General features: G+C 40.0%; 9 protein-coding genes and 3 long non-coding RNA genes across 25 annotated transcripts in view; 5 read left to right on the top strand and 7 right to left on the bottom strand.

The window, feature by feature from the left end:
- Window positions 1-10,101, bottom strand: part of LOC148901820 (uncharacterized) — a 12,883-nt gene extending 2,782 nt beyond the window's left edge. The window contains exons 1-3 of the long non-coding RNA XR_016117937.1: window positions 9,933-10,101; window positions 1,707-1,765; window positions 1-19 (exon numbers count right to left, since the gene is read on the bottom strand). The exon at window positions 1-19 is cut by the window's left edge and continues 59 nt beyond it. This is a non-coding gene — a long non-coding RNA (uncharacterized LOC148901820). The remainder of the gene's footprint in view (window positions 20-1,706; window positions 1,766-9,932) is intronic.
- Window positions 10,102-12,251: 2,150 nt separating this feature from the next.
- On the top strand, window positions 12,252-16,111 carry prss23 (serine protease 23). Of its 3 annotated transcripts, XM_088989857.1 has the most exons (3): window positions 12,270-12,477; window positions 13,921-13,975; window positions 14,381-16,111. In XM_088989857.1, exon 3 carries the CDS (start codon window positions 14,399-14,401, stop codon window positions 15,515-15,517), a length of 1,119 nt encoding a protein of 372 aa, XP_088845983.1. In that variant the 5' UTR covers window positions 12,270-12,477; window positions 13,921-13,975; window positions 14,381-14,398; the 3' UTR covers window positions 15,518-16,111. The 3 variants fall into 3 exon arrangements, with proteins under 3 accessions (XP_088845984.1, XP_088845983.1, XP_088845982.1); XM_088989858.1 differs by lacking the exon at window positions 13,921-13,975 and having other exon boundaries at window positions 12,252-12,383; XM_088989856.1 differs by lacking the exon at window positions 13,921-13,975 and having other exon boundaries at window positions 12,271-12,477.
- Window positions 16,112-17,613: 1,502 nt separating this feature from the next.
- On the bottom strand, window positions 17,614-27,421 carry cfl1 (cofilin 1). Its single transcript, XM_088989855.1, has 4 exons — window positions 27,264-27,421; window positions 21,958-22,268; window positions 19,900-19,976; window positions 17,614-18,554 (listed from the first exon to the last, which is right to left on the bottom strand). Exons 1-4 carry the CDS (start codon window positions 27,264-27,266, stop codon window positions 18,442-18,444), a joined length of 504 nt encoding a protein of 167 aa, XP_088845981.1. The 5' UTR covers window positions 27,267-27,421; the 3' UTR covers window positions 17,614-18,441.
- A 1,954-nt stretch (window positions 27,422-29,375) lies between these two features.
- Window positions 29,376-44,657, bottom strand: atl3 (atlastin 3). 2 transcript variants are annotated; one of them, XM_088989854.1, is made up of 14 exons: window positions 44,545-44,657; window positions 42,031-42,243; window positions 38,566-38,700; window positions 37,253-37,357; window positions 36,657-36,707; window positions 35,742-35,798; window positions 35,579-35,671; window positions 34,296-34,434; window positions 34,083-34,210; window positions 33,890-33,946; window positions 33,739-33,810; window positions 33,431-33,622; window positions 32,329-32,568; window positions 29,376-30,864 (listed from the first exon to the last, which is right to left on the bottom strand). In XM_088989854.1, the coding sequence occupies exons 2-14, from the start codon at window positions 42,232-42,234 to the stop codon at window positions 30,802-30,804; spliced, it is 1,536 nt and encodes a 511-aa protein (XP_088845980.1). In that variant the 5' UTR covers window positions 42,235-42,243; window positions 44,545-44,657; the 3' UTR covers window positions 29,376-30,801. The 2 variants fall into 2 exon arrangements, with proteins under 2 accessions (XP_088845980.1, XP_088845979.1); XM_088989853.1 differs by having other exon boundaries at window positions 44,494-44,652.
- On the top strand, window positions 37,303-39,886 carry LOC148901817 (uncharacterized). The gene is made up of 3 exons (XR_016114189.1): window positions 37,303-37,436; window positions 38,523-38,728; window positions 38,795-39,886. It is a non-coding gene; the product is annotated as an uncharacterized LOC148901817 (long non-coding RNA).
- A 2,391-nt stretch (window positions 44,658-47,048) lies between the features above and the next one.
- On the bottom strand, window positions 47,049-60,760 carry LOC148901815 (uncharacterized). Of its 2 annotated transcripts, none has more exons than XM_089017645.1 (5): window positions 60,655-60,760; window positions 57,156-57,738; window positions 56,287-56,405; window positions 55,972-56,027; window positions 47,049-48,850 (listed from the first exon to the last, which is right to left on the bottom strand). In XM_089017645.1, exons 2-5 carry the CDS (start codon window positions 57,729-57,731, stop codon window positions 48,498-48,500), a joined length of 1,104 nt encoding a protein of 367 aa, XP_088873771.1. In that variant the 5' UTR covers window positions 57,732-57,738; window positions 60,655-60,760; the 3' UTR covers window positions 47,049-48,497. The 2 variants fall into 2 exon arrangements, with proteins under 2 accessions (XP_088873771.1, XP_088873779.1); XM_089017653.1 differs by having other exon boundaries at window positions 60,286-60,705.
- A 4,475-nt stretch (window positions 60,761-65,235) lies between these two features.
- Window positions 65,236-70,735, bottom strand: yif1a (Yip1 interacting factor homolog A (S. cerevisiae)). 2 transcript variants are annotated; one of them, XM_088989852.1, is made up of 9 exons: window positions 70,648-70,735; window positions 70,274-70,326; window positions 69,020-69,252; window positions 68,786-68,890; window positions 68,346-68,424; window positions 67,729-67,786; window positions 67,496-67,651; window positions 66,331-66,424; window positions 65,236-66,183 (listed from the first exon to the last, which is right to left on the bottom strand). In XM_088989852.1, exons 2-9 carry the CDS (start codon window positions 70,302-70,304, stop codon window positions 66,025-66,027), a joined length of 915 nt encoding a protein of 304 aa, XP_088845978.1. In that variant the 5' UTR covers window positions 70,305-70,326; window positions 70,648-70,735; the 3' UTR covers window positions 65,236-66,024. The 2 variants fall into 2 exon arrangements, with proteins under 2 accessions (XP_088845978.1, XP_088845977.1); XM_088989851.1 differs by lacking the exon at window positions 70,648-70,735 and having other exon boundaries at window positions 70,274-70,634.
- A 1,284-nt stretch (window positions 70,736-72,019) lies between these two features.
- On the bottom strand, window positions 72,020-84,613 carry LOC148901813 (uncharacterized). Of its 3 annotated transcripts, XR_016114188.1 has the most exons (5): window positions 84,488-84,613; window positions 79,501-79,593; window positions 75,451-75,518; window positions 75,167-75,204; window positions 72,020-72,709 (listed from the first exon to the last, which is right to left on the bottom strand). It is a non-coding gene; the product is annotated as an uncharacterized LOC148901813 (long non-coding RNA). The 3 variants fall into 3 exon arrangements; XR_016114187.1 differs by lacking the exon at window positions 75,167-75,204; XR_016114186.1 differs by lacking the exon at window positions 75,167-75,204 and having other exon boundaries at window positions 75,481-75,518.
- Window positions 82,012-90,027, top strand: fosl1a (FOS like 1, AP-1 transcription factor subunit a). 2 transcript variants are annotated; one of them, XM_088989849.1, is made up of 5 exons: window positions 82,012-82,198; window positions 82,305-82,414; window positions 84,353-84,622; window positions 86,968-87,075; window positions 87,744-90,027. In XM_088989849.1, the coding sequence occupies exons 2-5, from the start codon at window positions 82,310-82,312 to the stop codon at window positions 88,269-88,271; spliced, it is 1,011 nt and encodes a 336-aa protein (XP_088845975.1). In that variant the 5' UTR covers window positions 82,012-82,198; window positions 82,305-82,309; the 3' UTR covers window positions 88,272-90,027. The 2 variants fall into 2 exon arrangements, with proteins under 2 accessions (XP_088845975.1, XP_088845974.1); XM_088989848.1 differs by having other exon boundaries at window positions 82,012-82,414.
- Window positions 90,028-93,538: 3,511 nt separating this feature from the next.
- On the bottom strand, window positions 93,539-101,235 carry ccdc85b (coiled-coil domain containing 85B). 2 transcript variants are annotated; one of them, XM_088989846.1, is made up of 3 exons: window positions 101,101-101,235; window positions 100,613-101,023; window positions 93,539-99,123 (listed from the first exon to the last, which is right to left on the bottom strand). In XM_088989846.1, exon 3 carries the CDS (start codon window positions 99,105-99,107, stop codon window positions 98,505-98,507), a length of 603 nt encoding a protein of 200 aa, XP_088845972.1. In that variant the 5' UTR covers window positions 99,108-99,123; window positions 100,613-101,023; window positions 101,101-101,235; the 3' UTR covers window positions 93,539-98,504. The 2 variants fall into 2 exon arrangements, with proteins under 2 accessions (XP_088845972.1, XP_088845973.1); XM_088989847.1 differs by having other exon boundaries at window positions 93,539-98,882; window positions 98,952-99,123; window positions 100,613-101,191.
- A 2,796-nt stretch (window positions 101,236-104,031) lies between these two features.
- fibpa (FGF1 intracellular binding protein a) lies at window positions 104,032-113,631 on the top strand. Of its 3 annotated transcripts, none has more exons than XM_089017621.1 (11): window positions 104,032-104,333; window positions 104,616-104,700; window positions 104,855-105,053; window positions 105,474-105,600; window positions 105,764-105,864; window positions 106,040-106,173; window positions 107,286-107,394; window positions 107,528-107,591; window positions 108,069-108,155; window positions 108,237-108,334; window positions 112,713-113,631. In XM_089017621.1, exons 2-11 carry the CDS (start codon window positions 104,616-104,618, stop codon window positions 112,780-112,782), a joined length of 1,074 nt encoding a protein of 357 aa, XP_088873747.1. In that variant the 5' UTR covers window positions 104,032-104,333; the 3' UTR covers window positions 112,783-113,631. The 3 variants fall into 3 exon arrangements, with proteins under 3 accessions (XP_088873747.1, XP_088873756.1, XP_088873740.1); XM_089017630.1 differs by having other exon boundaries at window positions 104,613-104,700; XM_089017614.1 differs by lacking the exon at window positions 104,032-104,333 and having other exon boundaries at window positions 104,601-104,700.
- Window positions 113,632-117,413: 3,782 nt separating this feature from the next.
- Window positions 117,414-136,221, top strand: efemp2a (EGF-like fibulin extracellular matrix protein 2a). 3 transcript variants are annotated; one of them, XM_088989844.1, is made up of 12 exons: window positions 117,414-117,631; window positions 120,243-120,314; window positions 125,352-125,550; window positions 126,715-126,763; window positions 127,063-127,251; window positions 129,002-129,124; window positions 129,231-129,347; window positions 130,916-131,035; window positions 131,112-131,231; window positions 131,795-131,921; window positions 133,887-134,082; window positions 135,059-136,221. In XM_088989844.1, the coding sequence occupies exons 3-12, from the start codon at window positions 125,461-125,463 to the stop codon at window positions 135,230-135,232; spliced, it is 1,305 nt and encodes a 434-aa protein (XP_088845970.1). In that variant the 5' UTR covers window positions 117,414-117,631; window positions 120,243-120,314; window positions 125,352-125,460; the 3' UTR covers window positions 135,233-136,221. The 3 variants fall into 3 exon arrangements, with proteins under 3 accessions (XP_088845970.1, XP_088845971.1, XP_088845969.1); XM_088989845.1 differs by having other exon boundaries at window positions 120,243-120,383; XM_088989843.1 differs by lacking the exon at window positions 120,243-120,314 and having other exon boundaries at window positions 117,415-117,631.
- Window positions 136,222-142,682: the final 6,461 nt, after the last annotated feature.

The raw sequence follows: 142,682 nt of genomic DNA, 5'->3' as shown, positions 1-142,682 counted from the left end.
GCTCAGGGAGCTTGTGTGTCTGCTCAGACACATGAAAAATTAGAGGGAACATTGATCACGACACAACCAAATCGGCTTTGTTGTTATAGTCATTTTAAACCTTCAAACATTAACACACAGTTCAGTAGCAACACATTAATACAGAGCACTATCCGTTCTGTGAAAACAGTTCATATTCTTGCAGCGTCGTAGGGGACACATTGTTCCTTTTTTTTCTTTGCTCTTAATTATCCTACATGTCTTTTAATCATGCTCAGTTCTGCCCGGCATGTTGTGGCACAAGCGTGGGACTTTCCTGTGTCTTGAACAAACCCATTAAAAAAAGTTTGGATAACATCAGAGGATGTTGCAAAAGATGAACTGCGATACTCAAGAGAGTTGAGGAGCACAAAAACAAAAATGTGTTCGTATGGCCAACTAATGCCAGTCACAACATCAAGTTGGCTAATTTTTGCATTTGTCTTGTGACTAAGCATGATTATGACTTCCTTGACTCAACTTAAGACTTGACGGTGTTGATTCCACTTGACTTGCAGGATGTTCGCCAGGCTATCTTAATTGTTTTTGCCAAGATGTCCCGATGACTTGTACATCTGCGACTTCTTTCCACCGCTGACTCCCTGGATGCTTTTGTGAAGGTGCGGACTCCAAAGGTTGTTGACTCACGTGCGAAGAGTCCAACGTGTGGACGGCAAAAGTTTGCGGGATCCAAACCTCAGCAAATTCCCGGTGATGGAAAGAATGCAGGGAGAGAGACGCCTCTTGGTTTTGTTTTTGACTGCCTGTCCGTTGAGCTCAGCTCCTCTTTCACTTCTCTGGAAATTTGTGTGGATTTAAAGTGATTTGAGGGGGGGGGGGGGGGGGGGGGGGGGGGGGGGGGGGGTTGCAACTGAATTGAAAGAGCGTGTGGAAGTGTTTTATTTTGACTTGGACGGAGAGCAGACCTTGTTTGTCTGAGGTGCTTCTTCGTAAACATTGTCACAAACATGTTGGACCGCCAAAAATTTGACCAATGCAAAACAAATGCTTGAACTACAAAATACTTCAACAGACAGCTTTGAAATACTGCTAGCGACAAACGTATGTATTGGTAGCAGTAGCCGTTGAGGCTGCAGGTCCACTTGCTCTGTTCGGATTTAATGCATTCCAGACTCACCTCCCCTTTCAGTTTGAATACATCCACACTTATTTGAACCCATTTTAAAGTATTCCTTTGCACCTGTTCTTGCTCACTCACAGTCAAGAAATAGGAGAATGGCATATAACATCATTTGAATGAAGCCAGGGATTGCTCCAGGGTTTTTTTTTCTTTCCGGGAAAAAAACAGGACTACAAAGACTAATAATGGGGTCAGAGAAAATAACGTATACATGGATTTCAGGTTATCAAATGTGAGCGGTCGCTGATGTTGTAGTGAGACGGTGTGAATGGTTGTTTGTGTCTATACGTGCCCTGTGACTAACTGGCAACCAGTTCAGGGAGTCATATACCTTCTGGCGAAGGTCAGCTATGACAGGATGCAGGATCCTCCACAAACCCCACAACGCTGTTCATGATAAGTGGTGTTCAAAATGGATGGATGGGTTGGTTGAAGATGGATGGATGGATATTAAATACAATGATGGAAGTGCCCTAACTGGAGGTACAAGAAATCTGACGGGCTTGGCCAAGTTTAGCATAATATCTGCTCAATTCAAAGAACTCACCTCCACTTCTCCAAGTGTGCTTGCTTCATGTTCTTAATACCTGCCAAGGTCAAAGTTGGCTGTAAACACACACACACACACACACACACACACACACACACACACACACACACACACACACACACACACACACACACACACACACACACACACACACACACACAAAAGCGAATGAGTCATCATTCATTTAAAAACTAAAAATGTACAACCAAACAAAATCATTCCAAATGTCCATTAGCTTCATGCTCACATTTAATGTGAATTGCCATTGACAGGCTAATGGAAATTATCATAAACAATGCTGTGATTATGACACTGGAAACAACTGCTACTTTAATACAAAGACCTGAAACTCCTACAACAGAGTATACAATGAAAGGCGATTTAACATTGTAGGTTAAAACGGCAATATGTTTACACCAACCATATAGCATGAAAGTTTGCTAGCTCACTGCTAACATATGATGTGAAACACCATTGACAGTCGAGGACAACAGAAAAAAAACATTTTTTTTTTTAAACTCGACAATGTAGATAAAAGCTAGATAAAAAGTAAAAAGCAATCTGGTGCCAGTTCAATCTTATTAGAATTACAAAGAGTCATCCAATAAAATTACATTTCCAATGTCAACATCACGCTAAAGATAATTGTCTCATCGAGATGAATCATTGCTTTATTTTTTTTAAACACAGCTTATTTTCTTTTGCCGTTTGGTCGCAAGACAAACGGAACTTGCGCTCTCCAAATGACATCATGAGCACAAAGCGTTCGTTCCCAAGGCTGCAAAATGAAAGGAAGCGCAGGGCCAGGAAGTCAGCGCTTTTGATTAACACTGTCACTGCAAAGCCAGCTGTATACACACCCACACATACACACACACACACGCACACAGCTCAGATAGCACAGTGGCTGTTATCAAGTGTTCCCTGTTGCCTGGCAACCACGTTGAGCCTGTGGGTGGGTTTCCCTTTTGAAAGTTCTGCGACAAAGTAGTTTCGGATAACATTCCGCAACATTCCATGCTGCACTCAGGTGCCCCCCTCAACTCGTATTGTGTGTGTGTGTGTGTGCGCGTGTGTGTATGCTTAGTTACAAGGAGGGGACTCATCTTTCTCTAGGTGACACAGTGAAGTAATCAATACCTAAACTTGAACAAAAGCTATGAAAAACAACATCCCATCCTCTTTCATCTAGAACTGCCTCATGTCACAGAGGGTACAACAAGTGCTGAAGAATGACTGACTCTCCGTGTCTTTGTGTTGTCATGTAATTTATTTAGGGTTTATTTTTTTTACTTCAAGATGGCGCTGCGAGAGTGGCTGCCTTTCCAGCAGCTCCTGTATGTTGTTTTTCTACTTCTTGCTTTCCTTTCATAACTTTGCTGCTGTAAAATGTAAATGTTTCTACTGCGAGATGAATAAAGGTACATCCAATCCCATCCAATAATAATAATAATAATAATAATAATAATAACAACATTAATAAAAGTGAACTTCCCCGGCTATACCACAGTGTCTTTCCCACACGTTGATTTTTTAATAAATCCTAGGAATTTAGAGTTGAATAAAGGCCAGAAATGCAGATACATGTAAATACTTGGTTTGTTAAATGTTTCATCACTTTAAATATTCATTGTCTGAGTCACTGTAGCTTTATGAGTCACTACCTTTAACTGTCAAATGGAAGTGACAAACATCTTGAAGTGAAAGCAACTGGTCTCTTTAAGGGAGGACTGTATGGGAGCGTGTAAGAATCAAGACAAGAGCATGGAAAATCCTACTGTACCCTCCGCACCCTGCCCATCACCTTTTCCAGCAACTCCCCTCAGGCAGGCGCTACCAATCCATGCACACCAAATCCAACAAACAGCTTCTTTCCCCTTGCCATTAACTCTCTAAACAGTAACCCAAATATAACTGTATCGTGCCTCTTTGCAATCTGTGGAACAGCAAGCAGTTCTAATCATTGGAGCTCCAGCTCTGTACTTGCACATTGTCTCATAGTCGTTTCTGAGAGGTTCGTGAAGGAATTTGATTTGATTAGGTTAGCGTGTATTAGTGTCTCCATAAATATTTGTCTGTCTCTTTTTATGACGATACGAGTACAGCGTGTTCTACCGGAGATAAATTCTTTGTGTGTTCTACATACTTGGCCAATAAAGTTGATGCTAATTCTGTTAGCGAGAGCCTCATCTTTACATTTCTTCAAAACGATGTTATACGAGTCTCACATTTCTTGGCAGCAAGCGACTGAGAACAGGTGCTAAAAATTACTTTGAAAAAAATACATTTCCATAAATCGTAATCGTAATCGTAAAATGTTCCCCTCCGCTCAAAACAAGGCTTTCGGCGTCTCCTGAATGTCAGGGCATGTTTGCACTCGCCGGTTGTGAGCGAGAAGCGAAATGAGGATGTTCACTGCGAGTTTGCAAATATTTGCACGTGTTTGCCCAGCGCTTTACAACAGAATTGTGTTCTCAATGCTTTTGTGCTTCCTCCATGGAAACAAAGACGCTTGAACCAACAGCACCATCAACCACGTTTTTCACGTCAGGCAGAAGACCAAATAATAGCAAAAGCATTTTCATCACACACATGCTTTTGTTCCATCTTCCCAGCCAACGTGAGACCTTGACTGTCTCCGGAAGCACTTCAGAGCAGACACAAAACATGCAAGCCACCAATTTTCACACTTAGATCTTTGTATCCAATGTTTTTGGAGGTCAATGTTCTTGGAAATTGGGGTGGGGGGAATCAAACCTTTACAGCATACCGCTGCAGGATTTTGATTTGGGTCTGAGTGCTTTCACAAGCACTCAACTGCAATCACAAGCACAGATCTAATATTGATTGGTTCCATGTAATATCATTAATTCATTGCCAATGCTGTCCAAGCGGAGTTCAGCCTTCCAAGATTGGCAGAATATGATCTGTTATATTAAGGTCTTCAAACTCATTTTTGAAATTTTGGTTCAGACTTTAAACAGCATCGTGGAATTTTACAAGTTTGATTCGCTTTCATGGGCCGAATACAATAAAGTGGAGGGCCCAGATTTGCGTTATATGATGCCATCCAATATGACCCAATCCGGGGTTGACCAATAAAATAAAGGTCATTGTCAGGATCTGCTAATTGGGCTTCAAGGTCTCCTGGGAGATACTCATCAACTTCTCAATTCTTCAGCTCGGATTTTCATTCTTCTTTTCCTCCACTTGACTTTGACCTTTTTGGAGCCCCAAAGAAATCACATTCAGTGTGGACACTGAGGGCAGGATGGGGATTGTGACCTTTAGTCCCCCCTGCCTACGGGGACTAAAAGTGCTATGTCCTCTCTTGTAGAGGTGCGTTGTTCAAATAAGCTGAAGAAAAGATTGATGATCAGTATTATTAGCATGACGAGATGACCCCCCGAATTTCATTTTGCCTAGTCTTGGGCTCTCTTACAGATCGTGACAAAACAAGTGTCCACCAACCAGTCGTCCTGCAGGTTCTAGAGGTGTAAACAGGGGTTATGAGGTCGAATGCGTAAGGGGGTGTTGCAAGGGTGCGTGCCTTTGCCTTCATTGGATTTTCAAAACGAGAAGCAGGACCTTGAAATCAATCCCTGTCTCTGAGGAGCACCCGCAAGGCAAGGGGCCAAGCTGGCAGAGTAATTACTGGAAGCAGATACCTTTTCTTTCTCCTTATGCTTTGCTGAAAGCACGTGAAGACACAAAATGTCTTTCAAACGCACTTATTTTTGATGGTTACGTCTTTATTTAATCTCTTCCTTCCGGAAATATGTCGATGAACAAACATGTCAGTGCGCATTGACTTGTCCTCTCAAAGATTCTTTTTTTTTTCCAGTTGATCTTGCCAATCAGTCAAGTCGGTGCAGAGACACATCGTTGCAGTTATGGTGCAGTTCCAAATTCAGCCACCTTGTCTGAAACGTAATGACACACACGCTGCTACGGTCCTTAATAGATTTCCACGCAGAGTTTGCATTCCTTGCTGCTGTTTTTGTTAGTTTTTTTCTGCCATTTTTTGTTCCTCAGAGTGTGTGCAGCCTGACTGGAATTACATCATGAAATTGCGGTGGAATACCCACAAGGCCCCGCAGGAGGACCGGGGACTGGAGGCGTCACGCTTCTTCATCAGCTGAGGGTGAGTGGTGCCCCCTCCTTCCCACCACTTCAACCCCTGTACTCTTATTTGTCCACCATGACACAAAACATATGCTGGCAAATATGGAAAAACAAAAATCCCTTTTGCGGACACGGGAATGAATGACTGTGATGACTAGGCTGAAAACAGGAGAGCACGTGCAACCATCCGCATCCACACTTACATCAAGGAACAATTTAGAGCAGATGTTCCTAAACTAAAGCCCGTGGGCTGAATGTGGCCCACCTCTGCATTTTGCTTGGCCTCCTTAGCAACAACAGAAATGCATTTGTTTTGGGTATTTTCCCCCACTCAATTCTGGCCAGCAATCCATTCCACGCTACTACAGTCTGTGCTCTGTCCGAAACTCCTTCGTAATTAAAAAAAAAAAAAAAAAAAAAAAAAAAAGAAAAAAAAACAAATATAAAAACGAAATATATTCAAATAAAAACAATATATATATATATATATATATATATATATATATATATATATATATATATATATAATATGAATATAATAGCAACATAAAATACAAATAAAAAATACAAAAAATGAAACAAGAAATTATAAAAATGAAATACAAAAATAAACAAAATAAAATACAAGAAACAATGAAAAAAAGTAACAAAATTCAAAATAAAATGAAATAAAAAATAAAATAAAAATATATATAAAATGAAAGATATAAAGTAAATAAATAAAATACAAAAAAATATAAAATAAAAAATAAGACAAAAGAAAGAAAAAAAATACAAACAAATGAAATGAAATAGAAATGAAATACAGATAAACATTAAAATAAATATGTCCTAGATGCACCCCTGTCAAATAAAATCATGGACAAATGGGGAAAAGGTTCTGTCATAGAAAAAAAAATATTGATTATTATTAATTTCATGCTCCTGTCAGGCGTTTATTTTTATTTACTGGTGCGCAAGTCAAAGCATCGAAGGTGCAACATTGGGCACGTTCCACATGGGTACACGCAGGCATGCAAGGTGGGCCGGACGCATGAAGACTTGCCGGGCATGCTGCGAGAGCCCTAATCCCCCACCCCATCCTCGCAGCCCCCGTAACACTTTCTCTCAGCAAAGTAAGATTTCTGAACGGGATCGCAAGCTATTTCGCTCACACGCTTTAATCTGATAATTGGCTTCACGGTCAAACAAGCCATGTGAAACTTCAAACAGCTCAGGAGGTTTCTGCCCGATCGCCCTTAAAAGAGCATCAAACAGCTGCAGCTAGCTCATTCCGTATGCTAAAGCTGGTGTTGTGACCAGAACATCTGACTCCAGTCCTAAAGGCTTTACACTGGCTTCCCATCAGCTGTGGAATAAATCTTAAAATGATGTGGTTGAGCTATAAATAGCAGAATGGTTTAAATCCCGAGTAAGGGTAAGTCAGCCCTGTTGTGGGTTTTTAATGATATTCCCCTGAGTAATGGCACTGCAGACGCTGTGTGTCTCATTTTGTTGGATCAGACGGCAGGATTGTATACAATGGACCATAGTATTTCTGGCTCTTGGGCTACCCTGTTGACTTGGGCTCACTGGTGTCTTATCTAAAGCCAACTGTCTGAAATTTGAGTTCTGAAAATGGGCCGGCTATAAGGTATTGTCGATAATAAAAAATAAGTTGTTTTCAGTTTAAGCAGCTCGCTAAAGTTGATTATCTAATTTGATCTTGATGACTATTCATGCACTTTTTTTGTGGATTCAGCCAGTCCTCCCTCAACTGCATCCAGTTGGTCCAAAATTCTGCTTGTTCATCTCCTTCCTGTAGCTCATTGGATGAAGCACATAGCTTCACATTTTGGATCCAGAGACCTCTTACAGAATAATAGTAATATATATTATGATTATGATGATGATGATGATTATTATTATCAATAAGAATACATTTTATTTTGATTTTTATCACACTCTGACACTTTACAAGAGCTTAAAATGCACAATAAAATGTACACCAGAAGACATTTTTTTCTCTCAAATACCACCGTTTCACCTTGACACCATCCTAAATTCATGCCATGAACTTGTTAAATGTCAATGGAAGAAAACATTTCCTACGATTGAGAAAATCAACATATCGATACCAAATTCATTTATATTATGAGAACAATGTTATCATTACAAGAAAAAAATGCATATCTGGAAAGAATTCAATTAAATTCACCTTTTTAAGTCTCACAATTGATAAATTTCCACTTGCCAGCAGCAAAGTTCTTATGTTTTTCCTAAAAAAAAAAGTTGAACATAATTATATTAACCATTTCATGTGCCGAACTTGATAACTCGATGAAAAGGTTTCGTCAGCCATGATCTGTACTTCTTTGAAGGTGTCGGACGTTTCGCTTCTCATCCAAGAAACTTTGTCAGCAAACTAAAGTCTTACTGGTAGTTTCAAACCTCATCTGTACTTCTTTGAAGGTGTCAGACGGTTCGCTTCTCATCCCAGTAAGACTGACGAAGTTTCTTAGATGAGAGGCGAAACGTCCGACACCTTCAAAGAACTACAAATGACGGCTGAAGAAACCTTTTCATTGATGGACCACTCCTGTACGACTGAGAGCTTACACAGACCCAACTTGATAACATATTTCCTCCATTGTTGTCAAAGTTGTCATTCAGAGTTAAAGGACAACCGACGCTTGCGGACAAGTTGTGTCCATAATTTGTAAAATAACTTCAAATGACTTCTACTGAGCGTATTTTACAAAGAGTCCACCGCATATTGCGATATTTTACATTTTAAGACTCGCGCTGAATATTCAGAAAGTCTTGTTTTGGAGTTGATGACGATCCCCACGTGACGTCACGTTTGGAACGCCCCTGACCGAGAAAGCGGCACACAATGCATTTTGCGGTACTTTGTTTGGTCTGAAAACTTCGTGTTGGTCCGTGTTGATGGCGAAATTAGAAGGAAAACACATAAATAACGCCATGGTGAATGGTTGTGTGTTGCACCAAGACTACTATTTGAAACTAGTTGACACAAATTCCCAGCAGACAAATCAGCCCATTTCCAATTGAGCTTGGGCGCCATCTTCTGCATTTTCTGGGTGCTAAATTGCTATCATTGACGGCTCAAATTGATATGGGAGGACTCCTTTAATCGATTGCAAACATGTATGCTTTCCTCTTCAGAACTATTTGAATCATATTCATAACTGGATGAATAACAAGAAAGCATCTTCTCTGAATCTGAAGCCATGGTTTTGATTCTCGAGCAATGCAAGACGTCTTGGCGTGACGTCATGAACTGGGGGCAGGACTTTCTGAAACTGGACATTTCCGGTTTCATTTTGAAGTCGTTTTTGGACACTTGAAGTCATTTTTATTGGTGTTCTTCATTTGACTAAAAATATCAGCCTGCGTGTTTTGGGTATTTTAGATGGTATAATACGTTTTTCTGATGTCAGTTAGGAAACAAAAAAATGGTGTCGGTTGTCCTTTAAAGTTTAACAAGACAATCACAATTCAACAAGTGAATTTTCAAACCCTTTTCCTTAAAAATCACATAATTTCTCTTTAAAAACGTACAAGTATTCTTATAATTATTCATCTGGAGGTATTCAACTGACCCAAAGCTAAGGTCAGAGGTTTTTTTATGGTGGCAACATCTATTTCGTAGGTATATGCACTTAAAATATGAAGGACACTGAAGCAACCATTCACTTTGAGAAACAGAGGTTCAAGTCACCAAGGCAGCGATTCAAAAGACACAAAAGAGCCAATGTGTTCGACTACACGGCCACACATTTCACACATTTGTCAAGTCACTGACACGCGATGGTCATTATTTCAACGGATATGGATTTCAAGCCATTTTCACGTAATGGTGAGCCGCACCATTTTTCTAAAATCACCTCATCGGCGTGGAATCCCGCACATTCGATATACTGAGCTACCAGTAATGAGAGGAAGGAATCACCCTCCAGAAAGTCAAACAAGCTGACGTTTAGTTTCCGTGGAGTCGCTCGAACAAGGGCCGTTTTTTGATGAACGGGGGGCCGTTTTTTATTAACTTGACAGCTGTTGCTTTTGAAAGGTGAACGCGTCGCAGTGTTTCCTTACTTTCTGTGATGAATCATTCTGGAAAGTGTGAGCGAGGACTCGCAGACAAATCCTGTCTGACAGACGGCCGCAGACCTCGGAGATGTGTTGAACTTTTTTTCTGTTTCATTTCATTCACCTGCTTGCCAGTGACCCATTAGGCAGACAACAGCTGTAAATAATTATTCAAACCAACGACGCATTTAAGTCCAGTCGGTTTTCTTTCTATATTGCTAGTTGACCACCAGAGTTGTATATACAGTATGTGGGAATGTTTTCATAATATCAACTGATATTTCTTAAAGTATAATGCAAATTTCCCCATTGTGGGACAATTAAAGGCTTTCTGATTCTGATGAAAATGCAAATACGTGTAACAATTAGATTATTTCATAATTAATGAGAGTTGTGCATCGTGTAAAAAACAATGGAATTCAAAAATAAAAATGGTGGTCATTTCACTTTTACTGCCTTCTCACAGTTTTATTTTTTTGCCCCTTGAGTTCATGTTTTCGTCATGTTGGTGTTTCGTCACGACCGAAGGACGTTTGCTTTCAGTATAGTTTTACATTGACTTAATTCCAGTGACGGGCCGTACATGTCACTTCTTGGCCTTCAGTAGTGCTATGTCTGAATCAATCCGCAGCTGCCACTGTAAAAAAGTAGTGATTTACAACATGCCTTGTACTGTACTAGAGGTTCCCATTAGCCAGGAAATAACTTGTGAAGAAAGAAATGCAATCATTAAACTGTTCAAGTTTTTTTCCATCATTTGGATTCATGTGGGGTCAGAAGTGGTTCTTTCACACCCGGTTGGAAGTCACTCTTTCACACCGCAGAGATGATTGGCAAAGGATGGCAAAGCATCAATAATAACACAAAAATTTGAAATATTATTTGCATTTTTTTCTAGTCTGACCTTTTTAATGATGTCCGACTTTTCTTGAAAGTTCATCTTAAAAATGACTTTGACAGTAAATCTGCAATCAAACCCATTTCTCCTTCAGCCATTGTGGGTTGACAAAACTGCTATTAAATCAACACAGTATATTTTATGCAGCTCGCGACAGATACGGTGTGCTAGCCCTGGCCAGTATGCTCTTGTCACTTGCAGCGAGTTATACTATGATTGGCTACCAACCAATCATATGACTAACCAATCATAGTTTGTGAAAACTCTGACGTTGACCAGCACCTTCAAGAAGGCGTTGGTACCCCTTTTGGGTTGCCAACTCGAAATCTGATTGGTGAGAGCAACAGTTTCATCGACACATTTGATGTGACAGGGCCCACAGAACTGATTGTGAAGGCATCCCGGCAGATTTGTGACTCTGGTAACAAATGATGGCTGAAATGTGATTGGTTAAATGCCTAAATACGAAAACTCACATCTGGAAGCAGCACAACGAGGGAAAAACAATGAAAGGAAGCTGAAAGACAATTTGGAATAACTTAATAAGAATTCATAGGCAAAATATAATTCACATCAGTTTGTTATTTAGATCTTTTCAGGTCAGTAGAGAAGGCCTGACAGGCCTTGACGGCCCACCGCTGCTGAATTCATTCGCTGTCATCGCTCACAACTCAAAGCACTCATATCACAAATCATCTCTCCCCACTGAAATAGATGGAAATGCCTTTCATTTATTCCAACCAGTTTTTAGCAAAACAGGCCCCCATAATATTGTATTGAATAAAACCTTTCAACTGGGACTTGCAATAAGGCAACTGAGGCGTGAGGGTGTTAATTGCGGCCATGTGTTGACATTGACTGAACTGTCACCATTACAAGGAAAATTCATCTGCATGTAATTTGTACGTAAAGCCTTTAAGTCTTTATTTGACATTCTGGACATCCATCTTGAGGGCTACGCATATGCATGTGCTTTGTCCTAACCAGGATGACAATTAAGCAACTTTAGTTGGATGTCCAATAAATGTCAAGCAACTTTACGGAAAGGAGCAGGCATGACGATGACCAGACCGTTGTATTGGCCTCACCTTCTTGCAGTGAGTGAGTGAGTGAGTGAGTGAGTGAGTGAGTGAGTGAGTGAGTGAGTGAGTGAGTGAGTGAGTGAGTGAGTGAGTGAGTGAGTGAGTGAGTGAGTCCAACCAACATACGAAAAAAGGATTTTATACTATGAAGTGAAAAATACAACGTTATACTCTTCTAATGATAAACATTTGTTCCTGAAAAGACCAAAAAGACTGTCAAAAAAGTACATGTACTGTACAGCATTTTTCAAGACAGACTTCAATTTTACTAAATATGAAGGCGTTAGGACCATGAGGAGTCTCGCGCGTGAGGCGCTACCGAAGCCCCAACTCTACGCTCGAGTGGAGCTCGTGCGTGGACTTTTGTGCTGGATTTGGGAGCGTCATTTGCAACACTCGCCGTGTGTCTTTCTTGACGAACGGACCCGCTGAGGAAGCCACTCAACTACTACTCCGCACCGGCTGTCTTACTGCCAGGCAAGCCACCCACAGCCCACTCGTTAAATGCGCGCAATTAAAAGGACAACCAAGTCATGGGTGTAAACATGGACGGAACATATTCTTAAACCAGGTAATATGTAACGGAATATATACCCTTTAGTTTTTTATTTTTTAATACTTACTTGTTTTTGAAGAACAACCGACAACAATGAATTTTGCACTTTTACCTGTGGTGCGTTCATGAGACGCTACTAACTTTGACATGCACACCTGGACGTTACAGACAGAGGGGGGGTTAGATACACTAGTATACGGGACATCCACAAGTATTCTATAGTGTTTATTTCTCTTGCTTTCGCTCACAGAGATGCACGACTAAACATATACTGCATATAGAAACGAATGTGGAGCTCCTTTATTGATTCCCAGGAGGGACATTGAGGTATACAAGTGGTTAAGAAAATAACACATTCCTCTATTTATGAAATCAGCTACAGGATCGTCGTGCGGTAGGTAAGTATGTGAATTCCACGTGCACTTGTGGTGTGCTGTATTGTGTATTAGGAGCAGATGTACGAAAAGAATGAATGATTTTTAAAAAATGGACTGGGTTGTTTTTGGCAGAATTTTTCATGACGCATTCGTTTCACAATGAGTGGCAGAATAACGCAGACTTTCAAACAAAACTTGACTTGTTTGCTATCTCTCTCTCTCTGTCTCTTTCTCTCTCCAACAAAAGAAGGAATTTAGTTTGCACTGTTGACACAGGCTTGATTTAGATTGGATCAGTTTGTTATTTTTTTCAGGTTCTGCATTCACGGCTCAACCATTTTTAGGATTTCACAGGAGGGTCTTTTTTTGTGTAAAATGTAAACCAGGGAAGTCATTTGTGCGCGTGTGCGTTGGCCACACCCGTACATATAGTGGGAAATAATCAGATTTTTTGCCACCTTGTCTCAACCCGTCTGGTTTCACTTAACCACACCTTGGCTTCTCATAGCACAAGTGCCTCAGGCCACTTCAACATGAGCAATGTCCTGTTAATCCATCAAATCAATCCAGATTTTGGACACATGTCAAATTTTTAATCTGCCGCAGTGAAGTAAGCAAGGGTTTCCAAGGAATGCTGTGAATTTGACAAGCGCTGTTCTATATGACGCATTGGGCATTCTTTTGTGTTCTTTTTAAAGAAACAGCTTGTTTTGAGGTTTCCTGACTTCCTCTGTGGCTTTTTTTTTTGAGTGCAAACACGCATCCTTAAAAGTGCTGGGTCTTGGGTATTTGTCTTGAAATCCTATTTTTCTCAGATAATCTGTAGCACATGGAAGAAGTGGGACGTCGTTAATGCGGCTTCTGGAGCCTTTACACTTGATTTGAACATTGTGAGGAAATAGGTTTGGTGAGGTTATGTGGGTATGGTTGGTTTGGTGTGGTGTGGTTATGCTGGGTAGGGTTGAGTAGGCATTCTGAACTTTAACCCGTTCAGACACCAGAACCTGTAACCGAATGACATGATCAATTGTATGAAGGGCTGTTTTCAACCCCGACTCATCAAACCTTATGTCACCCCCAGGCCTCAAGATGAAGGGTTTGGTTTCTTACCAAGCTAAATATAGATTGGCCGATTGGTATGTAGCACCCTTGTTATTCCTCTGGGAACATGTCGAACACAGATGTCAAAGTCAAGGCATGGGGGCCAAATCTGGCCCGCCATGTCATTTTATTCGGTCCACAAAAGCAAATCAAACTTGTGAAACTCCATGATGCTTGCTGAAGTCCAAACCAAAATTTCAAATTGTCTCATGTGAACCACAATAACAGTATTTTTTACTTCAAATTTTAGCACTAGTTTTTCAGGGGGGATTAAATTACATATTCTAATGGCTTACCCAAATTCATAACGCCCCCCGAGAGGAGATTGTAACTACAATGTGGCCACGCGGTTTGACAACATTGGTGTAGAATGATTGGAGGAAGTGCTGACAGTAATGTGGTGTGTGTGTGTTTGCATGCACTCTTGTGTATATTGACAGCGTGATTCCAGCAACACCATGAGTGAGCGTGGCAGCTTTCACCTACCAGCTCTTCTTCTCAGCCTGACGTTCCTTCTCTTCACGTCCTCCCTGGAGCCTCCAGACCGTCCCCCGATACGCCCTCTGGTCCCCACCTTGGTCCCCCACCGTCCAACACCTCTGCTGCGCTCCCGTTTCAGCGCCCACCCTCATCTGGACCTGACCACCCACTGCAACTCCAGCTGCTTCCGACACGCGGGTCAGCAGGCCGCTGACAACTTGGCTTTCGAGACCCTCTACTGGGACGGCTCTCGGACTCTGACCACCGTGGACGTGGAGGAAGAGGGCGCCAATCTCGTGGACTCAACACGGACACGGAGGGTCGGACGGCGGCGACTGAAGCGCCAGATCTACGGCGCTGATGGCCGCTTTAGCATCCAGGGTAACAACTTCCTGTTGGACTACCCATTCTCTGCGGCCGTGCGCATCTCCACGGGCTGCACCGGCGTTCTGGTCTCCCGCTGGCATGTCTTGACCGCCGCCCACTGCCTCCACGACGGCAAGGATTACGTAAAGGGGGCACGTAAGCTCCGGGTGGGCTTCCTCATCCCACCGTCTGTTAACGGGACTGCGGCGGAACACTCGTCTGGAAAGAAGCCTCTGGTGCGCTGGGTGCGGGTGAGGCGCACTCGGGTCCCCAAAGGGTGGATCCAAGGTCCGCAAGAGCTCAGCATGGACTTTGACTATGCGCTTCTGGAGTTGCGCTGGCCCCACCGGCGGGCTTTCATGCGGCTGGCCGTGGCGCCGTCCCCGGACGGCCTGGCGGGCCGCCGGATACACTTCTCAGGTTTCGACAGCGACCGACCCGGAGAGCTGGTCTACCGCTTTTGTCCAGTTGAGGAAGAGTCCAGCGATCTGATCTACCAGCACTGTGACGCTCGGCCGGGGGCCAGTGGGTCGGGCGTGTACGGACGGGTGTGGGACAATTCCTTGGAACGCTGGGAAAGGAAGGTCATCGGGATCTTCTCGGGGCACCAGTGGCTGGAGGTGAATGGAGAGAACCGTGACTACAACGTGGCTGTGCGCATAACTCCGCTCAAGTTTGCGCAGATTTGCTACTGGCTGCACGGAAATCGCATAGACTGCTCGCAGGACTGATGTGTCCGAGCAGAACTTGTTTGTGAAATGACACTCATCGTTAGCAGGGATAAACGCATACCCACAAAGACCTCCACACCGCCAGATTGCTCAACATAATCTTTTAGACATCTAATTGGGTATGTTGTCTGAACTCTACAGATCGTGATTTGCATTCTTAAATTGTGAAGAAGTTTATGGTTCGTATCAAATACAATGTATTAATATTGAAGAGGTTGAACATTTGCCAGGTTATCCTTGACAGTTTTGAGAATTAAAAAAATAACCTTTGAGGCCAGGATAATTGTTCAGACATTGAGAATTGACAATTTGCTGATTTGGATCAACCTATGCATCAATATGCATGTATCCTACTCAACACCACATATTTTTTCCACTATACAGTATGAACATCTTTACAGTGTCAAAAACACTCATACATGTCTATCCATTTACTTTTTTTTACAAAGGAAAAGCCAAGGCTTGATTACACATCTTCCTGGACCTACTAACGTTTTCAAAATAAACATGTTAGGAGATTGACAGACAGAATGTTAACTTTATTTTTTGGACAAATGTTTGATATATTTTAATAAATGGATTTTTATGACACAATTGCAGTCGTCTGTTGAGCGGAGTTTGAATGGTGATGTGGCGCCCACATGCGGTCAACGATTTAATTTACAACACGGGCGACAGAGTCGATGACAGGTTCGCCCATCGGATTTACAGTGCCAGTGACAGTAATTTAAAACCAGTACAACAATTCAACTTCAAAAGTGGCACTGGATTATTATTCTATTAGTTTTGATGTGTTAAAAGGGAGTTTTGTGTTTTATCAGTACGCAATGTTTCCACTCGTGTCGCCTGCTAATATGCCACTAAACCTGTGCTGCAATAGTTATAATGTTCGACGCTATTTAAAAAATGTTGTCTTTGGGCAGTAACGTTGGCCAAAAAGGCCCTTGCCATCATTTACCCGCGAAGTCCAGCAATAAACCAGCCTCTCGTGCCTTGGTGTCCAGCTCGACTATCTCCACCGTCGACAGGTCCAACTCGATGTCCTCGAGCAAGACCAGATACTGGTACTCGGGAGACTGCTACTCGCTCAAAGGCCTCTAGCTCTTCATGCTCTGGCGTCAAGGGGAAAGGGGGTTCAGAGGAAGCAAGATTATCCCGGCGGGGCGGACAGCATCAGTCGCTGAGGGAGGCGAACTGGAGTGGACAAATTGCATACCTGGAGCAAGTTTATATACATACGTACAAATACTGTATATGCATTCTCGTGTCCATTTTTTGTTTTACCTGTCGGCCTCCGGCCGTATTGTATGCATGCAGTATTTACAAATTGCTTGTGTTGAGTGCCACAACATGGCAGCAAAGCACTACTTTCGTCAAAAAGAAAAAAAAAACGTTTCTTTGATGAAATTTTTGTGTGAATGAAACATTCAACTTACCTCGTTACTTCTTGGATCCCAACATTAACATAAATGTTATGGCGTGTGATTTCTTAGGTTCAAATTAGAACTGTCCTGGTGTTTGTTGCTAGGCAGAATTGGTGAGGCTTAATGTAACTGCTCAGGTATTTATCATGCCACCAGATTGCATTAAAAACAATAACTAGGCGAGTTCATCAGAGAATAAAAGTGAATGGGTTCCAAAAAAACAAAAATACAGTACGTGAATAGCAAACCTCGACTATGCAGGGTTGACTTTCACGCGAAAATATCTCAAGATGGCGCCAAAGCAATAATATCTACAAATTATGCAAAATGGCGGGCACTGGGATCTAATTGGAAGTTTGCCCGTGACCGTTGACCTCCCCTCAGACAGCAGAGGGGCTGCTGGCGGCGTATAAACTTTAAACCTTTTTGGGGCAATTTTGCGATTTGAGTCCGCTTTCAACGAGACGTTTATTTTCAAGAAGCTGAAGTCAAGAGGATTCGGACCAAAAATAATTCTATGTTTCTAAACAATCACGAACATACAGATGAAGTTTGATGTATTGTTACGCCTTAATTTAGATTTGATCAATATTGCTAAGGCCTATTTGAATACAATTCTTCTGAATGTTCATTTCATTGGGATATGGCACTTCGGTGTATAAAAATACCAACTCATTGACAGTTTCATGTTTTTTTTAATTTATTTATTAGAGATAGGAGACGATACAAAACAACCACCATTCAATATTCAGTCTCAAATGTGACCACCGGTGTTTCATTTACACTTCGCTCTCCATCAAGACCTTTCACAACGTCAACATTTTGTCTTTTCCCAATGAGGAGATGCTGGTATGGGGGAGAGGTGTAAAAAGTACGAGGAATGTGTGAACTACATGAAATGCCATTGTCGGAACAGGGGGGAAAACAGGGAACCACCCAAGTTTTGGAATTTTGCATGTTCAAAACAGAAAGTTTATATAACCATGTTGCAAGACAATGTTTCGATAAGTGATGTGCAATTCAGAGTGTGAATTAGTTTAACATTAAACCTGAACTAAACTAGTTACAAAACTTAATTACAAGTTTGGCAAAAAATAATAATTGTTGAACTAAAAAGCAGAATGGTTGGAAAACTAACATTTGTTGATGCGTGTCCCATTCAAAATGGGACAAACCCGTCCCGCTTATCCTTAAACATCACAACAACACCCTTCATTCAATTGAACCTTTTCATTTTCACCTTTGTGTTTTGTTCATAATTCTTAAACAGGAATGACAGTCTGGCCGGCACCCCCTCCCAGCCCTACCCGCAATATCCCACCCCGAGAGAGTCCCATAAGCTGCTGGTTCTTCTGATTTTTCTGGTTTTATTCATTGCCCTTCTCCAAACCACACTGGAACGTACAGCTAAACCCGACAGATGTGTCTGAAAGGCCTCCACCGAAGCCAGAAAAAAGGGAAAGGGGCTTGGGGGGAAGGAAAGGGGGAGAGGCCCGATATTTATATAGGGCAGCCCTCCAGGCTGACTACTGAAGTGCCACCCAGCTTTTCTGCCAGTGTGTGCCGATCTTTCAGGTCTTCCAAACCGTTAACCTGCCACTCGTGCTTGATTCCTGATGGGGGAGAGAAAAAGACAAAGGTGGAATATGTTCACATCTGCTGACATCCGCCATTGTTCTTCAAGGTAGCATGCATGTTTAACGAGAATTAACACAATATGAAAACAGAGAACCGTGTCATACTGGTTTTTACCATTTTGTTTTCCTGGTATTTGGGGGACGTGGCTAAAATGGGGCCCATTGATGAGCTGCCCAACACCAGATTAACAACTTGGGCACCTTTGCATCATTTCTAACGTGCAGGTAGGTAGCTAGCTAGCTAGCTAAGTCTACACCTTGAAATTGCATTTTTGGTAGAGCACTGAATTGTTGGACATGAGTGTGCGCACAACCACCACAAAGCAAAGATATAAGATCAAGAGAAATTCAAATAAAATGTCCCAAAAGTCTATTTTTGAAGCTGGATTGTACAGTCACAAGTATTTGATGTCTAACCTACTGTATACCAAGCCGCTTACTGAAAATGGGTGGTCCTCTGCACCCATTTTGGCACTTTCTGGACGTGCTGAGAAGCCATAAAATGGTGCCAAAGCACAGCCTCTAGGTATGTTTGTAATTTAGCAACACTGAGATGTTTAGGCTGCCGCATACGCAGCGTTGCGACCAAAGCGGACTAAATTCTCAAGCAGGATGGCCATGATCAGTTTCGTGAGTGTCTGACAGTCAACCACTTGGCTTTGTGGTGACTTAAAATCTGCAACCCGCTCTAACACAAGCTCTCTCACATTAACAAAAATTACGGTATGTATTCATATATTGTGTTTGTTTCTAATTTCATCTGTGCCTGTGAATGAAACTGAGGTGTCCACTGAGGGGACAAAATGCATGCGAGTGATCTGGTCGACAGACAAGTTGCATATCTACACTGTTGCTCACTTCCTGTCATTCATGGTAACTTGACTTCTCCTTGACCACCTCACTTTGGTTTTGTGGTTGAATATAGTTCATGCATTCTACTTTATGTATTAATACACCGAATACAGGTTCACACTTTGCTGGTCACGCTCGAGAATGAAATTTGTGGCGAGCAACAATTACCTGCTTTTGAACTTTTTGCACAAGGGCCCGGTCCACATATAAATGTGTGCACATTTACTTCCTGGGTGTGAAAAGTTGAACACTTTGCTCTTATTCGGTCGTATGAAGGTCACGAACTGGATTAAGACACAGAACCTTCCAGCATTTCACGAAAGAGAAGTCAAATTCTTCCACATCACCCAATATGCCGAAATAAATAAACAAATGCAGCAATATGCTTGAGAATCCCTGACTGAAGTTCTTCCGTCTGGCACAGTTGAAACTACAGGATACGCCTGCTTGCTGGTTTTCAAGTACTGACCTTCGAACTTTCTCTTGATAGCATCTTTTGAGCTGGCGTAGATCATCTTGCTCTTCAGTGGGGCGCCATCAGGAGCCCTGTGCGAATAAAAATATTCATTCAAATTGCAAAGAGTGCCAAGCCTTCCCATGAACAGCAAAAAAATAAGCAAATTGATGGCTGCGAGGTTTCGTTTCGGTGGCACAAGAAGCCAGGAAAAAAAACATGTTGAAATTAAATAGCTGAACTCATTGTGCTTTTTCTTGAATCAAGTTTGGAAAAAACTGGTGTAATGGAAAAGCACCAACGCCCGTTCCTGGCACCAAGATACCATAAAAATTGCGACACAGCACTATATTTGTCAAATGACATATCAACTCACTTTAACATTGCTGCTTGGCAAGTAAATAAAAACAATGGGGTTGGGAGAAATAAAGGATCAACATTTGCCGACAAATGTGCATCTTTGCCGTTTTTCTGCGCAGGGCAAAGCAGTAAATGTTATATCGTCACACCACCATGTTCTTTGAACGGAAGTAGCATTTTGCCGACATCTTACGGACAATAAGCTATGCGGGGGTTACACACATAAAAACAGGTATTTCATGTTCACATGGATAAACTTTGTTTTTTGCTAAATATAATTTTTCAGAGATTTCATCATCTGCAGTTCATAACTTCATAAAAATGGTCAAAGCTAAAAACAAACACTTGAATGCCCATGACCTTTGACCCCCCCCCCCCCCCCCCCCACACACACACACACAGGCCGCATTGCATCAAAAATAAACATCGGCTCAGAAAAACAATGTCAGTAGATACGTCAGTGCAATTCACAACATTTTCAACAGCTAAAACCACCACCGCGTCAGAACTCATCCAAGATTGTTGCACTGTTCTGTGGTCCTACGAGTCCATATTTGAAATTGCGGACGTCATATCTTATGGCCCAAGAGGACAGGAACCATCCTGTCTGTGAAGGACGAAAAAAAACATCTGCGATGGTCTGGGGCTCTGTAAGTGAAGTTATGCCAATGGCAGGGATAATTTACATATTTGTGTAATGTACGCTGCCATTTTTTTCACTTTTGCATATTTTAGCAAGACAATATTAATTATTACGGCGCCATGGCTATGTCGTAAGAGACTACAAGACTGACCTGCCTACAGTCCAGACCTGTCTCCCACATGAAAACGTGACGGACTACAAGACGTATAATATGACAATGGAGACGCTGTCCACTGCGACTGCTGAACAGATTCTGTACAGTAAGAAACATTGGTAAACAATTCTACCTATAAAGCCTCAACCATTAGTGTCCTCGAATCCCAAACGTTCCAAAAAGACAAGGTGTGGTGAGACCGTTGTAAAAAATGACTGTCCACAGGTATTTTAAGCCATAAAATTCAAAGTAAATGAGGGGAAAAAAATCCGTTTGAGTATTAAATAGCTTACATTTGTGGTGTATAGAATTCAATGCAAGTTGCAAATGATTTACAAATCTTTTTTTTTTTACAATTGGAATGGCATTTTGAGTAGTTGTGGCCATCTTGGTGTCATGTTTACTTGAGTTGGGTAGGTTCGCAAAATCCCTTCCAATTCCCTAACGTGGGGACGCATCATGTATAGGAAATTATTTTGGAATGTACAGTATTTTCTGGTGTATACGGCACACCCAAAAGCCTTAATTTTCTTCAAAAGATACCCTTAGGCCTTATACACAGGTGCACCTTATATGTGAAGCAATATTGAGCCACAACTTGTCTCTCAACTACTGGCAGAAGCCACCGACGCCATTTGCCCCAGTTGAAGAAATTGTGCGTAACCCCAGCCTTATAATGTGGTGTGCCTTACATTTGGAAAACTTCATATATTATATTTGGAAAAGTTTTTTCAGACATTGTAGGTGCGCCTTACAATCCGGTGCACCTTATATGGAAAAGGTTTGAAAATACACCATTCATTGAGGGTGCGCCTTATACACCGGAATGTAGAGTAGGTTTAGAAATTCATTCAGGAACAGGGCACAGGAGATGCACATTCAGCCATATTTCACACAGACAGAGAATAGGCCTCACCAGAAGATGAAGACCAGGTCCTCCTTCTTGCTCTCTTTGGTCTCATAGGTGGCGTCGTAGAGCGCGTAGCGGCAGTCGTCGGACGGCAGCATCTTGACAAAGTGCTGGTAGGGATCGTGCACAGTGTTGCCCAGGTCGCCCAGCAAGATCTCCTTGCCGTCATCCAGCACGATATTCTTCAGATCCTTGCTCATGCAGAAGAGGATGGCCTTCTTCCTCTTTCGTTTCTCCTCCTCGTTGGCCTGGGCCTTGCGCACCTTCATGTCGTTGAAGACGGCAATCACTTCGTCCGTCACTTTCACACCGGAGGCCTGCATGGGGACGTCACGTTAGCGAGTGTACTAGACAAAGATCGGCCGGCATGAAAACATGATTGAGTCACATCACTGTCACATTAAAATCGGAAACTCATTCAGTGATGTCATAAGCAGCCATCGCTAGTCAACGTGAACTTTAAGATAATTGCAGAATACAGGTCGCATTATTCAACTGCTACATTATTGAGAGCAAAGCCTTAGCTTCCACTGATTCGTTGTGCGTGGTTTAATTTGGGTTGAACTCGTCTCGTGCGAGTTAAAGCTCCTCTAGGTAACTTAGCAGAGTATAGCGTGTGTCCAAGTTCTTCAATGTGGCTAAGCAGCGATTGAGTTCGATTGTCAAGTGATGTGATTAAGGGGGGACATTGTATGAAGAATCAAATGTCCATTACCAGGGTAATAATCAGGTTTTGTTTATTTATACTGTATATTTGGGCTGATGTTTCACTTTTGGACACATGATGTATTTATTTTGTTATAATAATAAACAAATGATATGAATGAATGAATGAATGAATGAATGAATGAATGAATGAATGAATGAATGAATGAATGAATGAAACTGAAGGTTCTGCTGCGTTTTTTTGGGCAGCAAATATTTGACCAAGGAAAAACAATGACATTCGGAATCGCCGGTGCCTTGACAGCAAACAATCGCCACAGTCTTCCGAAGAGCACAAAAAAAAGGTCAAGAGTGGGAGGAAAAAGGACAGGCAAGAGCCCGAGGACTGCATGTGACTCCGCTGAGGTGTGGCCACGACTGGCTGCTGGCTGTGGGACAGACAGCTGAAACGATTCAGGTTGTCACAATTCTTTCCATATAGTCTCATAGATACAAACAGGATCATTTTTTAACAAATGTGCTTGATGAAAAGGACGTTTTATTCAGTATCACCTTGTACATTTTCAGTCATGCTGGTCATAGTCATCAGAACGGATGGGCAAATGTCAGGCATGGTATCAAACCCCCTTTTAAGGTATTGAGCACTCTGGAGGGGGCTGGGGGCGGGCTACCGCTTAATTGGGGAGAGAAATTTTTAAAAAGACAGTTGACCTCACAATTATGGTATTATCCTGACCCAAAGTCTAATTGGCTGCTATATTAATTTGGTGACAAAGCAAAAGTTTAGCAAAAAATGTCTGTACTGCCTTTGACATTAAAACGCAACACTTCTCTTTTTCTCCATTGAGAAGCAAGCGATAACCACAACAAAGGGGAAGAGCGCTCACACAAAGCCACCACCTTCATTGCCTGACCCTGCGGGGAGAGGTCAGGAAGGAGGCTATGCTAACCGTAGCTAAGCTAACGCATGTCACGCAGGCTTGAAGTGGCCCACAATGGCACCTCTGTCTGGCCCGCTGACGAGTCCCATATGCTCCCCTCCACTCACGCCGCTGCATCTGCTGACTTTGCTTAAGCCAATTCATCGTGGAGAAAAACACATGAGGACGAGGACACTCCCCCTTTAAGTGCGTGTATGTGTCGGGGGTGGGAAGGAGAGCAAATGGACAAAGAAAAAAAGGAAGTAAGGCAGGAAATGAAAAGAAACACAATTGATTGTGGAGAAGCACAAACATGTTTGCTGAGGATGGAGAGGGAAGCGAGAATGAGGCGTCTGAAATGGCGCAATTATTAACCAGGAAGGAACCAGCACATTCATAAAAGTGTGATAAGAATTGGCCATTTGTCACTTGACCTATTTTCTGCCTCAGATGGGTGCGTATTACTAGTTAAGAACATTTAACTCTTGGTGGAGTCAGCCAACTCCACATCGTCATCAATTCACACGGGTTTCCTTGCAATTGGAGCACAATAACCCAACAGGTGACACTAATGCTCCATGAAGCTTCCCCCCCAAAGAACAATTACAAGGAAGGACATCACAATTATACGAGGCGCAGTTGTGTTGTCTGCTCACATGGTCTGTGTTTGCGGGTCAGGAAGAGAGCAAATGTTACGATTTGTTGTGCCACACAATACTGTGATGTCTATTTAGTGACAAAAAAATTCCGCGGGGTAGTTTTAATAGATTAACTGTGTATCTACTCATTCAACAGAATGATTTGAGATACAAACATGGACATGGAATAAATTAAAAGAGACATCTCAAGCCACCGCAAGACTAAAATATGTACACACTCAAAGAAGAATGTACAGAAATGAACACAGGAAATGTCGCTAGGACAAAAGTCACACACCTTGAAGAATTACATATCCAAATAAAGCGATGCACTAGTTGTCAATGTATTTTCATTGCATTGTAATTTGAACTGAGAGCAATAAAGATCAATTCATAGTAATTCAGCGTTTGATTTTCACATCAAAGCTATTTGCACGTCATTCAATTTTGGATGAGACATTTTCATGATAACATTACATTGCGCAAATGCCACGATGGCATCTACGTGTTTTATGTTTTTGTAGCAGCTGCCATCAAACGGCACCGCAAACCAATCGCAGTAAATTTGAATTTCTAATCTAATCAAACTCCAGGAGACGCTTGGCGTTGAAGGGCAAAGTCCAACTGACAAGTCCGCATTTCCAATCTGGATATTTGAAGGGTTCGACAAAAAATAGCAGTTGAGTAGAAATGCCCTGACGTTATCCAACCAGCATTTTTTCATTGGGCAACATCCCCAAAACGCAACAACACAATCATTAAAATTGTGATCAACAGTTAAATTCTTTCACTGGACATATTACATGTAATGGGTATTCATCACTATACTTTACTCCCAACAATATTACAAAGCCCAACATGTCCAAATATGAGACGCTATTCAGTCAGGGAAGTTAAATGGCACAACCTCGTAAAAGTGCACTAAATTGTGGATCAAAGCGAATACACTCAGTAAATGCTTCAAGTTTCACAGCAAGCTACGCTGTGAGAATATTTCACCACTCCATTTGCAACTGAGAGCTCACAACTGAGAGATTCAAGCCAGCGTCTCATTGTGTCGGTCCCAAGCCCGGATAAACACAGAGGGTTGTGTCAGGAAGGGCATCCGACGTAAAAGCTTGGCCAAAACAAACATGCCAATCAAACCTCTGAAGATGGAGCACACTGATTCGCTGTGGCGACCCATTGAAGGGAAAAGCCGAAAGGAAAAGAAGATTTACAACTGAGAGCTGATGACAAGTAGTATTACTGAATGTCATTCATAGAATTAGTTGAACTGGCCCCAACTACTAACATATAGCCAAGCACCTGAAAATGTAGGTTTATTTAATTGATGCTAACCACCTATAGAGTACTAACAAGCACAACAATGAGATCCTCTTCCACCGGACAGAAGGTACAAAATTAAGCCGCTTGGCAAATTTTGGTGAATTGTTTTGCTAAATGGTGTTATGTGGGATTGTGTTTTCCAATGTGAAATGTGTGCTATGGCTTGCTAAAAGTTAGAAAACACTGCTTAAGTGCATGTAAATGATTATGGATAGATGCTCAAACAGCTTTTGCATAAAATTGTAGTCTCACGGAGGAGACTGTTAACCAAATAGCAGTAATGCCTAAGCCCTTATTGACTCGAAGTATTAAAAAAATTCTATTAAAAAAAGGTTTTTTTTTTACATTTCTGTGTACAGTCTCAATCAATCAGATCATGATCAGCCATGAATATTATATCAAGGTCAGTGGCCATAAATGTACAAAAATAAAGTAAAATTAAATTTAAAAAAAATGTCAATTGTGCTATTAGGCTCCTGACGTGAATCTAAAGCTCTAAGTAGAGAACCCCCAGGTTTATGAGCAGGTTGGTGACAACATGAACATTTGTCAAAATGAACACACATTACATTTTTATACAATTTGGTTAAGCTCAATGGAATTCGTGTTAACCAAAGACGTTACGAATATAACTACCATAATATGAAGAATTAGTAAGAAATTCTCCACCGGCTTGCCATACTTGTCGTGGTCGCCAAATGGCGTGACGTGACGCTGGGCGGTGCAGTTTGCGACTCACAAGGAAAAAAAGGAAGATGCGCAATGAAGATCCGGACCCTGCGGCCTTCTAGCTTCCGCTGCTAAAAGCTGTTTATATTACGTTTTATAATTCGCTTCTATCTCCAATACAGCGGAATGAATAGGTGAGAAACAAATCTCCAAATTGATATTATTAGGCGATTGAATGATTCGCGTTGTTTAACATCAAGCAATAAACCCAGGATGCTCTTTGCACCAAATTCAGGGTGGGGCCGTGAATGCAGCACACGTGACCATGACTAGTGGACGCCAGTTTACTATACAAAAAAAGCCGACACTCGGATTTACAAGCGTTGAGCCATGACGTTTTATTTTATTTAATCTAATTTCCATTCGCCCCCGTTAACCATTTTGAGAGGCCTGAGTCTAGCGCGGAGTCGAGTTAGCGTCAAATGAGACAAAGAAAGCAACACAAAAAAAAAAATCACAGCTCGCGCAGCCGTACTGGATGTCATTCCATTAGCTTAGCATGCTAACAATACCGTTAGCTTTGTTAGCCGCAGGCGTCTCGCTCGCTCTGCACCTGCCAGCCTGACGCGAAACATCGCCAAGCCCCGGGGGCGAACAACACAAAAATGCAGCACAACCATGACAACCAAGGATGTCCCGTTTTCTTCCGAACTAACGCAACGCAGTGCAGCCAAATGGCTTTGTTAAAATAAAAAAAAACTTTAATGTCGGACGGATCACGGAAATGGACGAAATGGCGCCAGTCCTTTCAGGCCGTGGACGTTTTAAAAAGGCAATTTGATCCCCACGCCATCCGCGAAGCAATTTTGGATGGTTAACACGAAATTAAAACACACATTTTAAAGGAGGGATCACGATCAAGCTAGCTTCCGTGGCTCTCCATGGGGCTTGATGCTAAAACAGCTTTTATCTTTTTTGAAGGGGGAAATGTGGTCTCATTGAATTAATCTTAATAAAACGGCTTCTTTTCATTTTCAAACCAGTCCATAAAACACGTCAAATTATGTGTGTGGGGCGTCGTTAAACGTACCATTGTTGTAGGTCTGAGTTGGTCAGCGTCTGGCCAGAAATTGAATGGAGCTCTGAGGGTGACGACGATGATGAAGATGAAGACTTGGTCTCGCTCGCTCTGGTAACAGCGGGAGCGCGCTGACGTGCGCGTGCCTGAAAGCGTGAGCGACGTATGCGAGCGCGTAACCCCTTCAACAACACGATACTACATTTTTTTCCCTTTTAGTATTGTGGAGCCGGGAAATGTTACGTTATTTGTCCTAAAATAATTTATAGTGTGTGGATGTGGATTTAGTGTAGGTAAAAAAATGTGAAAATATCCGTTTTAATGTTTTTTTTGTAGCCGTTTTAATAATTTCCCTAAAATACACAATTGTATAACCTATGTGTACATTAATTTAGAGCTGAAGGATAAAAATAGTTGTTATGCCTGGTGTCAAGGATTCTGATCTCAGTGGGTTTAGTAAAATCGTCGTTAAATTAAAAAAAAAATATGATTGGCAATGACGACAGCTGTCAAATACCATGATATCAGCTTCTTTTATTCGGATGCTGGACTCGGAAATCTTGAGTATAGCAGGTAAATTCAATTTTATAAATAAGTCCTTTATTTGCTTGTCTTACAGTGATAACTCCTGTCGACTTTTTAAGCGAACAATTACCCTGAGCAAGATAGCTGTCAATTCTCAAGATGATTTTTGTATATTTTTTTAATGCAAGGAGAATCGGTTCAGATGGGGGATGAACGGAACACATCAGATGCTGTGTTTGCACCTAACGGTACGACAGAGGGATGGTTTAATTCAGAGCAAGGGGCGTGCATTCCGCCAATTCCAACCCTTTCTTCCTTTCTCTCTCTCTGGCTGCTTGCCTCTCCATTCCCTCTGCGGGTTTTCGTTGAACTCACTTCCTTATTTGGAAGTGAACGTTAGTCCGTGCACGCGCCTCACTCCCAGCGCGCGATAGGGGCGTGGCCTTCTACGCTCATAGCCTTTTAAGGAAACAAGGGACGCCAAAAAGCGCTATGGTGGACGTTTGTGAAACGTACACAGAGAGAAGAGGGGCTAGTGAGCAGCTGATAGTTTTTTGATGTAAAAGCGGAAGACTGCGCTGTGATGATGACTCAATAATTATTTAGCGTGTTTGAAAGAACAAAAGTGAACGCTACCTTTGAAAAAAAAACGCTTGCCAAGATGATTAAAGGCTGACATGAAACATCATTGTTGATGTTGTCATTTTGCAGTACAAAAGCCCATATAATAGGTTAGCTTTGTGGGTCGTTGGTAATTGTACGAAAACCACGCCCTCATCCTGCCATGCGTGTCATAGAGCCGGCATATCTTGTACATTCACTTTTTATCTTTAAATCTTTTGGTTGGCGCAATAATTGCAACGCTAGTACAATGTAACTTCAAATGTTGTATGTTCTTTTGTTTCGTCAATTCTAGGTCTTTTTAATCAATGTTTTGCAGCTCTGCATCAAAATACCCATTGGCTTCATTGTGAGCATATTTTGCTCATTAAAAACCATGAAAACAACAGTCCTTATTCGATGGATAAAAACGGATGACATGCGCTTCATTTACCCAAAACAGTGGTTTTTAAATGTAGGTTTTTATACAATTGATCAATTTTTGAAAAAGATGGCAATTTTGTGTCGTACCGTTTTTCATGACACAAATACACTGGCTCAGTGCATTCCAAGAAAGCAAATACTGTAACTGGCATTTATTTAAAGTGGACATATGACTGATTGTTGCCCGCATCTTGCCCAGTTGTTGCAATTGGTCTTTGGGTACACTACCGCCCTCCCGCTTTTTTCCTCTCCCAGGATGAGAAAGTAATTTATAAAATCTACTTCACAATATGACATAAAACTTAGACTAAACAGATTTTTAGGGGACTATCACCCCTCCTACCTTCGGTCCAAATTCACCTTGGATAGGCTGAATTTATATTCAGATTATAACGCGATTATATCTTTTATCATCTAACCACTTGTTCAATCGTTTGTGAACAAAAAAATTGCCAACAGTCAGCAACTTTGTGCAAGTGCCATTCATATGCAGTCTGGTCGTATGAAGGTGAATATCCCCTTCCTTGAAGGGTGTCAATAACCACCACAAAAATGTGCTGGATCCAATTGTTTATTTGCTTTGTCACCAAAGTGCAAATCTTCATTCTGTCCATCTGTAGCACTATCACACTTTCCTGTCATCATACTCCATTCATTAAACATTAATAATTTTACTGCCATTTTGAATAGACGGCATATATGTTCTGTTAACAAAATGGTACTTTACAAACAGTGTATTCCTTATAGCAACAAAGGGGCTAATTCAAAGGAGCTGCAAAAGCTAAGCTAAATCTTTGGCTATCTAGTCACCCCTACATCATTAAATTAGCTGATGTTCATCTATCAATTGAACATTTTGAGTTGTAAACACTGCAGAAAGCACTTCCTATTAAAAAATGCTGCTAAAAAATACCTACTTTTCCGCATCAAAATAGTTCACGTAACATGGAAGGAATTGTCATCAGAGAATTTGGAATGCATTATTTTTTTTTAAACAAGACAGCTGACCCACCCCATATCTTCATGGTTTGACATTTCAAAATACATCAATTGGTTAATAAAATTTGCCCCTTTTTGTCAAGAACTATATTGAAAAGAGTTAATTTTGTTCTAGTAAAATTATGTTTTGATAGCTTTCTACTAAGCTGAAGTGAATTGAAGATGTTAATTTAGAAAAAAATACTGTTTGCCACAATCTTGATACCAAGGAACTACGCTGAAGTGAGTTGGGGTGGTTTTTTTGGGGAAAAAGGTAGTGTTTTAATATAGTCCTGTGGTATCTATAGACAATTTCAGCCTTGTATAGGGTGTGTGTGTGTGTGTGTGTGTGTGTGTGTGTGTGTGTGTGTGTGTGTGTGTGTGTGTGTGTGTGTGTGTGTCAATAACTGATCTATTCGGGTGAATAGCTGGTGTTGGTTGTGTACTGTTGCCTCATTTGGTGCTGCTAACATGACAAAGTGCATACTGTAACAATATCCTCCTTCAGTGAAATTGGAATGAACATGAACAGGAATGTGATATCTAATCGAGACTGGAATGTTCTCAAGGCACGACGTAAAAGGGCGTTTAAAAAAGTGAGCTGCTAAAATATGCATTTATAGTAAAATCTCCAAAAGCCGTCCTTCCTAACTTGGTAGCTGGCTAAATTTTTCAAAAAGAAGCCCCGTGACCGTTGAATAATATTTCTCCTGATAAAGGCTTTGTAAAACCAGCAGGATCAACACAATGTGAGATGCTTTTAAAGCAGAGAGCTTTTGTCATTGCCGATTTGAACATGACAAGTTCAAACGCAGATAAATCCGATGCTGGCTTTGGGAACATTTCTATCTTGTGCTTTGTTGCATGTTTCTCCCAGAGAAAGGTTTGGTCAGGGTGAATAAACTGGGTGGTGGAAGGGGTGGATGCAATGATAAGGCTTCTGTGCTGAATGCGGGTCTCTGCTGTGTGCAACGTTGTGTGTCGTCGAGATGATCAAAAGCCTCTAACTGGATTTCTTCAAGTTTGGGAGGTTCTGCCCTCTCGACTTGTTCAGCACCACCGTAGCCTGTCAACAGACAACACAAAAGTTATTTTTAAGACTTCACTTACCAGTGCCTCGATTTATAAATGTTAGTGGGAAATTTGTCAACACAGAACCATTTTCATTGATTTTGCCATAGAGCCAGGAAGGAATATGAGACCTGAACAAAAAATGTTAAAGTATACACCTTGCTCACTATGAGGAATTGGAATAAAATTAATCTTGGTGAAAATTGTGCAATAGTTTTATGATTGTGCATTTGACTCAGCATGATTCAGACTAGATCTTAGTTTTACTCCGTGGTACTTTCTACTATCTTTGTAACTGCTTTATTTCCTGTATATGATATTTGACCATGTGAAGCGCTTTGTTACAGCATCAGCTGTTGTTAAAGCTCTATATAAATCAATATGTATTGTATTGCATTGTCAATATACACAATTCTGGTCATGCAAATAACGCGCCAAGACATATTTTGGAAACTGGCTCAAATATACAGTCCTTGGGATTTACTACTCTCAAGGTAAACATTTTATTTTTGGGCAAATTTGAAATGAGTGTTGAATTCATTTGATGTCCTGGGAAGTAAATGCACTTTCTCACAATGTTGAATGTCTCTCTGAACCTCTGTTTGATGATGCCCTTGTGCTTTGATGGCGAGCAAGCGCGCCATGTCCTGAGGTAATACCAAGTTTGCATGCAGCATGCAGTGACGAATAGCCAAAACAGAGAGATGAATTTAGCTGCCAGTAAATCACGTCAGTCGCAGAGCTGAACTCTGATTAAACCCCGGTCAGCTGAGGCCAGGTGGCTGAGTTTTTTTGTTCTTTCGTTTGTGTTCTTTGAACTCCAACAGCCTCCATTCCCGACAGTGAGGAAGAAATCAGTCCCTATTTTTTTAGGGGAGTCCATTCACACGAAAAAGGTTGGGGGCGAAACGGTGCTTTCTACAAATAACCTGATACTCAGAATATGAGAACACTGATTATTTGTGATAATGGAACAAGAGCTAGCCCAAGTGTCAGAAGCCATGAAATGCCCGAATATAGTCTGTGCAAACATGAAGGCTTGTGATGAAGAGCATCAAAGATATTGCTGCTCTGCTCACTCTCCTGTGACTGGGCAAATTGGAGGCGACCTAAAAACAACCTTTTGCTACAAAACGAACATTACGTGGAAAGGGATTATCCACCTCTAGATTATGGTTTACTAATTACGGATTACACAATTTTTGTGTGCAATCTGTTTTATATAATTTCACTCATGAGAAGGGTATTTTAAGGTTTGAGCTGTTCAAAAGCGATTTTTAAACTCCCATTAGTGGGAGACAAAATAAACCAAAAAAATACACAGAGTGACGGGGTGAACCTTAAAAACTGGTGAGAAGAGCCTCTGCAGTAATGAAATCTGGTTGCTTTATGTTAATGCATGAAAATTGACTAGAATAGAAACCTCCATTTTAAATTACTAGACAAACTGTTATCTGACCTGCTCCAGCACCGCGCCTGCCGCCTGGTCGATGGCTCCGCCCACGTCCCGATAGCGGCCCGAGTAGCGGATAAAGGCCCACGTCAGCATGGACATCATAACCAGGCCCAGTAAGCAGTCGCACACCAGGGCGAAAGTGGACAAGCCCACGAAGAGAAGCACGCCTGACAGCACGTACAGGAGGCACACCAGCACGAACAGCACGGCCGGAGTTCGGAAGGCGCTGAACAGATTCTTTGACTGTCAAAAGAAGAATATATATATATATATATATATATATATATATATATATATATATATATATATATATATATATATATATATAAGTACTTGAACTTTTAATGGAGAAGACGCGGTCAGATGTATTTTCTGGTGTATAAGGTGCACCTTCATTTTCTTCAAAAGATGACTCTGCGCCTTATACGCAGGTGTGCCTTATATGTGAAGTAATATTAAACCACAACAGGTGTGGCAACTACTGTCACCAGCCACCAACTCCATGTTCCCCTGTTGAAGAAGTCGTGCATAACCCCAGCCTCTACTGTAGTGCCTTATAATGTGGTGTGCCTTATATTTAAAAACCTTTTATACATTTATATACAGTATTTGGAAAACGGTTTCATTCACCTTATATATAGAACAAGTTTGAAAACACAGTATCATTGGGGGTGCATAAGGCGCACCTAATACACCGGAAAATACAGTATATATAAAAAATCCACAGCAATTCAAAAAGATTTAGACAGACTTTGATGCAATGTCTATGTCAAACAATACACTTTGATTTCACTGAATTGGTCTGATTATCAAATTAATAAAAATAATAAATATTGGTTCATCTCATACTGCTCGCAAAATAACCTGACGGGCCACAAAGTTCACTGTGAAGTGAAAAAAATTGCTCCAAAATACGACAACACACAGAGAAGAGAAGGTTTATAACCTTGATTTTTTTTTTTAATATCTTTTAAAAAAAATCAGTCTTTCGTATTTCTCCACGTGACATGTATGCACTCACTGGCAACAATGAGGCGTTCTAAAGCAGCTATGCCAGCGCAAAGCCTTGGTCCACTTGTTAAGTCTGACGTACGACGTCACTAACCTCATTATGCTTGCTGAACGACTCCCACATCTCCTCCAGCTCCTTCTCCAGTTGCTCTTGGTAGCGATCGCAAAACTCCTGGCCGCCCATCTTCTTGGTGGAGGAGAAGGAGTAGAGAGCCTCCTTGAAGTAGAACTGGTGTTTCTCTTCCAATGACTCGGGAGACACGTAGGGAAGATCCCCACCACACATCTGAGAAGACAAAAGGTCGATGAAGGAAGATGATGGTGAAATTAGCAAATGTCATCTCATTGGAAATCCCTCACGCCAAACTTCATTAAATTTCAACAACAAGAATTGGGACTGACCTTCTCCATGTTCCTGTAATACTGATCTTTGCTTGCTGCTACGGCTGCCAAGTTGTTGGCCTCCGCTGTCGCCTAGCGGGGACACAAGAATGTCTCAAAACAAGCCAAATGTGACAGTAAAAAAACATTTTTAGAACCTTTCCACACTTACCATGAGCATACTCTTTGGCTGGGGTAAGTCCTCTCCCTGGTAAATCTTGATGTAAGCCTAACCAGAAAAAAAGATCAGTGTTTCTACATGAGATGTGCTGCTTTTAAAGTTCACTACTGAACATGGGAAGAGAATAAGAAAGGAAGATAAGAACAGACACACAGGATCACACAACAGACTGGAAAGCTGCTACCTTAAAGTACTCGAGCAAGCCTCTGCAAGTGACTTTGTTTCCATTGATCTCCTTCTCGGCCAGGTTGTCAGGATGCAGCAGATTCGGGATCAAAATCTTCAGTTGCTCTTTGAACTCTGGTGCCACCGCTGACAAAAGCAACAGAATGACTTGGTACATCACAGTCAAGGAGAACAACCCTGATGATCTTTTTGTAGAAAAAAACATCCTTACCACTAAGTTGTCCCTCAAAAGAAGGGCTGGTGGCAACATTCAAGCCAGGGTGCGGCAGCAGGAAGCAGGAAATGTTGGTAAAGCAGGAGTGGATGTGCTCCCTCACTGTTTGCAACTCCTCATGCTGAGCCTCCTTGACCTTTGAGAACAAAGCAGGGAAGTTCATCTCCTAGTACAGTGGGACCTTGGCTTCTGAACTTAATTGGTTCCCAGACAGAGTGTGAAAAAGGTGAAACAGAGGCGAAACAGGTGTATCCCAAAAATTAATTTTGCATAGGAAACCATTAAAATGAGAATAATCCGTTCCCAGGTCCCCATAAAACATAATGTTCTACTTTCTAATTTTCTAAGCCTTAAAACTACACAAAATATACCTTATTTTATGTATAATAAATGTGCTATAGTATTATCATTAAAAAAATAAACTGTACAATAGTCATTTTATTTACCTTTGTGATTGTCGTTAATGGCTTGATGGAATGGAGTGTCCGGTTTCCTCAGCATTAAACACTTGATGAGGAACGTAACCTTCTTTCACCATCTTGAGGAATGATCCCTTGTAGGTGCTTTCTCTGCGATAATTTACCTTGTTCTTCATCAATTGTGTTCTGTTTAGCTGGGTTGATAGCTTTTTGCATCAAGTGTAGAGATGACTTGTGCGGGTTATTTGTGGACCCTCATTGATGAGATATTTAACATTGCAGTCTACACTAGTCTACACTCTGCTTTTGAACTCAAAGTTGAAATGGGTCCAAATTTCACTGTTTTCTATCCATTTTACTGTTTTTTTTCCACTTTTTTGCTTCAAGCTCTGTCCTCTCCCTTTCGTGTGTGTTTTCTCACACTCTCTCTGTCTGCCTATCTCTTTCATGTTTAACCCCCCCCCCCCCCCCACACACACACACACTGGTGGGTTCTTCACCAATCACGTGGCTTTAACTGAAGACGGCATTTTGTTTTTTGGAGAATAGCCTCACTCTCTCTCTGTCGGTAACCCCATCCCCCACTGCTGCGTTCTTGACCAATCACGTGGCTTTAACCGAAGACTGGGGGCAGGGAATAGAGGACAAAAAAAGTCAGCTACCATTTCCTTGTTTGGAGAACGGGCTCGTTCACGAACGACACATCACTCATAGTGGCAGCTCCGTGTGTATCCCGTAAAATAGTTCGTATGCCAAGGTAAAGTTTTCATAAACCGAAAAGTCCGTAAGCCAAGGGGTTCGTAAACCAAGGTCCCACTGTAGATCCAAAGCTTGGTCGCGTTTGATTCGGCGTTGTGTTACCTGGAGGCGCTTATCCAAGAATTCATTGCCTCCTTTAAAGCCGTAGGTGTACTCGTAAGGGAAGCTCCAATCGCGGATAAGGAACATCAAGGACTGCATCGGCAAAAAAAGGAATTCAATACATACAAATAAAAAGTATTACAAAATGTATCATTTGCCATACCTGGAAGGGCTTCAGGAAGATTTCATCCAAGGCCAAGCGGCCGTACTCAGTGAAAAGCTGCGGATGGATAGATGGCCAGGCAGATGGGAGCAAGAGGAGAAATAGTCATACAATAATCTTTTTAAGAATACTATAGCAGAAATAAAAATATGCTCAATTTCATTTTTATATCCAATCTAAATACATAATAACAAAAGTTTTAACGTGACATCTTGGTATGTGGTGAATCAGGGATGCAAAAGTCATTTTTTGCCACGGGTCCCATTTGGTTACAGTTCCCTCTTGAGGGCCGTTATGAATTTTGGGAAAACCATTAGAATGTTTCATCTCCTCCACATACAGTAAAGTCTCGTTATATCGATATTCAAGGGAGTCCGAAAAAATATCGATATAACCGGGACTATCGATATATCCGATATCGATATAACGAGACTTTACTGTATTACATATAGAGCGCACAACAAATTAACGACTAACCAGTTTTCAAATTTGAAATCAATAATAATAACTGTTATACGTAGTGTTTTACATGGGACAATTCGAAATTTTGGTTCGGGCTTTAGCAAGCATCATGGAACTTGACATGCTTGATTCGCTTTCGCGGGCTGAATAAAATGATGTGACGGGCCAGATTTGCCCCCCCGGGCCTTGATTTTGGCACATGTGGTAAGCAATAATGTTGACAAGCGTAATATGTTTGCAGAATAGTTGTATCACACATTGAAACTTGAAATAAAAAGCCTTTGATCCAAATTGGTTTGTAAATGGTACAGTGTAATATAGTTCAGCGTTTATCTTTGCACAGTGACAGTAAATGCTTGTTTAACAATTAAAAACATACTTGCAGATTAAAAAGATAAATTGTAGAAATGCCAAAAGCAGGAACAGGCTTAAGAGTTCGGGTTGTAAACGAACCTGGAGCTGTTGCAGATCATCTTCTTGGATATTCTGGGATAGATTGTAGATCTAAAAACAAGAAACAAACCCCAGTGTTATTCAAACATGAAATATTTATAATATACTACATGTGATATATACCAGCAATTCCAAACTCTGTGTGACATGAGAGATCATCGGGTGTGTTGGGAGAAATGATCCAGTTTCCCTTCACTGGTCAGAAAATGATTATTTATCAACAACAAATAATCTATCTTGGTTCATCCAAACAACATTGAGTGTTGTGGCAGTGAGAACACTTCCATGACCTTACACTTTCACTAGATGGCAGAAGAGACATAATTAACACGCGTTTCCGCTTCTTGCAGACATTTTTAGTTAATTGGTGGCGGGTTGAGAGTGTTTTCTCATGTTGAATCTTGAATTTCTGCACCTTGTTAGACATGGCTGCGCAAAAACTACAGAAATACACAACAGCTAGCGTTCAAGAGTTAAAAAAGGTCAAATTGAATTGACCTGTAAAGGCAAAAATGCAAATGTAAAGCTTTTGTGACTATTGTACGCATCGTGGGTAAAAAAACGTCAGGAACCACTGATTTTTGTTACAGAATAACCTGAATGGAGCTTGTCATGGTGCTGAGGGCGAAAATCGTGGCGCAGTCTTTCACTGTGGACTGGTTATCAAAGGCTCCCTGAGTGTCCATCAGCACCACTGCCACCTGTGGGAGCAGAGGCAGAAAACAGACACAAAATCGGTCTCACAAACCCTCCAGGTTTCTGCAATACAGAATTACCAGGGTAAAAAAACTACTACAACATCACAACTTTTTGGGCATTAATAAGAGTCACTTTAAATAGCTGTTGACTTCCAGTGAACAGACGGTTGAAAATGATTGTTTTAATTCCATGCAACCATTCTCACTGTAATCAATACTTCGTTTAATTTTAATTCCCATGTGAAAATATTTCATTTTCATCCATCCACCAATGACCCAAATCGTTTGGGCTCACAATGGCTGCTTGCCAAATTGTGCTGCACAGCCCAAAGGTCACAGTTCTGATTAAAAAATGTTCTTAAAACTGTCTCTCAACAGGGGTGTGTAAACTTTTTTATATCCATTGTCCCATATTTTCCAGTGTATAAGGCGCACCCAAAAGCCTTAATTTTCTTGAAAAGATGACCCTGCACCTTATATGCGCAAGTGCGCCTTATACGCGCAAGTGCGCCTTATATGTGAAGTAATATTGAGCCAGTACAGACAGTAGTTTCGCAACAACTGTCGGCAGCCCCAACTCCATTTCCCCCTGCGTAACTCCAGCCTCTACTGGAGCGCCTTATAATGTGGTGTGCCTTATATTCGGAAAACTTTTATATATTTATATATTACATTTAGAAAACTGTTTTTTATTCATTGAAGGTGCACCTTATAGTCCGGTGCGCCTTCTATATGGAAAACGTTTGAAAATACGCCATTTATTGGGGGTATGTCTTATACTCCGGTGCGCCTTATATACTGGAAAATATGGCACTTATCCTATTAGTGAGTACAATATTTAAATAACATCATGCTATTTCAACATTTATTCATTTGATAAGAAGGCTAATAGTGTGTGACATCTACCTATCTACAGGTTGGGTAGTCATGTAAGTAGTCCAACACAGTAGTTTATTGGTAAGGTTTAATTGCATACTAGTGGGCCAAAATGGTGTCAGTAGCTGCTATCCACTATCAATTACAGGGGTTAATTGTGTCATGCAGGTGTCTAATGACAAGTTAGGAGCCATTTCTTAACATTTTATCCAATTTGGGTATGTATATGGTGACAAAATGAAGGCTGAACTGTTAATAAATCTCCTGCTTTGCATCTCATTCTATTGAGCAGGTACACTTCAGATACTGCCAGGTGTCCGCCGCACGGTGATCACCTCGCTTCCGTCACTCTTCTGAATGGGGAAGACCTCGCTCCAGATCTGGATGCCGGTCGTCTCCGGTTCCGAGCCGCCTCGCCAAGAGAATCCCGTCAGAGGCTCGTCGTCGTGACCCAGCCACTTTTCGTCACCCTGCGGTTACGTGACAAGTGAGAAAGAGGTGAGGTCAAACTACCCTGGGCAAAAGTGACACCACCCGATTGGCTCATCTTTGATTTGTTGACAGGTTTAAAGACATGCGTGTAGAAGTAAAGCCAGCAGTGTTACTAAAGCAATACAAGTCAGATGGTTGGTTGGTGCGCTCCACCCTGCCATGTAAAATAATTTCATTTCAGCAAACTGGTCAGTTCACATGTTGCAGCAGGGAGGGGCAACTGCGTGTGAATATGTCATTCTTGTATTCAACCTTGTCTTGTGCATCTATACAATTTTGGAAGAGAAATAACCACCACTTGCTCCCCTTTAACCCTCATATTATGTTAAGGGTTCAATTTTACCTGTTTCCTAAATGGCGATTTCCACCAACCGGCGTCAGTATCATCCAATCAAAATTGAGATTTCCACCAACACAAGCCGAAACAGGAAATGAACAGCGAAAAAGCAAGTTAGTTGAGATATTTAGTTTTATCTGGTCATTTTGGTCTGAAAAAGTCGGAAATCCGCCGATTGGCGGAAAATTCTCATCCCTGCTTATAACATCTCAGAAACAGTTGTTGCTGATGTCACATGTGGATTTTTACATCCGAGTAAAAATGACCCACAACATAGTCAATGTGATTTTTTTTCAACATATGAGGGTTAAGCTGTATTTGCACTTCAAGTCCAAGTGGCTGATTCTGATTTAAAGCTCATACAGTATATTGTTTTCATTTTTGAGTGTATAACCTCTCAAACCAAGACAATTTCAGATCAATCTGAAATTGTTAGCTCATTCGCTGCCAGACAAGCAAAAATGTGTCCACTCCAGTGCCACGGTTTTTGTCATGTCACTTGAATTCCAGGACCCACAGAATATGGAGTTTTACGACTATATAAACATTCAATGCAACGTAAGAAACCTGAGACTCTCTTCTTTTATCAGAAAAAAAGAGTTAATTGCTAAATTATATGGGTCTGGAGTTATATGAGCTTGAAATAAGGGCGGCTGTCCAGCATACAATGCAATATTGGTTTATACAGTGCAGCGCTTTAACAACAGCTGAAGCTGGTGCTAACATGGAAAAAAGGGAAATGCTCCCCCCTTGTGAAAGGGAAAAAAACATTGCCAGAGACCTGGCCAGCACTTTGTCGGAACCCCAGCAAGAAAAACAAAACCAGAACAAATATGGGAAATGCGCTCTACGTCATATTTTCAATTCCCTTATATATATATATATATATATATATATATATATATATATATACACACACACAATAAATTTGGGAATGGCAACGAATGAGTTACACGCGAGAGGGTTGGAACTTTGAATATAAAGTAAAGTCTCGTTATATCGATATCGGTTATATCGATAGTACTGCTTATTACGATACTATTTCTATGAACGCAAGGAGAAAATTTACATGCCGCAGGATCGGATATATCAATAGTCCGGTTATATCGATATTTTTTCCGACTCCCGAGAATATCGATATAACGAGACTTTACTGTAATTTGACTGTAATTATTTTCACACCTAACAATAAATAATGAAATTCGCCTACTAGCAACTTCCAGAGAAGCATAATTTAACTCCTAAATTATATGGGTCTGGAGGTGCATGAGCTTGAAATGAGGGCGGCTGTCCAAAATGCAATGCAATGCATACATATTTGTTTATATAGCGCTTTAACAACAAATGGTGAGTATAGTTTTGCTTTTTTGAAAATATCTGTGCCAATGACCATTTTGTGTTTGGGAGCCTTTTGCTGAGCATCTTCATCTTTATTAAGTTCATAGAGTTGCTTGTTCTGTAGCCACAAAGGGCCATAAGCTAATGTCGTCTTGTGCCGGTCCCAAGCCCGGATAAATACAGAGGGTTGTGTCAGGAAGGGCATCCGACGTAAAAGCTTGGCCAAAACAAACATGCGAATCAAACCTCTGAGGATGGAGAACACTGATTCGCTGTGGCGACCCCTTGAAGGAAAGGCCGAAAGGAAAAGATTTTTGAGTGTATTTCTATGTACTTTTAAAGTTTCACAGAGCTACAGTAAATAGATTAAAAGAGAACACATTTACTTCCGATGCACGCCTGAGACTTTGCAGCACGAACGAGTCATATGACAAGGACAGTTTCACCATGCGGTGGCCTCACTTTCGTTGCTAGTGATGATAACATATGAATGCAGTTAACTCTTATACAGTTTGTGCACTGACTAATTCATGTAGTGTAGTAAAGCAACATTACTTTCGTGTTCCCCAATGAATAAAAACAAAGCACCGTATTTTCCAGTGTATTAGGCGCACCCAAAAGCCTTAATTTCCTCCAAAAGATACGCCTATGCGATTTATATTCAGGTGCGCATTATATGTGAAGTAATATTTAGCCACAACAGGTCTCGCAACTACTGTCAGCAGCCACCGACTCCATTTACCCCTGTAGAAGTTGTGCGGAACCCCTGGCTCAAGTGCCTTATAACATTGTAAGCCTTATATTTGGAAAACTTTTATATATTCATATATTTGGAACACTTTTGTCATTCATTGAAGGTGCGCCTTATATATGTAAACGTTTGAAAATTCACCATTCATTGAGGGTACGCCATATACTCCGGTGCACCTTATACACCGGAAAATACGGTATTTACAAAAACACGAAGTACGTACAGGCTTTCGTAAGACACTATAGTATGAATACAGCGGTTCACAAATGTTAAGACAACTAGCACCACCTCAAATTAAAAAAACCTCTACCACCATCAAGACCAACAAAGAAATACTGTAGTAACCAAACATTGTTGTGAAATTAAAGTTAAAAAACAGTGAAAGAGGGAATCATTATTCCATTGGATTATTATTGAGCTAATCTGATGTCAGACGTGACAGCTAGCATGGTGGACACTGGCTTTGCTTTGGTGTGGCGGCTTGAGAGCGCCTCATTGTAGCATCTGTGTCGATCCGGTGGGTAACATACTGTTACTGTTAAGTGAATATATGGTAGCAGTGGGATTTGATTGACAGGTGGGAGGTGGAACTTAGTTCCAGCGCATTCATGGGAGAGATCAGTTAATCTTTCATGATTTTGAAGACTTCTTTAAAGCATTTAATGATTTTTTTCTGTTTAACAGAAAGAAAAATAACAAGGTTGTCATTATGTGTCAACTTTGCAAGATGTTTTTTTTTTTTCACTTCACCGGGACTTTAACTACTGTTGACCTACAACAAGTGACAAATACCAAAGTGGCCCATGGCCCCTTTTGAGCATTTCCCTTCAGGTTCTCAATGGAAAAAAAAGTTGGGATGCCGCAAGCTCTGCCGCCACTCACTTTTCTGTACATGTATCGTAACATGAAGTCCAGCAGAAAGCTCTTGCCCTTCCTGAAGGCGCCAGCCACCGACAGGACCACCACGTGTTTGTCTCGCACGCCCGGGACCAAGAGGACACGTGCGAGTGCTTCCTCATCCAGCGTGAAGGAGTGATCCTCCTTGCACACCGTCACGATCTGAACCGGGCCTGGTTGGATACCCATTGCTGCTGCCTGTGGAAACAAACACATCATCATGAATCATACAAATTGGGCCTTTCAAAACCTGTAAAAACACATTACATGATAAGACAAACATGAGAATAAAATGTAATAAATATTCTCAAAAAAATATTCTAAAATAAAAAAATATTATTTTGTGTATTTTTCTCCTATTTGTAACGGTTAAAAAAACAGGCACATGTTTTGACTGCAGTTCCTATTTTATTGCTGCCAATTATTCTAGTCATGATATATTGCCATGTGAGTTACAGGTATTATTTTTGCCCACATTGGGGTCAGTATCCTCACATTCCATGCTATGATCAGTGACTTTGAATGTGTGTGGCTTGAAAAGGTGGAGAGTAGCTTAGTGAGTGATTTAGGAGTCACCATTAAGATTAAGAAATAATCACTGCTAGGGCATTTTGTCAAAACTGTTTTTGGGATTGAATTTTTTGCTTAATTGTTTCATCATTGATTTTACGTCTTTGTATGGTTAATGGCTTTCATTGTGAATACCGTCGCAAGTTCACAAAAATTGGGATTATATTAGGTTCATGTTGCTACTAGGGCAAAATTCAGTTCACATCAATGACAAACTAGTCCCGCATAAACCTGAAAGTTGCTGTAGCAGACGCTCAAAAAAAGAGAACATTAGGAAGCCTTCTGGACAAGGTATAATTAGTTATAGAATTTACACTAACTCTGTGACGCTAACCGCATCACGGGGTTACAATGTGCGACTCTGTATTAATTAGAAAATGTGCGTGCTCCGATGGGTGTCACACTGTTTGGCTTCCAGCTAAGCGGTGTGCTGTAAAGTCAACGGCCTTCAAGGAGCCCCTCTCTTGTTGACTCTTCTGTGGAAGAACAAGTCATCTCCCACCGTGAGGAATACAAGCACTTTTTCGCTTGGAGAGACGATGAAGCATTTAGGTCCAAGTGGTAGTATGCGGTCATGCTAAAATGTACAATAATAATAATAATAATAATAATAATAATAATAATAATAATAATAATAATAATAATAATAATGTACATTTACTTTATAAGCAAAATGTATCTCTCTAACATTGTTTCACTAATGTCTGTCATTTCTGCACAAGAACATAACCTTGGCATACTAGTATGTCAACTGCATGTAACTAGTGAGGCAAAACTGTAAACTATTTGCCATCTTTACGCTGACAAGACTTTGAGAGAGGCACTGGATGTTCAACAGTAAAATATTAGAATATCAGTACGTACTAGCATACAGATGTCAACTCAAGTAGATTGAGCTCACTGGTAACATGTTAAAGTTGTCCTACTATCTAAGACGAAGAATGTACTTGCACTTGAACCTAATGAATGGTTTTATGGAAAGCAGTTACAATAGTGCTAGTGTGTCCTTTGTCTTCACTCGTCAGACAATCCAGTAAACTAATAAGATCACAGTTGCACAGTGGTAGGACAACTGTGTTTTATTCGAACTGTACTTTATCTTGTTTCCCCTTACAACTACAGCCTTGGTTGCACATTTGAATCAAAACGAATAATGTGGTATTTGGTACTGTTAGTGGGTCTAAAGCTACTTGTGCCTGACATATACAGATTAGTTGGTCCGCGTAGTGTTACTCGTGCTGCACAGTACTTTGTGTACTAGGCCAAAATGTGCACTTAGTTTTATGAATTACCAGTAACAAACAGTGCTCCACTGTCTTACTATTGAGGAAAATGAACATTCTAGTACATAGACCTTCAGTTGAAGATAAAGTACTGTATATGAAATAAATGCTCAAATGGCTAACCGTGGCCCCCTCGTCCCCCCCACCCGACTAAAAAAAGTGAATACACCACAAGGGTGTGGTCCTCAGGGGTAACGTGCCAACATTTCTGTTCACTGAGTATGTTGGTGGCGATGTACTCAATATCACATTGTGGATCCTTCCAAATGTTTGTCGTTTGTGACGTCCACGTCCATTTGCACACAATAAACTAGTTGCATCGCTGCGCTTTACCCCAACAAAATGCATTTTCGCGTTCTCGCTTTATTTGAATACATACGCTGTCAAAGCATAGCCGACGTATCCAGAAAATGGACAAGCTTAATCAAACACTTCTTTCTCAAGCTGTAATAATTATACATGCACACGACTTTAACTGACAAAAAGGCTAACGTTTATTAGCCGTTTTCAAGCAGTAAACAGCGACGCGAATTTTGCACATCTGTCAACATTGGGGTATTTTAAGTTTAACGGCCAGTTTAACGGTAAACTTTACCTCGACCTTGGATTTCTTTCCCTGAGATGCGCACAAGTTCTTAAGTCTTACAATGGTTTCAAGACGAACTCGTTGGAGTGCAGGAGCTCGCAGCAACGTAACTTTTTTCCCCCACTCAAGAGATTGGCATGAAAACAACCACGTCAATTTACTCCAGGCGCTAATCTTGTAGACTTCCGGGTTTATACCCGCGCGAGGCCTTATGGGAAATGATGTTATGGAACACACTTGAGCTCTTGGCTCTGCTCGTCTAAGCACTACAACACCCATGATACACAATAACAAACTTTGTCACGGGGAACGTAGTTTTTCAAGTGTCCCGTACGTGGTATTTACGGGCATCACGGTCATGTGTTCTGTTTCACACAAAAAGATTAGGATGTGAGATTTCTAAAAAAAACTCTTCGCTGTTGAGAATGCCCAAATCAATTCATTTCAAAATTGTACTATAACTGCGATGTAACAAAAACTTCAGAAGATGGAAGATTTAAAGTGGATTTTGATTCTAAATATGTCATACACATTTCTATTAATGGTTTTTATACGTTATTTTAACCCCGGAAAAACTGAGAAGATCTTATCACCCAAAATTGTCTGTTTTTATTTTTTCTGTTGTTTTTTGTCCTCCCTGGCCACACGGGTGAAAAAGAGGTGAGCACATCGCCTCAAACTCCAGAGGTTGGATTCCGGGCACCGGCCTTTTTTTCTCTTTTTTTCTCTTTTTTTCACCTTTTTTCTCCTTTTTTCTCCTTTTCTCTCTCCCCTTACCAGCGTGAGTTTTCTCTGGGCATTCCGGTTTTCGGCCCACATCCCAAAAAGAGGAGGAATTATTTTACAGAAATTATACAGTAAAGTCTCGTTATATCGATATTCGCGAGAGTCCGAAAAATATCGATATAACCGGGACTATCGATATATCGATATAACGAGACTTTACTGTAATTTGTCAAACTCCCCCCAGGGTTCAACGATTGTTCTTTGGCAGGGGTGCTCACACTTTTTCAGCATACGAGCTACTTACAAAAAGTACCAAGTCAAAATGATCTACCCACGACAAAAATGCAAAACATAATTATTTTCAAATGTTTTAAGGATTCTTTGTATGTACAATGTATGTTGATGTACCTTGCATAACTGAATAAGCCAATATTGCACAACACACATAATAACTACATACACATAACAGAATAAATAACTATTAACATTTTTTTGTATTTACCTGAGTTTACTTTGATGACTTGCACTGAATTGAATCAGCCAGGGATGCATAGTCCAGACAGTAGCTGCTGACAGCCAGCCTCAAGCACATTTCCAAATGTTCATTATTCATGGTGCAACGGTATTTGGACTTAATGATCTTCATGTAGGAAAAGGCTGACTCATATAAATAAGTGGAGCCGAATAATGCAGTCAAGGAGGTAGCACATTTCCTCAAGTTGAGGTACTTTTCCTGTGTGAGTAAGTTACAGAACTGTCCAAGTCTCTGAACAAGGAGTCAGCTGCTTCAACGAATGCTTCTTTCAGCATCTCTCCGTCTTGGAAGGACTTATTGTTTTTAACGATGGCGTGACTCACCCGGAAAGATGCTTCGGTAGCGACTTTTGAAGTATGTTGAGTGAAAAATGACTGCTGTCCGGACAACTGGGATTTTAGTTCGTCCACCGTTCTCTTTCTCAGCTGGCTTTTCGGCGTGAAGTCAATGTCGTATTTTCCATGAACAGTCCGAAAATGGCGCTCCACATTTTCCCATTCCGTATGAAAGTAATGTTTTGCCCCCTTACTTGGTCCCGCTTTCTCACTCATTTTGATCACCATATGTTTTAGCAAGGGCTTAAAATCTGAGGTAATTCGCTGACTAGCTTGTAAATTTTGCTGCGTTCAGCGCAGTTGTTTACACATACACGGCAACCTAAAGGTAAAAATTCAGTTGTCATCTGAATGGTTGCCCTGTATGTCAATCAAGTGATGGGACGTTTGATAGGCTGACAAATGTTTTTTTACTGTCACGCTGCGATCAACCAGTACTACCTCCGCGATCGACCAGTAGATCGCGATCGACCAGTAGATCGCGATCGACGTAATGAGCACCCCTGTTCTTTGGTCTTGTAACAGGGCACTAAGACCACGTATCTCACCCAGCAGGTGTACAGCAAGGGGCGTGGTTATGATAAGATATTTTACTGCATTTTTCTATGTTCAAGTGAGATTCACTTGTTAGCAGTTGGAATCAAGACGTACTCCAGTCAATCGTGTGTTCTCCTTCCTCAACTGCTAGTCTCTTATTTTTTTGGTCATAATTTATGACAAATTGACAATGTCAAGTTCCAACCGTTTTATGATGAGGCTCGTGTGAATGAATTTAAAAATGAAAATATGTTATCCTTCAGAAAAATAATTACAAATGTTTTTTTTCATCATCTCACAAAAATATTAAAATTCAAGTCACCAGAAAAGCTGTTTAATTACCAGGAAAACATCTGAACAAACAACAAATGTAATTATTATTTTGTATCAAAATTGTAATTTAGTAACTAGAATAAAGTGTATGCAAAATTACTTGTTAAACCAGGAAAAAAGACAATCCAGTCAAAATAACAGAATGACATATTTTACTTATTAGATTAAAAAAGAACATGTAAGCAAAAATATATTTTTCATGAATTCTGATGATTTATGGAGTGGACCCTGAAAAGTAAAAATGTGTCAAAATGGCAGTGACCATGAGACGATGATGCCTTACAAGTGTAGTGACATTAGATTCGACTAGTTAACATCTGCACTTCACTAATGAGATTAGTTCTGTTTTGCTTCACTTGTAACATGAAGTCGCCTTGTTGTTTCCCTCCTAACTGGAGCTTGTCACGATCTGGTTGGCGACCAACGGGTGGCGCTGTCGGTGCCGTCTGCACCTGCACAGGTGTTGGTCGTTCCAATCAGTGGCAGTTAAAAGGACTCCCGGCACGACCATTTGTTGTCGGGTCATTGTATGTGTTTGCATCACCCTGGCAGCCGTTGTTCCTGCTGACTTTAATACAATTTGTCAATTGCACCCGGCCTCTCCCTCTTGATCCAACACCATCAACCCATGCAAACCTGACAGAGCTATCCTACTTGTAAGCCATTGTTGTAAAAAGAAATCAGATTTCCTCTGAATTCAAATGACTGTGATGGATGACAGTCATCTATGGGGCCATCCATTTTTAACACTGCTTATCCTGAACAGGGTCTGGGGGAGATGGTGCATCCTATCCCAGCTGATTTTGGCCAGAAGACAGACGACCCTTTAAAATGGTTGCCAGACAGTCGCAAACCAGCAACTGCTCATGACCATGTTCAGGATGAGCGCTTTTGAAAATGATTGATGGATCCTACTAGTTGGCTTTTTTTGTTGTGGGTGTTGTCTACCAAATTTCATAAAGCTCAGTCTAACTGACTTAGGGTCCTGAATTTTCAAAACATTCGAAAGACACCTGGAAATTGCAGCCTCCGCAGCCTGCCCACCACCTTTTCCAGCTCCTCCCCTCAGGCAGGCGCGACCGATCCATGTGCACCAGTTTTCCATGTAGTAATATGCTCTTTGTTCCCACCAGTTTGCCAATTGAGCTCAATAGTCAGAAGATTGTAAGATTGCCGCATGAGGAAGTTTTTGTTTTAACTGGTTTAACGCTTAGTATGCAATTAAACAGATTAGTATTACTATTGTTTTCACCTTGTAAAACTATTGAACTAGTAGGCATATGTCACGTATGTGCAGAATCTGAATCCAGGATATGGAATCAAGTTTGGTACCTGGGAAACACTGGTAGCAAGTGTCCCAAAACCTTTGCCTACGTGGTATACGTCTGAGCAAATGCATGAACAAAATTAATACTTTTCTCCCTTCTTTTCCTTCCGGCTTTTCCCTTCAGGGGTCGCCACAGCGAATATAGACTAAAATAAAAAAAAATACACGTTTTAAAATCATTGGGCAGTGACGTTGGGGCTAACGATGACCAAAAAGCGTCTTAATATTCACTCCCCGCTAAATCCAGCAGCGAGTCAGCTGCCTCCTGTGCCTCGGTGTCCAGCTGGAGGATCTCCACCGTCTCCAGGTCCAATTCGGTGTCGTCGGGTAAGACCAGGTACTGGTACTCGGGTGACTGGTAGTAGTGCAGCTCGATATAGCCGCTGTCGTCCAGTGGGTCTTTGTTCAAATCCTTGCCCAGATCGTCCGCTGGGTACTCCACCGGCTCGATGGCCACTAGCTCTTCATGCTCTGGGGTCAAGGGGAAATCCGGGTGTTCGGGGAAAGCAGGATTATCCCGGTTGGGGGTGTCAGGCGATGGGGCAGACAGCATCAGTGTGTGAGGGAGGCAATCTGTAGTGGACGAAATGCTGTACTGTAAAAAAAAAACTGTACTGTATGTTGAATGAGTAGATTTTCACATCCAGGATAATTGTTGAAAATGTGCAAAGACTGACAACCGTGTCACCCTCAAGTCTATTAGCAACCTCGCTAGCCAGCTGGATAACTAGATATCTATGTATTACCTAGCTAGCTAGCTGGCTAGCTATCTATTAGTTATCTAGCTGTCTATTACGTCTGTGTAAGCTCTCAGTCGTACAGGATTGGTCCATCGATGAAAAGGTTTCTTCAGCCGTCATCTGTACTTTTTTTGAAGGTGTCTGACGTTGCCCCATCTTGGATAAGAAGCGAAACGTCAGACACCTTCAAAAAAAGTACAGATGACGGCTGAAGAAACCTTTTCATCGATAGCTGTCTATTAGTTATCTGGCTGGCTAGCTATCCATTAGCTATCTAGCAGGCTAGCTATCTAGTTAGCTATGTAGTATGCCATCTATTAGCTAGCTAGCTATTAGCTTTCTATCTACAGTATTTGAGTTATTCCGGGTTGAGTGAACGCTGGCACGTGTGACAACCGCTGCTCACCCACAGAAAAAAACGTATCCTGTTTTGAAAGGCGCTTATAAATGACATTTATTATTATTACTGTATTAAGTGTCAAACCACGAACGTGTGGGTTGACCGTAGTGCTTTGGGACCGAGATACCATAAGATGGCGCCATATAATATACGTTTCTATTACACACGGCTTTCAGAGAATAATAGCTCGGTATGCAAAATACATTCGGGTGAAATTAAATGAAATTGATATTTTTTTCAACGACACTTGATGATCTCAGTAAACTTAAAAAAAATACGCACATTTCAAAGACAAAAAAAGTGGAAATCAGTTGTAATCGACCTCTTGATGACCACATACGGAGGCCCGCATGTAATAGGCGGGCCACATTAAGGAGGCTATTGGTGCGTTACCACGGAAATAGAAGGTTGTCACCATGGCAACAGAAGACAAACACAGTAACAATGTCGCATGCGGGGAGCGTCTTCGAGAGGCTGAAAGGCAGCAGCAGTAAAACTGACAGTGAGCGCTGTTACACCGCTGATAAAACATCCTCTCATCTCATCTCATTTTCCGTACCGCTTATTCCTCATTAGGGTCGCGGGGGTTGCTGGAGCCTATCTCAGCTGTCTTCGGGCACGAGGCGGGGGACACCCCGAATTGGTTGCCAGCCAATCGCAGGGCACACAAAGACATACAACAGTCACTCTCACACTCACACCTAGGGACAATTTGGAGTGTTCAATCTGCCTGCCATGCATGTTTTTGGAGTGTGGGAGGAAACTGGAGGACCCGGAGAAAACCCACGCAGGTCCGGGGAGAACATGCAAACTCCACACAGGGAGGCCGGACCGGGACGCGAACCGGCGACCTCTGCACTGTGAAGCCGTTGTGCTAACCACTCGACTACCGGGCCGCCCCTGATAAAACATCCTATAGGTTCAAATTTATAAAGCCTTGCAGGCGGGAGACTGGGTTTAAATTTACTCATGACCGGCGGTGGGCGGGCAGAAATATTGTCCGAAGCTCCAAACTACATTCGCAACCTGTATTCTAATTATTTGTTTCATGAAATATCATTCATTTATTCCCAATAGTCTGTTCTGTTCATTTCAAAGTGTCTTTTGGCATGTTGTTCATGTTTTGTCCAATTAGATTCAAGCCTACATTTTTTTGCCACGTTCACCTCCTGGTGTAAAAAATGTTTAAAAAAAGTTTCATTAGTTTTTACTCTCAAAATTACACCTGTACCAATTAGCACGTGTTAATATACAATTTTATTACCTGTTTTCCACTTAACTCATTCACTGCCACACTATTCCCGAATTTGTTTGGTTTTGGGTTTTTCTTGCGGGGTTGCCGATAAAGAGCTCGCCAGAACTCTGGCAATGTTTTTCCTTTCCACGAGGGGCAGCATTTCCCTTTTTTCCATGTTTGCACGTTATTCAGCTATTGTTAAAGCGCTGCAGTGACGTGCGGTGAGGTTCATGGCTGGTGAGGCACTGACGTCATCATAGTCAGATTTACAAACATATGAACTCTACAGAGTAGTTTATTCACCATTTGATTGGCAACAGTTAACGTATTTTGTTTACAATTTCATGTCAGCATTCTTTATTTATACAAACGGTAGCATGGAAAAAAATAATTAAAAAACGTTTTTATCATGTTACCTTTACTTGTAAATGAAGAAAGGCATGGATAAGTTCTTTGTAGAAGCCTTCCTTATCTTTCTTCAGTTTTAAAAGTCTCTCTGTCTCAACGGAGATCACTGCCAGTGAAGATCAGTCCTGTTCCGACTGTATGTTTTCAGTGCTGAGAATGACAATCTCGTCTACTTCTCCAGCAACAAATGGGGCTGCACCGATCTCCTTTTTAATGTCATTTCTAATGACATCACCAACTGCTTCAATTAAATCGTTCTGTATTCTGTTTCACAGGCGAGAAACTACAGTGGATGTCCCAAAATGACTCGCTAGCGAAAGCATGTAATAGTTCAACATAGTAGCCACGATTAGCGGAGCCTTTACTTTCATCATTTCCACGAAATGCCAGCTGTTGTTTGGCAAGGAAGCAGGTGGCATTGATGAGATCTTTTAAAATCTCCCGGTTCTCCTTTACCTTACCATTGTCGATGCTGATGTTGAGTCTTCGCTCATTTTTGATGAGGCTCCGTTGTAAAATTTTCAGGTCGCAATATCCCATTTGAGTCCAGACATTGTCACAAATTGAGAACAGAAGGCAGGAAAAGCAGAAAAGGCGCTTTCTTGCTGGACATCCACACAGCCAGCCTTTTCGTGTGTACCAGTCCGCCTGAAAAGAGCGAGCGAGTATTGTGTCCCGTTTTCTGAAGCAAACCTTTTAGCCCCGGTGTTGGTCTTCCTTTGATTATTACCTCCTGCTTCGATTGAAAGTCCAGTTTAGAAAATTCTTTCAATTTAGATATGTAATCCTCCATTCTGAAAGTGAGGCCAAGCAACACAAAAAAATGACTGCAGGGTTGCACTTTACTTGCTAACTGTTTACTGTAGCTTTCTGTCTCTAATTCTATTATTCTGCAGCCGCGGAGTCGGAAGTATCTCTGGAATCACAAGCGCCCCCTGCCTGTCATGAGGCGGGAGAACTGTTTGCCTCACCTACGCACAGCGTTTTGATAAAAATAAAACAAAATAAACACTGTAGTACAGTGTTTATCATGTACAGTGACTCTACATTATATACACCAGCTAAACTGTAGAAATTTAGTTCATATACTAAACGTGTTTGAATGCTTTAATAACGATATGCAGAAGGACAGCAATGCGGTCTCACTGCAGAGCAAGCCAGCACAGTAAGCATAGTGATTGCGCAATCCATGGTGAGGCTCAGCCGGCTGGTGCCTCACTGCTCGTCTCTACTTAGTATTTGAACGGTAAATGTGAAAATTCAGCGATTTTGAAAAAAATCCTAAAACGGTGAAGTTAAATGGATAAGAACTTTAAAGTACACATTACTAAATACATATAACTGTTTAATTTATTTTTTCATTTGATATTTCCATGACAGCTTTCCATGATGACAGGTGAGGCACTGCCTCCCCTGCCTCCACTGACTGCACGTCACTGAAGCGCTGTATAAACCAATATGCATGTATTGCATTGTATTTTGGACAGCTGCCCTCATTTTAAGATCATATAACTCCAGACCCATATAACTGAGGTATTAACTCTTTTTTTTCGGATGAAAGAAGAGAGTATAAGGTTTCTTACGCTGCATTGAATTTTTATGTAATCCTGAAACTAAATACAGTAAAGTCTCGTTATATCGATATCGGTTATATCGATAGTACCGCTTATTAGTTTTTCTTGCGGGGTTGCCGATAAAGAGCTCGCCAGAACTCTGGCAATGTTTTTCCTTTCCACGAGGGGCAGCATTTCCCTTTTTTCCATGTTTGCACGTTATTCAGCTATTGTTAAAGCGCTGCAGTGACGTGCGGTGAGGTTCATGGCTGGTGAGGCACTGACGTCATCATAGTCAGATTTACAAACATATGAACTCTACAGAGTAGTTTATTCACCATTTGATTGGCAACAGTTAACGTATTTTGTTTACAATTTCATGTCAGCATTCTTTATTTATACAAACGGTAGCATGGAAAAAAATAATTAAAAAACGTTTTTATCATGTTACCTTTACTTGTAAATGAAGAAAGGCATGGATAAGTTCTTTGTAGAAGCCTTCCTTATCTTTCTTCAGTTTTAAAAGTCTCTCTGTCTCAACGGAGATCACTGCCAGTGAAGATCAGTCCTGTTCCGACTGTATGTTTTCAGTGCTGAGAATGACAATCTCGTCTACTTCTCCAGCAACAAATGGGGCTGCACCGATCTCCTTTTTAATGTCATTTCTAATGACATCACCAACTGCTTCAATTAAATCGTTCTGTATTCTGTTTCACAGGCGAGAAACTACAGTGGATGTCCCAAAATGACTCGCTAGCGAAAGCATGTAATAGTTCAACATAGTAGCCACGATTAGCGGAGCCTTTACTTTCATCATTTCCACGAAATGCCAGCTGTTGTTTGGCAAGGAAGCAGGTGGCATTGATGAGATCTTTTAAAATCTCCCGGTTCTCCTTTACCTTACCATTGTCGATGCTGATGTTGAGTCTTCGCTCATTTTTGATGAGGCTCCGTTGTAAAATTTTCAGGTCGCAATATCCCATTTGAGTCCAGACATTGTCACAAATTGAGAACAGAAGGCAGGAAAAGCAGAAAAGGCGCTTTCTTGCTGGACATCCACACAGCCAGCCTTTTCGTGTGTACCAGTCCGCCTGAAAAGAGCGAGCGAGTATTGTGTCCCGTTTTCTGAAGCAAACCTTTTAGCCCCGGTGTTGGTCTTCCTTTGATTATTACCTCCTGCTTCGATTGAAAGTCCAGTTTAGAAAATTCTTTCAATTTAGATATGTAATCCTCCATTCTGAAAGTGAGGCCAAGCAACACAAAAAAATGACTGCAGGGTTGCACTTTACTTGCTAACTGTTTACTGTAGCTTTCTGTCTCTAATTCTATTATTCTGCAGCCGCGGAGTCGGAAGTATCTCTGGAATCACAAGCGCCCCCTGCCTGTCATGAGGCGGGAGAACTGTTTGCCTCACCTACGCACAGCGTTTTGATAAAAATAAAACAAAATAAACACTGTAGTACAGTGTTTATCATGTACAGTGACTCTACATTATATACACCAGCTAAACTGTAGAAATTTAGTTCATATACTAAACGTGTTTGAATGCTTTAATAACGATATGCAGAAGGACAGCAATGCGGTCTCACTGCAGAGCAAGCCAGCACAGTAAGCATAGTGTTTGCGCAATCCATGGTGAGGCTCAGCCGGCTGGTGCCTCACTGCTCGTCTCTCCTTAGTATTTGAACGGTAAATGTGAAAATTCAGCGATTTTGAAAAAAATCCTAAAACGGTGAAGTTAAATGGATAAGAACTTTAAAGTACACATTACTAAATACATATAACTGTTTAATTTATTTTTTCATTTGATATTTCCATGACAGCTTTCCATGATGACAGGTGAGGCACTGCCTCCCCTGCCTCCACTGACTGCACGTCACTGAAGCGCTGTATAAACCAATATGCATGTATTGCATTGTATTTTGGACAGCTGCCCTCATTTTAAGATCATATAACTCCAGACCCATATAACTGAGGTATTAACTCTTTTTTTTCGGATGAAAGAAGAGAGTATAAGGTTTCTTACGCTGCATTGAATTTTTATGTAATCCTGAAACTAAATACAGTAAAGTCTCGTTATATCGATATCGGTTATATCGATAGTACCGCTTATTACGATACTATTTTTATTTCCCTTGCACATTTCTAGTCTTTTTATGTATAATTAGTACCGTTTAGTACGATACCCGGTTATTACGATAATCCGGTTATTACGGTGCTCCTTTTTATCCCCCGCCGGCCATTTTTGTTGTTTATATCGATATATCCGTCGCGCCATTGGTCAACTTGGTCACGTGTCTTGTTACGTGAGCCGCCATCGGTCGCGCCATTGGTCGACTTGGTCACATGAGCCGCCATCGGTCGCGCTATTGGTCGACTTGGCCGTGTGACTTTGTCACGTGACACGCCATCGGTCGCGCCATTGGTCAACTTGGTCACGTGTCTTGGTTACGTGCCCAGCACCCGTGTAGCAGAGCCATTTTCATTTTCAGACGCTAGCTCGTGTGTAGCAGACGAGATTGAAGTGTTTGTGTTAAAAGGTAAAAATGGGAAGCAGAAGAAGATTGATGACTTCTTTAAATTGTATACATAATACAGTAAGATGTAAGCGTTGCATTTCCCCTGTTGTGTTATGTACATGCCCACTGTACTGTATATGAATGCAATCGTTTTTTGTAACAATGTTTCTTGTTTTGTCTGCTGAAGCGCGATGATTTTGAAAATTATTAACATTCCATACTGTGTATTAAAGGACAGCCGATGTCACTTTTTATTCAAATGCAAATAAAAATGACTTCACGCCAAGACGTCTTGCATTGCTTGTGAATCCAAACAATGGCTTCAGATTCGGATAATATGCTTTCTTGTTACACATCCAGTTATGAATATGTTTCAAATACACTGTAGTTCTGAAGATTAAAGCATACATGTTTACAATCATTAATGAATTATATGTGCCATTTTGAGGCAACATTGGGGGAACATCTCTCACCCAAAAAAAAGGGAGCTAATGGCCAGCTCCGTTTCTTATATGGCGCTTGGCTGCCCTCTTTTGGCGGCTTTTGTTTAATGCAGTTCGGCGCAGGATCGGATATATCGATAGTCCCGGTTATATCGATATTTTTTCGGACTCCCTTGAGTATCGATATAACGAGACTTTACTGTATTCTGTGGGTTCTTGAATTTGGAATGAAAATGACAAAAACCCTGGCACTGGAGTGGACACATTTTTGCACATCGTCTGCCAGTGAATGAGTTAAATATCAACAATTGATTCTAAAATAAATGACCCCTTTTCCAACATTGTTTCTGTCTAAATGATCGTCCAGTTTTGGAATGAGGCCCCGAATACTAACCTGACAACTCCATGGAGTCGCACACGACCGACACGCCATAGTCCACACCTTCCAACCTGGAATCAAATTAAAAATGCATCAGCTCCAATTCCAACAATGGGGATAGTTTCTAATATTAACTTAGAGGTGGGCCATAAATTGTACTCCGCAAAACTATTAATTTAGAATAAAATAAGTGAAGTACAAATAAGCAATCTTCCAAATAATTACTTAACTCATCAACAGATTGAATGTAAGCATTAAAAAAGTAAAATAAAACTACTCCAATACAGTACTTCATGATGAAATAGAAAGTAAGGGTGATTGGTCTTTTACAGGGCAGGTTTGTTGATGAGGCTGCTGCTGCTGTTGTAGGCGTGTGTCTTCCGAAGAACTTCTAGCAGTGCCGCTCGATGCTCTGGATTCACGCGCCACAGAGATCCTTTCCCTGCCGACTATAAAAACCATAACAGTGTTGTGTTTGGATTTTCTTTTTCCACACCAATGAATCGTCACAATCAAAGTCAAAATCATTTGGAATCTATTCTGTGGAATGGACTGGCCAACAGACATTTTCCCAATATTACTGTTGGCCAATACACTATGGTGATTATTAGACTTTAAAAGCTACTTTCTGTAAAATAAATATATCATTAAATTATGCACAGTAGGTTAGAAATTGAATAAATATTATACTGTATAAATGTTTATTATTCATTTCAATTTGTTAACACTGTAATAGGTTTTTGGATATTTTCCTTTTTACTTTGTGTCATGTATATGTAACTTACAAGTAAGGTATTTGTCAACCTTGATTGCAAAAAAATTGTTGGGTTATTATCCCACTTATTATTTATGATAAATCATTAATCATAAATAATAATAATATCATCATCAAGTAAGACAGTTAACAGTTTGGGTCCAAGAATTGACCCTTGCGGCACTCCGTAATTGATGTCATATAATTCTATTTTTGGTTTATCTTCATTTTTTTATTTTTGAAGTAGTTTGTATTACCACATATCTGGAATATGTATTAACAGAGTCTGATATTGTTGTTGTGCTTGTTTTGACATTGTGAGTCAGTAAATTACTTCCATTCATTAGAATGGGAAAAGATGACTTGAGCAGTGAGTCTTCCGGTTTATGAGATTAAGTGCTGTTCATAGGAAGTAACTATGTGGTTGTGAATGCTATGCGCCCACCTGACTTTTGTCTCTATCCATGCGGCAGAAGCTCTTGCTCAAAGACAGATTGTGCCTGACCGAGTTCCTCCATCCCGCGCTTGCTGTCTTGTAATAGGGGAACTTGTCCACAATCCAGCCATAGATGTCCTTCACTGGCAGCCTCTTGTCCACAGACTCCTCTATGGCCATGAAAATCAGGCTGCTGAAGGAGTACGGTGGCTTGCTCAAGGCGGGATCCCATCGGGACTCATCTCGAGGTTGAGGTCGGGTGTTTTTGGGAAGCGGCTGGAGTGGGAGAAGGTTGACCCTTTGGTGCAACCAACTGAGGCACGTCAGGTCATCCTGGTCCCACGTGTTCAGAGGACCTTCCAGGTGTTGGGACGTCATGCAGTTTGAAAGGGGTGAGCACGAGGAGGAAGATGAGGAGGAAGATGAGCAGGAAGATGGAAGGGACTCTGCCATGGTCGGCGACGGAGGGAAGGAGATGGGCAACAGGGGGAGGGAGGCCATGTGACAAGAGGGAGACAAGGGCCCCTCAAAAGCGGCGTCACGCGAGGACAATGACGCGAGGGTGTGGAACAGGTTCTCCATCATTCAATTTCTGAAAAAAAAACAGAACAAAAAACACACAAAAAATTAGCCGGTGGTAAGAACATTCAAGAAAAAAGTGCTCTCAGCCCTTTTCCTGATTTATCAGTACAAGACTGGGCCAACACCCCAATGTTCCCAAAGTGAAATGAAGACTATTAAAAGTCTGAAAAGGTGAGTAGTGGACTGAGTCCATCTGCAACCTAGAAAGTGAATATGATTTGGGAACTACGGCACTAAGAGCTGTTGATAGTTTGCAATACTATTTGGACCACAATTTTAGCCAGAAATATTTCAAATCACTAAACTTAGACCACGACAGCGCTTATGACTGTAAAGTGTCCTTGAGAGCTTTGAAAGGCGATTGAAATAAAATGTATTATTATTATTATTATTATTATTATTATTATTATTATTATTATTATTATTATTATTATTATTATTATTATATTATGCCTTTTTCCCCTCCCTTATTCCAGTTTGCTTCTTTGAAGTTACACCATGACAATGACCGTGATCCAATTTGTGAAAGTCAAGTCGAGAATGATGGTAACTCAATTGCAGTGGCGGGCCATGAATGTCAAGCCTACGCCTTCAATAGTGCTATGTCTGAATCAATTCACAGCTGCGAGTGTCGTGTGATTTACTACACGTCTACTAGAGGATGCAATTAACAATAACTTGTGACTTGAAGAAACTTAAGAAATACAGTAAAGTCTCGTTATATCGATATTCAAGGGAGTCCGAAAAATATCGATATAACCGGGACTATCGATATATCCGACCCTGTTTGCATGTAATTTTCTCCGTGCGTGCATAGAAATAGTATCGATATAACCGGGACTATCGATATATCCGATATCGATATAACGAGACTTTACTGTACTGTCATTAAACTGTGCGTATTTTTACTTTGAATGTGTGCATTCATGATAACCTCATAAAATTGCAATATTATTTGTTATTTTTGCTAACTTTGGAGCTGTCCAACCTTAATGATGTCCATCTATTCTTGAAAGGTCTGTATTGAAAATGGCTTTAACAGTATATCTGCAACCAAATCAATTTCTTCTCCTCCTTCAGCCATTGTGGGTTGACAAAACTTCTATTAAATCGACACAATATATTTGCTTGTGCAGCTCGCTACCGATACAGGGTGCTAGCTCTGGCCAGTATGCTCTTATCACTAGCAGCTAGTGATACTATGATTGGCTAGTGACTAGTCAATCATGTGACTAGGCAATAATAATTTGTAAAAACTTTGACGTTGCCAGCACCTTCGAGCTGGCCATGGGTTGCCAACTTGAACTCTAATTGATTAAAGCAACAGTTTTATCAACATTTATGTTTATGCTCCCGGGCCTTCAGAGCTGATTGTGAAGGCATCCAGGTCGATTTCTGACCCTGGTAACAAATGATGGCTCAAATGTGATTTGTTAAATGCATAAATATGAAACACATATGGAAGCAGCACAACAAAGGAAAAGCAATGAAAAAAAGCTCAATAACAATTTGGAATTATTTAATAAAAATTCATGAACAAAATATAGTTCACATTAGTCTGTGATTCGGATATTTTTAGGCGCTGATGGCCCGCCACTGCTCAATTGTGAATAAAAGTATCACCCAAAATCACCGGGATTTACTCATTGCTCAACTGTGTTTCTTTGGAGGTGTCCCTTTGTGTATAAGCATTCAAGTCACAGACGCTTTGCTTTGAATAAGAATAGCAACAAGAAAACAAACCTTTAATCATCTCACAATAAGGAAATTCCCAATTTTTCAGCAGTGAAGTTAGGAAAAGAAAAAAACAGAGCAAAAAGTATTCGAGCTGCTATCAAGGCAGACACTTGTAACTCTCATTATTTTCTGTTTAGTTTGACTGTACTGGTAAGACACTTCAATAGGGTATCTAGTCACCATACTTGTTTAGGAACAGTGGATATAAAAGTCAGCACGCTACTATTCAAATAGTGGAGCCAGCCAGGGAAAACAATTAGATCAGAATCAGAATCAGAATCATCTTTATTGCCAAGTATGTAGAACACACAAGGAATTTGTTTCCGGTAGAACACGCTGCACTAGTATCGTTGTCAAAAAAAAAAAAAAAAACTGCTAAGTGGCACTATACAGTTCCATTTTGGCTACTGTTGAAAGAGTTCAAAGAGTTAATGGCTTGGGGGAAGAAGCTGTTTAAATGTCTGCTGGATTTGGTGCGCATGGATCGGTAGCGCCTGCCTGAGGGGAGTAGCAGATGAACACTAACTTGGAGCTGGTTTTCCATCCATTGTCTTTATGCAGCTATATACATAAACGTTGTACTGCCATCTATATGGCAATAGAGTTGGCCAAATATAATCATATAAAATACATGAAGGCAGGATATTGCATTTATTTGATGTAATCAATCAACGCTACAGAATCTCAAACCAAAACATCCATGCATACACATTGTAAAAGTTGCATTGTCTATTGGGTTGATGTCTGGAAATGAGATTTTTGGACCACGTCAAATTTAAAAGCTTTTTAAAAGCATTTTTCTCATGCTAATGTCCAGTACCTTGTCTCAAGAAAGTTCGGCAGTTATCCGTTTGCTTCAACCTCAACTCTGATGTGCAACCACCCGAACGTTCAAAGTCCACTGTGTGCTCATGGCAGTCCAGGCGACATGGTGCAGGTTCAGTACTCACTCAACATGACGTGTCATGCACGAGTGCGTGTGGCTGTGTGCGCGCATACACACTGCGCGCTTTCAAGGCACAAAGCGGTTCAAATGGCAAATGGCGCCCCTATCTAAAGTTTCACCCATTTTCTGTATAGTCAAGAATTTGAACACGCCATTTTGCTTTCAGGTGAGCAACTGGGTCCCAAAAGTTCGCATAGATCTATTCGTGTGTGCCTATAAAATGGAATCAAACTTGAGACTCACCCTTGCGCCCCGTCAAGTTTCGTCTTTTTGTGAGGGTTCAAGGTGGATTTAGAGGACCCTATGTCGCTCTCCCTTTCTTGTTCCGTGTGCGCTCACTGGGGTTGCCATGGGAACCGAAAAGGACGCTTTGCAGTCGGCGGGTTCCCGGTCGGCAGCCGTGCGCGTTCCCGCTTAGAAGCGCTTCACCGTCACAAAAATTGTAACATGATACAACCCACTTATACTATAGCCAGTTCCAGGTGCGTGCACTAACTAGTAGGCTCTTTCTTCTTATAGGAAGACAACGACGTTGTTTTTGTGAGGCAAAGCTGGGGCTATTATCATTTGATACGCAACTACCACAGCAGTCGAATACTGGTCAATGTTGAATTGAGTTAAGGAGTGGTTCTATTGGTAGAAATAAAGATCATTCGTGTCATAGAACACGTCGATGAATCCGGATCCCTACGGCGGTAGGAAACAGTTTTAACTACTCGCAGTGCCAAAGCGCTTTATAAATAAAGATTTATGTTTTTGAATTTTCGTGCATAGAGGGTCATCTTATATAAAAATTTGGGTTAAGGTTGCACTTGTCCATGAGTGTTCTGTGAAAAATTAAAAACTAAACTTGAAACTTTGTCAACATTATTTACTGTCTAAAATAAGGTTTCATTTAACTTTTGTGATAGGCATATAACGAGCTTGGTAGATCTTTGTAATGTTTGTTCGGATAATAAAAATAAAACAATTTTATTCTTTTTTACTTTCCGAGATTGAAAAATTGAACATGGTCTGTATCTGAACCATTCTTTAATAATAATAATAATTCTTTAATAATAAGTTTCTAAAACTGAGTGAAACTAAAACTGAATGAAAAACAAAGTAATGTAGTTTATTCCATACATTGTAAGAATGAAAATTGTAAAGAGCAGTACATTGGGGAGACTCAACAAATTCTCAAAAAAAGACTTTATCAACATCGCAGGGATAATATAAGTGGACCTCAATCGGCAGTACATTTGCACCTAAAAGCTAGCAACCACTCATTTGACGACAATGACGTTAAAATCTTAGCGAAAGAACATAGATGGTTTGAAAGGGGGGTAAAAGAAGCGATTCTTATAAAACAACAAAATCCTTCATTAAACCGGTCTGGTGGGGTGAGGTTCAATTTGGATCGTTCATACAATAGCCTGCTTAGGCAAAACAGGTTAGGCAACTTTCGTTATGCTGATGAGGTGATACCGGTGGGAGTGGGGGTAATAGGCCAGTCGTTAGTCAGGAATGTAGGAACAATCAGTGGGGACACAGGGACGGGTCCTCTGCCCCCCAACCTGAGAGTAGGGACCTATCAGCTGTGTCCGGCGCCACCATGTCTGGACATTAGGGATATATAAATGGGGCCGATACGACCAGTCAGACTTTAGTTCGCTGACGAAGCCTCTTGGATAGGAGGCGAAACGTCCGAAACCTTCACTTTTGTACAGATGACGGCTGAAGAAACCTTCTCATCGATAAGTTTCTAAAAGGAATTTAAATGAAGTCAAGTACTGTATTGGGTTTTATAATTCCAAAAAGCGACACCAAAATTTTGTCCTTTACAGCAAATAAATGTTTTTTTTTTTTTTTTTTTGCTTGCTCACTACTAGTGATTGGTAACATCCTTGAAAAAATACCATCATATTACGACGTGTGAAAATAGTGCCCGGTAACAGCCTTGAAAAAAATACCATCATATTAGGACTTGTGAAAATAGCAGAGGATGGTTTCGATCCATCGACCTCTGGGTCCGCTGCACCACTCTGCTATCCCAACAAAACACCACGGTGCCTTCTTACAATTTCTCGTCCAAATGTTTCAGCGTCATTGTTTCCGGGAAATGTACGATAAACAAAATCATAAATAAATAAGTGCCTATTATTGTACTTCAGACGCTGCTGCTCGAACCAAAAACTGGCCATTAGTGAATCCTTGTTTGTAAGACATTCTTCAATCTCCAGTGCCGTCGACATATTTTATTATCCTTGCTGTCGTTGCCTTTCATAGAGCATGATGAACACTGATTCGTTGTTGCGACCCCTGAAGGGAAGAGTCGAAAGGAAAATATGTGAATCCTTGTTTGTATCGAGTTATGCGATTTGTTGGCGGCGAAGCGAAACACCCCTACCTCTCATCATCTCAGATGGATAGGTTAACGGCTAAAATAATATTTATATCTTTAATTGCCACAAGACGGCAGCAAAGCACCACACTTAGTTCCCTTACTGACCGAGCTCATTCCTTGCCTAGAGGCCACAAGATAGTGCCAGAAGAAATACTATGATATCAGTCAGCTCTTGAGCCTGAGCACAAAAGACTGAATACTGTACCTGTAAGTTATAGCAAATAGCAGGGGTAAAACGCCCCCCCCCCCAAATAAATAAATAAATAAATAAGTACTGTATCTGTGATGATAGCGAATATGATTGGCATTATGGTACTTGGTTAAAAATTGCGAACGATGAGTAGAAGTAAAACAAAAAGTCACAAACTTCTAACTGGGAGTCAGCATTTCATTATGAAAGCAATGAACAAACAAGGAAGGGTCCACAACGGCCTGTAACTCAATACACAAAGCTGATTATTTTTCGTTAAGAAAATGCAAACAATGTCATGTTTTGATATATTTCAGATAAATAAAAATCGATTTTGAAATGATGGTGACATTATAACCAAGTTGTTTATAAAAACCATATTCAGCATTTATGCGTAGCCTTCCTAAAGACTTCTGTTTTTAGCGCTCTGTCCTCTTTTATAATTTTAATATAATAATAATAATAATAATCCATTTCATTTCTAAGCGCCTTTCAAAACTCTCAAGGTCACTTTACAGTCACGGGAAAGGTTTTTCTGTGGGTGAGCAGCGGCAGCCACAGGCGCCAGCGTTCACTCAACCCCAAAGTAACTCAAATAGATAGAAAACTAAATAGCTAATAGATAGCTAATATAATATAATGGAATAGCTAGCTTGCCAGAGATAGCTATTAGCTAGCTAGATAGTTAGCCAGCCAGCTAATAGATAGCTCAACTGTCATAATATAATGAGCTTACATCAAGCGTGAAAACAGTTGATTATAATAATACATTTCATTTGTAAGCCCCTTTCAAAACTCTCAAGGTCACTACAGTCACAGGATCAGTTTTTTCTGTGGGTGACATTTATGACATAAACTAATACATGGTTCAGGTTACAATATCACTTTTGGATTGGCGGCGAAGCGAAACACCCCTACCTCTCATCATCTCAGATGGATAGGTTAACGGCTAAAATAATATTTATATCTTTAATTGCCACAAGACGGCAGCAAAGCACCACACTTAGTTCCCTTACTGACCGAGCTCATTCCTTGCCGAGAGGCCACAAGATAGTGCCAGAAGAAATACTATGATATCAGTCAGCTCTTGAGCCTGAGCACAAAAGACTGAATACTGTACCTGTAAGTTATAGCAAATAGCAGGGGTAAAACGCCCCCCCCCCCCAAATAAATAAATAAATAAATAAGTACTGTATCTGTGATGATAGCGAATATGATTGGCATTATGGTACTTGGTTAAAAATTGCGAACGATGAGTAGAAGTAAAACAAAAAGTCACAAACTTCTAACTGGGAGTCAGCATTTCATTATGAAAGCAATGAACAAACAAGGAAGGGTCCACAACGGCCTGTAACTCAATACACAAAGCTGATTATTTTTCGTTAAGAAAATGCAAACAATGTCATGTTTTGATATATTTCAGATAAATAAAAATCGATTTTGAAATGATGGTGACATTATAACCAAGTTGTTTATAAAAACCATATTCAGCATTTATAATAATGTCTGTGTAAGCTCTCAGTCGTACAGGAGTGGTCCATCGATGAGAAGGTTTCTTCAGCCGTCATCTGTACAAAAGTGAAGGTTTCGGACGTTTCGCCTCCTATCCAAGAGGCTTCGTCAGCGAACTAAAGTCTGACTGGTCGTATCGGCCCCATTTATATATCCCTAATGTCCAGACCTGGTGGCGCCGGACACAGCTATGATAGGTCCCTACTCTCAGGTTGGGGGGGGCGCGGGACCCCCCCCCGTGGCCCCACTGATTGTTCCTACATTCCTGACTAACGATTGGCCTATTACACCCGCTCCCCCCGGTATCACCTCATCAGCATAACGACCCTCATCAGCATTGCGAAAGTTGCCTAACCTGTTTTGCCTGAGCAGGCTATTGTATGAACGATCCAAATTGAACCTCACACCACCAGACCGGTTTAATGAAGGATTTTGTTGTTTTATAAGAATCGCCTCTTTTACCCCCTTTCAAACCATCTATGTTCTTTCGCTAAGATTTTAACCTCATTGTCGTCAAATGAGTGGTTGCTAGCTTTTAGGTGCAAATGTACTGCCGATTGAGGCCCACTAGTATTATCCCTGCGATGTTGATAAAGTCTTTTTTTGAGAATTTGTTGAGTCTCCCCAATGTACTGCTCTTTACAATTTTCATTCTTACAATGTATGGAATAAACTACGTTACTTTGTTTTTCATTTGGTAGCCTATCTTTTGGATGCACTAATTTTTGCCTTAAGACATAAACTAATACATGGTTCAGGTTACAATATCACTTTTGGATGACTAGTAATTGTAATTACTAGTTAACTATTGTGAATCTCCAAAAACAATTCGGCTCCACAAGTCGCCTCCTCATCAAGGAAGTGTAAATGAATACGAAAATGGCTTTGCTTAAAATAGTTTACTTATTGTGTAACCTTAAAATCCATCGACCGTTATGCCCTTTATCCTCTCTGATAATTCAGCACACTGGTCGAACAACTGTCTTCATGGAAATGCCCACGCCTCCATACTAATAGTTACTGTCATTCGTGAGACTAATCAGTGCACAAGTTCAAACCTGTTACAGCACTGTGGTCTACTAGATGGATTTAATTATGATCGAGTCAGCCAAATTTGCCACTAGTGGGGGGTAATAAAACATTGTGAGTGAGATGGTCACTCCACTTATGCCCCATAGTCATTCTACCAGTGCACTGAATTGTGTTACAAGTGAGGACAAAGAGTGGTGGTACACGGTGCTACCCAGCTCTGGATTTGGCAGCCCTTGTTTTTTTTTTTTTTTTTTTTTTCAAAAAAAGAAAAGGTAAGATGGCAGAAATTTAACTTTTGTCCAAAACACTACACAATGATTTTTTTAGACGTTTCATCCAATTTGGTTAACAATTTCCTTTTTACAACCATTTTGATAGCTCAACACTGAACACACGTGGAAGGACAAAACTTCCCTGGTGGAGAAGAAGGCGAAAGCACAGTCACACGCGCCTGAGAACTTGGAAGGCGCCAGCTCACGTGAACGCCTTACAGTCACCTGACCAGGTGAGAGGTTAACCAGTAAATGATGACGGGCTGAAAGAGGGCGGTCGCCATGGTGATGTACATGCGCACTTGGGGTTTGGCGCTGGAGCTGGTGGACATGGAGTCCGACGTCATTGACGTCAGGATCTTCATTTTCAGGGAACGCACCTGCACACATTTCACAGTTAAATCTGGAGCACCTTATGTTGACACCAGTCAAATATTATCTCACATTTAAAGCACAGAAAACATATTTTTAAACATTAATCGATCGAGGTACCCCTGCATTTGTATCTGGTCAGATTAATTTCTTACAATGAAGAACATAAGGGCACAGGAGGACCACGCAAGCGCCACAAAGTAGCCGTCGCTGCCAAACAGCAAGCCGCACATCATGGTGAAGATCATCCTGGAGAAAGAACATTTGATTACCTGCTTATTAGAGAGAGAAGGATGAGAACATTTCAAACAGAAAATATAACCACCAATATCTCTTTAAGTGGTCTTATCACATCAATGAAAGAAATGCAAGTAAACAAAATAGGTAACTATTGAGATGCTCAAACAGCAAAATGACTTGTTTTCTGGTATTAAAAATCGTGAATGCCAAAAACCAAAGTTTATTTTCGCCTCATTTAAAAAAGACAAAAATGGAATTCTGTGTTTTTTTTTCAGGACACCAAATAACGTCATTTCATCAATGAAATAATGTATTGCCTCTTGCAGAAACAGGGTTTACAGTACAGAAACAGTATATCGTTCTCTAAACGGGTTCATCATCAACTCATTCACTACCAGCCATGTGCAAAAATGCGTCCACTCCAGTGCCAGGGTTTTTGTCATTGTCACTTGAATTCCAGGACGCTCAGAATATTGAGTTTTAGGACTACATAAACAATCAATACATCGTTAGAAACCTTACTTTCTTCTTTCATTCCAAAACTGGACGATCATTTAGACAGCAACATTGTGGGAAAACGGGTCATTTATTTTAGCGTCAATTGTTGATGTTTAACTCATTCACTGCCAGACGATGTGCAAAAATGTGCGTCAGAGCAATGCAGCGTAAGAAACCTTCCACTCTATTCTTTCATCACAAAAAAATATTTAATTCCTAAATTATATGGGTCTGGAGTTACATGAGCTTGAAAAGAGGGTGGCTGTCCAAAATACAATGCAATACATACATATTGGTTTATATAGCGCTTTAACAATAACTGAAGCTGGAACAAAGCATTAAGATGGAAAAAATGGAAACGCTGCCCCTTGTGGAAAAGAAAAAAAATTGCCAGAGGCCATGGCCAGAGCTCGGCTCCCAAGCGTCATATTTTTGCCCCCCCCCCCCCCCCAAAAAAAAAAAAAAAAAAAAAAAATAAAAAAATAAAAACATTTTGAATGGCAGTGAATGAGTAAATTGCCAATGTAGAAACGGAACTCAGACTCACACACATGAATTCTCAAGCACTTCAATAATATTTACCCAACATATTTGTATCCACTGTAGGCGATGAGGTCAAAAGTGGACAGGTCGCTGTGTACAGTCAGCAAGTACAAACTAAGCAGCATCACCAACACCTCGATGATCACCCACACCAGGGCGGTGCTGGCGCAAAGTCCCAGCACTTCCGGGCTGAACCTTGACCACAAAGTCAGTCAGTGCGTCAACACACAAGAAGATGGGAAGAAGAACAACAACCAAAACTTCTGTCTTACCTTTTCTGAATGCCAAGAGCCATTCCAGCCAGTAAAATGTAGGTAATGAAAGCCATTGCTGGAACCACAAAAAGGACATGTCATGAAGATGTTCCATGCTGGCAATAATCGGTAACATATGCTTTGTAGAGCAAAGATGTTTTTTTTATGGCCAAAGCAAAATCTAGTCAGCCAACACTAAGCCATACCAATGCAGAATGCATATATTGTTTCTGATAGACAATAGACAAAATAGAATTTATCATATTTAAAAGTTTCATGCTGTTGTATGCTTAGTTGGCCGAACATAAGGCCCACAATGGAAGCACAGAAAATCTTGTTCTTTCTGTTATTGATGCTGTTTGACCTTTATTCTCTATTTGGTTGTGCGAAAATTGTCAATTATCCTGGCTTGGGGGTGCTCCTTTCAGTTCTGCTGATTATTGGCACGGAAATGGCCAATCTCAACTACTCACTCACTGAGCATGGGGTTATGATGAAGATATACCCCACACAACCCCAAACGTATTTTTGCTATGGTGTCAGTTTCAGATCACGAACACGGGTTTTAGGTCTATTGCAGACAGCTGCAATAGAGCTAAAACCCTTGTCCCTATAGTTCCTTCAAGATGGCTTACTTGGTATGTAAAGATCAGGTGCATTGACGTCTTGTCTTGGCGTTAATGGAGTGTCTCGATGGTAGCGAACTTCCCAGTCCTAGCAAGAGTCCCCAAGTCAGTTAAGATGTCATACAGTGGTATAAATCTTGGACATTATTATTATTTTCACATCTCTAAGTATGAAAAAATGTGAATAAACAAATATTTTTGCCCAACTTGAGTGAAATTGAATCGAGAGCGCATGTGGAAATCACTCCTTGAGAAAGGCCCTCACAGTGTTGAGAAATACTCAATGTGTTTTTACATGCACATTTATCGTAGCGCTATTGGAATGTTCCCAACTTAAATTCCGATGCTCAATTCTCACCGATTAAGGATAAAAAATATCTCTTTGCGGCTAAACAAGCCATATGAAAATATAATGAGAAGGTGCTTTTCACAAGTGGTGAGCGCATTACCTGATGAGTGTATGGAAACATGAGGATCATAAGTTTTTTCAGCACGTATTTGGTGTCCACGGCAAAGAAGTATTTCAATTTGTTCACAGACATGAATCTGCTGATCTGAAAGCCACATGGGGTGATGAATGAGGTCATAATAGGCTACAAGAGATGATAAGGGTTGTTTTCCCAATACTAACATACAATAATAAGAATAGCAACTTAATACTGACTGCAGCTCTTGAATCCTACCTCTTTGTTAACAATGTCTTTGCCTTGGTTGGCCAAGGATGACCCGTACATGACAGCGGCATTGGCCATGGGATCAGCAAACAAGTTGCTGACCCCCGCTTGCGTGTCGTTTTGGGGCCCCGCCATGCTGTAGCCTGGAGTGTAATAACCCTGAGTGTTCATGCCTGAGGCACTGGTGTCGTCGAACAACATGGACTCCCCACTTGTCGGAGTTCCACGACCCCTCTGTTTACCTAAGGGAACAATTACAGTGGTATCTTGAACTTCGATTGGATAAAATGATAACACCACCACCATATGTCAGAAAATGAAATAAAAATAAAACTGAACATAAGGAAATTAACTTGTTTTATAAAGTATACTGTATTTTAAGTATCGGATTTTCTGCACTATAAGCTGCAACTAAAAGAAGATTTTTTTTCAAAAGCTGACCCGGCGCCACATAATCTGGTGCGTCTTATGTATGGAAAATGTTTTAAAATATGTAATTCGCTGAAGGTCCACATTATATTCCAGAAAATACGGTACTTAAAATTTTGAGTACTGGCACCAGTACTAAAAAGTACCAAATCAATTTTTCTAGTTTGAAACCCATGGGCAAAACGCAGCAATTTTTTATATCACTGAAATGTTCTCATTTAAAAATGTTTACTTTATCAAGAAGTATGTTGACATCGACAGAAGTAATTTGATGTGCACGTTTTTCCAGATATGTTACCACTGCATACACTGATGTTGTAGTTTTTTGGACATGGTGTCCTTTCAATACCAGCATTGAGGTCCTCTAGACAGGTATATTATCAAAGGTAGAAATTTGGTGTAGAGAAAACACTCCCTAGAGGTTTGCCTCTAAGGATGTGGCTGAATAACCGACATCAGTATTTGAGTTGCCCATCTTTAACCCTTGCAGTTTTTTGTTGCAACCTGGCAGTGACAGATGATCTTTTTCAGTTCGGCTCCTTATTGTTCAGTTAAATTGTGAAACATACCAATATTGAATGTCACTAGATACTCGAATATCCCAAATCTGCTGTGGGCAGTACTAGTTACCCCGACTCAATCAAACCAGGAACAATGTAGCAGTTCTGATTTGTATATACGACAAAATATTGCTTCTATGAGTATTACGACTTCCTTGTACCACCACATTCGTATTGAGCGCCAACTGCGGAACTAATAAATATGAATAGATGACATTTACTTAAAAAAAACGATTACGTACTGCTTTCCGGCAAAGTTGGTGATTCGACTTACTCGCTCGGTATCCGTGATGTGGCAAATCCATTGCAAGTTCTTGCTGACGTTAGCTTCCCAAAAAACAGTGACACGTTAACCTTTGCATGAGAAAAATATGTGCATACACAACACTAGACTCGTAGGCTGTTAATTGGGATGAATCTAACTTCATACAAGTGGAATGATTATTGCTCTGCTAAATGCTAATACTTAAGCTCAAAACTTTAACAGCTCCTCAGTAACTGCTTGGTATCAGGGCACAGCCCCGCAGAGGGAGGTGGCGACTCAAATGGACACCAAATTTTGATGTTGAAAGATGAAGCATATTGTATCCGATTCACATTTCAAGTCCAATACATTAACAACACAAAAAAAAACACGGATGAACTTACCAAGCCTGCTAACGTTAGATAGCTAGCTATGTGGCTAATCAGCTGACCCCGCCTGCTCTCAGCGATTGGTGTACGTCACGGTGCCTGCGTGGCACTGCACCCACTAAAGTAAAATACCGTCGTTCATTGGAATGAATACATTAAAAAAATTATCAGAATTTTTGTCCAATAAATACGCGTTACCCCAACTCAAACTAAATAGTTGATTTTAATGTGATTTAAATGTGTTGGTGAAACTCATCCTCGTCAAATAAGGCATTTACATTTGTTCAACTCGAACAAATAAATTGGTCTGAAGTAATTATGAAGTTATTTTTGAATTATTATATATTGAATAATTATTTTTGTTGAAGTTATTTTATTTTATTTTGTTATGCTTAGAATATCTTGTTTACTATCCTTTCACTCCCACCCCAACCCCATCCCTCTTCAATTGCTGCTGTGGACTGCAAATTTCCCCATTGCGGGACGAATAAAGGTATTCTGATTCTGATTCTGATTCTGATAAATTATTCATTTTCTTTTGTTAATTTTAACTGCCCATTTCACACACACACACACACACACACACACACACGCACACGCACACGCACACACACACGCACACACACACACACACGCACACACACACACACACACACACACACACACACACACACAGAAGCACACACACACACACACACACACACACACACACACACACACACACACACACACACACACACACACGCACACACACACGCAGAAGCACACACACGTACACACACGCAGAAGCGCACGCGCACACACACGCAGAAGCGCACGCGCACACACACGCAGAAGCACACGCACACACATACACACACGCAGAAGCACATACGCAAGCGCACACACGCGCGCGCGCACGTACACGCGCAGACACACACACACACACGCACATACACACACACACACACACACACACACACACACACACACACACACACACACACACACACACACACACACACACACACACACACACACACAACAACAAATGTTATTAAAATCACTTGACACTTATGAAATGCTTGTAATTATATTTAAAGGGCAACCGACGTCACTTTTTTGTTTTTTAACTGACATAAGAAAAACGTTTTATAGCATCTAAAATACCCAAAACACGCAGTATGATATTTTTAGTCAAATGCAAAACACCAATAAAAATGACTTAACGTGTCCAAAATCTGGAAAAAAATTGAGCTGCGAATTGGGCATTTTCAGAAAGTCCCGCCCCCAGTTAGTGACGTCACGGCAAGACGTCTTGTATTGCTGGAGAATCAAAACAATGGCTTCAGATTCGGAGGAATAAATCAGCCCGTTTCCACAGGCTGATACATTCCTTGCATGGAGCTTGGACTCCCTCTGCTGGCGGCTTTTGGATGTAATACAAGGGTTTAAAAAAAACAGTACAGCAAAATACATTGACGTGATGGAAAGACGCTACAATGCGTCTTTTTTACGGTCAGGAAGCAGTCCTTTTCTGACGTCACGTGAGGACTCGTCACCAACTAAAAAACAAGACTTCCTGAATGTTCTGCGTGAGTCTTCAAACGTAAAATATAGCTATATGCGGTGGAATCTTATTAAAATACGCCCAGTAGAAGTCAGTTGAAGCCATTTTACAAATTACGGACACAACTTGTCTGGAGACGTCGGTTGTCCTTTAAGTTTATCACAGTAACATCTTACAGTATATCTAAAAATATTGAAGCCACAAACCGTGAAAAACAATACCTGTCATTCTCCAAACCTTTGTTCATGACAGAATACAAGTTCACACTGATTTATTAGTAAATGAGCCCCACTGTATTTTCAAATGCACACAGTGTATCGTTGCAACATAACAATGTTCCGAACGAAGGTTCCAATGCTCACTTGGCACAGATAAAGGGTTGAAAATATATCTTCAGGGTGTGTGATAAGGCACAGGAAAATATTACAGGGGAACTGATTCTCACAACTGAGGAACATGTTGTCCAACTACCTCGTGTGTGGGAGGGAACACGAGTTTCATCAGCATATATCCGGTGAATTTGGTTATCTGAAAGGCACAGAGGAAGTGCAAACATTTTAATTGTCGAATGTACTTGACCTTCTGCCAATAAATAAACAAAAGCGTTCGAGTTCGTCATTGTTGACGTGTGTGCTAAATTGCATCAATTTGGCTTTGACATCTTACAAATGTTGTCTGACCGGTCTGCCGACATGTTTCATGGTTGGCTTTGAGGCCTTTCACGATCAATCGAGGCATTGATTCATCATTATTAGAGGTTTCTGTTGAGTTGATGGTCAAAGCTGATTGATTTACAAAAAATAGAAATCAATCATGAACTTGTTCTCTGAGAAAGCATGTAACCTTTTGTTTCTTGTCTGTGTAAGCTCTCAGTCGTACAGGAGTGGTCCATCTTCAGCCGTCATCTGTACAAATTTGAAGGTTTCTGACGTTTCGCCTCCTATCCAAGAGGCTTTGTCAAGCTTCTGTTTCTTGCTCTGTCTTGTTTTTATTTATAATTGTATTTTATTTATTGTATTACATGTGTGATTGTATTTTATTTATTATAGTACCTCTGTTTGTCTGTGTCATGATCTGGTTGGCGACCAACGGGTGGGGCTGTCGGCTCCGCCTGCACTTTCACAGGTGCTGGTCGTCCCGATCAGTGGCGGACTGCCACGTTCCGATTGGCGACCAAAGATTTAGGCTGTCAGCCCTGCCTGATGTCTCGCAGGTGCTGGTCGTTCCCAATCAGTGACACTCAAAAGGTTTGTTGAATGCTGTTGTATGCTTTGTATGCTGTGCATGTGTTTGTTTCACAGTTTGTTTCACATTGGCGGAATTTTAATCTTGGTTTTCTTTTGATACTTTGTATTTTTTCCGTTCAGATGACTTTGAGGTTTTACATTTTGTTCCTGATGACTTTACTTTAATACAATTTGACAAACACAACCTCATGCCCAGTGACGTGCAGTCAGGTGAGCCAGTACCTGTCATCATGGAAATATCAAATGAAAAAATAAATGTATATTTATTTAGTGATTTGTACTTTAAAGTTCTTTTCCATTTAACTGCACCATTTCTGGATTTTTTTTTCAAAATCGCGGACTTTTCACATTTACCGTTCAAATACAGTAAAGTCTCGTTATATCGATATTCAAGGGAGTCCGAAAAAATATCGATATAACCGGGACTATCGATATATCCGACCCTGTTTGCATGTAATTTTCTCCGTGCGTGCATAGAAACAGTATCGATATAACCGGGACTATCGATATATCCGATATCGATATAACGAGACTTTACTGTACTAAGTAGAGACGAGCGGTGAGACAGCAGCCGGCTGAGCCTCACCGTGGATTGCGCAATCACTATGCTAACTGTGCTGGCTTGCTCTGCAGTGAGACTGCATTGCTGTCCCTCTGCATATCATGATTAAAGTGTTCAAACACTTTTAGTATATGAACTGAATTTATACAGTTTAGCTGGTGTATATAATGTACAGTCACTGTACATAATAAACACTGTACTACAGTGTTTATTTTATTTTATTTTTATCAAAACTTTGTGCATAGGTGAGGCACACAGTTCTCCTGCCTCATGACAGGGGGCGCTGGTGATTACAGATTCTTCTAGCGCCTCCTCGGCTGCAGAATAATAGAATTAGTGAGAGCAAGCGACAGTAAACAGTTAGCAGGTTAAGTGCAACCATCCAGTCATTTTTTCGTGTTGCTTGGCCTTATTTTCAGAATGGACGATTACATATCTAAATTGAAAGAAATAGACTTTTAAAACTGAAGAAAAATAAGGAAGGCTTCTACAAAGAAGTTATCGATGCCTTTCTTCAGAAGGAGCGGCACATGGACTTCATTTATAAGTAAAGGTAACATAATCACGTTTTTTTTTTAATCTTTTTTTTCTATGCTACAGTTTATATAAAGAATGCTGACATGACATTTTAAACAAAACACATTAACGGTTGCCAATCAAATGGTGAATAAGCTACTCTGTAGAATCTACAGTGTAGATAGAGTTCATGTTTGTAAATCTGACTGTGATGACGTCAGTGCCTCGCCAGCCATGAACCTCACCGCACGTCACTGCTCATGCCGGCTTTTTGGGATCCGCAACCGCCATCACCACCTTGCAAAACGTGACAGTCTGTGACTGTAAAATGTCCTTGAGATTTTTGAAAGGCGCTCAAAATGTAATGTAATGTATTATTATTATTATTATTATTATTATTATTATTATTATTATTAAACATCATAGACATGTCTGGATATTGTAACTTTTTTCCCCTTACTTATTTGCAACAATATGGGAGAAGACGAGCTGCAGCGACATTCCAAATGCAAACTGGCACGCATATGACTTTTGCAACTGATATTGCTGTTAGAAATAAAGCACCTTTTAATGCAACTGGATCAGACAATAGTGAATTTAAACATACAGTATTCCTTTTTTACCTCATACCATTGAACAATGGTACAATGATATGTATACCTCCTCATTCTTCAATGTTCCAAAAGGTCAGAAATGATCTAGAAAAAAAGGATTTTGGGGGATTTTTTTAAAACTGTACCATATTTACAATTATCTGAATTCCATAATTCAAAACAACTACATTGTAAAACGGACAATTTATAATTTGTATTACTATTTATTTTAAAACATTATTCATATCATACTTCTATTAAGATTATATTTGATTTTGACATGCGTTAATATATTTTTATATGAAAAAAATATATAAAAAGTATAAAATAAAAATATTTTTATTGAACTACCATATTTATAGCTCCACACATGAATCAAACCTCGGAAGATGGAGGACTCAGATTCGCTGTGGCGACCCCTGAAGGAAAAAGCCAAAAGGAAAAGAAGAAAACATGAATCAAACACCTGTTGTGGATTTTGCAGTTCCGCTCCGCATTGTTCAATAAACGTGTGATTCCCTACGAAATTTCATTTGACGGCACAATTTCCAACCCATTATTTTTCACCTTCGTTCGGTAAAGTTCGGGAAACATTTGGTCCAGTAAAACATACAATTCTCATACATCTGCACGTGTAGCTAAAGATAAACGCCTCGGATTATGCTTGTCACCAGTTTCGGCTTTAACGACCTCTTGGCAAGTAATAACTGAGAATAGATGTCTGTTATATAAAAAACGATGACTATTTTGCTGCAGCATTTGATTCACGTGCCACGTGCACAGTGTGGTAAATCCAGCTCTTATCGCTGACGTTAGGTTCAATAACATAAAAAAAACGGTGACACATTCGACCATACATGCGAAACCGCACTCTGCTGCTGTGTTTAATATTGATGCTTGAGCTCTAAACTCAGAGTTAATTGACATTTGAGTAAACGCTGGCGCGTGTGGCTGTCGCAGCTCACCCGCAGAAAAAATATCCTGTGACTGTAAAGTGTCCTTGAGAGTTTTGAAAGGCGTTTATAAATGAAATGTATTATTATTATTAGTATTATTATTAGTTTCATGCTATCGAAGCCCAGCAGCTCAAGAGTAAGGTTGTGACTCACAACGCTCAACAATATTTTAACTGAATGATAAATGTCCGATGAAACTCTTTCAACAGTAGCCAAAATGGAACTGTACAGTGCCACTTAGCAGTTTTTTTTTTTTTTACGACGATACTAGTGCAGCGTGTTCTACCGGAAACAAATTCCTTGTGTGTTCTACATACAAGGAATACATGGCAATAAAGATGATTCTGATTCTGATTCTGAAACGTGGAAAGCAATGCCCTAATAATTCACAAAAAATCACGGCACGAAGGAGATTAACTTTCTTACCCTGTCGATGAAAAGGTTTCTTCAGCCGTCATCTGTACTTCTTTGAAGGTGTCGGACGTTTCGCTTCTTATCCAAGAAACTTCGTCAGTCTTACTGGTAGTAAGACTTTAGTTTGCTAAAGTAACTAAAATCTTACTACCAGACTTTAGTTTGCTGACAAAGTTTCTTGGATAAGAAGCGAAACGTCAGACACCTTCAAAGAAGTACAGATGACGCCTGAAGAAACCTTTTCATCGAAGAAACTCCTGCAATGTAAGGTACTGCTACTCCTCTCCTTTTAGTATCTTCAGAATTTTTGGTTTCATTCCCTATTCTTTCTTTCTGACATTTGTTAAATGACCACTGAGGGTACCCACAGTTTGTGAGTGTTCTCCTGATATGTTTTGACTCCTTTTCTCTACCTTCAACGCTTGTTGGTATTAGTTTAGCCCTATGCTGTAGGGTTCTGATAACTCCTAGTTTGTGTTGTAAAGGGTGGTTAGAATCAATATGTAAGTATTGGTCGGTTTTGTCCCCGGGAAGGATGTGAGGGCCTGTTTCTCTATCTCTTCCATGTACAGATTAGCCACTATGGGTGAAACCGGTGAGCTCATAGCACAACCATGAATTTGTTTGTAAAATTTCTCCCTAAATTGTAAATATGTAGTATTAAGGCAGATTTCCAACAATTGGCAGATGTGGTCCGGTTTAAGTTTGGTTCTTTCATGCAGAGAAACGTCCGCCAGCAGTCTCGTCCTCACCACTGAGACTGCTGCTGGAGTTGGGACAGATGTAAAGAGAAAAGTCACATCATAAGATGCCAATGTTTCCTCAGGTTCCAATATGAGGTCTTTGACACTCTCTACAAACCCCGTGGTGTTCTCTACGTGATATTCTGTGTTACCAACCAACGGAGCTAAGATAGTTTTTAAATATTTGGCTACATTGTATGTAGAGAAGTCAATGCTACAAACAATGGGTCTGAGGGGGAACCCTTCTTTATGTATTTTTGGCAGGCCATAGAGACATACCCTGCTGACGTTTGGTAATTGCGACAAGGCTAATCAGTTGACCACCCCTGGTCACAGTCATTGGGATGATGTGACGTCACGTAGGTTTTCGAGATCAGTGAAGATTTGTTTAAGTACAGCTGTGTATTCATTGTAATTAGACTATAATCCATTTTTCATCTGTGACACAGTAATAATTATAACAATGCTAATAATACGTTAATGTCCATCCACACATTACCAGAGCCACCTAAACTTCACCAAAGAAGCAGGCGTGCTGGAGCCTAACCAAGCTGTAATTGGGCAGTCAGTGGGGTACACCCTGAACTGTTTGCTAGTCAATACAATCTAATTACTGAGTATGAACCTGTGTCAAGTTTATATGCATCATCGGATGCAGTGCATTTTACTTTTGATTGGGAAGAGTAATAGAGTGAAATGCGTAAAGGTGTGGCCGACGTGTACAGATCATTTGCTCGAAATCGCTATCATATCGAGGTTTATGTGAACCTTTCATAATACTATCAATCCTTTACCTGAACCACTTACACGTCACCCACTGTTTTATGTTATCATAGATGTCATGCTATCAGGCAAAGTACAATCTCGTCACAGCCGCCATCTTTCTGGAACATTGAAGCTGACCGGGGGCCTGCTTGTTTCCCAAACATCTTTATTAGATATCCATATTTTTGTTACATAATTGTTTTTGTATCAATTAATGACTTTTACAACAACAAACCCAAGTACATATAATGCTATGTGGCATATGGTTGCTGTTACTCAACGTGAACTCTTGTGCGTGTATGTGGGGGTGGGGGGGGGCTGTGTGTGGCTGTGTGGGTGTTTTGTATGGGATGTGTGTGGGCGGGTGCTGGTGAGTAAGTGAATGAATATGGTGATTTTAGGGTGAGTAAATTGCAATGGAATCCCTAACTTCCTTCACTTTTGGAGGGAAGGTGAGCAGAGCAGCAGCCACCAAATTATTTATTCATAATCCGAAACTGTTCAATTCAAGATTATTTATACATTTCTTGGTCTAGTAACACGACAAACAACATGTTACTCGTCAGGGAATATGGCTGTGGTTGACATCTGAGCAGCAGTAGTACTACAACTGAAATTGTGTAGAATGTTTTTTTCAGATAGTGTATGACATTTCTGCACACTATTAGCCCAATTTAGGCCAAATAGAAGATCAACTATGCACTCTACACACCACTATAATAATAATAATAATACATTTTATTTATAAGCACCTTGCAAAGCTCACAAGGACACTTCAATCACAAAACTGGGACATAAATAAAACCACAGATAAAATTATAAATAAAAACAAGAGATCTAACTATGCAGAATATGATACAGCCTAATCTTTCTCGTAGTCAAACTATTATGTCTTACTATGAGGCAAAACTGCACTGGTTGACATCTACTAGTAATGTACTATTAGTGATGCGCTTGATTTGAACTGGAAGAATTTTACAATTTCACTCGGGGTACTTGTAAGGAATAACATAATTTTCATTCATAACATCTTATTCTTGGTGAGAAGGAGGTTCCTACATTTATTTTAAGGAGGTTCCTACATGTATTTGCTATATGGAGGTTCTATAATTGATCCAGAAGTTAAAAGTGTGTGACGCATGCCTGCCAGTTGGGCTTTGTAGTGCATATGTTACTCGTTCAGTACATTAGTCGACCACCAAGGTTAAATTGATGTGACGAAAGGGTATTTGTTTAGTGAAAACATCTCACTGTAAGAGTTTACAACTTCACCATCGTCGTTCTACTAGTACACTGAATTGTCATATTGGTGAGGGCAACGTCCGACGCCTGAGTGCACCAGTAGTATATCCAATAAATACACAATTGCCTTTGCGTAGTCGACAAAATGTGATTGGCAAATTTCAGGCAAGCTTTAGTTGAACGCAATTGGGTAAAAGGCCGACATGTCCCGTCATGTAAAACATCGAGATGCGGCGCGTGTCATAATGACATTCCAATAGATTGAGACATTTGACACTCACCTTTAGCAAACACACACGATGCCATGACGGCATACTCTAGGAAAGCATACGCATCCTGGAAGCGTTGCCTCATGATTCTTACAGGCTGGCATTCTGAAAGGAGACACTTGACAGTAAAACAGATCAATGAGCAACCCATCGCGGCGTGTAGGAAGTCCACGTGCTGCTGGCGGTTTCACTTTGATACTCACGTGACTTCACAGTGACCCGTACCATGATAAAGCATGTCTATGTTTTGCATTCGAAGTGTTTTGGGTAAAGGTTATGTCTCTTTGTTAATATATTTGAAGTTGCATGTGATCTTGGAGGCAAATTATATTGACATAGTAAGTTGTAAAAGGTAACATCTGATTTGACCCCCAATTACTTTTTTTTCTAGAACCAGTGCAATTAAACAAAATGCCACCAACTGAGGAGAACATATAGTAATGTATTGAATTGTATTGTATTGTAACAGGTTACAAATATTAGTCCTAAGGCTGTAATCAGTCACCACTCGTGTGCAGTAACACGAGATGCTGGTCTAACAGTCAGCAGCCAGGAGAAGTCAGCCCATGCCGGGAACCCTGCATGTCCTCAGGGGAACTGCACACGCAGCAGCTGTTGTGACATTAAGTCAGCTTATACTGAATTCACACTGCATAGCTTTTACTTTTTTTCCCCCGTAGGTGAAAAAGTAGTGTTCATCAGCACAAAAGCTGTCATTGAAAATGGACAGCAATTTGATACGGCAGCTTTTGTGGCAACAGGCTGACTCATTTCCACAGGCATGCGTGCACATTGATGTGGTTTGTGAAGAAAGGCCCCACACCCTCAATTGCATGTTTCATAATTGGCCCCGGTGTGCAACGTTCATAGTGTCACCACTCATTGTTGGAACATAATATAAAAAGATACCTTATCAATGATGCATGTGTAAGTATTATAACCACACAATGCCAACCACAATACTGTAGTATGTTAAAAATGTAATTATGTGTCTACTGAATTAGTTACAATATTTTCACCTGATGAAATATGTCTTTGTGGAGGAGTTTAAGCGCATTGGAATTAGAAAAAAAACCTGATAGTATAATTAGATATGCACTATAAAATAACACGATCTTCACTCCATGATGGTAAATATTATCGATTGAACCTACACTAACTGAAAAGCACATTTATTATGTCAGATTAGAAAAACACAGTGCACGACAAGAATAGAATGCAATTTTACCAGTGACGTGCAGTCAGGGGAGGCAGGTGAGGTTGTGCCTCATCTGTCATCATGGAAATATCAAATGAACAAATAAATTAAACAGTTATATTTATTTAGTGATTTGTACTTTACAGTTATTTTCCATTTAACTTCACCATTTTTTGATTTTTTTTTTCAAAATCGCTGAATTTTTGCATTTACCGTTCAAATACTAAATAGGGACAAGCGGTGAGGCAGGGGCTGGCTGAGCCTCACCATTGATTGCGCAATGACTCTGCTAACTGTGCTGGCTTGCTCTGCAGTGGGACTGCATTGCTGTCCCTCTGCATATCGCTATTAAAGTGTTCAAACACTTTTAGTATATGAACTAAATTTCTACAGTTTAGCTGGTGTATATACTGTAGAGTCATTTTACATTGTAAACACTGTACTACAGTGTTTATTTGATTATATATTTTTTTTTTTATCAAAACTGTGTGCATATGTGAGGCACACAGTTCTCCTGCCTCATGACAGGGGGCGCTGGTGATTACAGATTCTTCTTGCGCCTCCTCGGCTGCAGAATAACAGAATTAGTGAGAGCAACCATCCAGTCATTTTTTCGTGTTGCTTGGCCTTATTTTCAGAATGGAGGATTACATATCGAAATTAAAAGAAATAGAGAGACTTTTAAAACTGACGAAAGATAAGGAAGGCTTCTACAAAGAAGTTATCTATGCCCTTTTTCAGAAGGAGCGGCACATGGACTTCATTTATAAGTAAAGATAACACGATAATCACGTTTTTTATTCTTTTTTTCTATGCTACAGTTTATATAAAGAATACTGACATGACATTTTAAACAAAACACGTTAACTCTTGCCAATCAAGTGGTGAATAAACTACTCTGTATAGTTCATATGTTTGTAAATCTGACTGTGATGACACCGGTGCCTCACCAGCCATGAACCTCACCGCACGTCACTGGCATAGATGTAAAATAATATTGGCCACGAAGTTTTGACTTTCACTTTCGTGACTCACGCAAAACTGAAAATGACTCACTGACAGTGAATATTTTTTCATACTCTTCGATCAGACACAAGTCTGAATAACGAGACACCAAAATGTGTTTTTCCCAAATGTATTAACAGCGGTCGGTGTGGCTCTGAGTTTCAAGTGTCCCGGCCGAAGGAAACTCTCACCATATTAGGAAATCTACGTCATGTCACGTGTCTGAATTCCGCGAGAGATTCCAGACACCATTATTTCCCGTAAACGATGAGGGGCGTGTCAAAATGTTCGTCCCGCTTTAAGAGTTTACAACGGCACAAAGACCGCCACATTATGATTTCTACGTGAGTGAGTCATCATCACATGATACGCCAATAGTCGATTCTAGAAGTTTAAGGACTACTGGAGCAAAAACATAACGTTTATTCCTTCTTTTACACCCCTTCGATCCGTCTGCGCTTGGACTCGACCGACTTGCCTCACGTTCAGATTGGGTTCACTTTTAATGTAAAACTTTCTTTTTTCAACACTCGCGTGGACTATATTATACCATCTCGACCTTTCTTGGCAGCACTTATTTGATTTAAAAATATATACATAAATATATCAACAGAAAGGATGTACCGAGGTCACGGAAGTGGCAACCTGGTGTATGCGGGCGGCGCTTCTGGGTCAAACGCTGCTTCCTTGGAAAGCACCAGTACTTCCACCACAGAAGAACAGGTAAGTCGTAAGCTTATTGCTACCATTCATCACAATTGTCAAATGTCAATTCTTGCTTATTAACATGTGTTCGTATTATGACGTACACAATACATACAGTAGAAAAGTATGTGAGCACCGTTGTGTTGACATTCTTCTTTGTAATGATTCAAAAGAAATCGATTAAACAATAAAATATTGAATAACAGTTCAATGAAGGGAACAAACAGGCTAAAACCTTTAAACCCGAAGTATTAGCTTCGCGTGGTGTTTGTGTGTTGAGAAATTAAACATGTGTCCATCATTTTGTCTAGACAGCGGATCCCCGATACTCGCGGGTGGGGTGGGATTATGGTCGAGCCCAACTGCGAATTATGAAAATCCGTGACTAATTAATGACCGATGAGCCCTTACAGTTGTCATGAAATCACATTAACAAAACAAAGCAAAAAATATATATAATTGAAAAACCGACACCCTGGTCAAGAAACGTTAAGGGGGACATGGTCCTGGGAGTAACAGGAGATAAGAAAATAAAGGCAAATTGGTGAATTTGTAAATACAGTATTCACAATCCAATCTTGTATGGTCACCAACCAAGTAATTCCCAACTACTGTGCTTCTGGAAATTATTAGTTTTCACCAAATTTGCCCAAGAATTATTTATTGACCAATTATTTACCTTTTATCAACTCTCAATGCATTTGCAATACTGCACAGTGAAAGGCAGGACAATTTTATGTGCTTCAACTTCATGGTGAAAGGTATACATTATAATGCTTTTAAATCCCATTTAGGCAAAACATGTGCTTTGGCAGCATCTTGTAGCATTATAGATAATAATTACGAGCGGATTTTTGCAATTCCTGCCATATCCATACAAATACAAAGGTAACACTGTGTAATGGCATTGTGGGATTTTTCTTTTTCAATATGAAATATGTGACTTGAGTTATGAAACGTTGGGAAATATATTAGATTGTAGCAAGGGTGGGGAATCCACCACTAGTTTTACTCACCAGTGCTTACAAAAGGGTAAGAAAGGGTAGAAATTCCGATTAAATTTCCAGTAATTTAAGATGAGCATTTTTGAAAATATTACAAATTTATTACCTTACGTGGGAATTTATAGGAATTAAACTGGATATTAAGGGTCATTTAAAGGAATGTATCAAATTGTTTTGCTATATTAAGACATCCATGAAACCGTGAACAGCTGCCCTTTCCCATATTTGAGAGCATTGCGGTACTGCACTTATTCTGCGCCATTTATGTTGACTTTATTGGAGCAGCAACACAACTTTACCTTGTTAGTACTTCAAATTTTGGCTTGTAATGAGACACAGCATAGCCTGACAAAATGAAGCTCCTCCCTTCACTTCAACACAATTGCAGAGTAGCCCGAAAGCCCATTAATGGGCACTAAAACTATTTTAAGATTAGACGCGACTTTGGCCTCAGAACAATAAATGTAAGTTTTGTACATTTTCCCACCCCACAAAATCTCCAAATCGATGGACCGTATATACCAGTGGTGTCAAAGTCAAGTCCCATGGGCCAAATCTGGCCCATCAGATCATTTTATTCGGAAATCAAACTTGCAAATCAAACTTGCGAAATTCCATGTTGCTTGCAAATGTCTGAACCAAATTTACAAATTGCCGTATGTAAACCACAATAACAGTCATTATATTTTACTTCAAATTTGAAAACTTGTTGTTCACTAATTTGTTGTGCGCTCTATCTGTAAAATGTGGAGAGCATTGAATATTTTAATTGCTATCCCAAATTTATAACGGCCCCTGAGATGAAACAGTCACTACAATGTGGACAGCGACAAGAAATGAGTTTGACACCCATATACCATATACTGTATACAGTATTACAACATTGTAATTTTTCATCCATTTAGTGCTGATCAGAATACGGATGCCTGTTGTTGTTGTTGTGTTTTGACAGAAGTTAACAATCCCCGGAACAAGCCAATTTGTGCCTAGCCTCAATGCCATCACAACCAGCCAGGACCTCCAGTGGCTAGTGCAGCCCTCCCTCATGCATCCGCCGGGTCCTTCCCGCTCCCCAGTACCACCTTACCCATCCCTATCCAGGACACGCCCGCCAGGTCCACCGCCTCCACCGCCATCCCATTCACACTCCATCCGGCCGGGCATCATCAGAGACAGCGCCAACCTGGCCATGGGTACGACACGACGCAGAAACGACCAACACGTAAGGCAAATGAATATACTAGTGGGGTTTCTGGGACAACGTGTGATCACGGAAAATGAGTCAATGCCGGATCGATGTATGTCAAAACTAGTGCGCAATATCCTGTGACACTCACTGATACATCGGAGCTGTTCCAATTGGCCTTGCGTAACGAATACGTGGAGACACAACCTGATGAATTAGATTTTTTTTGACGTGTGCACGCACGCTGTTTATCTATTTCTTCACTTGATGACTTTGAGACAATATTGACCAGGTCAAACTATCTTTTGGGACAAACAAATATTGGCGGTTGAGCACTGCTGCAAAAAAACAACAAATAAAGGCTTGAAGTACACTGACCTGATTCAACAGTTGAACCTTCTGAACCAACGTTAATCCTTGGAAAAAAAACTGTCAAATTGGAAATAACAAAGTACGAAATCATTTGTTACTGTACAAGCAGCTTTTTTTCCAGGTGTGTGTAATTGAATTATTTGTATATTTATTTACTGGTATTTATTTTTCTATCAGCATCACATTGAAAACAGGTGCTTTTTCCAATGTCAAACACAACTCAAATTACACTTGCCACTTTGTACAGCCTCAGGAGATTACATTTTAAAACAGATTAGTTCAGTTTTAAAAGTTGTGTACAGCTTCACTCAGTTGCTATTTGCTTTGATTTACATTTTACTGTATTTTGGTAAAATGTAGTCCACATCTATACAATAGCATCACCTCACTGGCCAAGAGGCGAATCTATTCAAATGATTTGTTGAATCCATTTTGTATCATATGGAGAATTTTTGTCATGTAGCAATTAATTCATATTGGAAACTAAATTGGGCTGAACATGTTTTGGTCATTTTTAAGTTAAGTGCAGGAATCAGTAGACAGGAATTTCTTTAAGATGATATTTAGGGGACGGCAATATTTTTAATTGAGGACATAAAAAATGGCATTCTTGAAAAATGACAACAGTAGAGTTAGCCCACTCTAGTTCTCAGTGGCATCATTTCGAGTTAAAATAAGTTTTCATTGCAATATTTGAGTACATTTCAAAGTCTGTAGCTTTTTACTTTTACTTTTTTTAAGTATTAGAGTTGAATCCATCCAGTTCCTGCTCTCTGACCAATCTTTATTTTCAAGTATATGTACTGTACATGGAGTGTGAGCACTCAAAATTGAAATTCATTTGTAGCTATATACTATTACACCGCAAGGTCTACTTTTTCATTTTTACCACACCACCATGAGTTGATTGGATTGGATTTGCCTTTATTAGTTTATTAGTTGAATCACTACTTCTTATTTTTCCTCCTCAAGTGAGTTGAATCATAACTTCTCATTTTCACCAATTTTTTACTCAAGTATTTACTCGTACTTCAGCGTAAGTGTGAGGCCAGTGGCCCCCCGCCTCCAGTGCCACAGGGGGCGGAGGGCGGGGTCGTTTATTTTCTCGTAGTGTAAATCGCACAGGAAGTGGACTCGTAGTTGACTCAGAGAGCTCGCAAGTCACGTAGCGTGACTCACACCTGAGTCACTGTTGGGCTCAGAGAGAGTGTGACTCATCAGTCTTTTGAAAGGGCGGGAAACTGCGGAGCGACGGCGCACTCTTCAATACGCCGCCAGTCAGCGCCTGTGCTGGATGGAAGCTGAGTTGGGATGCAGCACCGACACAAAAGCAGGGACATTTTAAAGATTTTATGCGATGACTCATGGATTAGACTGGCAATTTTGTTCTGTGTCATCATGATGGTTCTATTTTATTTGTACGACTGCCTACTTGTACCTTTCACTTTTTTAAGTAGCTTTAGTCATAGCAAGATTTTAGAGGTGACTCACCTCTGGATAGATGGGGTGTCGGATGGAGGGATAGATGACAGACAGACAGACAGACATAGCAATCTAATTATGATATCATAATATTTGTATAATTTGCTCAAAGTATGTAATCCATAATATTTCTGACACAAGATCTATTTACTTACACTTTTTTCCCAAAGCTATCATGTTTACATTTATCATAATTCTCAGCCAAAAAATAAATTTTTCATAAAAAAAAAATCAGGGCATATCACCAAATGAAAGCATCACTAAAGTGGATTCACAGGTCCATGATCTACTTTTTCCATGGTGGAAGAGCAAAGAGGTTTGTCATTAGCTACAGATGCTTCAGTATGACATCAGAGCACGGTTGTGATTGAACAAACACCAGTGGCTTGTGAAATGAAGTGCTTCCACTCACTTCAACATTCTTCCTTCAGTTTAAATGATCAAATCTGATGTTAGCTTCGAATGGAATTATCAATTCCTTTCAGTATTAGTCACTTATTGTTCTTATTGTTGTTTTTTTGTTCCAGTTGTCTCACGAGGAGCTGGAAAGACGAAGAATAAGGAGAGAACGTAACAAACTGGCAGCTGCCAAATGTCGCAATCGCCGTCGGGAGCTGACTGACGCGTTGCAAAACGTGAGTGTACAAATTCAGCAAAACTACAAGAATGATGAAAGTGCTCATTTCCAACACTGACCATTACTGAACGCTTGTTGGTTTCAAACAGTCTTGTGGCATGAATAGGCAATTATAACATCATAAACCTGTACTCGTCTGACAAAGTTGGCAAATCACTTTTACACACTCCTCTTTCGGGAGGGTGACCCAAAAAGATGCGTCCTCCTGAGTCCTTCACTGCAGCAATGTTTTCTCCCGAAAGAGGAGTGTGTGAAAGTGATTGACAACCTTGAGTACAGGTTTGCTTGCAACAAAATGGTGAACATTTGGAACACATCTCGGGGAAGCCATAAATTGACTAAAAATGGACAGAAATAGCTGAAACTCTGGTGAATGGTCTTTCGTAAACCGAATAATGTGTGGTTGTCATTTGAAATAAATAGCTTTTTAATCAAAGGCATAATTGAAACGTTCATGGGTGCACATCTTTTTGGGTTACCCTGTGTCAGTTGCTTACAGATTTTTGCTAATAGCGAGGGAACACTGTGGAGGATAGGTTAAAAAAACAGGTCACAATTAATTGGGTGATCGAGGGGAGGGGGTTTATGTCATTATGTATGACTTTTGGATTTGTACTGGTCTCCAGCAGGCCTTAAATGTCAAGTTTGTCGTTTTGTGTGTATCAGGAGACGGATGTGCTGGAGGATGAAAAGTCCCGTTTACAGAAAGAGATAGCCGAATTGCAAAAACAGAAAGAGAAGCTAGAGCTGGTTTTGGAGGCTCACCGTCCCATCTGTAAAATCCAAGACTCAGACTCGGACTCGGAGACCGGCGCCACGCTCGCGTCCTTGGCTGGTATCAAGATGGAGCCCGAGGACTACAGCGTACCCGGACCGTCGCAACCCAAACAGCCAGCTAAGGTGGAAAAGCCCAAACCCAAGATCACCATCCCCACCAAGACTTCCCCCGCATCCTCATTTTCATCGTCAACACTGGCCATCAGCCAAGAGTCCGAAGCCCTGCACACCCCCATCCTGACCTCAACACCTTCCCTCACTCCTTTCACGGCAAGTATGATTTTCACGTACCCATCAGCCCCGGTGGACGTGGCCCATCAGGCGCCGCAACCCTGCGGTGTGGCGCACCGGCGCAGCAGCAGCAGCGGCGACCAGTCAGATCACTCACTGCACTCACCCACCATACTCACCTTGTGACTGATGACGTGATTGCAAGCGACAATTTCAAACCTTCCAAAAATGATTCAAGCTTGTTTTTTTTTTTTTTTTTTTCGGAAAGGCATTCTCTACTCCAGGTGGTCCTTGGTGATTTTGTTTTTCAAGAGCCATCTTATCATTGTCACACTAATTAGTTTAAACTTATGTACTATGTGTAATACTAAATGCTATCAGATTTAAAAACTGCATATTTTAAAAAGTATTTCTTATATGACAATTTCATATTTTTCTTCAGCGTAAAAATAAGGAACAATATTGATAAAAAATCGTAATCTTATGAGTATAAAGTCAGATTTTTCAGGGAGGTGGCGAAAGTTGTATTTTAGAATAGATGTTCAAAAATACAACTGTATTTAAATTGAAATATTTCAACTTATTTTGGTAAATATGCCCTTTTTCTACAAAGAAATAGAACTATATTATAGAATATTATAATTATATAATAAAAATATACCTTTTGTTCTTGAAAAAATAAATAGTATAAATAAATACATATATTTTTGAGGAGTACTTTTCACTTCTAGTAAGTTTCAAAAATATAAGCTATTTGCAATTGTTTTATTGCAAAATTTATTCCAGAAAAGATGCATTATTTTTTTACGAGACTATATTTCACCCAAAATATGCCTGAGGGCAAAGACGTTATAATGGAATTAGAAAAACATTTTTTTTTTCAGAAAAAAATGGATGAAAATATATATTTTTTTCAAACATCAACTTGCAGTATTATGAAAATCACAACAAGGGAAGAAAGTCACATTTTAACGAAAATATAACTTTATTTGTATGACAAATTTAATTGTCAAAGACTACTTTTGAAAAATGTGCTTTTTTTATTGGAAAAAAAAGACGTCTATGCATTTCAATTTTGTTTTGTCGAATTTATTTGCGGATGTCACAATTGTCAGCCTTTTTTATTAGCCCAAACTGAATGGCAGCAGTGACCGGTTTTGTATTTGTTTTATTGGCGGATATGTTGTTATATATTTTTACGTGATGCACTTTTGGAAATAATTTTTGGAGACCTCAAGCTGCTGGGTTCTTTACATCCCAGTTTGAGAAGAACACTCTTGCCGAGTGGAAATATCCGGATACATTCATTACACCCTTACTTTATGGAAATTTCCGGATCCAGTTATCGTACCAAAGGTCACAGGCCACAAACAGCTGGAACCTATCCCAGCTGTTTTTGCGCACCCTGAACTGTTTGCTAGGGACAATTTAGAGTGTTCTTTTAACTAGCCACACATGTTTTGGAATGTGGGAGGAAACATAGTACCCGAAGAAAACCCACACAGGCACATAGAGAACATGCAAACCTCCACAAATACTGCACCTCTGCACTGTGAGGCTGACACACTAACCAGTCGACCACCGGGCCCCCCTAGAGATTTTCTAATTGACATAGTTTATACCTCTCAATTTTAAGTGCCACAATTGTGTTGAAGATGAACAATGCATGCATATTTATCAAAGTATATTTTGGTAATTTGATTCAAGAATGTTATGCTTTGTTACATGACACAATGTAACATTTGGATTGAAGGCAAAGTTTTCCTTCGCTATTTTTATTTTAATATACATTTTATTGACCACTAAGGCTGGGCCGTAGGAGTTAATAGCGAGCATATTTATTTGCGAGAGGGTAATATATTTTGAAAATGGGTGGGCAGTGCCTTACTTTTCATCTTTCATTTAAGCATTGTTTCAGAGACAATAAAGACTTTCTCAACGCCTGAAACGCTTCCCGTGTCATACTTTTGCATTTCCGATAATGCACATTGCTTTCCTCATTTGATACTTTGATACATTATTAAGTAGGATGCCCTGCAGTTCTATAGGGAAAGCTCATTTCGTCTCTTGCCTTGCAATTCAGATTAAGGTCCATGCACGAGTACAATTTTTGTCCTCACCACTAAGACAATTCAGGACTCAAGTTGGCACAGCTATTTATTTTGCGGCAAAACTGTGCACATCTCGACAACTGCATGATAGTTAACATTTAGGCTTCTTTACCTTTTGGCTTTTCCCTTCAAGGGGTCACCCCAGCGAATCAGTGTCCGCCATCTTCAGAGGTTTGTTTTGGCCAAGCTTTTACGTAGGATGCCCTTCCTGACACAACCCTCTATTTATGCATTCTTGGGACCGGCACAAGAAGACTTATGTCCCCTTGTGGCTACAGAACAAGCAACTCGCTCAGTAAAAGGCTCCCAAACACAAAATGGTCATCGGCACAGCAACAATAAAAAAAAAATTATACTCACCATTTTTGATAGTAAACATTTAGTGTTGCACTAATATTAGTAAAGTGCTGATGTCAATAGCACAGTTCTCTCTCTCCTGTACACCCATTCGTTGCTATTCAACACAGTAAAGTATTTGTTCAATGAGCCAACACAGATTGAGTAAAATGTGAAGAGATATAAAATGCTCAGTATAAATACAATATTTGAACACTATCAGAACCACTGACCTACATTTACAACATAAAGGCTAATATTTGTTCCAGGAAATATAGTAGCATCAAATTTTCTCAACGGTATATTCTCTTCATTTTGATCTTGGCCGCTCAGCTTTTAGCGCACATAGGTGAACGTCTACCAACTCCAGTAAGTCATCAAATGGTGAGTAATTTTATTTTATTTGAATGTTGTTGTGTGTGTTACTTCCGGGTTGAAGTGAACACGGGCGCGTCTACCTGCCACTGCTCACCCGCAGAAAAAGTAATCCTGTAATGTGTCTGTTCTTCCATTCGAAACAGAGGACTCCGGTTATTTGTATAGATGGTTAATTCTTTAAAGGGCAACCGACGTCACTTTTTTGTTTTTTAACTGACATCAGGAAAACGTTTTATAGCATCTAAAATACCTAAAACACGCATAATGATATTTTTATTCAAATGCAAAACACCAATAAAAATGACTTGTGTCCAAAATCTGCAAAAAATTGAGCTGCGAATTGGGCATTTTCAAAAAGTCCCGCCCCCAATTCGTGACGTCACGCCAAGACGTCTTGCATTGCTGGAGAATCCAAACAATGGCTTCAGATACAAAAAGAATGGCTTTCTTGTTACACATCCAGTTATGAATATGATTCAAATAGTTCACCGTAGAACACTTTGCCCGCTTTCTGTCCGAAATAGAAGTTGTTGGTCTTTGTTCTTTTGTATTTTCCTTGCTAAACAGTACGGCGATAAAGCATGTCGATCCTCGCCGTCTTCTCAGTAAAATGAAACTTAAATAACGAAGTGCAGAAAGCAAAATCTGTACCGCAAGTGACAACAGCCCAACGCAATGTTAAGAAAATAAAGCACAGCCATCTGCTGGTCAACTATGGGATAGCAGTCATAAACAAATGTATCAGCTGCAGTTACAGTGTCATTGAGAGTTTTGAAAGGTGCGTATGAATAAAATGAATAATAATAATAATAATAATAATAATAATAATAATAATAATAATAATAATAATAATAATAATAAAAACATCTAAGATGGCCATGGCCATTAATAAGGCCACCATTTCCTGTCTACTGATCGGTGGATCAGAGGTGATTTGTTCCAGCCAAATTTTAAAAATCGTCTCTAACATCGAGATATATTCACGTTTAGTTAATACTCAACATTTATGATGAGTATGAGGTATTTTATTGATGGTTATGATTAATTTACTTAGCACAACTATATGAAGTTATAGGTTACGTTTCATAGTGGGCATGAGGCTTTTCTTTATTTCCCGCAATGCCTTTTGAATGGCCTATTGCAGGGGTGTCAAAGTCAGTGTTTGCCACGGGCCACATTGTAGTTATGGTTTCCTCTCGAGGGCCGTTATGAATTTGGGGAACCCATTAGAATGTTTAAATCCCTTCAAATATTACATATAGAGCACACAGCAAATTAATGAATAACTCGTTTTCAAATCTGAAGTCAAGAATAATGACTTTTATTGTGGTTGACATCCAAAAATATGAAATTTTGGCTCGGATTTTAGCAATCATAATGGAATTTAACAAGTTTGATTTGCTTTCGCGGGCCGAAAAAAATGATGTGGCGGCCCGGATTTGGCCCGCGGGCCTTGACTTTGACACCTGTGGCCTATTGAATGGCAGGCCTCGCCAACAAAACTTCATTTACCATTGTACCCTTGTACTGCAACATTGTTGGCTTTAATAGTCGGGGGGAAAGCCAAAAAAGGTTTCTTTTGACTTCATTCAGAAAATCATTACAAAGCAGGGATTTGACGGCCACTCTCTCAACCCTAGCTGTTGCCATGGTTGCAAAGGCATAAAGATCGCCGTTTGTTAGCATTCTGAAGAGACCTTCAAATTTAAACGCAGACGTGCTGTGGTTTATTGTGTCCTACCACTATAGTCAACCTCATGGGATTATGGGATGGTTTACTATTTTTCCACAAGAATGGTAAAGGTAACTTTAAATTAAATTGGGGCAGTCCCCACTGAAGGCCGTGAATTAAATGCACAACAGGCCACCGCTAAAAAGCCAATTGCTTCATATAATAAATGTAAATGTGTCCCATAGCTCAGTACAGGTCTGGCTACGCTGCACTGTATAATAATACACATTATGGCTCCGGATAAGTGCCAGCATCCACTCGTGCGCCTCATCGCCTGCTTCAGCAAATGGATGCGAGTCACTGGCTGGTACAGTTCATGCGTGTCTCTGAGGGCAACGGGTTGCTACGCTCAAAATGGGTTAGCGACATTGACAAGGTACAAATGACAGATGGAGAGCTCGAGGGCAAATATTAGTGTGTGTGTGTGTGTGGCTTCATGTTGTCAATTCTGTGAGGCCTGTGTTGCTGACAACGGGTCAATGCGGTGGGGAGACTAATGCCATGCTGGGAATCCTCCATGGAAGAGCCCTTTTACTGGCTGGTGGTGAGTAAGGGTCTCGAGCAAAGTTTTCTATCAAATACTTTTTTAAATTAAATACATCAAATGTAAGAGTGAGTTTAAACAACACTTTCTTCTGCCAAAGTTACTTTTGGTTACTCACACTTTAAACCAAGTACAGTATTGCCTGAAGGCACTTTTAAGGATGGTGATTTCAAATAAGTTTTTTTAAAATACCAAACAATTCTATATATGTTATTGGTATTGTGAATGTTGAGATTTGTGATCCATGGTTCTTCTCGCTGTGTTGCAAGTGGTCAATACAGCGCACATGCCCAAAATCAATGATGCGCGTTGTGTATTCATGCGTTTCACGAGAAAGGACAGCGCAGCCGAAAAGTGTCATAGCACTGTATTTAAAGCTCTTCAACGTAGTATGAGCACACAGCCCACCCCTAAAACAGATCCAAATCCTGTGCATCGCCCGATGGGATCGTTCAACTAAAAGGGTTTGCAATGCCACACAATATGAAATCAAGGGGAAAAGAGGATTCAAAGATATACATTTTGTATTCGCAAAAAGTTGGGATATTTGACATATGGGTGAACAGTATGTTGTTCTGTGACACTTGCGGTCTTCTTGTCTCACTATACACCCAACAAAGCTAGAGATTGGACAAAGAAAGCCCTTTGAAAAAAATTTAGGCAAAGAGCTTTTTTGGGCATGAACATTTTTTATCAACCTGAATTTATTTTTACATAAAAAAATAAGGAGTTTATTTCTTTTGTCACTGGATTTATTTAAATATTGATTACTGTATTTTTAAAATAGATTAATTAATTTGAACACTGACAAAAATGTTCAAAATTTATGGCAGCAAAGACGTATTTAATCAGAATGTATTCAAATATCCAAATATTTTTTTTATTCATCCCTAAAAGGTCAAATTATTTTTTATTTTTGGAGTACTCATTTCAAAAATAACTGGAAAACAATAATTCCCTTAATTTTCTAAAATATTGACAAAAATATATTGTGATTATTTAGAATTGATTTCATTATTTTTGGGGGGTAATCAAAATGTACTTTAAATGTTTTTGTCACTAGAAATTTACTTCAACATTGACAGCATTATCTTTTAAATATGTACAAATTGTAACTATTTTGTAAATTGAGTTCTGACTTCAACACGAGAAAAAAAACCTGATACTCCTAATCCCAATTTGAACATTGCCCAAAATTCACTGCAAGGCTTTTATTTTCCAATGTAAATTTGATTTGAACACAAAAACCTTGTTCACCCGGGTCATTGTATTTTATGCCCCTCTTAAAATTTCCCTTCTGAAATCCCAAACTTTTTGCGAGTTATGTAAACACTTCTTAAGGTTACAGCATTTGGTAAATAAATACAAAGCATACAGGGAAGATGCAACTTAAAGTCTGTGCTGTGTCGTCAATGAAAAATCAACACCAACAAAGTCCAAATGCAGTAGAGTGATGAATTCCGACTAGTTCTTCTTCTTCCAGTTTGATTCAAAGCCTTTCCAGTTGGTTTGAAAAGTATTCACGAGTACGAAGCCCTCTCGCTCGCGTCGCAGCGTGGCTCCAATAAAACCTGAAGGGCTGTCGCCTCGTTGGATTGTTTGAAAAAAAACCGCACAATCGCCACGGACGTCGTATGGCACTCGCATCCTGGTCCTGAGGCGGAGAGTGCATAATAGGACACGTTGCTGGACCCCCATGGCAAATTTTCACTATTTCAACGCCACTTCTGTGTTACGAGGATTCCACTGACTAAATATGGCTCAAAACCGGATTGGAATTGATCTTTCGACCAAAAATTGCCCAGTCCAGTGCAATAGAAAAAAAGGCATTTTTTTTCGACCAGTGTAGGGTTGCAAAATTCTTGGAAACTTTCCAACAAGAAAATTTGGGGAATACATCAAGGCTGGCTCTTAACTCGTGCACATCTTAATTCGTCACCTCACCATTTACAAATATGTTTTTTAAATGTTAAAAATTAAGCTTCTGACCTCTGAAGATGGAGGACACTGATTCGCTGTGGCAACCAACCCCTTGATGGGAAAAGCCGAAAGGAAAAGAAGAAGAAGAAAAATTAAGCTTCTGCATCACGGTAATGACAGATGCCAGTAGTTATTTTATATTTGAGATCAGCACAGCTTTTGCGTAGAAAATACGACCAGGAGGTAAAAAAAGTCTATCATAAGGGAGAGAAATGTGAACATGTTGAAAGTCGGAAAGGAGTAAGGTTACACGTCAACAGAGTGCGGATATAAACAAAGCATGTGTCGGAGTAGTTCGGAGAAAGTGTGTGTTGTGATTGTAAGAAAATGACAGTTCACAGCGTGAATGACGAACACCCATGTCATTAAACTGCCATCAAAACTCTTTCTCTGTTTTGATTTTGGTATATTTCGGATAGAAAATTCTATTTTGACACAACTTCTTTTTTGTGGAGGTGGAGTCTGAGATTTTGATCCATTCCCATAAATTTCTGTGGAAAATTCCCCAAGCCTCATAGCTTCCAGGAATGTCCCACCTCTTTGCAACCCTCGTTCAGTGCATGAGATAGATCAATGCGACCCACTTTTTGGTCCCATTATTTTTTTTCAAACAACAAACAATTGAAAAATGTTGTTTTTAGCACAACAGTCATTAGAAAACCTGTAAAACGGATTAAAACCTACAGTATCTAGAGAGGTCTGTGAAACGTCCTGAAAAGGTCAGCGATGTGGCACACAGCAAGTCTTGCAGCATTGAAAAGGCTCACGGACTTGAATACAACAACTTGGCTGCGCTCGGAATCACTGCCTTGCCACAAAACAGTTATGTTTGAAGGACAGTGGACCCCGTCTGTCTAGTCACATGGGACAATTTATTCTTTTTCAAATGGAATAATCAGCAGTTAAAAAAAACAAAAAACAAAACTACCACATATGGTGTTTCCTATCATATGTTAGCATCAAGCTAACAAATATTTTTGTGGTTTGAAAGTTATGGTGTTCTGCTTTTTTGTTTTACATCAGCTTTCCAGTCAACTTCATCTTGGCCTTTTCGTTTCCTCAAAGTGATATTACGAATGAAGTAAAGCGAAAATGTGTTTTGATGAATTGTTAAGGCGCTTGAGGTAAAACCAGATTGTTTTCCCTTATATGGTCTCTCAATGTCACAGATTCCCACCTTTAGTATGTGTGTCGGTCGCATCATTTGCTAGCTGAACTAGATCTGGCATGTTGTAAATATGTAACAGCAATGGCTGAGTAGCCTTTCAAAAGATTTTTTTGTTAGATTGAAAAATATAATATCATGCTGTAAACTCTCAGTGAACCTCCACTATTGGAAGTGTTGTTGGGATTATCATTGACCAGAATTAGCAAAAAAAACAAAACATTGGAGAATGCCAAAGTGCAAATGTGCAGGGGTCCACTGTACCTCAATCCGTGCAGAAATTGAAAACAAATTCAAACAATCCCCCTGTGCAAATTTGTCATCAGAGCTTTCCGCCACTTCCACCAATCCGAGCAGTTCGTCATGCAAATGCAAAAACTGTGTTGAAAAACCCCCCGATGTATTTTCATTTAGAAGACAGATGCATGTACCAATCCAACATTGGAATTTCCCCGAAAATAATTTTGACTCTGGATTGTGCAAAACAATTTGGCCTTTGTGACATTTACAGTTACCTCATTCACTGCCGTTCACAAATTAATTTGAGAATTGAAAATATGATGTACAGCGCCATTCCCGAATTTTTTTCAGTTTAGTTTTTTCATGCTTGGGTGCCGATAAACGCTCGGCATGGCCTCTGGTCATGTTTCCTCTTTTCCACAACGGGACAGCATTTGACTTTTGTCCATGGTAGCGTTTTTTTTTTCCAGCTTCAACTGTTGTTAAAGCGCTCTATTAACCAATATGTATACATTGCATTGTATTTTGGACAGCCGCTCTCACTTCAAGCTCATGTAACTCCAGACTCATATAATGTACAGTAATTTAGGAATTAACTCTTTTTCTTTTCGGATGAAAGAATACAGTAGAGTGTAAGGTTTCTTACACTGCCGTCCTAAAACTCCATATTCTGTGGGTCCTGGAATTCAAGTGACAATGACAAAAACCATTGCAAAAATGTTTGCACATCTGGCAGTGAATGAGTTCGTATAAAGAATTCTCTTTAAGACAAATCTGTTTCCAAATGGCAACACCTATTGCAATTTTTGGGAAATGCTGCCACCAAATCAGGCATTTTAAACACACTAAATCCTCAAGGGAGAACTATTCAGTCGAGAGTTGCAAAGTGATTTCTTCTCTTTTCTCTCATCAGGGATTCATTCAGGGATTTTGACTCAACTCTATTGTACGTGGTCTATTATAGGAAGTGGGAATCCTATTTTGTGATTAGGCAGTAGGAAATAGGAAATGATGCTTCACTTCCAATTCACTCTAAAAAGATTTTGAATCGAATCTTTCTTTTGTGTTGAGATGATTCGAGACAAATGACTCATTTCAGAATCATTCACAATGTCCCGACACCCGGATCAATAAGGTATTGGGATTTTGACTCAAGTTTTTGTGAAGTAGCTGCAAGTCCTGGTTTACTATTAAAAGTTCCTTATTTCGTGTTTAGGGAACAGTTGCTGTACGATGAATCATTTGACATTCCCAAATTCCTTATTACTTAACTCATTCATTGCCATTCCCGAATTTATTTGGGAATTGAAAATATGACAAGGAGCGCCATTTCCAAATTTGTTTGGGTTTTGGTTTTCCTTGCAGGGGGTGCCAATAAAGCGCTGGTCAGACCTCTGGCAATGTTTTTGTTTTTTTCCTTCCATGAGGCGGCAGCATTTGCCTTTTGTACAGCTACCCCCATTTTAAGCTCAGATAACTCCAGACCCATATAACTTAGGAATTAACTCATTTTTTTCTGATGAAAGAAGAGATTCTAAGGTTTATTACGCTACATTGAATGTTAATGTAGTCCTAAAACTCAATATTATGTGGTTCCTGGGATTCAAGTGACAATGACAAAAACGCTGGCACTGGAGTGGACACATTTTTGCACATCGTCTGGTAGTGAATGAGTTAAAAGTGATTTTTAGTGGACTTTTTGAGAACTATCGAGGTACACTCTGTAAAAATCCCAATTTAGTGACCACGGAATGCGGCATTCTGAATCATTCCACTTCTTTTCAACCCCCTCATAACTATAAAAGGGATTTCAGGTAAACATCGGAACTGTTTCTGTGCATTCCGTGCAAAGTTGGCGATGAGGAAAGGATTCCGACCACAGCCCTTTTGCGTCTAGCCCTCGGTGTCCATATTCAAAGCCCTTGTTGACGCGTCAGTCGTCCGGCGAGCACACCAAATGGAGCTGGTCCGGACTTCCCACGCTTCCTGTACTGGAGCTGCCGTCCCCCAGGTCCCGGGCCACCATGCACGGCAAGGCCAGCTCGGTGGAGCCGCCGGGGCTGGAGTCACTTCGACTGACGCACTCCTCCTCTAGGACCAGGCACAGCTCCTTCAGGTCCAGGTTCTCCTTGACCAGGCCGTCCTGGCTGCGCTCCAGCTCGGCCAGCTTCTTCAGGTAGCCGCCCAGGTCATCGCGCATGACCTTTGCGGCGTGGTGGCCAAAGTGCTGCCACTCGCGCGCCAGCTTCTTCACCTTGAGCCGGTCGTCGTCCAGGAAGCAGCACAGATCCCGCAGCTCCGCGTTCTCCTCCTGCAGACGTTGGTTGATGACTTTGAGCTCGCGGATCTCCATCAGGTGGCCCTGGAGCTGCTTGTTCACCTCCTTGATGAGACGACCTCGCTGGATGAGCGCCGACATCTTTTCCGACTCCTCTTTGCGAAGGCGACTCAGCAGTTCCTCTTTGGAGCATGCCAGCAGGTCTTCATCTGACATCTTTGACAGCTCCCGTGTCAGGAGCTCCCCTTCGTTGCTCATTTTCTCAATTTCAACGCTTTAAAACACAAGAGACAAAAAACAAGTCACTTTTATTTGGACGGTCATTACATTTGAAATATCTGTAACTACGGACCATTAGTCGAGTGGTTAGCACAGTGCAGAGGTCGTGAGTTAAAATCCCACCCTGGCCTCCCTGTATGGAGTTTGTATGTTCTCCGTGTGGGTTTTCTCCGGGTACTTCGGTTTCCTCACACATTCCCAAAACATGCACGGCAGGCTGATTGAACACTCTAAATTGGCGACAGGTGTGAGTGAATGGTTGTTTGTCTATGTGTGCCCTGCGATTGGCTGGCGACCGGTTCAAGGTGTCCCCCGTATACTGTCCAAAGATGGTTGGTATAGACTCCAGCACACCCCACGACGCACATGATGTAAGCGATTCAGAAAATGGGATGGATGTTTCTTATTGAAGATCTTTTCACATTCAGTTCAAATTTCTGCAGCCTATCTCAGCTGTCTTCAGGCACGAGGTGGGGGGACACCCTGAATTGGTTGACAGCCAATCGCAGGGCACACAAAGACGTACAACAGTCACTCACACACACACACCCAGGGACAATTTGCAGTGAAGTGTTTTTGGAGTGTGGGAGGAAACCGGAGGACCCAGAGGACGCCCACGCGGGCCCGGGGATAACATGCAAACTCCACACAGGGAGGCCAGACTGGGATGCGAACCGGCGACCTCTGCACTGTGAGGCCGGTGTGCTTACCACTGAACTACCATTCCGCCTCATGTCAACATATTTACAACATATTACTTAAAAAAGGACAGAAAATTAACACATATTAACTCTGATGTTCTTTCCTGCCTTCCCTTCAAGCATTTTTTTAATCAATGTTACCGCACATTCGTTGAGTAATTTCAGAAAGATACTTTTTTTATGATTTCCTTGGCTTTTAAATCTTTAGTTTGTAAAGGCATTTTAGTTTTGTCAATGCCCTTAATAAGCTACTTTTGTTCTCTTTGGTTTGCATTTGAACATCTTCATCAGTTTTTTTTTAATACCTTTAGGTGGTTTTGTTTGTGTGAAGCACAGTGTGTTGCCTTGTGTGTGAAACATGCTGTTTAAATAAACTGCGTTGTCTTGCTCCTGGTCTTTATTCAACATAGTTTAAGATGCCACGAAATTACAGACAAAGTTGATATTTATTATTTTTTATGTCGTCAGTACCAATCCCGTATTTGCTGAAAAGTCCCTGTTGTGTTCTCAAAGAAAATAAACACACTAAAACACATCCGCCCCTTTTTTCAGAAAATCTTTCTGCTGTTCTTTTTTTCTCTCTGTTATTAACTGAACATCTGACTCACTCAATGTTTTTAGGATTTTTTTATTAGTTCTTTTGGATGTAGGAAATATCTTCACTTTTGTGTTAAAAAAATTGGTAGAAAGTGTATGATTTTTTTTGTAACTAACCGATGTTTAGACCCCCTCCCTCCCGCTCCTTCAGAAATGCAAAACAAACGTGTGTTCACTGAACTGTACCTGAGAAAATGTTGCTGGGAGGATGCAATTTGTTCACACGCTGACCATCTTCATCCAGTGTGCCTTCTGGATGCAAGCATCACACCAGCAGGGTTTCTTCATTTGACAAGATTTTGTGCCCAATTGTGTACCGGTCACCAGAAGTCACCAGAAGCACCAAAAAACCGCTGCAAAAACGGGCCTCCGCGAACAAGGGAACGGTCGATGTGCGTATTTCACTTCGCCCCGAAGACGAGGAAGATGATTGTGATTTCAAGCCAGCAGCTTGGAAAAATTGCTCGCTCCATCCACCGCCGCCTTTTTAATCCATCGGGGAACGATGAACAACACAGATGTTGGGTGTTGTGATCGCCACTCACCATCCGGATCACCATCCGAGCTCAATGGACTCTCTCTCCGGTTTCTCCACTTCTGTGCGAAAGCAGCGGCTTATTTTCACAAACACTTCATTTTCAGGAGTCGGATATATTAAAAAATAGATTGCTTACAAAAGAGACCGAATTTGCTCAGTGATAAAAATCATATATGGCCATTATCCGGCTGGCCATTGAGCACAACAATGTCCGCCTCCACAAGACACTTTCACGGTTGGGATTCTCCGCTAGGGGCTACACACCATCAAGCCGCATGGAGTCACCGGAAGCAGAAAGGCTAAGAATTCAAAACAAGTGCACATGGAAACAAGGCCTCAATATTACGACGAAGCCTTCAAGCTGGTGATTCTTTTGGGTTCATGTACTATTTACAGTCATACATGTTAAGTTTCAGAAATCATAAATTGTTTTCATTTTGTACTTGCAACTCTGTAGTGCGTGTAAACATTATGTGAGCGTTAGGTAAATTAGAAGCAAATAAAACACAACAATGCTTTCATTGTTTATTTATACATTCAATTAGTATTAAAATGTATTTTGTTTTTTATATTTTCTTTTGTTTCACCTTACAAATGAACTGTCTGTATTGTGTCAATAGTTGCTTTAATAATAATAATAATAATAATAATAATAATAATAATAATAATAATAATAATAATAATAATAATAATAATACATTTTACGTGCCTTTCAAAGCTCTCAAGGACATTTTAGAGTCACAGACAAGCATATGTACTGTAATCAATAAAATACAATCACAAATAGAATACAAAAATAAAATACAATTATAAATAGAAATATAAATAAAAATACATATAAAGTGAGTATTGTGGTCAAAATCGAGAGTCTATCGACCAAATCGTGAGACTTAACATGTATATACAGTACACTAGTTTACTTCCGAGTAATGCTGACTATAAGACAACCCTATTGATGGTTAGGCAAAACTGGTTTACACCAGGATAATACTAGTATCATACTATTAGTGACATTATAAATAAAACATTAGAAAACCACCTCATTCATATTTTTGGTGGCCAAACAGAATGCTATTTAACCTCACTATTAAATGACCATGCTGCACACATCTAACACTGTTAGGACCATCTTGTAAGCATGCAACTTGTACTAGTAGCCTCTTTAAAAAGGATAAATAGTCAAACAGCATTTTGAGGAAGCTGTTTCAGAATGCATTTGATATCCTTGATGTCTCGCTTAAGGTCCATGTAGTAGTACACCATATGTCCTCCCTGGCAGGATAATAGTGACATGCTCATAGAACAAATTAAGATGCACTGATTTAAAACAGCCTGCGACTCAAAAAGTACGACTCCTGGCATGATAACATTCTACTAGTTACCATGTAGTGTTTATTTGGTAGTACCAGTAAGGCACAAAGGCCAACCAGTGCACAGTTTTGCTTTATGAGCATATTTGGGGTTCTCTGCAAGTGGGACAAAGATTAAATCATAATAAAATTGATGTGGAACGAATGACTACCTCTAATTTTTTTTTTTTTTAAAGACACACTCGTTCTACTAGTTTAGGCATTTTTCTTAACAGTGTGGACAAGTACGTACTCGTCCATGGGCCATAAATGGGATATCAGTAGTATGGAATACATTCATTCCAAATAAAAACAAATACTGTATTAATACTGTTGAACGTGTACTTTGTAATAGTTGAATGCAATTGTGCCTTTATACTTTATTGATCACTCATTTGTGATTTACTTTAACGCGTACCAATATTTTATTTTGAAATTTTACCGGAAAGGCTCTATAATAGTCACTTAACAATCAAATCCTACGCTTCGAAGGAGATAATCATAAATATTTGTGATCTACTCCCAGTGGAGCTCTCGCTTCGGAAAACATCATGAATTATCAAATAAACCAATTTAAATCTAGACATTTTTATTTCACAACTAAAAATGTCAGAAATGTTCTATGTGCCTTCCTAGAGGTAATTATCATAAATTGTGTTCTCTCAGAGCAACTGATTGCTTCTCACCGGGTCTCTTATTTTAAAATACATCACGAATAATCAGGCGAAATTATGAAAATGTAGCTTTTGATATTGAACAAAAAAAATAAACCCCGATTGACTTCTCTCTCTTTATGTCAGATTTTGACTCATGACCATGCAACGAAAATAAAAACTAGCAGCAATAACCTTCACGTTATAGTCAACGGCTGCATGTTTGTGTATGACTGCATGTCTATCAACTCCCCAACCCCCCTTACCCACCCCACCATTACCTTTGTGCTGAGGCATTAACTCACACATCACATCCTTCCGCCCTGTGTCCCAACTCCTTTGTTGCATAGAAAGCAGGACAATGCAGGGTGTTAACCCAAACGGTGACGGCATCAGAGTGTCATGTGAGTTAACAACCCACAAAAAAAAAAAAAAAAAAATGTGCAGTGAGGGATTTGACAACCGGGGATTCGTCTCCCCACCAAACCCTCCCCGCCGCATCCCCGTGTATAGGACACATGCAGAAGGACCGAAAAAGGGAGGGTGTAACCAGGGATTTATGGGGATTTATTCGGATTAATCGCTTGCGGGGGAGCAGATTGTGTATTTCACGCAGTAAAATAAGGGAAGAGCAGATGTGGTCTGGTTTATTTTAAGAAAGTAGAAAATACTTAATAGACACATCTGCCACTGTCAGTCATCCATTCCTATTCCAAGCAAACGTTTTCTACGGCAAGAAGATTCAACGGATAAAAGTTCAACATTTCTCCTTCATTGCCCTTCTTCTGAAAATCAACTATTGCACAAACGAACGGGAGGGGCTAATACAGTAATTTCAGATGGAAGAATTCGAACATAGAAATTATTGATAGTTATGCAAAGAGTGTAAATTAGTCTGTGTATTATGGACACAACTAGGGAGCGATTTACAGATAAACGCTACACGCTATATGTACTGTATTTGTAACGCGGCATGGTCGATTACACATGACCAAACCAGACCGGCTGTTTTGTCTCCTTCAACGTGCTACGTCACAGCGACGTCACTTCTGGTGCCGGAAGCAGGAAGTAGGCGTATCTGTTTGTGTACGTGACGGCTGTTGTTGACATTTCTGCACATCACTTTATTCTCATACAATCGTCCCATGTGAAACCTTAAGAAAGACTACAGCTTGTTTACTCATAGTGCGCTTATTATTTTTTTTAATCGTTTAGCTATTTTGTGTTCACTGTATGTTTCGCGATTTAGCGACTTAAAGCTAGTTCATGCGTGTAGTATTGGCTAAATTGTCTTGTGAAGCGAATTCACAACATGTCTTTGCATCTTATTGACTAACGGCATTTGGGAGAGGACTAAAACAAAGAAGGTAATGTGTAATGGATTGATAAACATGTTCTAACTCATTTTATAAATTCATTTTTGTTTTGTTTTAGAAATCGTAAGTGTATATGCCTATCAGTATGAAACATCATACTGATAGGCATATACACTTACTTATGGGTCAATTTTGTCTATATATCGATCCATCTATCCATACATTCATCCATACGTTCATCCATAAATTCTAATTCAGATCGCTGCATTTTCATTTTACAAAGCCCAAATGATGACTAACATTGTTTTTTCATGTCATATGGAATTGAAGCAGATGTCTGTGGAGCTGGATGTATTTGTGGGTAACACCACTATCATGGACGAAGAGGTTTATCAGCTCTGGTTAGACGGCTATACAGGTAATGAATGCCACGTTGTTCATATTTAAGGGGATTTTTTTTAAAGTAACATGATACTAACCATACATATTCCAGGCACACAAGTAATGTTAACTTACTTTAACAAATCAATTTTAAACAAGTGTGAATGAAACATATTTGTTGTCCGGAGCAGTAAACGATGCGGTGAAAGTCCGAATGGAGGGCGGCGCACTGGACGAGTGCGAGGCAAATGCAGATGTGCTGTTGAGTGATACCATGGACCAGTACAGAACTTTCCAGATGTGTGAGCGCCTGCTGCAGAGTCCATCCAAACTGGCCAATCAGCTGCTCTTCCAGATCCCGCCTCATCGCCAAGCCATGCTTATTGAGAGGTGACATGGTTTGCCTGTCTGAAATGTTACTTTTATGAGTTGGAATACCTGATCATGTAACATGGTCAAGTATTTCTGATTTGGGAGTGTTTTTCACACAAATACTTGCAGCCATTGTGAGTAATGACTGCGCGAGCACTAGCAAAGTTTAGTAATAGACTTGGCCATGTTCCACTTTATGTACTAAATGCCTTACTGCATACTACGACAACCTTTTACTGCATCATAAAACAAAAGTTAGGGAGAATTCTGAATGTTTAGGGCATTTGACCTCCCCTGTGTGTATTTATTGAGCATCATTCATGAACATTTGAGGATGACACACGTTGTCCTATTTAATTAGCACCACTTCATGAATTTTTATTTTCTTAATGTGGTTCAGTCTAACTTGACGCTCTTCTTTTTGTGTCCTGGCAAAAGGTACTATGACTTTGATGATGCATTTGTGCGTGAAGTCCTGGGCAAGAAACTTTCAAAAGGAACCAAGAAAGACTTGGATGACATCAGCGCCAAGACCAGCGTGACTCTGAAAAGCTGCAGACGACAGGTGAGATGGAATTGTTGGCTGTTTGCTGTCACTCGTTTTTTGAACAATCAGACCACTGCAAGGCTTTTAAAATGTTTAAAACAATTCCCAAGGTTTTTAGCAAATGGTCTAAAACGTTGTTCTATTCAAATTCACAAAGAATAAAGTTTTTCTTTTATTGCAGTTTGACAACTTCAAGCGTGTTTTTAAAATGGTGGAAGAGCTCAAGGGCCCTCTAGTGGAGAACATCCGTCAACATTTCCTTCTCCCTGACAAGCTTGGAAGGTACTGTACAAGCCTCCTGTAAAGCCATGAGTTTATGAACTGAACCGTTGCTAATGTTCTTTTTTCCCCTGCCTGGTTCCTCACCAATGTCATGTTTTTAACGAACTCTCGTTATCCAACATACTGGCGCCAAGGAAAACAACGAGGCACTAACTGACTTCTTGGCCCGTTTCAGGGATTACGCGGCCATTGTGTTCTTTGCCAACAATCGCTTTGAGACTGGGAAGAGAAAACTGCAGTATCTCACGTTCCAGGATTTTGCTTACTGTGCCGGGCAGCTTATCGACCACTGGACAGTTGGAGCTGTTGGTGAGAGACTAACTCTGTTGGCGTTAAAATGAGAGGCCCCCTTGGATTAATTTACAAAGTAGAGATTATTATTGCCTGCCTTACTTTAAATGCACATCCATCACAAAAACAAATTCTAAAATGTGTATCCAAACTAAAATGCTCAATGTTTCCCATGTAAAGACACTCTTGTACAGACTGTGATACAAGTGACCCAATATTTATTTATTCATTTGTTTACTTATTTATGTATTTATTTGTTTGTTTATAAACAAGATACGTTTTTGGTTTTGGCTAACCAGAAAATGACATCAGTATTTTGGCTACAAGTCAGCCTGCCCAAGAACAAACAAATGGCAATGGAAATGTCAACCTTTGTGTTGACGTGAAAAGCCAATTGCCACGTTCAGAGGAGTACCTCGACCTATTGACCACCAGAGATCGCTAGAATCTCCCAGAAGCAAAAGCAATCTCCTCTGTCAAAATGTCAAAAGCAATGTTCGTGGGGATTAATTTTGTACATCAGTAAGAGTGTTTTAAAGATGTATAGCCATTTACAAAGGAAACTAGGGTGTTTCTCCGGATACTTCGACCCCTTCCCACATTCCAAAATTGTGCAAAGCAGGTCAATGAAACACTAAAATCAGGGGTATCCAACCCCTTTTCATCGCAGGCCACATTTTAGTTACAATTTCTCCCGGAGGGCCATTATGACTGAAATTATATCAAGAAGTCGAGAATAATAGTACATTCAACTATTTAAAAAAATGTTTGGCAACAAGAAAATGCTCACAATGTCTCTCTTATTTATTACATATGAGAATGTGAAAGTTTAGCAAGCATCATGGAAAATACAATGTTTGCGGGCCACATAAAATGGTGTGGCTGGCCAGATATGGCCCCCGGGCCTCGACATGAACACCTGTGCTCTAAATTGTCCCTCGCTGCGATTGTGAGTGCGGATGATTGTTGGTCAAAGTGTGCCTTGCGATTGGCTGGCAACCAGTTGAGGGTGCCTGAAGACAGCTGGCATAAACTGAACCTTGTGAGGATAAGCGCTTTTGAAAATTGATATCTTCTCAATAGTTTAATCGTTAACAAATTGTAAATGATACAATTTTCTCTCATTCTAGATAACATGGTGGAAGACATGGATGTAGATCTCGACAAAGAATTCCTCCAAGAGCTAAAAGAACTGAAGATTTTAATCTCCGACAAGGATCTGCTGGATCAACACAAAAGGTGTAACACACACACACACACACACATACACGCACACGTACGCACACAATAAAAAAACCAAACAAGTTTGATACCGAACAGCGAATTCAAAAGTTCAACTGCCTCTGCCTCATGTTCTCTCCTTTGACTTCAGTCTCGTCTGTACAGCCCTCAGAGGGAAAACGAAAGCCTTTCCTGAGATGGAGGCCAATTTCAAGGTGAAAAAAATGACAAGTGTGGTAATACAAAAGTTTCCTCCAAGTATTATAGTGTGCAGTATTTTTGTGGCGTCTTTGTGCCAAGGAACTATGTTGAACTAAGTTGAGGATCTTCACGCAAAGCGTCACTATCTTGTGCCAGTGGTGTTAGCTTGCTAATGCTATTTTACATGGCATTGTGCTCAAACACTTTTGTTAGATGAAATAATACGGTTTGGGTGAAAAACCTAGCCCTTTTGTTTGTCAAATGTCAACTGTGATGGACAAATAAACAGCTTGAAGCGGTGGAGTCCATTTTCCCACGTACAGTTGTCAACATTATTTAGTTGTTAAATTTATGTATTTATTTATTGTGGTTGGATTTTTGAACAATTGGACTTTACTTCTCTCATGGTTTTGCTCCTCTTCTGGATAGTTGGATTTGGGGAACTCTTGGTGTTTCCGCTGTGCAAATGAACACCTTTTTCCTCTTGTCAGAATCTTTCCAGGGGCCTTGTGAACATCGCAGCCAAGTTAACAAACACCAAAGATGTCCGTGATTTCTTCATCGACCTTGTGGAGAAGGTGTGTAGATTTTTTCGAGAGCAGAGAAAAGCAGGACGCCATCCGCCTGATGTTACAACACCTACCTCCCTTTTTCCTCAGTTTATTGAACCGTGTCGCTCGGACCGATGGACGGCGGCGGACACGAGGCTCTACCTGACTCATTACAGCAATTCGGCGCACATACTCGACACCTTTAAGTGAGTATCATAGGATACGGTTCCAATAGACAAATAATTAATTTTTTAAATGCTTTGAACTGTATTATTTCTTTCACACACTTTCAAAACATTGAAACTTGTCACAACCACAATTTCAAAAATTGTCTTTCGGTCATTATAAAATTGGAGGACATTTTACGTCCCACACATCAAAATTGGAGCCTATCCATTTGCTGGCTAGCTATCTAGCTGGCTATCTATTTGCTGGCTGGCTATCTAGCTGGCTATCTATTAGCTATCAGCTGACCAGCTAACTTTCTATCTATTTGAGTTATTCCGGGTTGAGTGAACGCTGGCAGAAAAACGTATCCTGTGACTGTAAAGTGACCATGAGAGCTTTGAAAGGTGCTTCGAAATGATTATGATTATTATGATTATTATGATTATTATGATTATTATTATTATTATTATTATTATTATTATTATTATTATTATTATTATTATTGCTATGATCCCAGTTGTCTTCGGGCAGTCAGCAAGGGACACTGATCCGGTTGTCAGCCAATCACAGCGCACACACAGAAAAACAACCATCTGTGTGCACATTCACACCTCGGGACAATTTGGAGTGTTCAATCAACATGCCATGCATGTTTTTGGAATGTGGGAGTTAAAGTGGAGGACCCAATGAAAACAGAAAACAGCTTTTACTACTGGGGGGAACCTAACGTGTCCAGATTTGCAACCCTGTTAGCAGCAAACCCTCTTAACTGTGATGACAGTGACAACTATTCGAAAAAACAAATAATTCATGGAATAAAAATTGTACCGTTGATCGGAGTTAATCAAGTTTTTTGTAGATGACTACCTATATTGATTAACTCATTCACTGCTAGACGATATGCAAAAATGTGTCCAATCCAGTGCCAGGGTTTTTGTCATTTTCACTCAATTTGCAGGACCCATAGAATATTGAATTTTAGGACTACATAAACATTCAGTATAGCGTTAGAAACCTGAGACTCTCTTCTTTCATCAGAAAAAACAAGTTAATTCCCAAGTTAATTCCTGGAGTTACCTGAGCTTGAAATTGGGGCAGCTGTATCAAATACAATTCAATACAATACATACATATTGATTTATATAGTGCTTTAACAACAGCTCTAACAAAGTGCTAACATGGACAAAAGGCAAATGCTGCCCCCTCATGACAGGGAAAAACATAGAAAGAGGTCTGACCAGTGCTTTTTCAGCACCCCCCGCAAGAAAAACCAAAACCCGAACAAATTCGGGAATGGCGCTCCACATCACACTTTTCAATTCTGAATAAATTCGGGAATGGCAGCGAATGAGTTAATATGTACCAGAAAATCCAAGTGTTTTCCCCCCAATAATTTAGAAGCCAAGATATCCTCCATTTCTGATATGAAGCATTTGTAATGAAATTAGTAGAGTGGACAGCCACAAATAGGGGAACTTCACACAGGGGCTGAATCGCAAATATACTGTATGCAGGCTCTATTGTAGTTCTGAGTTCAAAGCATTGATTTGGTTGTATAGTTACCCAAAATATATTAGTAAAGTGGGTCCGCTCATTTACACCCATCCATCCATTTCACGTTAAAGGACAACCAACACCATTTTTTTGTTTTTTAAATGACATCTGAAAAACGTTTTATAGCATCTAAAATACCCAAAACACGCAGTATGCTATTTTTATTCAAATGCAAAACACCAATAAAAATGACTTAAAGTGTCCAAAAACGACTTCAAAATGAAACCGGAAATGGCCCGTTTCAGAAGGTGCCACCCCCTTGTTCGTGACGTCACACCAAGACGTCTTGCCTTGCTCGAGAATCAAAACAATGGCTTCAGATTCGGAGAAGATGCTTTCTTGTTACTCTTCCTGTTATGAATATGATTCAAATAGTTCTGAAGAGGAAAGCATACATGTTTGCAATCGATTAAAGAATTTATTCCGTGCCATTATGAGGCAACATTGAGGGGAAATGTCTCACCGAAAAAGAGGCACAAAATGTCGACCTCCTGTGGCCACTTCCATTTCCACAGGCTGATAAATTCCTTATATGGAGCTTGGACGCCCTCTTCTGGCGGCTTTTGGATGCAACACGAGGTCCCCAGACCAAACAAGTACAGCAAAATACATTGACGTGATGGAAGGACCGCTACAATGTGTCTTTTTTTCGGTCAGGGTTCCTTTAGTGACGTCACGTACGGACTTGTCACCAACTCAAAAACAAGATTTCCTGAATATTCAGCGCGAATCTTAAAACGTAAAATATAGCTGTATGCGGTGGAATCTTATTAAAATACGCTCAGTAGAAGTCATTTGAAGCCATTTTACAAATTATGGACACAACTTGTCCGGAGACGTCGGTTGTCCTTTAAAACTGATACGGACAGTGTAGCAAGAGAGAATTTGTCTTAATGTTAACATATAACGTGTCATGCAATACAATACAATACAATACAATACAATACAATACACTACATATTGATTTATATAGCGCTTAAACAACAGCTGAAGCTGGAACAAAGCCATAAGTAGGTGAATTGAAAATAGCCTCAGTTTTGCAGCAATTTTAAACCTTCAAACAACTGCTGAATTGACACAAATGGAGCAGCATCAATCACAGTTTATCCTTGTTCTTTTTTGCAAAACCATACAGTGCTTGTACCACATGATGAAGAGGCCAAACTTCAAATTAGTACTTGCTTGTAAGCCTTTCAAATCCTTAAAATAGAATCCGTTAAAAAATCCTGCAATATTAGCTGTCCCAAAGGTGGCACTGGGCCCACCAAGGCTTGCCTTTTGATCTCCGCCCCAGGCGACCCATCGTTAAAGCGGACTAATTTGGTCAACACAACAAAGTCAAATCAACACTTGGGCTCTGCCATTTGGCGCTCAGCCATCAAGTTGTGTGTCACCTTGTCTCGTCCCCCATTCTTTTCATCTGCTTACAGTGAAAGCTTTACGGTTGGCCATTCTGGAACACTGAGCCACCTACAAGTTTCTCACATTTTGGTCAAATTGCAATAAATGATGGAAATAGTTCAGTGAATCCCTTACCGTCACAATTTGTATGATGCAAACCCCTCCATATCATTAAAATCGTGACATGGAGACCTTTTGATTGTTATTTTTAAGTATACCAATATTTGTAATTATTTTACCCAAATGCTTTAAACATTTAAAATTAATACGATAGACTTCAATTTAATGAAAGACACATATTAAACCAGCCAGCAGTGCTTCATTCCTGGTCTATCTCTTTTTGGCAAGAAATGACCAATTACATTATAATATTACTTTGAAGAAAAAAAACCTGCTCAAACAAACCTTTAATTAACTCATTTATCAGAATCAGAATCAGAATCAGAATACCTTTATTCGTCCCGCAATGGGGACATTTGCAGTCCACAGCAGCAATTGAAGAGGGATGGGGTTGGGGTGGGAGTGAAAGGATAGAAAACAAGATATTCTAAGCATAACAAAATAAAAATTTACTGCCAGATGATGTGCCAATATGTGTCCACTTCCAGTTCCAGGGTTTTTGTCATTTTTCACTCAAAATGCAGGACCTACAGAATATTTCCTTTTACATAAACATTCAATGCAGCGTAAGAAACCTTAGACTCTCTTCTTTCATCTGAAAAAAAGTGTTATTTCCTAAGTTATATGGGTCTGGACTTAATTGAGTTTGAAATGGCACAAAAGGCAAATGCTACCCCCTCGCAGAAGGGAACAACATTCCCAGAGGTCTGACCAGCGCTTTATCGGCAACCCCCCCCAACCCCAAGAAAAACCAAAACCCGAACAATTTAGGAAACAGCGTTCCACGTCAGGCTTTTCAATTCCCGAACAAATTTGGGAATGGCAGTGAATGAGTTAAGAGGGCTATGAGGCTCAACTTTTTTCGGGGGCGGGCACAATCTTATTTTTACATTCAAGTCTACATCAAAAACATGCTGTGAGTAAGATTATGGTGTTTACTGAGGGGGGTCTATAGGGGTGCTTGAACAAACAAATAGCATTTAATTTCAATTGGTCATGGAACAAATTACTCTCCAACAGTTACAACTGTATTTTTTCCCAAAGACTTTGGTTGAATTCCGAATCGTATGACCTCATTCAACTTTAGAGACTGCACCAAACCTTGTTTTTCATGTAAACATACCGAAATGGAATCCGGCTCAAGCTTGAACCTCTATGCACTCGAAACAAGGAGAGATTTCAGTACCGTTACGTTGCTGAGTAGACAAAAACAGCATCGTTCTTCTTGTTTGACGTTTTCTTGATACAATATTTGCACTTAAATTCTGTCTCTCTCTCTCTCTCTCTCTCTCTCTCTCTCTCTCTCTCTCTTACCCCCCACCCCGACACACACACACACAGACATCAAGTTGTGTGGGATAGATACATGGGCGTCATCAAAAGTTGCATCTTCAAAATGTATCATGACTGAGCTGCTTTTTTTCCCCTCTACCATTCCATTTTTCTCCCCTCCTGTCCTAAGCTGTTATCAACCCCCGCCCCCCCTTCCTCGTATGTAAAGCTGTTAGCTCATTCATTCAATATCTTTGATATCCATGACAAGTTACATGTGCAATTCTCCACCGGAGTTACAAATATGACCCTTGAAAGTGACGATACATCTGAAGTTGACAGTTCGCACAGAGCTGTTGGCAAATCTGGAAAAAAATACAAATAAAATAAATAACACCAGGCTGCAAAATTGTGTAAAATCTTCACCATTGAGTGCCACGTAGTTGCCAGCCTTTGCGCATTTTCAACCATCACACATGTTAGAAACAGACACTTTTAAAGACTTAAAAAACTCAATCAAGCAATCAATTCAGCCTTTTCAGCATTTATTCAACAATGATATCCAAGGTAAGGGTCATTTCACTAAAATGTTGGACTACAAATTTTTCTAGTACTTATATTTGTTTCAACCGCTCATGCCGTATTTTGTCAACTAGCTGACATTTAAGTCTTGCTAGTTAAACTACAGGACATCTTTCACACTTTGTAGCTTCCTTATCAAAGACATTGACTAAATAAATGCTCAAACCACTTTACGGAAAGCACAAGTGTGCCAAAGTTGTCCGACTAGTAAGACGAAAGAACACATGGGCCATCGCCAGCATATCAAGGACACAGATTATGATACAATAAATGCTCAAAACAGTTTCCCTTTCATTATTTTCTTTCACTTCCCCCTGCCCCCTTAGCAAGACTTCAAACTTCCAAACGATTCTCGTCACTGTCTCTCTCTAGTCACTTTATAGTAAAGTAAAAGAACATATTCACATCAAGCTGTCATCATGTTTTGTCTTGCTGCAGCGAGTCCCTTTTCCTTTTAAAATTGCGATATCACTAAATCAGTCCATGCAGCAAAATTTAGAAGCCTTGGATCCAGATGGCTGCCAGAAAATAAGATAAAGGCCGTATGAAAATGAAAAGTGACCGTAGATGAAGACATTCTGCTGCGTTTGAAGTTTAATTCTGAGAATGTGTGGGATGTTTGTGTGCGTGTGTGTGGTCAAGGAAACAAGGGGGGGTGGGGACGCAAGGGGGTCGGTTGCACAGTTGGTCCACGTAGGGGGGTTGAGACAGTGTGATTTTTAACAAGGTCCTCCTGTAATGACAGCTGCCACCACCCACAAACACACACATTGGAAAGACACACAATGCAGCCGTTGTCATTTAGGAAAAACAAACAATGCTGCCGCTAATGTAACGTCTACTAAAACCAGGGAGGGCTCTTCTCTGGCCATTTGTGACCACCTCATGTTCTTTTCTTTTCATTTGTTCTTGTATTGTAACTCTTGTAACTGTTAATGCAAACATAGTGAAACTTCATCAGGATCCCATTTTTGGTCTTGTTTTGTTTCATTCCAAACTTAAATTCTATAAAGGACAACCTACAGACATCGGCTTTCGTTTTGTTTTGCTTCTTGTAATATGGAAAGTTGTCGACATCCTAACTGACGTCAGAAAAACGTTATATAGCATCTAAAAAACCCAAAACACGCAGGCTGATATTTTTAGTCAAATGCAAAACATCAATAAAAATGAGTTAGTGTCCCAAAGCTACTTCAAAATGGCGAGTTTCAGAAGGTCCCGCCCCCTTGTTCGTGACGTCACGCCAGGACATCTTGCCTTGCTCTAGAATCAAAACAATGGCTTCAGATTCGGAGAAGATGGTTTCTTGTCACTCATCCAGTTATGAAGATGATTCAAATAGTTCTGAATAGGAAAGCAAAAATGTTTGCAATCGATTAAAGAAGTCATTCCGTATCAATTCGAGCCATCAGGACTCCAATGTAGCGTCCCAGAAAATGCACAAGATTGCGCCTAAGCTCCGTTGGAAATGGGCTGATTTGTCTGCTGGGATTTGTGTCAACTAGTATCAAATAGTAGTCTTGGTGCAACACACGATTCACCATCACGTTATTTATGTGTTTTCCTTCTAATTTTGCCATCAACACGGATCAACACGAAGTTTTCAGACCAAAGTACCCAAAATGCATTGTGTGTCACTTTCTCGGTCAGGAATCGTCACCAACTCGGAAACAAGACTTCCTGAATAATCAGCGCGAGTCTTAAAAGGTAAAATATGGCTATAGGCGGTGGAATCTTTGTAAAATACGCTCAGTAGAAGTCATTTGAAGTGATTTTACAAATGATGGACACAACTTGTCCGGAGGCGTCGGTTGTCCTTTAAATATATCAATAATTTGTTGTAGTCTTCCTTACTAAATTTCGGCAGGTGACTCTAAATGCAAAGGGTTTTAATTATTCGCTATGAATAATGGATGAAGTTGGGGTGAAATTAGATTTCCTGCTAATACCAACTCATTGAGTCGTCTGAAATTACATCAATTAATTTGTCGACAAATTACCAACTTCCTATAACATTCTGAGTTTGCAAAAAAGAAGCATTTATCGATGTATCATATTCAAACAGAACAAAATAAATTCACAAGTTCTAGTTCAAAAAATTAACAAGTGGTAGCCTGTTGATTTTGAGCATCACTCAGAACACAATTAACCCTAAAGATTTGAATGGCGAATAAGCACTTAAAATGGAGAGGATCATCAAGCATCAACACCATCTGTACAATCATGAACACATGCTGTAATGCATGCCGAATGTTTTCTGGCATAGTCTTTCTCAAATAAAAATCAAGGTCATCCTTGAAAAAGACTTGGCTCGCAGCACATTTTTCCAAAACCTGTATGTACTTGTACGCACTACAATGTCCGCAAAACAATTTGAAATGAGGACTCTTGAGACCACAGAACACTTTTCCACTTTGCACCAGTCCATCTTAGAAAAGCTCAGGCCCAGAGCAGCCGGCGAGCGCTATTTCCTGGTTGTTGTTGATGATGATAAATGGCTTTCGCTTTTCATCGTTGAGTTTTAAGTTGCACCCAACTTTATTTCCTGACATTGGTTTTCTGATGACTTCCCCAACCAATGTGTTCATGATATCCTTGACACATTTATGTTGTTTTTTGATGCAAGGCCATCTCAGGGATCGAAATCACGGGCCTTCGGTTTTGTTTTTTTCTCCCTTATTGATGACATGGGGTAATTTCTCCAGATTTGCTGAAACCTGTGATAAAATTATGGACTGTAGATAATGCGTTCCCTAAATTCTTTGCAATTGTACGTTGCAGAATATTGTTTTTTTTCACTGTTTGACTATACATTGAATCATTTCAGTCCATTTCCCCCCCCTTTTTGTCGCGATTTGCCAGGTGTTGGTGGTGATGGACCCCCAAAAATCAGGCAGGAGTGAGGTGCAGAGTGTATTTGACAAATTGTACAAAATAACCTCAGCAGGAACAAAATCTCGAACAACAAATTCATCAGAACAAAAAGGTCCAAAGTAGCAAACCAAACCAGGAGTAAAACATGACCAGACGAAACAAAGCTGACCGGGTAAAACAAACAATGACCCGACACTGAATGATCGTGCCGGCAGTCCTTTTAACTGCTACTGATTAAAACGACCAACACCCGTGCTGCTGCATGCGGGGCCCGAAAGTGCCACCCGTTGGTCACAAACCAAAACGTGACACTTTTGATATTTTCTATCCGTTACTTGGAGAGCGAAGTTCTTTTTAAAGACGTGTTAAATGTTTACCACTGTTTTATACTAATTCAAGAATGGATGCTTGTCGACAACTTTCCATATTACAAGAAGCAAAAGAAAACGAAAGCCGATGTCTGTAGGTGGTGATTATTGGCACCAAACCAGCTGAAAGGGTCATAAAATCTAGTAAGGCCCGAGGGTTAAAAAGCCAAGGGAACTTTTTGTCAGAGAATATTTCATCATGCGTTGGAATGAAGCCTCCGGTGGCGTTCGTCTTGAATCGCACGTCAACCACTCCTCATGCGGGTTAGGCAACATCCACATGGCCTTTGCAACATATCGAGACGATGCATGTTTCTTGCGGGAATGAAACACTGACCCGGCCGGAAATGATTGCAAGCGGCGTAACAGATTAGTCATGTAAAAATATTGAGCGATACGCTTGCAGAGTGATAATGATAGTAGTTTTTGTTTGAAAGCATTTCAAGGCAGAAAGGCTTCATTCTTGCCCAGTAAGCAGACACTTTTTCCACTTTCACTCGCTCGCTCGCTCTTCCACTCTCTAATTTTTGTCAACATTCCATTTATTTCTCTCTTGCTCCCTGCCTATAAATATCCCGCACGTCAGATTGGAAGTTTTTTTTCTTTTCGTGGCTTCATGGAAAAAGAAGGCCCGGGGAGGTAAATATAGGTGTATGGGGGGTAAAATGGCAGAAGGGTGTGGGAGAGCTTGGTTGGGGCTTTTGCGGGGGATTGAGTCTAAACGAAACCAGGTGTGTTGTTGGAGCGGGATGGATGGCGGTTTAGGGGGGGTCGAGTGTGTGTGCATCTGTGAAGTTGTTGTTCGCTCGCCATTTGGACAGATTTTCGGGTATTTGGCCTACAGACCAGGAATTCGCATCCCTACACTTGAAGAGGGGTGGTGAGAGGGGCTTAGCGGGGGCACTGCGCAGGGGGCCACAGGAGGAGGAGGGGGGGCGGGGTGTAAGACAAATGAGCGGTCCACTCCCTTTTCTCTCTCTCTCTCTCTCTCTCTCTCTCTGGCTGGCTCGCCCTCCCTGCTCCTTTTTGCATGTGTTCAGCTGCTCCAGCTGTCTCCCACTCAGTCTCTCAGGGCACACCTCTTGGAGCTTTAGGGACCACTTGGCCACAGTCGGACACGCCGGGGGTCAAGGAGACGCGCACATCTCGTAACAAGACTCGCTGGTGAGTTTACTTGACTTTATGAAATAGTTGACATCACCGCGTAGTAACCATAAGGCCTGGTTGAATTTTTCAAATCGCTCAGCTGCTTAGTGATTCGTTTTGGTCGCATACGGACCTGATATGTAATTCCACCGTGATATTCATTCGTTCGCTTCATATTTTGTTTCAGCCAAAATTGTATGGCATCGAGTTTTTAATGAACAAAGTTATTGTCTTGCAGATTGTAAAATGATTGATTTGATGATACGTATTATGCGTTTTGTTAATACCAGTCTTTCTACAGCCAGCAGAAGCAGCGTCCACTCTTTAGTCAATTTATTTGAACCTGTTTTACCCAAATTGTATATTTCAATCCACTTGGAAATAAGAGAATTTATTTTTTATGCTTGCATGAGTTTCATTCGACCAAATGGGCCACGATAGAGTCAAAAGGAACAATCAGATGTAAACAAAACATCATTGATATATTGGAAGAGTTTGGGAATTATAAACTTTGGATGGATGATAGCACTGCTCTCAAAACATCAATAACAAAAATAACAATAATAAATGAACATACTAAATTGTTCATTAAAATGAACCATTGCCACTTTGATATAAATCAGTTTTATTCTCTCCTGCTGCACCCGTCAAGCTGTGAAGAGTTGAGAGGGAAGCATGATTAAAGTTTCAATTTCTCCACTGTGAGACTAATAAAGGCAAATCCAATCCAATCCAATTGACCTATGTATGAGGGTGCAGGTTCAACGAGCTCCCGATTCCAGCTGCAGACAAAAAAAAACCTGCACCCCCACCCCCCACCCTTGGGACTTTTCAAAATTCGCATCAACATAGCTATGGTGGTCGATGAGAAGAACCTCCTCTCTTTGTTAACATGTCACGAGTGCACCGGCGCTCTACTTTTGGAGTGGCACGATAGTAAATGCGGCCCCATAATGACAGCCGTCGGCTCCTTGGCTCGGCATGTTTCAGCGGCTCTAATGGGAGGGTAGACATGCAGTATACAGCATGGTCACCATTTCTGCGTCACGCAGCAAAGAGGTAACTGCAGGGTGAGACGGGTCATGTACGTAAGTCCGAGTCACATGCAGAAATCAGAGATGTCATACTCAGAGCAGACAAATCCGGTACACTATCAGAACTATCACTGATATGGCCCACAAGATTCTTGATAAATGGGTTTGTTTTTATTGTTTTGGGCAACAAATCTATTATTTCTTTGAGTTCTACCAAACACAAGCCTTTTTTTCTTTTTTTAAACAATAAAACCTTTTACTATTAATTGAACAATACTAGGAACTTTGTACTATAGTACAAGTATTGACTTTTTCTCAATATTGACTTTTCTTTTATTTATTTACCATGACATCTAATTACAAATTCAATTGAGTCGCTGTTCAAAAATGTAAAGCAGTAATAATTCTAACAATAACGTAATAAATTGTCACTTTTTTCCTTTTCGTTATTCGTAATTATTTAGGGTTAAATTATGAGATCATATCAAGCACTGGTGTCAAATTCAAGGCCCTGGGGCCAAATCTGGCCCGCCATATTATTTGATGTGGCCCGCGAAAGCAATTCACACCAGATCAACTTCCATGATGCATGCTAAAATCTATCCCCAATTAGATATTGTCACATGCAATACATCATCGTGTTGAGCTACTACAAGCGTTTTATTGTTTTACATGAGCACAGAAAGTGTAATAATAGTGGTACAAACTAATCTCCTTGACTTTGATTTCAAAATTAGTTATCTATTAATTGTGTAGCCTTATGTAATTAAAAAAAGGCAGGGAGGAAACAATGATATGGTTTTACTGTCAAAATGGCCTACCGAGGGAAATGGTGACTACAACGTGGCACGTGACAAAAATGAGTTTGACACCCTTGATATAAATGTTAGCTATACTTTTTATATGAAATTGTTTATTTAAATCAATCAAACAATTATTTAAGAAGAAAAGCCTTTTCAAATATTGTAAGCACTTTTTTTCCGCAACATTAATGCCTCAAATATTACACGGCAGTGGAATGGTGGATTGGGTATTTCCTATATGCCTCGCAATTCTGCGGTTCAGGGTTCGAAGCTGGGCTCTATTCTTTCTGTGTGGTATTTCCATGTCTTCTATTGTATCAAAGACATTTACGGTCAACTATTTACTTCTTCGTATGGCACAATTTGTGCATTCATGTGTTTTTAGACTATATTTGCCTATGTCCCCTGAAGTGGAATTTGAGGTTGTCGTATAATTATGTACAGTGCAGCCAAATTTAGTGCAGGCCATACTAATATCCAAAAAGGGTATGCACCAAAATTCTCACAGGAATTAATTTGCCGCTTAGTGAGAATAATGACTTATTTTGGGAAATTATTTGGGGGCCTTCTCTTCTTCGTCAATAGCCGTCGTTCACTTTGTGGCCTAAGGTGGGAAAAGCATCAGGAAGGCAACAAACGGTTGTCTTGGTCCTTATTGTCAGCCCGCATGAGAAATCAGGCCTTTGACCCACTTGGCAGGGCATGCCGGCGGAGCATCACAGCAGGTCGCTGGATTTGAGAAGAGAATTTCTCACGGGGTCCTCCGCCATCCATCACTGTTGGGTTTTGCAGGTGGAGCGCTCCCAGCGGTACCAGGGAGTGCTTTGGCTTCTCCATGCCCGGCCAAGCAGAACAACCCCCCAGGTCCGCTTACGTGCGTGTCTGCGTGAGGTCCCCCTGTGTGTTTTCCCAAGTCCGCAGGTGGTCACTTGTGTAAGCGAGCTGACATTTTGCCTGTTAAATTGTGCTGACCGAAAATGTATAAATGGACCCGCAGAGGTCAGAGCCCCAATCCTTATTGGATCGTTTCCAAATTCCGCTGGGGTGTGAATTCAAATGCTCGTCAGTCAGCCGAAATGTGACTTCAACTTACTTCCTTTACACCAATGACTGTACAAATCCAAAACAGCATCTTGTAGTGCCTTAGAGCGCTATAGTAAGGGTCTTAATTAACCATTTTCATTTGTTTTTGCTTAGCAAATAACAGCTTACGTCACTACCTCACTTTCCATACGACACTACCTCACTTTACATACAGAAATTACATGTATTGTCTGTTGTCAATTGTATGTCTTTTTTAGCCACGTTATAAGTGCCTTGCATGTCTTGCACGCTGGGTCCGAGAGGACATTAATTTCATCTGTGCTGTATGTCATGCATATTAGCATATTTGACAATAAAGCTGACTTTGACTTTGACTTTGACTAATGATTTAGCAAAAAAAAATTAGACATGAAGTTAATTTTGTGACAGTGCGGCTAAATGAACTCATTCAGTGCCATTCTCGAATTTATTCGGGAATTGAAAATATGATGTGGACGCCATTCCCGAAATTGTTCGGGTTTTGGTTTTACTTTGGGAGGCGCCTATAAAGCACTGGTCAGAGCTCTGTCAATGTTTTTCCCTCCCACGAGGGGGCAGCATTTGCCTTTTGTCCAGCCTCCCCCACTTACATCTCATATTAATCCAGACCCATATAACTTAGGCATTAAGTATTTTTTCTCATGAAAGAAGAAAGTCTAAGGTTTCCTACACTGCATTGAATTGAATGTTTATGTAGTCCTAAAACTCAATATTCTGTGGGTCCTGCAATTTGACTGAAAATGACAAAAACCCTGGCACTGGAGTGGACACATTTTTGCACGTCTGGCAGTGAATGAGTTAATGCAGCAAATATTGACCGATGACCCTTTCTATCGGAAATGCTCAAAACAGTGAGTTGCTCGTGGCCGGCATGCCATACTTTTCCCACCCTGGCCTTGCTGGGCCTCAGAGGGGGGGTTTCCCAGAAAAGCGATACTCTGGGAACCACGTCCATGCCAGGGCATCCCGGCTGAGAATCAGCGGCCACATCCTCACCGCGGGCATTCCACACGTCCGTCCACGGCCACAGTCAGTCACCTCAAGCCAAACGAATTGGTCACTTTGTTTTTGGTACTTTTGCAACACATTTCTTGCTGTTCGGTCGAGGTGGTTACAGCATTCACATGTTGTACTTGAAGTACAAATGCCTGTGTAGAAAAATAGAGATACTGTAACCCCCCAAAAATACAATAACAACTCATTTACTAAAGTCACAAACTTGTACACACTCTGAAATGTACTTTAGGATAAAATGTTTCAGAAATATTTTTCATTTACAAAAATACCATTGTATTTGTTAAAAATATTTCCTAGTAACACAATTTAAATGAACAAATAAAACAGTTACTGCTTCATCATAAGCCTTGACCACCTGGGGGAAGTATCATTCAGCCATATGGAGCCAACCAAGCCGTACTAATAAAATGCATTTTCCGGTGAGGATAAAGAATATATGCCTTTGCATATTTTTATGGTGCGTGGATATGTTGCCACGCCGTTTGTTTTCAAATACCCTCAGCTTCTGAAACCAAAAATCTGAATGCTAACCATTAGCGTTGCAATGGCGTTTTGGTTTGTTTGTTAGCATTAAGCTAAGTAGGTTTCCTGAGGCAATGCTATGTGTTTGTTTGAATACACAACACATAGCATTCTCTGTTTTAAGTTTAGTCGTCCAGTGAGTAGATAGTTCAGTATTTAGTTGAAATTACACAAGTTAAATAGAGTTTGCCGAAAAGTCAACTCAAGGGCAGGAAGTCAAGTGTTTGTACGTGGTGACTTCCCACCAGTAGTGCGGTCCAGTCGGGTCACGTACTGTGGGTCTCTTGGTATGTTATGCGTGGGTCTCAAGACATAAATAGCCCATGATGTCACGCTCTTGTCTTTGAGGAGAGGGGGGGGGGGGGAGCACCACGTCAAGCCTTGTGGTCTGCACTTTGTCTTGTGAGCAAGCTGCCGCTGATTATAAATCCTTGTCATGCGTTGGAACTGCAGCTGCTTGGCATGCACTCGCGGTGGCCCTTTAGCGCGGCAAGAAGCCATATTTAGCAACTCACGATGTCCGCAGTTATATATGCCTTAACTATGAGCTTGCACAATCGGGTGATTTCTGACAGCCAATCAGCAAAGAGAAGATGGCAATGGAAAAGACCGCTTTCACTGTTCAGCTTAGCCTGCCACACCTGGTCGCTTGTCAGTGGCAAAGAACAAAACACATTTCATAATTTCATAATAGAGGCATTGTAGAGCCTGAATGGAAAAGGAGTAGAAAGACGATTAAATGTAATGGACATCTTAGCCATTTCTCCAGAAAATAACCATGTTTAGATGCAGAAAAACACAATTTCTTATCATGTGGTTAATTTTTTTGGGTCATTTTAGTGGCAAAATAATTTTACCAATACAGTACATTCTAATCACAGCATGGCTGTTTGCCTCTTTACAGATGTAAAAAAATGAATCTTGCTGAAAAAAAAAAAGATTTGGTGACCAATGTTCAATAGCATTTTTTGTTGCTGTACATATTAATAAACAAAGTAAAGCCAGAAAGTTATTATTCCTATGCAGCCCTATGTCAACAATATACCATATTTTCCCAAAAGCCTTAATTTTCTTCAAAAGATGACCCTGTGCCTTATACGCAGGCGTGCCTTATATGTGAAGTACTAGTGAGCCACAACGGATCTCGCAACTACTGTCAGTAGCCACCGACTCCATTTTCCCCTTGTAGAAGATGTAGTGCGTAACCTCAGCCTCTAGTGTAGCGCCTTATAATGTGGTGTGCCTTATATTTGGAAAACTTTTGTCTATTTATTTACCTGTATTACATTTGGAAAACTTTTTTTATTCATTGATGGTGCACCTTATAGTCCGGTTCGCGTTTTATATGGAAAAAAAATGAAAATACACCATTCATTAGGGGGGAGCCTTATACACTGAAAATACGGTACTAATGTAAAAAAAAATACAAGTAAGCTAAAAGTTCATATTTACATAACTATAACTATAAAAGTACAGTCAGGCTAAAATGGACATTAGAGTCACAATAGACCAGCAATTAGACCCAATGAAAAGTGTAAAAACATTCACAATGCAAGATGCTAACATGGGACAGCAATTCTTCTGGTTAATGTTGACTGTCCAACCATTTCTTTAATTGGGACTTCAATGTGTTTGATTTTGGATTTTTGATAGTGATGAGGTTCCACACAGGTGCAGCTCCAATTGAAAAAGCACAGAGCCCAATACAATCTCTCTATCTACACTTCTCGTTCTGCTGTGGTCAGATGTTCAAATGTGAATAATATCGTGAAGAAAGGATGGTAAAAAGTTCAATGAACAGACAGATGGGTGAGGACAAACACCTTGTTCTCTTTTCGACACACATGGCGACTCGTTTTATAATATCAAAAATGCCCAAAACACGCAGGCTGATATTTTTAGTCAAATGCAAAACACAAATAAAAATGAGTTAAAGTGTCCCAAAACTACTTCAAAATGACCCCGGAAATGGCGAGTTTCAGAAGGTCCCGCCCCCTTGTTCGTGACGTCACGCCAGGACGTCTTCGCCTTGCTCTAGAATCAAAACAATGGCTTCAGATTCGGAGAAGATGCTTTCTTGTTACTCATCCAGTTATGAATATGATTCAAATAGTTCTGAAGAGGAAAGCATAAATGTTTGCGTCTGGACTGCAATGTAGCGTCCCAGAAAATGCACAAGATGGCGCCCAAGCTCCATTGGAAATGGGCTGATTTGTCTGCTGGGAATTTGTGTATCAAATAGTAGTATGAAATAGTAGTCTTGGTGCAACACACAAGGATTCACCATCGCGTTATTTATGTGTTTTCCTTCTAATTTCGCCATCAACACGAAGTTTTCAGACCAAACAAAGGAGGCGTCGGTTGTCCTTTAAGTGTTGCCTATCTCGTGAGTGAATGTGTCCTTATGACAACAAGAAGTTTTGACTTTAAAATAAACCTCCGTTACTTCCAAGTGAGAGTTCTTTCACCCTTCTGCTTGGGACTTACCATTGTTAAATTATTAATGCAGACAAATATTACTTGAAGAAGTGGTGGTAATCATTTGCAGAGTTTCAATGTTGTTGGCTGGCTCCCTATCCCCAGCGAATAACTTGGGTCCATTCGACCAGAACATTTTAGCACCATACAGAGTTTCAATGTGACTGACTGTAAAGCAGCCAGGGTATTCTTGTAAGCCGTTACAGTTTGCCAGGCTAAGGACACAGAAGGCTTTCAACGCGGCACCAACAGAAAAAAAAGGTATTTGTGTAATGTTAATGTGCAGCTGCAGGACGTCACAATGTTCATGTTCTTCTACCTGCTGAGAGTCAACTCTCGTCATCTAGCAATCAAGGCCACAGTGTTTGGCTGACAAACAGGCCAGCCAGTCCAAGTTGATTTTTTTTGTGGGATGGGGGGGCTCAGTGCAAGGGGGTTGCAAACTTTTCAAGTCCATGGCAATTTTCTTCTAGGGACCTTGTCATAATCCAATTATCAACGAAACATAGCGACCATAAATGACAAAGGATTGACAATTTAGCTGCTAACACATAATACCAAGCTCCATAGACAAGCTAATGAACATTAGCATCAATGTATTGATGAACGTTGTCTGTGCTCTCTGGGAAAAAAATAACTGATTCCCGGACCTTTATGTACTATTAGGGGATACTGTCTCCCTCTTCATGCTCTTTTTGCTACCAACATCATGTTTCTTCCATTGGGCCTCCGTTGAATGGCACCATTTTGTTGTTGTTTTTTTAATACACCTGCCACGTTGTCATTTCCTCTTCCCCACAGATGCTGAGTGACTGCGCTGCACCATCCAAAGTCAACGACCCTGCCTCATCGCTGTGTGCGTGGGCGCGCGCCTATGTGTTTATGTGTGTTCTAGTGTCTCGTGGTTAGTATGCAGGGGGTGTGTGTGTCAGTCGTGTGCGTGTGCGTGCTCCTCCGCAGCGTTATTTCACAGCCGCCCAAAGAAATTGACACCCAAACGGTACGTATGCCTCACTTACCGCTCTAGATTAAATATGATAATATATAATGTACAATGTTAATGTTGATGTTAAAATTGGTGAAATTAAAATATATTAGTTGGTTTCTACAGTATTTTACAAATGATGTGCTCTTGTGTTTATGGTGTTTATGTTTTAGAACTGCTTTAATGTACACCGTTTTCTAGAGTTGGAACGGATTACATTTTCTTACATTGATTATAATGGGAAACATTGTTTTGGTTTTGAACAAATTGGTTTTTGAACAGCTTTCTGGAATGGATTGTGGACAAAAACCGAAGTATGACTGTATATATATATATATATATATATATATATATATATATATATATATATATATATATATATATATATATATATATATATATATATATATAGAAAAATATATATATAAATAATATTATATAAATATATATATATATATATATATATATATATATATATATATATATATATATAAAAATATATCTAAATAATATTAAGAAAATAAATAAAAATATATATATATACAGTAAAGTCTCGTTATATCGATATCGGATATATCGATAGTCCCGGTTATATCGATGCTATTTCTATGCACGCACGGAAAAAAATACATGCAAACAGGGTCGGATATATCGATAGTCCCGGTTATATCGATATTTTTTCGGACTCCCTTGAATATCGATATAACGAGACTTTACTCTATATTTATTTTTCTTAATATTATTTAGATATTTTTTTCTTTTGACAAATATTCCTTTCTGCAGGCAGCTTGTGGGCATATTTTGCTCATATTTCTTTTGGCCTAGTTTTACCTTCTGTCAAAGTCAACGGGTAGCTTATGCCAAAAATAATAATAGTATTAAGTATAGTATAAATATTATATATCGGCCAAGTAAATATCGAGGTGTTTTGGATCCATGTTTAATTTTCAACTCCTTACAGCAAACAAATTATGTCTGAATTTGTAAGCTGTTTTACAGTATACGATGTGCATGTTAAAACGTAGGATTCACATGTCCATATTTATGATACAGTATGATTAAAAACACCTGTTTTTTTGGTCCATGGACTGCTGTTGGTTGATGATTTTGACATTTTGATGTAATGCATGTTGACACTTGACTTGATTTGCTAATTTATCCATGTTTTGCTCTTTCTAGGAATGCACAGATGGCTATCATTGGGACCCCCAAACAGAGCACTGCAAAGGTAAAAGTAGGATATTTATAGTTAAGTTTATTTGTTGAAATTAAATGTGTTTTTGGCATTTTTTTGGGCTGTGAATAATCTTGTTGATGGGTTTATTTATTGAGTCAAAATTGTTATTTTAAGTTACAGTATGTTCTAATCTATTGGTTGGTTGTTCTATTGATCTAAAAACTAAGACTAAAACTAAACTATAGCAAGCATTTCCCCCCAAAATCCTAAATCCAACACATTGCAGAATACAAAAATGTAAAAACGGTTAACCATGCACTGATTGGATGTTTGCATATATGCGACGTCAGACATCAACGAGTGCGAGACCATCCCGGATGCGTGCAAGGGGGAGATGAAATGCTTCAACCACTACGGAGGCTACCTGTGCCTCCCCCGCTCAGCCTCAGTGATCCCGGCCCCCGAGCCCCCGATCGCGCCCACCGAGGCCTTCAACCCCTGCCCCCTGGGGTACGAGCCTCAAGGCGACAGCTGCGTGGGTGAGTGTGGCTGTGGACAGGTGGGCCGTATCGTGGATGTTATGGAAATTGGGCTATTATCTCTGGGGGGGGCGGCAAGAGGTCGGAGCAATTTGGGTGGGTGTCAATGCGTGTGATTGCCTTTGTGTGTGTTTGGGGGGGTGGGGGGGGGGGGGTTGACAGATTGTGTAGAAATTTGGTAGCTTTCACACGACCACAGCTGCAGTCTTGCAAGGATGAATAAGCCGATAAACACATGAACTCAAACTATTTGCTTTTTTTCCCGCACCTGAAAATTATATTGGGAATTTGTTGCTGTCCCAGTTAGCGAAAGCCAGATGAGGTATTTTATTGACATGTTGTCTCGGATTTCATTCTTCATTCATTATCCCCAATAATTGGGCAACAAATAGACAAATAAAGTCGCATCAAATTTAACAACCGATTAAAATATTGTTTCTTCCTGATAATGTTTGTTTCTACAAATCAAAATGCTGGAGTAATTTACATTTCATAGCAGCAAAGTGATGAAAGGAAGAGGAAAGGAAAAGTAAAACAACAAAATACAGGTGCTGCTGTAAAGGCAGCCACTCTCGCAGCGCCATTTTGAAGTGAAAACAAAAACTAAATAACAAATAATATGACAACACAAAGACACAGACAGTCATTCAATCCTAAACACTTTCTGCACCCTCTTTGTCATATGAAGCAGTTCTAGATGAAAGAGGAGAGGATCAAAACGTCCTTTTCACCAGTGGATAAGGGGCATCATGTTGAAATGTGCAAGCCTGCTACAAGCTAAATGATAAAAGCAAACACGGAGCTGTTGCATCCATTGACGAGAATAGATTGCCTCACATCTCCTGTGTTCCATATAAATCGGCTTCAATTCCAAGCCGTGACAGTTCCATATTTGACAATAAAGCTGACTTTGACTTTGATATGCATCGGCGCTCTGTGCTAATGCTGAATCCACATACTAGAGGTTAACAAATGTTAATTTAAAAATGTGCTACTAGTACTAGCTGTAGGTAAGAGGGCAAAATCTCACCTTTTTACGGTGCCACATATTTTCAAGCAATAGTTTATCGTCTTCTGCAGTATTCTGTCGCGGTTGTTTGAAAGTTTAGAGGTACCATCACATCACTCCAAATTTTCAGCAGCCTATTTGTCATATTTTACATTATATGTTAGCTTTAAGCTAACTGGCTTTCGCAGATGAAATGATGGACTTGGTTTTAACATTTTCATGCTCATATAAAATTTTAATATTCTTATCAACTGAGGACAACAAAAAAAACTCCTTGAAGCATAGATGCTTTGAATTTTAGTGGCAGTCTTGTGTGACAACAACAGAGTAAGAAAATCAAACTTTTTCCAACATATTTATTTAAAAATAAAATACAAATTCAAGTTTACTTCCTAAATATTAAAGCTTTTTTTTTGGAAGACACAGTTATTCTTTTACAAAAAATCATGAAAGAAAATGACCTTTTATAACAGCGAGTGACTAATAACCAACGTGAAGCAAGCGCAGTGTGACTCTGATTTCAAGGAATGCCCAAGTGAGTGGATCTTCATTTCGTTTCCTTAAAGTGACGTCAAACAAAACCGCAGTGCTTTAAATAGTGTATATTTTTTCACATGTATAAAAATGTTTGAAGTTTGCAGGCGTGGTAAAAACAATGTATGTTTATTTTTTCAATTGCACTTTGACCTACTACCTTTGTTGACTGTATAACTGACCAACATAGTTCCTTTCCAAGCGCAGACGTGGACGAGTGCGAGCGCGACGAACATGACTGCCAACCCAGCCAACAGTGCGTCAACACTCTGGGGGCATTTACATGCCACTGTCCCGACGGTTACCGCAAAGTGGGCACCGAGTGCATTGGTGAGGCACCGAGTCTTTTTATTTATTTATTTATTTATTTATTTTGGGTTAGCAGACTGAATTAACTCAATGATATATGAGGGGTCCATTCTCGCTCCTTTGCCAGACATCGACGAGTGCAGGTACAGGTACTGCCAGCATCGCTGCGTCAACGTTCCCGGCTCCTTTACGTGTCAGTGTGAGCCTGGCTTCCAGCTGGCGGGAAACAACCGCTCCTGCGTCGGTGAGTGACAACCTCCCACTTGTGTTTTCTTAAGAATCAGCGGCTTTTTGGAAGGGACTTCAAGGCTACATATGCTCTGTCAAATAGGATCATTTGCATTTTAGCCATGTTGAGTTTTTATTGGTTGTCGTACTATATTCCTTTTCACTGACAATATTTTCAAAAAATGCCCCTAGTAGTGAGTAATATATTAAATTACATTTATCAAGTGGCCTTTTGCTGCATGGATGACATTACTGAAATAAATATATTTCAAATAAAACCCAAAAGCTCATATCTGATCTTAGATGATTTCGTTATCAAAAATGTTTTCATTTTTCATTGTTTTCATCAAATGTTTTCATTTTCATCAAGCCTGTTTTTAAAATATAGTTTATTAAAATCTACTTATCTATATTAAAATATTTTATCACAACATTATTTTTTATTATTTGTACATTATATTTTCTATATATTTACCTATTATAGTTGTACTTTTTTACCTATTTTTCATTTTTTCATTTTTGACATGTTTTAAAAAAAAAATTCAAAATGTGTTTTTGCATATTTCCGGTGCACTTTATTATTATTATTATTAGTAGTAGTATTAGTAGTATTAGTAGTATTAGTAGTATTATTATTATTAGTATGATGATGATGATGATGACGATGATTGTTATAATAATAATAACTATTATTATTATATATACAGTAATACCTCAGTTTACGAACTTAATTGGTTCCCAGACTCTGTGTGTAAGGTGAAAAATTCATCTGCCAAACATTTATTTCCCATAAGAAACCATTAAAAATTAGAATAATCCATTCCCAGGTCACCATAAAACATAATTTTCTCCTAAATAAGCCTTAAAACTACACAAAATATTCCTTATTTTATGTATAATAAATGTGCTATTGTATTGTAATTAAAGAAATAAACTACAGTATAATAAAGTCGTTTTATTTACCTTTGCGATGGCCGTTGATGTAGTTGCCTCTTGATGATATCCGAGTGAAGTTGGTGTGCTTTCTCGGCGATAATACCTTCACTCACATGGTCCCCTGCTAGCTGCTTTTTTTTGAAACAACAGAAATTTTTCAACCTCTTCTATTGCCTGAAACTGTTGCTGAGACAACACAGAAACACCCTTAGCCACACGTAGCAATGGTCGACTTAGCGTACTGGTACGCTAAGTCACAGAAACGCACACCTCATTCGTGTTTTTCGATGACCATAATTCTTTGATTTAACACTAGCCTGTGGTGGGGTCTTTTTCGGTCCCATAATAGCAAAAATACCCCACTCGATCTGCACTCAAAGGTGATGTGGAAAATTAGTCCGCCAGCAACCGACTAGTTCATATGCCAAGATTATATTCTCGCAAATGTAATGTTCGTAAGGTGAAAAGTTTGTAAAGTAATAATAAAAATTCAACTTTTATTGTTATTATTATTATGCAACTTATTATAATAATAATAATAATAATAATAATAATAATAAAAATTAATAATAATATTAATTATTATAATATTATTATTATTATTATTATTATTATTATTATTATTATTATTATTTGGTTTCCTCTCAGATGTGAACGAGTGCGACATGGGCGCCCCATGTTCTCAACGCTGTTACAACACATACGGCACCTTCCTGTGCCGTTGCGAGCACGGCTACGAGTTGGCGGCGGACGGCTTCGCGTGTAACGGTAAGTGACCGAATCACAAGAAGGCGTGACTCGGGATGTGAATCCGCTTTGAGCGACGGCGTGTTGACTATGACAGACGTGGACGAGTGCAGCTACTCCAGCTACTTGTGCCAACATCGCTGCGTCAACCAGCCTGGAAAGTTTTCCTGTGTTTGCCCTGAGGGATACCAGCTGCAAGGCACGCGACTCTGCCAGGGTGAGTCAGGATGCATGTTTGCCTCTCCTTGCACGCGACCAAGTACAATATCCATCATTGCATTGTCTGAAACCCTTATGTTTACAGAAAAAAAGGACATTGAATATCTTTGTGTTGGGATTTTTTTTGCCTAGAAATGAGAACATAAAACACAATTATAAGGGGGCTGGAAGTTGTGTTTCTTTGTTTGTTTGTTTTTTTAATATTTAAAAAAGTTCTATGTTACTTTCAAAGAGAGTTACTTATTTCTTTTTAGGGTATTTTTTTTTTGGATTTTAATTCTAATAGTAGTTTTTCACAACATTTGTTTTAGAATCAAGAAAAAAAGATTTTCATTATTTCTGAAAAAAAGTTTCTAATTTTTTTCTGAGGAAAAATGTAAAACAATTTCAGAATAAAGAATGTTTTTATTGCAAAAATTCAATATTAAAAAAAATACAATTGTAATTACGTATTTGTTTGTTTGTCTAGTTAGTTGTTTATTTAGTTATGCATTTATTAACACAAAAAAATCAGAGGCCCCTGCTTGTACTAAAGCAATATTTCTTTACATGCCTACACAGATATCAACGAATGTGAAACGGGTGCACACCAGTGCACAGACACGCAGACATGTGTCAACATCCACGGGCGATACCAGTGCGTGGATGCCAACCGATGCCTGGACCCGTATGTGCAAGTGTCCGACAAGTAAGTGTCTGCCTGCCTGACTGCTTGACTGTTTTTAAACACATGCGTGGACGTACGCATCCACATGCTCCCAATATGTTGGCCTTCATCTCCCTGTAATAATCTCAAGAACCAAGACGTCCATTCACATGCTCCAACTTCCAGCTGCACAATTTCTATATTGACTTTTTCAACCCCCTACACACACACACACACACACACACACACACACACACACACACACACACACACACACACACACACACACACACGAAAATGCAACTTTGCTTTCATGTATTGCTCACAGGTGGAAGACGCTGTCAACATACACACATTCAAATAAAGAGCAAATGTGGGAATCAGATGTGAATAGTGGATAGCTTTTCTCTTCAAAATATGTGGAGACTGTAATGAATTATGTTGGAGAGAATAATACACAGCATTTTCTGTCTTATTTTACGATGATGATGTTCCAGTTTTTAATAATAATAATAATTTATTTGCCAGACGTGCAAAACTGTGTGCCCTCCAGTGCCAAGGGTTTTGTCATTGTCACTCGAATTCCAGGACCCACAGAATATTGAGTTTTAGGACTACATAAACATTGAATACCATGTTAGAAACCTTAGACTCTCTTCTTTCATCAGAAAAAAAGAGTTAATTCCTAAATTATATGGGTCTGGAGTTATATGACCTTGAAATGAGGGCAGCTGTCCAAAATACAATGCAACACATACTATTGTTTGTATTGTATTGTATTGTTTTATATAGCGCGTTAACAACAGCTGAAACCAAAACAACGCGCTAACGTGGAAAAAAGGGAAATGCTTCTCCTTGTGGTAGGGAAAAAAAAACATTGCTGGGGGTCTGGCCAGCACTTTAATGGCGCTCTACGTCATATTTTCAATTCCCGAATAAATACAAACTAATAGAAATGTTGTTTTGGATGATGGATCTTACACATTGATTGTAACTCGATTGAATGATATAGCACGTACAGTATTGCGTTTATGTTGTGTATTTATGTTTGTTGTTCTGCCATACAATGTGAATGGTTTTAATCGCATTTGTAGCTCAACGAAAGCAAAAACTAGCTAAGCTCTGCTGCCCTCTGCCGGTTGATTTTGTAACTGCTCTTTCGAAGAAATTTCACGAGAACGCCGGCGATTTTAATCTGAAAACAAACGCATACATATTATTCTGAAATATATGTGGAGCTTTTAGAAGGTCACATTTCTGAGGGAGAAGATGATAAAGTCCCTCTCTTTCTCTCTCTCTCTCACTATTTAATTTTTAAGCAAAAAAAATAGTTTGACAGTAAAACGTCTGTGTAAGCTCTCAGTCGTACAGGAGTGGTCCATCGATGAGAAGGTTTCTTCAGCCGTCATCTGTACAAAAGTGAAGGTTTCGGACGTTTCGCCTCCTATCCAAGAGGCTTCGTCAGCGAACTAAAGTCTGCCTGGTCGTATCGGCCCCATTTATATATCCCTAATGTCCAGACATGGTGGCGCCGGACACAGCTATGATAGGTCCCTACACTCAGGTTAAGGGGGCAGAGGACCCCTCCCTGTGGCCCCACTGATTGTTCCTACATTCCTGACTAACGACTGGCCTATTACCCCCACTCCCACCGGTATCACCTCATCAGCATAACGACCCTCATCAGCATTACGAAAGTTGCCTAACCTGTTTTGCCTAAGCAGGCTATTGTATGAACGATCCAAATTGAACCTCACCCCACCAGACCGGTTTAATGAAGGATTTTGTTGTTTTATAACTTTGACAGTAAAACTATTTGTTTTGGGGGAAAAGGATGGCTGTTTTTCAAATTACAAAGTGGCCTAATATTAGCAACAAGTAGTTTTTTTGTTGCATACTTTTGTGATGTAGTGTTCCACGAACTCCCATTTGCTCATTTCCAAACATTGCCTTAACTATGAAAGCTCTTTTTTGATGATGATTTTCACTCTGTGTGTGCATGCGCAGCCGGTGCGTGTGTCCCGTGACCAAGGCGGCGTGCCGAGATCTGCCGTTCTCCATCGTGCACCGGTATATGAGCATCACGTCGGAGCGCTCGGTGCCATCCGACATCTTCCAGATTCAGGCCACCAGCGTCTCCCCGGGAGCCTACAACACTTTCCGCATTCGCTCTGGTGACACGCAAGGAGACTTCTACATCAGGGTAGGAATGTGACGGCAAATTGATTGTTTGAAGAAAAAAAATCTGTTTTTTTTTTCGTGTTAATTTCAGATTTCCTCATAAAAAAAATTCTACATATTTTTTCTTGAAATAAAAAAAAACAAAAATCAAACATCATTATCAAAAATGGTGTGACAAATCAGGAAAAAAATCAGTGCAAAAAATTATGAAAAATCAAATTCAATGTCAAAAACAAACAATTCTGAGTAATAAAAATTCTGCACATTTCTCTAAAGCATTTTTAACATCGTTCTTATTAAACTAAATTATTTTAAGTCAAAAACATAGTTTAAAAATCCATAATTCAGTCTTAAAAACTCACAATTTTAAAATGGTGAATTTAGAATAGATTTTTCTTACCATGGAGTTGCAAAGATTTTTTTCCAACCAAAAAGTTGCCACATTTTGTTAAAAAAATCAAAATTCAATGTCAAAAACAAACAAATCGGAGTAATAAAAGTTCTACACATTTCTTCAAAATATGTTTTAAGTCAAAAATTATTTAAGTCAAAAATTATTTCTAATATTTAGTTTAAAAATCCATAATTCAGTCTTAACAACTCAGCATTTTAAAATGGTGAATTTAAAATAGATTTTTCTTACCATTTAGTTCCAGAGATTTTTTTTCCAACCAACAACGTGGCCAAATTTTGTACAAATAAATAAAAATTCCCGTGAAAAATACATATTTTAATGTCAAAAATTAAACACAATTTTTAAAAACAGCATTTTAAACACTAGATTTTTGGTACCATTAAATTGCTGGCATGCACTTTTCACATCCCAAAATTCAGAGTAGAAAAAAATTGTGAAAAAAAAAATAGTTAAAACACAATGTAAAAAAATAAGTATGATCTTCAAAAGCCAATACCAGAAAGGATTTTAATTATTGTATTGTATTTTATTGTATTGTATTTGTATATTTATATTGTATTATTTTCTTGTATTTTTCCTTCAGCAAATCAACAACATCAGCGCCATGCTGGTCCTGGCCCGGGCCGTGTCGGGCCCGCGCGAGTACACGCTGGACCTGGAGATGGTGTCTGTCAACCCGCTGCTCAGCTACCAGGGCAACTATCAAAGCAGCTCCGCCCTCAGACTCTCCATCTACATTGGCCCCTACACCTTCTAATGCTCGCAAATCAACAGACACCCGCAGAATGCGGGACGGACGACGAGCCACACCGATAAACACAAGGAGGAGTGCCGTGTGCAACTCTCACGCCATCTTCAACTGTGGCAACCTTGCTCTTTTGGATCTTTTGTGTCTTTTCCACACTTGGAAAACCATTTTTGTCATCACTAGTAAGACCATTCAGTGCACTTGTAGAATATCTTTGGTGTACTAGTACGAGTACTAGTTCAACTGTAGCTTGCTTGTAACTCTTTTCTACTTCCAGTGCCAGTCTTTATTCTACTCGGACACATTTCGACCTTTCTGGTAGCACGACTAGGCTCAATTAGTAGCCATGTGTCACGCACCAGTAGCCTTCTTATCAAGGACATCGACAAACTTCTCAAATAGCTGAAAGGACCGGATACAATTTTGCATTTTGTCCTCCCTTGTCGGACAGCCACATGTTCTTGTACATCCTGCTGGCACGACTATTAAATGAAGCATTCCATACTAACGAGTAGCGTATAATTTTATGTAGTCACTAGCAATAGTAGTAGCACGGAGGTGTCAACTAGTGTAAAGTTTCGCTTCGCTAGTATGTGGTTGTTCTACTAGTATGCTGAAGTTTGTTTACTCGTGTTCTGGATTGTCTTACGAGTGAGGACAAAGTGCCTTAAGAGGATATTAAGGATAGGGATAGGGATAGGGCTCAAAATGGGTTCCCGTTGACACACAAAGACGGATTTTGGCTTTCAAAGTCGTCTGCTGAAAGTAGTCATAATAAAGGAGCAAGACGAGCGTGCATTTGTGTGCATGCATGTTCTTCCCATTTGTGTCTTTTCCTGTTCTCATTATGCGGATGCAAAGCACAAGCTTTAAATGACGCCTTTTTCTTCTTGATGCTTCCCAAATTTGTGACATTGGAACAACCCGTTTGTATTTGTTTTTCCTTTCTGTCTTACATTTTGAACCCCAATAAAAACACCATACATTAATCTCTTTAAGATTAGGAGTTTTTGTTTCCCCTCAATCTTTTCTCTTTTTTATTTTCCTTGTTAAGGTTAGATGAGCCTTTATTTGTCTCACAGTGGAGAAATTTACGTTTCACAGCAGTGAAAACAAAACACAGGAGCTGCTGTGAAGGCAGCCATTGTCGCGGCACCATCATAAAGTAAAAAACAAAATAGCACATAATGTGACACAACACAAAAGACAGGCGGTCTTCAATCTTTAGCATGGTGTAATGTGCACGTCTGCTACAAGCTAAAAGTTGAAAGCAAACACGCAGCTGTAGCATCCATTGACGAAAAGAGATTGTCTCACATCTCCTGTCCCACGGAAATCCGCTTCAATTCCAAACCGAGACAGTTCCACATGCGCATCGGCTCTGTGTTGACGCTGAAGCCATGCAGCAAGAAAATATGTTTTGATACATTATTTGTTGTTTGTTTTTTTTTATATAAAATGCAGGCGTATCTGCATTTTTTAAATGTATTTTTTTGGGTGCGAGCTGCAAATCGTAAAAATCTGAAAAGAAGCCATGGCTCCGCCCGCCACCCTCCAAAAAATGCGATTTCCTCTAGATGCCACAAGATGGCAGCAAAGCAAACGTTTTTCTTTTTTTTAAACATCTCCAAAAACAAGGCAGTAGCCCGAAAGAATTCATCCCCATTTCCATATTGTTTATTGAGTACAAGATTGTATGTTAGTATGATAACACTTTTTATATGTTACACTTGGCTTTGTTCTGAGCACAGAAATAAAACCGCCGAGTTTATTAACAGCATTGTTAAAGCATGGATGTTCTGACACCCTCAACATCGAGATGTTGTAAGCTGTTAAAAAGAAAAAAAAACGCGGTTGGGAGTGTGAGGAAACCTCTATTTGGCAGTCCACTGGCGCGCACTGCTTGCAGTCCCACCCACGGCCCACCAGTACACATCCACAAACCTTCGTCCATAACCTCCCAAAAAAAGAAACACAACATATGTTCGAATATTCAGTCACCTCGGATGAACTGATGACGTCAAACAGGAATTTCATCCTGTCCCCCTAATCAAAATGGAGAAATACCTGACACACAAACACACACCCCTAGACACACTAACACACATAAAACGACCATCTGTTCATTAGTGTAAACTATGCACATTCTCAAAAACACCCAAGTACTTCAATGGCTGTACAGTACAACTGAGTTTAAAACAATATTTTCAAAACCTAAGCATGATTTAAAACACCTTTTTGAAACCAAACCCCAATTTGAAACCCTACTTTGAAAATATACAAGCTTGTTTCAAACCTAACCTCAGTTTAAAACTCCAATTTGAATCCTTAAAATGAATTTAAACCACGATTTCAAAAACCGAACCTCAGTTTGAAACATCATTTTGAAACCATAGTTTCAAACCTTAATTTGAATCCCTCGAGCAAATTTTAAATTCGACTTTGAAACCTTAATCAGATTTTCAAAACATACCACCTTGTTTCAAAACCACAGTTTAAAACCCTTACACCAGTTTGAAACAGCAATTTGAAACCCCAACCCTAACCCTTGTTTGAAACCTTAATCTGAATTCCTAAACCGCATTTACTCACAAAGACACTCTGTGTCTTTGTGTTGTCATATTATTTGTTATGTAGTTTTTTTTTGTTTTTTACTTTGTTACTTCCAGGTCGAGTGAACGCCGGCGTGTGTGGCTGCTGCTGCTCACCCGCAGAAAAAATATCCTGTAACTTTAAAGTGTCCTTGAGAGTTTTGAAAGGCGCTTATAAATTAAATGTATTATTATTATTATTACTATGATGATGATGATGATGATGATTTATTATTTAAAATTCAACTTTGAAACCCTAACACTACTTTGAAAACATGCCACCTTGGTTCAAAACTACAGTTTAACACCCAAACTTTCAACCTTTACCTCATTTTGAAACGCCAATTAAAATCCCCAAAAAAATGAGTTTAAACCCTGACTTCAAAACCCGAACCCCAGTTTGAAACATCAATTTGAACCTGTAACCTAGTTTGAAACCTTAATTTGAATCCTTGTGCCAAATTTTACATTCTATTTTGAAACCCTAACCCCAGTTTGAAACATCATTTTGAAACCCCAACCCTTGTTTGAAACCTTAATCTGAATTCCTAAACCAAATTTAAAATTTGACTTTGAAACCGTAATCATTGGTTCTATTGCATTGGTTCAAAAACTACAGTTTCAAACCCAAACAGGTCAACCCAGTTCAAACTTTCAACCCTAACCCCAGTTTGAAAGCCAAATTTGAACCCCCAAAAATGAGTTTACGGCACGACTGGAAAACCCTAACCCCAATTTGAAACATCAATTTTAACCCCAAACCATAGTTTGAAACCTTAATTTGAATCCCTATGCCAAATTTAAAATGTTATTTTGAGACCCTAACCCCAGTTTGAAAGATCAATTTGGAATCCTAACCCTAGTTTCAAACCTTAATTTGAAAGTCTAACCCTAGTTTGAAGCCCTACTCTGAAAACCGACCCAAAGTAAAAAATCCTAACTCTAAACCCCAACCCTGGTTTGAAAGCTGTACATTGGATGCTCTCCAACAGGAGGATGCCTGAGGTCATTGCCCTATCACCCCCTCCTACTGGACACCCTGTAGAATCTCAATCGAAAACTGCTGTTCATTCATTCATTCATTTTCCAGACCATTCTTTTTTTAAGAAAAAAAAAAACAGCTAATTTTTTTTATGTCCGAAAAGTATGAAGAGGAAGGAATGAATGAATATATTTGGCAAAAAAAAACATCATATTGGAAGAAAAGGTCATCTACAAAGGTACGTAAACCTGGTACACACACACACACACACACACACACACACACACACACACACACACACACACACACACACACACACACACACACACACACACACACACACACACACACACTCCCCCATCTGTTATCGCTGAGGGTGGTTATTAGTCACACACTCGCTTGTGTTTTTATATAATCCGACCATTCCGTTCTGTGCCTCTCTGCGCACACAGACACACAAAATGACAATAATTGACAGCAACACTTTTTTATACAGAAATCTGAGCGAACATCTCTTACATCAGAGAAGTCACAGAGGTGAAGGTTGACAAGAGATGTGTGATGACGTGAGTGTGGACTGTGTGGCGCGTGTTCAATGGACTTACGTGCATTAGCTATACGTCTTTTTGCTCTTCCTGCATCAGACGCATCATTTTGAGGCTTAAAATGTTTTCTCAACATTTCAGAAAAAGGAAAACTGTTCTTTGCGCTATCAAATGAGCTGTTGAGTGTACTTGCTTCAAACTGTTGATTGGATGTCGGGCCCTGTTAAAGTGCCTCATCAAACAGAGCCTTACAAACAAAAAGGGAAATTCACACCATTGAATACATTCTTTTTTTACCATGATATTGAAATTAGGGTCTCTTATTTTTTTTAAGTTTGTTTTTTAGTTTGTAACTATCTAATTTAGTTGGCGAAATTCCATGAGAATTCATTCTTGGCAGAAAAAAGTTTGTTTCATAAAATAAAGGTTTCTGTTCATGATAAAGCAGGAGCTGTCACTGTAACCCACATGCTAATTTCTTTAGCCCATGTATGCAGTTTTGTATCACATGTTAGCATTAAGCTAAGGAACTTGTATAAACATTATATGGGTCCAGTGCACATTTTGTTGATTAAATATGAAATATCCTTTTGATTTATGGACCATATCTTACAGTAACTAACTACACGTTACAAAAAAATGTACTTGAATCAAGCAGCATGTACGAGTCCTCTTTTCCTTTCCTCAAAGCGAGGATAATTTCCCATCTCTTGACACTAAGCCATTTTTCATAATATATTAATAATACACTTTATTTCACACGCCTTTCAAAGCTCTCAAGGACACTTTACAGTCACAGACAAGTATAGATGCAATCATAAATAAAATACAATTATAAATCGAAACAAGAGATAGAGCTACACAGAAAATGCAATTTTAAATAGGTGGGTTTTGAGATGGGTCTTGAATGGGAATTGATGGGAAGAGAATCAATGTTACGAATATTGGGAGGAGGTGAGTTCCAAAGTTTGGGGGCAGAGTCCCTGAAAGCTCTGTCCCCCATCGTGCTGAGACGGGCAGGTTGGGGGCGAGGGGGCACACAGAGGCGGAGGGAGGAAGAGGATCTGAGGGAACGAGAGGGAATAGATATTTGAAGAAGGTCAGAAATGTATGGGGGGCAAGGTTACGGATAGCTTTAAATGTATAAAGTAGAATTTTAAAGTTGATTCTATATTTGATGTTTAGAAAGACTTGAAATTTTGTTTGAGTAAATATTTTTAAAAGAAGATATATCTTCATGTTAGAAGTCTTCAGTTACCTGGGTGGCTGTGGAATTCTTCTCTAACAGTCAAACACACACACATACGCACACGCACTCAAAGTGGCAGTGTGTTGTTGTTACGTGTGCACTCAACTTCTTTTTCTTCTTCTTTTTCTTAAAAAAAAAAAAGATTTATATAAATGTTGTGACCTCCACCTTGGCTTCCTTTCCTCATTACATAAGCACGGTTTCCAAGAGGCAACAAAACGTTGCTATCGCTGCGTGGGCGCACTTTCACGCTATCTGTATAGCGCTCAAGATAGCCACCCACAAGGGAAAAGAAATAGCTAATTCTTTCAAACAAATGATATACATTAAAACAAATAAAAACTGGTTGCTAGTGTAAGTTGATGTACATTTCTAAACATTGCTTTTTTTAATCCGCTGTTCATTTTTTTAAATAAATAATATTATTATTCACAAAATTCTAATACAATGAGCAAACGATGCAGAAGTTGAATTCAAATCCTTGAAATTTAAGTTTCACTTGGACCGTAACAATGCTTCAAATATTCAAAGGCTTAATTCGTGTCTAAAAAAAGTTCAAAATAATCCAAAATGTATATTGTCGCTTTTAGCCCAATTGTAAAAATAAACAAAAATTGAAATGATATACCTAGGTATAAATATTTGAATGTATTTTTTATTTTTGAAAGAAAATGTAATTAAAAAAAAAGTTCCTCGTGGTCAGAAAAGTTGATGATGGTTGTTATGTGCGTTTTGCAAGGCAATGTGATCAAACAGACGACTCACTTTTGCTAACTTGTTTGTTCTGATCCGCTTGACTCAAGTGTGCTGTTTGCCTCTATTTGGAGCTCACGTCGAAAATAGAGCGCATGACCATCACCGTGATGATGAAGCGGCATCGGACGTCGTCACCCTTCATGAATCAGCAGTGAAAGTACGTGTGAATGGCCAAGGACGGCGAGTACGCTCACGTACACACGCGCGCGCACACGAAACGCGCGCAGTCCTCACAGTGTCAACAACAACCATGAGAGTGAGTGCAGTCAGTGTACAGACAAAAATATGGTTGAAAACACTCACTAACAACCGCTATCTGAGTGAGTGACACTCATTCACTCCTCTGAGCTGAGTGAGTGAGTGAGTGAGTGAGTGAGTGAGTGAGTGAGTGAGTGAGTGAGTGAGTGAGTGAGTGAGTGAGTGAGTGAGTGAGTGAGTGAGTGAGTGAGTGAGTGAGTGAGTGAGTGATGTGCTTGTAAATGAGTGAGAAAGTTATTTATGAGGGAGGGAATAATTTTGTCATAGCATTATTTGGCATGGGTGATGAGTTACTAGTGAGTCCTTCTTTTCCTTTCGGCTTTTCCCTTCAAGGGGTGAGTTACTAATTTGTGAGTGAGTGAGTTACTAGGAAATGAGCGAGGTAGTTATTTGTGAATGAGTGATTAAGATATTCAGTTTATTAGTTAGAGCATTATTGGACATTGAGTGAGGAGTTACCAGTGAGTGAGTTAATCGTGAGCGAGTCAGTCAGTCAGTCAGTGAATGAGTGAGTGAGTGAGTGAGTGAGTGAGTGAGTGAGTGAGTGAGTGAGTGAGTGAGTGAGTGGGGTTGGGTGAGTGAGTGAGTGAGTGAGTGAGTGAGTGAGTGAGTAGGCGAGTTGCTAGGAAATGAGTGAGTGAGGTATTTGTGAATCAGTTATTCAGTTAATTAGTGAGAGCATTATTAGCCATTGAGTGAGGAGTTACCGGTGAGTTATTTATTAGTGAGTGAGTGAGTGAGTGAGTGAGTAGGTGAGTTGCTAGGAAATTAGTGAGTTATTTGTGAATGAGTGAATATTCAGTTATTCCGTTAATTAATGAGAGCATTATTAGCCATTGAGTGTTACTGGGCGTTACCAGTGAGTGAGTGATTAGTGAGTGAGTGAATAATAAGTTAGTAAGAGCATTATTTGTCATTGATTGAATGAGTGAGTGTGTGAATGAGTCAGTCAGTGAATTGGTGAATGGGTGGGGTTAGGTGAGTGAGTCAGTCAGTCACTATGCGAATACAAGTGAGTAAATGAAAGAGTGAGTCTGTAAATACGATCGACAAGTGTCACAACTTGTTGATCTAACTA

The sequence above is a fragment of the Hippocampus bargibanti genome, linkage group LG02 (genome assembly GCF_051943395.1).
Source record: "Hippocampus bargibanti isolate YZ-2025 linkage group LG02, ASM5194339v1, whole genome shotgun sequence".
Classification (NCBI taxonomy): domain Eukaryota; kingdom Metazoa; phylum Chordata; class Actinopteri; order Syngnathiformes; family Syngnathidae; genus Hippocampus; species Hippocampus bargibanti.
The sequence above is the reverse complement of the archived record's forward strand: the minus strand, read 5'-3'. Positions and strand labels throughout refer to the sequence as shown.

Bases quoted from the DNA above. Each gene is read 5' to 3' on its own strand.
- atl3 (XM_088989854.1), bottom strand. From the start codon at position 42,234: ATGGGTATCCAACCAGGCCCGGTTCAGATCGTGACGGTGTGCAAGGAG. The intron at 38,701-42,030 runs GTGAGTGGCGGC...ACGTAACCGCAG, and splicing joins TACGATACATGTACAGAAAA to GGTGACGAAAAGTGGCTGGG. The intron at 30,865-32,328 runs GTCAGATAACAG...GTCTGTTGACAG, and splicing joins CAGGCGCGGTGCTGGAGCAG to GCTACGGTGGTGCTGAACAA.
- cfl1 (XM_088989855.1), bottom strand. The intron at 19,977-21,957 runs GTGAGGCCTATT...TTATTCGCACAG, and splicing joins GACCTGGTCTTCATCTTCTG to GGCTCCTGATGGCGCCCCAC. The intron at 18,555-19,899 runs GTCAGTACTTGA...CTCCCCCATCAG, and splicing joins TATCAAGAGAAAGTTCGAAG to GAATCAAGCACGAGTGGCAG.
- fibpa (XM_089017614.1), top strand. From the start codon at position 104,601: ATGGAATTGAAGCAGATGTCTGTGGAGCTGGATGTATTTGTGGGTAAC. The intron at 104,701-104,854 runs GTAATGAATGCC...TGTCCGGAGCAG, and splicing joins CTGGTTAGACGGCTATACAG to TAAACGATGCGGTGAAAGTC. The intron at 107,592-108,068 runs GTGAAAAAAATG...TCCTCTTGTCAG, and splicing joins AGATGGAGGCCAATTTCAAG to AATCTTTCCAGGGGCCTTGT.
- LOC148901815 (XM_089017645.1), bottom strand. From the start codon at position 57,731: ATGATGGAGAACCTGTTCCACACCCTCGCGTCATTGTCCTCGCGTGAC. The intron at 56,028-56,286 runs GTAAAAGACCAA...ATTTGATTCCAG, and splicing joins CTCATCAACAAACCTGCCCT to GTTGGAAGGTGTGGACTATG. The intron at 48,851-55,971 runs GTTAGTATTCGG...CGTCCACTACAG, and splicing joins CGACTCCATGGAGTTGTCAG to ATTGCCTCCCTCACACACTG.
- ccdc85b (XM_088989846.1), bottom strand. From the start codon at position 99,107: ATGAGCAACGAAGGGGAGCTCCTGACACGGGAGCTGTCAAAGATGTCA.
- prss23 (XM_088989858.1), top strand. From the start codon at position 14,399: ATGAGTGAGCGTGGCAGCTTTCACCTACCAGCTCTTCTTCTCAGCCTG.
- efemp2a (XM_088989844.1), top strand. From the start codon at position 125,461: ATGCAGGGGGTGTGTGTGTCAGTCGTGTGCGTGTGCGTGCTCCTCCGC. The intron at 127,252-129,001 runs GTGAGTGTGGCT...TTCCAAGCGCAG, and splicing joins TCAAGGCGACAGCTGCGTGG to ACGTGGACGAGTGCGAGCGC. The intron at 131,036-131,111 runs GTAAGTGACCGA...TGACTATGACAG, and splicing joins GGACGGCTTCGCGTGTAACG to ACGTGGACGAGTGCAGCTAC.
- yif1a (XM_088989852.1), bottom strand. From the start codon at position 70,304: ATGGATTTGCCACATCACGGATACCGAGCGA. The intron at 67,652-67,728 runs GTAAGACAGAAG...TTTGTGGTCAAG, and splicing joins GCTCTTGGCATTCAGAAAAG to GTTCAGCCCGGAAGTGCTGG. The intron at 66,184-66,330 runs GTAAGAAATTAA...AAATGTGTGCAG, and splicing joins GTGCCCTTATGTTCTTCATT to GTGCGTTCCCTGAAAATGAA.
- fosl1a (XM_088989849.1), top strand. From the start codon at position 82,310: ATGTACCGAGGTCACGGAAGTGGCAACCTGGTGTATGCGGGCGGCGCT. The intron at 84,623-86,967 runs GTAAGGCAAATG...TTTTTGTTCCAG, and splicing joins GACGCAGAAACGACCAACAC to TTGTCTCACGAGGAGCTGGA. The intron at 87,076-87,743 runs GTGAGTGTACAA...TGTGTGTATCAG, and splicing joins TGACTGACGCGTTGCAAAAC to GAGACGGATGTGCTGGAGGA.